This window comes from Ixodes scapularis, unplaced genomic scaffold, assembly GCF_016920785.2.
Source record: "Ixodes scapularis isolate PalLabHiFi unplaced genomic scaffold, ASM1692078v2 PGA_scaffold8__174_contigs__length_109621045, whole genome shotgun sequence".
Lineage (NCBI taxonomy): Eukaryota > Metazoa > Arthropoda > Arachnida > Ixodida > Ixodidae > Ixodes > Ixodes scapularis.
This window is the reverse complement of record NW_024609883.1, coordinates 77787139-77923609: the sequence shown is the minus strand read 5'-3', so window position 1 is coordinate 77923609 and position 136471 is coordinate 77787139. Positions and strand designations below refer to the sequence as shown.

Below are 136471 nucleotides of genomic sequence, written 5' to 3'. Positions count from 1 at the left end.
GACAGCTCTTGCCATTGGCAATACTAATATGTGCCAGGGCAAGACTTGCAAACAAGGGTTGTTTCGATAAACATTGATACCTTAAAGGGTAACTCCGGTACATTCTCTCGATTTTAAGGTTACGACTGTTTTTACTGAAGGAAGTGTGCCTGAATTACGAGGTGACAAACATCCAACCCGCTGAATGCCCACTGACAAGCTGGTGGTAGCATTTTAATGTGAAAGCATTAACTGGGGGGGGGGGGGGTCCCATGGAGGGAACTGACGTCATCAGCTTTTGAAGCTGTGCCAAGTGGCACCTTCCCCTGTTCCAAAGGAGCGAAGCCTGTCATCTGTTGCGGAAATCTGATGGATAGGCTCCCATTGGCTGGTGCGCGTCATGGTTTCAAGGAACGAGGCTTCCATTGGCTCTCGCATGGCGTAGCTCCAAGGAACACCACCAGAGAAGCCTTCTCCATGGCGGTGCAGCGCACGCAGCGGCCCGGTCGCTGGTAAGAGGGAGCAGAGCCTGCACGGGCAAAATTCAGGGAGGCTGCACAGCCGAGCTCAGCGCGGGGGTAAACAACCCATTCTGATTTGAACCCTTCTCGTTTAAGCCCATTCGTAAAACGCCTTCCGTGTTTTAACCTTTTGCATTTCAACCCTTTCTCATTTATACCCATTTCATTTGAACCCATTCTGATTTGAACCTTTTTCGTTTGAACGCACTCCCAAAATGCCCTTCGCGTGTTAACCTATCGCGTTTCGGCCCTTTCTCATTTGGACCCGTCTCATTTGAACCTGTTCTCATTTGAACACCGTATTTCAAACCAATCGCCTAACGCTCTTTGCACTTTAACCTTTTCTTATTTATGCTCTTCTCAGTTGAGCCCGCTCATACTTAAATCTTTATTGTTTAATTAAACTCCGTCTCAAAACACGTACAGGGCGTTTCGACCTTTTTAGAGTGCGCTTGTAATTTCAAGCAGTCTCTCTTTTTCTGTGTTAAAAATAAATTAATAAAAATAACGGAGATGTTGGCACTGGTCATAACAGTGCCGGCTACTCCATAGCAATTGTTATTTTATTTAAAAAATAACCAGGTGTAAAACCAAACAAGCACACAAACAAACGAAAATCCCGCCAAAGTTGCCATTGTCCATATTGTTACAATTCTAACATGTTCGTCGATCCATTTTCGTGGACTACCTGTGCCAGTATGCACCGATGCAAACATTTAGTGTCATGTTCCACACCAAGGCTAACTGGCGATCGCTTACCGCCCGCACCGACAGCATCACAAAGCAGCTGTTGCGGCGTGTCTCTCGCCCTACTGTGCACCTTGTCGCTCACAAAGCGCCGCCGCCACCACTCAAGAGCACCACCAGCAGGGAGCGGCCGACGATTCTGTGTCCACCCCCGCATGAATCACTTTAACCCTTTTGTATAGGATACAGTGCATTCGAAATATGTTCACAGGAATATTTTATTTTCCATACCGTCACGTTACGAACGATTCGCAAAGCATTATGTCATTCAAATCGTATGGCTAATCGCTAGGCTACTGAATGGCTCTTCTCGAGATGCATAGTACAAAACGTTTTTTGCCGCAGAATCAGTCATCGCACCTCAGTGCGGTCCCATGCTCGGTAAAGCTTTATTCTGGAGCTTTGTTCCTACAAGATGGTAATTGGTTAAACTATCTAAGCTGACTGCAGCAACAAAACACGGACCATTCAAAGGCCAGAGAATGCCTTCGCCCTCCTTAGGAAGTCACAAAGGGAGGTCCTGCCAATGGCAAACTGGCCCTGCAACTTTTTTTTTTTTAGATGTGCGGGTGCAATGATGTGTGGCTTGAGGGCTTTCCTACCAGGCTCAAATTTTTTTCTTAATTTCAGTCGTGAATCATTGGATGCAAATTATGCTCATCTGGCATGCCCTCTGAGGATATTGAATTATTTACAACCCGTGTCGGAGTGATCGTACAGATCTACGATCAATTTGCCTACGTGTCGTCCGCCGTGCCGTGGATGCACTCTGGATGTCGTTCTCCAAGTAGCATTTCAAGGCGTAATAAAGCTTCAGGTGCCTGGACTTTATAATTTCATTGGTTTCTTTATTTCGGTTTCCCGTGAGTGCATGCTGAAATTATTGCTTTTCCCTAGCCTGATCATGTACTAGGCTAAAATGAGAAACATAGTTTTGAGAATGATTAAAAACAGAAAGTATGTTTTTAGTAAGTTTGAAATGACAAAGTTTAAAATGAGAAGAAAAGTCGGTTTGAGAATGGTCAAAACGCAAAAGTTCGTTTTGAGAACGATTTAAGTGAGAGAGGGAGAAAAGCGAAAGTTGTTTTGCGCAGGGTTGGAATGAGAAGGTGAAAACGAGAAGGTAGAAATGCGAACGGGTTCAAATGAGAACCACCTGTTGTGTCATGGTCGATCACAATCAAAAGCAAATGTGTGTACCAGTCCTGAGCCTACGACATTAAGGAGCGTTTCCACCGAACAAGATCTTCCCTCGCAAAGGCACACTCTAGCTATGAGCTCGCACTAAGAATCCTTCAACATGCCTTCAGTGGAAGGGTGAATCAAGTCGGCGCAGTAACGCCCTTCGCTCGAGTGTGGAATCGGCAGCTTTTGGCATTTCCGTAACGAAGCTCAGCACCGAGACGGGTGTGTGGTAATGTGCTGTCTGGGTGGTTAGACCGTAAGAAGGTTAGTTTCATCAGGACTTCTAAAGTCACACAAGGTTAATCGAAGGAAGGTGCAACTACGCATTCATGCTAACGGTGTTGCGCGGTGTGGCGGGTGCGTGTCATTCCGTTATAGATCCAGTGAGTCGTAAAGTGGAAATTGCAGACTAATACCTGTTTCAGTGACTTTCGTAAAGGGAGTTTCATACTTTCTTTTGAATCCAATTTCATCCCTTCTGCGCTCTTCATGGTTCTTTATCCTGTAAAAAGGTTGAGAGACGATAGTCGGTGACAGGCAAAGAACAAAGTGGAAGCTCCTCCCACCTCTCTCCCTTTCGGCAGAGCAAATGCTGGAGAGGAGGCGAGCTCCTTTCCAGTGTTCGCTCTGCTGAAATGGAAAGAGGTAGGATGGAGCTTCCACTTTGCTCTTTGCCTGTCACCTACTATAGCACTCTTTGCATTCTTTATTCTTCTTATTTATTCCTTCAATACTTTCGTTGCATTGACCCTGAGGGAACTAAGAAATTTACTGAGGCATTTTGCGGCAGGTTATTTATAGCGCTTATTTCGGTTATTAGGAATGTACTGCTTGACATGATCGCATAATACTTTGTCTGATGTGTCCCTGACAACAAGCAGGCAATATAATTGTCAGTTTGTACTTTTAAGGTTCTGTACCTTAGGCTGTTAGGTTCAGAATAAGAACATCTGAGGATCTGTTTTTGTAAAAAATCCTTTGTAATCCTTTGATCTTAGACATTGCCAGATAAGAAATCTGTACATTGACTAAAGTTTTTTTTTTTTGTATTGTAACACTTCATTGTTGAGATTTTTTCAAGTCTTTACATACTCAGAGAAATTGCAGGCCATATAACTCTGCAGTCTAGCAAAACAAGTAGTCTGACCAGGTAATTCATGAAGGACTACGTGCTAATGAATAAAATGAAGTCACCATTCGTGCTTTTCAAAGTGTTTATTAGCAACTTATGTGGGTGAGACAATGAGTAAAGCCATTCTTTCATAAAAGAGTGATCTGGTAAACCCCAACAAGTGCTTTTATTTTTAGTCACACTATTGCACTTGAACTCTTTCTCTTCTTCATATTTGTTAGCAACTTGGTTTGGTGCTATTAGATCTGTTTCAGATACATACATTATTGTGTTTACACTGGTTTTGCTTTCAGATATTCCGGTGACAGATCTCTTCTGAGCAGAGCGCATTGGTTTTTATTGATGATTATGAATTGGATCTTGTGTGGGTTCATGTGTGCAAGTAAACTTAAGTTGCTGTGACAGTACATTCGTTAGCTCAGACCACTTTCCTTTATTTCAAAGTTTGAAGGATTTGCTGAAGGGTTGGCCAATTTTTATGAAAAGCCTCCGCAGAAACGTTTCTAAGCTAGAAATAGTGCATGCTGTACAGAGCTGGACAAAATTGTTGAACATTCTGAGAGCCTGCAGTGTTCTATCATTACACGTTAAAAAAGTGTTTTGTTGCGAAGACTTTATTTCTTTGTAAACAATGCAGGCACGTAGCCAGGATTTTGTTCTGGGGCGGGGGTGGGGGGGCGCCCATGACAAAATGCTGTATGAGGGGGAGAGGGAAGGGGAGGTCCCAGCAAAATTGAAGATTTCGGGGGAGGGCTTGGGCCCCATGGCCCGCCCTCCCTGGCTACGTGCCTGATACAATGTACTGTAGGCCCCCTCAGGTTCTCATTAAAGTGGTAGTTCGAGCACTCAACACATGGCATAAATAATGTAGGTAATGTAGTGGCTTGTGCTACATTACAAATTGTCAGTGAGAGCTTTTGGACAAACATAGTTTTCGTAATTGTTTGCGACTTGTATACCACATGAGCTGCTTGCAAGCAGGGCAGTGTGGCCAGATGTTGAGGAGGCATTCATTTCTGGCAGGTGGGATAGGAAGTGTGACAATACTAGTGCATTGCTATGGTTGTGATGTAAAGTATGTGATGCTTAGCGAGATATTCTGTTAGGCTCAAATGAAGAAGGTTAACCATTAGCTCATGCCCTTTCAAGGACAGTACAAATTGGAATAGTTTATTTGTACTATCCGAGTATTTATTTTATTGCTTTTACTTTTTGCCATTCCACTGTTATGAAAAGAGGAGTCTCCACAAATAATTTGATATGACATCTCACTTTTCCTTCGTATCAACACATATATTGTTTACAAAAGGTGGGCTAATGGAATCTGTTTTAAAAAGTGCTACCGTTAAATTGTGAGCATTATCTATGCTGTGCAGACAGTGGTTAAAAAGTACCGTTACAAAGTTCTTTTTTTTTAATTTATTTGATTGATGTCAACACAACGAAAAACATCTTCATATGCTTTTTATATGTGCATTGAATTTCACCCCTTGGGAAGAATGTTTTTTTTGCAAATCCTTTTAGTGAAAATAGTGCACCACAGCACTCGGAGATTTTCCCCGGGGATAACTTTCGGTTCAGAATGCTAAGACAAAGCCAGTCAACAATAACACTATCTCAACTGGCAGTAAACAAATGCAAGCGTTAAATTTTTTTTTTTTTACTTAGCGTCTTGTCATTGACTTTTACCTTTCATTGATATTCCTTCTTTCCTGCTTCTTTTTTGCTCTTCTTCTCCCCTCCTTTTGTTCTTTCTCAACGGCGGCAGTGGTCGCGGCAACACTTCCTAGGTGACAAAGTCGTAGTGATAAATGTCTGGTGTGACCCAAAGAAAGCCAGTGCGGGAAAGGGATTGGACCGGACACGAGTGCTGTGTCTTCGTTCTAAATGGACTCGTGTTCTCACTGGTTGAACACAACCCTCCGTCAAATACTGGCGCGGAATCTTTACACGCTGACATCCAATCTCTGTCCTGTGTTGGTCTTTTCAGTTGACGTCAAAGATGAAGAACTCCAACTTTTTACCTAAATTTTAGTATTTTGCGTATATTCAAATTTTCGAATAATACACTATTCGATATTCGCTTCAAGTTGAACTGCAATATTTATATTTTTTTCAAAACGTTGATTTTGGTGGGTTCGCCTCGTTGAGCGCGCTTCTTACTGAGCATTAGTGCACTGCGGAGAAGCAACACCTGCAGAGCTCGCTTCCACGTGTGTTGCTTCTCCGCAGTGCATCGGTGCTCGATAAGAAGCGCACTCAATGGGGCTAACTTGCCGCAATCAACACTTTGAAAAGTACATATATCGCAGTCGCCTGCTTAAAGGGGGGGGGGGGGTGCAGCGATTTTAAGATTAAAAGAATTTGCATCTCGTAATTTTTACGTTGTTTATCGTGTCCCGGAGGATAGAGAAAATATTTCCTTCATTAAAAAATGTCGCGAATCCGCTGCATAATCACAAAGCAAAAGTCGAGCTTTTCCTTGCACCTGCAGCCGCGAGTGGCAGCCGAAGGAACTACGGCGAAAAGATTACGTGACCTCGCTCGGCTCTGAGCTGCAGAATAACGCCCGCTAATGTCAGCAGAGAGAGGGAGAGGAATGGTCCTCCGAGAAAGCACACGGGAAAGTACACGGCACCCCGAATGACGTCACTGGGAGTGCGACCAGGTGTGACCCTGAAGACTAGGAGTGAGTTGAGGGGTGCTAGAAATGCCAACATTTATATTTTTTTACACAACAACTGGACACGCGGGCGAAATCGGTTTTCTGTTCTTTACACGTGTCAGAGGGTAACTTCCTCAAAGTTTTGACCGAAGTTCGGAAATCGTTGCACTCCCCCTTTATGAAAAAAAGCACACTTTCGAAGTAGGAGGGTGCACACACGCCCCTGGCACACCTATAAAGAAACCAAAACCTTTCGCATCATAATATATTTTGTAATAAAATTTTCAGGATTAAAATGTGGCTCTTATGCAAGGGTATCTATTAAGCAGAAATGCCCCGACAACCTTTGTTCATCATTCGTGATTGTCTCTTTTTTTTTTTCAAATTCGAGTTGAAAGGAGTTTTGTATATAGAAGTAGAATTTATAAATATTCTCGATTAGGTATAGCTGGTCCCCTCTACACGATCAGTATTATGTCATCAATTTTTTACTTACCATTCCAATATAGGCTGTTGTATTTTCTAAGGCCACAGTCCATAAATATAGCTTGGTTAAAATTAGCTTAGAAATAAACAAGTGGAAGTTTGAGAGCAACCGCCACGAGTTCAACTGGATTTTCATATAAACATGTTGCAACAGTAGTGAAAGGTTTGGAGAAACCATTTGACGTTCAAATAGTTTCTAACAAAATTTGCACATGTCTACTAGATTTTTATTTTTCAAATTAGCTTCGGTTTTGGTGGCTTTCCAAACCATTCGTGTGCTGTATTTTTATGAAGAAATCTGGTCAAAAAATACGAAAACAATAATAGGTGCCCCTAAAAACAAAAAGCACGATTAAAAAAAAAAAAGAAAGCTTGAATTGTTTTTAGTACTTTTAGTAAGACAAAACTTTGGCAGTGGAGTAATAATAGTAATAATTAAAAGCGAGTGACCGAACGTTCTCCCGGGGAAAAGAGATGAGTGTCTGTCTATCCGCGTATAGAGAGTGCATATTATGTATACAGAGTGTAATTTTTAAGTTCACAGCTAGAAAATGCGTCAGTTTGTGGCGAGCTCAGAATGAAATAGAAACTCCTTGGCAAACGTACAAACTTAATTATGTTTGCTTCTTGTGATATTTTGATGTACAATTTTTTTTTTTTTTTTACATTTAGCAGAAGCGTTTTGTTTTCAAAACTTTTATTTTGGCTTCTGCACACTGTGTTCATTCTATTCTTTACATGTTGTGCATTGCAATGGTGGGAAACCTTTTATTTCGCATGAGTTGCAATTTCTTCTTGAAAGTTCCTGTTTTTTTATGAATACCTTGCTCATTTATGGAATAAAAACACACAAAAACAATGTGCTTACTCATTCCTTTTGAAGTCCGCACGGTGCCCGTGCGAGTTGACTTCCCTGTTCCGCAGAGGTGCATTGCACGAAAATTCGCTTTGAAGGTACTTCGATATCAGGGTCGCCTAACCAAGTGCCGACCGTTATATTTGCCAGAGAGACATTAGTTGTCGGGGATTAAAAACGATGGCTTGGTGACGCTGTAGTTGCCGCCTGATTTGTAGCGTTCAATCTTATTTCTCCATCCTTCGCCACATTACTCACCTGTTGGGTGGAGTCGCTGCCGAAGATCGTTGGCCCTTAAATCATTGTTTGGAAAGTTTGCGAATTCGTCCGAATTAATTAATTAATTCCGCCCGATTGAAATTTCTCTCTTACGCGTTCGCGAATAGTGGTTGTTGGTTCTTGCAACAAACGCCATGTGTGATTTTTATCCAGGGACTTTAGCTCCCAACGCTGGTTTGGCTTCCCCGGCTTCTACCGGGCCGCTTCGCATCTCGGTCGTTTTCTGGCCCTTCTCATATTAAAAAAAAAAAAGAAGAAAAAACAAACTTGTTTAAGCGTATTTTAACGTGAGAGCTCGCGCCATTTTACATTTCTTATGTGTCCGTCTAGAAATGCCATGTGTTTTTCACATTCGGTACGTGCGTGAACCAAGGCGCGCGTTGATGATGATCCCGTGACAACCGTGAATGAGGTCATCCAACTCTCCTTTTTATTTCTTCAGCGTCGCGTAGCTCAAAAGGCAAGACGCTAGTTCGGCCGAGTTATCGCTTTTACATGGCTTGCAGCACATAACGTCCTTGCACCATGCCGGTGTGCATTCTACTTCCTCTTGCAAAAAAATACAAAGAAAAAAAAAAAAAAAAAGAAAGAAACGAAAAGGCGAAAAGGTATACATTTTACGCTGCAAAAGATACCAAGGACAGCACAATGGCAGCTGGTGTGACATTAGTGCAGGCCACGAAACCACTGTGTTCGTGCCTTCGGCTTCGCTTGTACTTATGGTGAAATAGAGCCTTGAGTGGTGCATAGACGCTTTAGACACGCGCCATATTACAACCGCCGTCGCTAACTTTCTCTTGTCTTACACACATACGAAACCACCGTAGAAGCGGGCGTTGACGTGCCTCTTTACAAAGGCCATTGCTTGGGAGGAGCACACAGTAGAATCTAGAACGACAATAACTTGACTTACTACGGTAATGATGAAGTGAATTAGTAATACGGACAAGGGAAACAAAAACGCAAGGTATATCTTATGCCTGCTGCCATGCACAATGGTCTAGAGATGTCAAAATCCGTGTAATCATCAAACATAAAAAGGGCCACTGAATGGCCGATATGTATCATGAGAGACGCTAAGCCATCAGAGTCGATCCAGCACTGAGGGAATGTGACTGTTCGGGTTTGCCTTTCGATTCCCGGAGCTTTAGGTCACGGGGTGCTGAACTGGCTGTAATAGTTACTCTGAAATAGCTTGCGGCTTCAACCGTGGTCACATACTTCTGAAAATGAAAGGCAGGCGCACGGCAGCGCTAAAAAAGGCAGTTTGCGTTGCCATGGTATTACGTTCTACAAGCATCGTCTAAAAAACATTCTCTAAGTCTAGACGACAGCGCAATCTCGCAGTTCTCCAGCAAAACCGTTGGGCAAAGCCGATCTCGGCCGCATCCGGCTGTGTCAAGCAAACGGCACGTGCCGCACGCCGTTTGCTTGACATATCACTTTCTATGGTTATGAAGTCGCTGCATAGTCCCACATAAAAAGAAGCTATGGCCAAAGCTTTTGCCGTCCGTGCACTCGCGCACAGCTTGAGCGCCGCTCAAATCTGCACGCGTGCAATCTTCGCTTTTCTGAAATGACATAGAAAGCAAGCTGGATTGGAGCCCTGGGTCCAGGCACGTAGCCAGGATTTTGTTTCGGGGGGGGGGGGGGGGGGGGGGGGCATGACTAAATGCTGTATGAGGGGGAGGGGGGAGAGGAGGTCCAATGGAAGATTTCGGGGGGGGGGGGGGGGCCCATGGGCCCCTCCCCCCTGGCTACGTGCCTGCAGGCTGGGTCCCTCTGCCAGGATAACTCGCGGCCGTTGCTCGCTGCTTCGGTTTTGAAAGTGAAAGGGAAGCACGCGGTGTTGAGGCATTGCGCGTTGTCGCAATGCCTCAACACCGCGTGTTGAGGCATTGCGACATTGTTTCTATGTGTACAAAATCACAGCCCAGACTGCTATGATTGTTTGTCGTTTCAAAAAGTGAGCAAAGCACGCGCCATACGAACGCTGAGGACCGCACCGGCCAGAAACTCTTTGTTTTCAAAATGCTTGGCTGTGACGATCACACTGCTCAGCATGATGGGCGCTTGCTTCCCCCCCCCCCCCTCCAGTTTTCAGAGCGGGGGGGGGGGGGGGGGGCAAGGCACGTATTTTGCCCCCCTGAAATAGCCGCCACTGGGCAGGGCAAACACTGCATGGCCGGCGGCGCTCAAGGGATACCAAGGGTGCCGTTCCCCGGTCCAGGGGGGGGGGGGGGGTCTGGTTTGCCCCCCCCCCCCCCACTCAAAAGCAAGTTGGTACGCCACTGCTGCTCAGCACGCCTTTTTCATAGCTCAGCACGCACATACGTTCGTCCAGGGGTTTCCCCAGGAATTGAAATTAGGGGGTGTCTAAATTTTTAGGGGGAGGGGGGGGTCATTGAGAATAGACAGGGTGTCTAGCGACCGGGAAAAGCGGAATTGTCAGGAAAATTTTAATTACCTGGAAAAATCAGAGAATTGTCATGGATATTGTCGAAACGCGAGCCCAGTCAGGGAGAATGAGCAGGAAACGCCATCGAATTCACTGTGGAAAGACTTGAGGACTTGGGGGCAGAAAAATGGGCAGTACAGTAGGCTTGCGAGAATTGAAACTCAAATATTTCGTACTTCCGGTTAATTCAAACATAATTTAAAATTTTGGTTGTCCCGCTGTGTTTTTAATGTGTTTATAAGCCGCTTAATTCAAACGGCGTTTTCGCTTAATTCATACTTTTTTGTTTTCGCGGCCCCGTTGAGTGCGCTTCTTTCCGAGCACCGGTGCACCGCAGAGAAGCAATACCCGCAAAGCTTGCTTTCGCGAGTATTGCTTTTCCGCAGTGCACCGGTGCTCGGAATGAAGCGCACTCTACGGGGCTCAAGCGGACACACATTAGCGGAAAACGGCGTTCACATTATGTGCTTCAAAACTAGCAATGATGGCCAAGACGACATTGAGGATGAGGAACAGCTCACTGGCATCATGCTTTCTGGTTTTGAAGCACATAATGTGAACGCCGAGCTGGCGCAATATGCTAGTCTTGACGACGATGCGTGTGTTTGTCGTGATGACTCATTAGAGGACATAGTACAGGAAGTAATGCCAGCACAGTGCAGCAGTGAGAGTGAAGATGACGATGAAGGAAAAGATGACCCACTACCAACTGTCACAGCCGCAGAGGCCCTTGAGCACATCGCTCAGCTCCGGAAGTTTCTGTCTGCAAAGCAAGAGTCCCGTAAAGAGCTACTAGCGTTGGCTGCTTTGGAAAAATTTGTTTTCAGATCTCATGTGCTGACTAAACAGCCCACAATCGACAACTTTTTTGCCGGATGAATAAACCTAACGTCACAGTTCTTTCAACAATGTATTATGCCTTTACTTGCTTATAATTAGGCTTATGAAGAGGAAACTGGCCAAAATCTTCTTTGTATGTGTAACAAATCCATGTAACAAATCATGATGTTGTCTAGTATCATATTTAGATGAATTTCTGATAATTCAAACTAAAATCTGTGACTTCTTGGTGCTTGAAATAATAAGAGTCTACTGTGAATTCTGCTTATAGCGGAGCGCGAGCTCTGCTCACCCGATGTACAGCGTGGTACCCGATGCAAAGGAAACAGCCGACCAATCCAGTCCATGCCTTGGATTGGATCGGTATGAGGGCACGACACTAGGCTGGATTCAGTGAGAGCTTCTAGATTTAGTAATCGTAATCGTAATCGTAATCGTAATGTTTATTGGCTCAGGAGAGTCGTGGCACCGCGGAAAGGCGACAGCCCGTACCATGGAGGCCCGCGGTGCCACTTCTAGTGATGATGATTATGAGATGATATATACAAGGGGGGGACGACGCGGTTTTCTCAACATCGCAAGCACCGTTGCTTGAAGGTTCGGGGTTTGTCAAGACACTTCTACCAGCTGTAAGAAGTGCCTGGGCAATGGGTGCTGTCCGGAGGCTTCACCGTGCGGCTGGGAAAGCCTTGGCGGTTTGATGGTGTTCAGGACGACGTGCTCTTCTGATCCGCCGCACGAGTCTTGGAGGTTCGGCGGCGGATCAGGCCAGCAGGCAAGCGAGCCAAGGTGACCTTTTGTAGGCTGTTCAATGGAAGTTCTGGATGGTAAAGCCCTGTCGGTTGATGGTGCGCTCGCTCGCTTCGTTGAAGGCAGCAGCTCCAGGTGGTGGCCCAGTCAAAGTAGACGGCTGCAACCCCCGATGCATTGACGTCCAGGGCTAGGACGTAGCGCCCTGATGGGGCGCTACGTTCTAGCGATCCAATCCAAGCCTTAAGCCAAAAGTATTCGAAAGTGCGCATCTGGCGGCCATGCTGCCATTCGGTTATTGACGTGTGTGACTGAGCGTCGCTTTTTTATTGTGTTTGCGTAAGTGGCCTCTTCACTGAAGATGTCGGCGGCAAGAACGTACTCGTTTAATCCAGATTGGAGGAACCCGAATATTTTGGTATATGCAAGTTGGATTAAGCCCTTGCAAAATGATCCTCACAGTACTCAATGCTCAATACCTTGTGTGGTAATGGTCATATATTTAACCGCCTCTACATACGTCAGGGAATTTCTCCTGAAATTGTCAGGGAAAACCTGGAAAAGTCAAGGAATTTCAAAATAATAATTTGCAAGACACCCCAATAGAGTAGTCGGTGCCTTCAGAAAAACAAGGGGGGGGGGGGGGTTGTACACCCACCACCCCCCCGTAGGGGATGTGTGGGGAAATCGCTGCGTTCGTCGATTCCGAAATCGAGCAAAGCACGCGCCGTATACGTACAAGCGCTGAAAATGGCGCCACGGTCAGAATCTCTTTTCTACCTGCGGCCGTGACTCGTGCATAATCGTACGCTAGTCATTACAGGCTCACATCTAAAGGCTCAGCTCAATGGAGAAAAGATTAACAGCAAAATTCGCGCCTCTACAACCTCCCACAGCACGCCGCTACGTATTTGTCAGAAACCAAATTCCATACGAGAAACGAGCGACGAACGCCGCCAAAGTCAATACATGATGTCGAGGGCCTCGAGGCATCGATCGGTTGCTTGAGCGACGTCATCTGCACACAAATGGCGCTCTTGCAAACGCTGAAAACTCGAGGGCAAACCAACGCACAACAACATCCGGAAATAAGGTGTTCACGAAATACGCTTGAATGGTTCAAACGTGGTTAATCTAGCTCGCCTAGATCGGCGGCGAACAGCCCTTGACCCGAGCTCCCCGCGAGCGCCCGACCTGCATGCGCACCCGCGGGCATGCGACTCGTTTGTCTCGAAAAAATTCTACGCCATCTATGAGGAAAAGGCTACAAGTAAATCACGGGTGAATCCACCTTAAAACACCAGGTACACACTGGCAACAGGTGAGGGCTAACGCTGACCGCGAGCTTTCACTTAGTATTTGAAACGTACACTTGGCGTCATCAAAATTTTCAGAGCTGCAAACAGTGTAACTTGTTCTGAGCATGCGTCGTGCAACAGCAGGTTCGCAACCATCAACATCGTCAAATGCAGCAAGCAACGTAACTTTACTCTGCAGCGCGCACTGCGTGATTACAGGGTCAATTATGATGGCCAGCCTTAGAACCTTTGGAAGGTGTTTTGGTTGAGGGGCCTATGGCCCGATCTGCGTGGGTCAAGCCTCCAGTGTAAACTCTCAATCAACCAAAACAACAACAACAACAACTTTTATGTGTGGGAGAGAGAGAAGACTTCCGAAAGAGGAATTACTAACATGGGAGATACAGCCAGGGGCCGAACGGTCATCGTTAGTTAGGGGGAGGGGACAGCTATCAGTGACCACTCTATCAAAACCAAATAGACCCTCCCGACACACGTCTTCACGGCGAAGACTTTGTCGTGGTAAGCTGCTGGAGGATGACGCCGTACATGAGGATGGACTTGAGAGTGTTCATGTAGAAGTGGTCGTCGAACTCGAACACGTCCCAAGCGGACAACACGAAGGAACTGCCCACGCATGCGCGTCGCAGCACCTTGGTGGCGATGCAGAGGACACGGCTCGTGGTGCTCACGTGGGACGCCAGGCGGCTGAGCGTCGCTGGCATCGCCTGACTCTCTCCCTGGACGGAGCAGAGTCGGTGGGAGACCAGCAGGTACATGACGAGCAGGTACACGTTGCGGGGTACCTGGGACAGATACTGGTGGAAGGACCGTCTGTCCTCCACGTAGCTGCAAATTGCAAGTACGCGTTACCAAGAGGAAGTTGCTACCTACCGACCGCTTCTCGTTAGTCACTCGATAATATAGGGGGCATTCTTTTTTTAGGCTTTGCGAAATTGTTTAAAAAATAGCCGTGCGAGTTGCACTAATAGGATGTATGTACAGGTGAGTTACACAGTTAGGGTGACATAATATAAGGGAATAATCGTCACGATAATTGGGATATTGAACTAAAACGCGTTATCTTGTTAATTAGGAAAAGTAAACATGGTTTCAATTAAAAATTTGCTGAGCGATTCTGACAAATTCGCGTTTTTTTCTTCTAATTCGGGCACTTTTTTGAAGTCCCGAAAAACGAATTGTGTTAGAGGTTTCTTGATAAGAACCACTGAATTTGATGTTTTAGTGGACGCTCTACAAATCTGTCATTGGACCTTTTTCCCTAAATTGAATATTTAAAAAGTTAATTAATAATTCTTAATTAATTAATTAATTGGACAAAATAAAAAAAATAGCCTGACTTCATTCATTCATTTATTCATTCAAATTTATATCTCCAAACAATGAACAAACTTATTCGTCTTCCTAAAACGCACCAAAATATTTTTAAACCTTGGCTCAAGTTACGTGGAATACCCTGTATAGAAGAAAATTTGTGAGTTTGGCCGCGTAGAAAGCGCGGTTGTGCGCTAAAGTTACCACTGCTGCAACGGTCGCAATGCTGGCGTTGGGAAAACTCGGAAGATAAGGGACGGAAATACTGCGCGGCCCCGTTCCGCGATAACTTTGTGAACTGCGGAGGCTACGGCCTCCGCGGCCCACTAAGGGCGTCGGAACAAGGCACGTGACAGTACTCCGTGGTCTAAACCGCGGAGGCCTTGTTACCGCCACTGCAACATCGCCGTCCGCTGCAAAATAGTTCTACAGGCATCTTTTTATTTTAACAGCAATTGACGTCGCGCGATTAAATCTCTGTCGACACTATACGCTAAACGGCACGGAGGAAGGACGAAGACATGTTACTTTTCAACGATACTTAATTCGAATCAAGCCTTTCCCAATAACAACGTAGCTTTTGAACGATGTTCGAACGATCGCCGCCCTGTAATCGGCCACTTCCGTTCAAAACGTCGTCCTGGCACTTGCACCAGCCACTGATTCGCGGCTAAATTGAGCGTATGGTTGTGTCGTGAACTGTTCCCGAAGAGCTCGCTATACTTAGCGGACGGCAATGATGCGGCGGTGGGCGTTCATTCGAAGTTTATTGGCTTCGCAGCAGACGACGACTCCGCCAGCAGACGATAGCCGGTTCCGCCGGGCCTGGCGTTTGGCGCAGTGACACAAACGCTCCCGTGACGAGGAGTCACGTGCCTCGCTCCGATGTTCTTATTGGGTCGCGTGCACCGTAGCCGCCACAGTTCGCCAAGTTATCGTGAGACGGAGTATGAGACTCGCGCCATGTTGCGCGAGTGGTTTTAACCTGCCACCGCGCTTCCCACGCACCCAAAGTCTTCCGAAATGTATATATCTAGTGGTTTTCTATGACGCTCAGCGCGTTTTTGATTGGAACCCATATATCTTTATCTACAATAATTCTAAAGTTAATAGAGCAATTTCAGATAATTTGTCTGCTTATCATGACGATTATTTTCTATATTATGTCGCCCTGGCCGTGTAACTCATCTGCACAGACCGCATTTGTGTAGCTTTCACGGCTTTTACTAAAACAAATCTGTAAAGAAAAAAAAACAAAAAAAAAACACTCCGTATAGTACATTTACTACTCATTACCGAGTTTCAAAAGAAAATATCATTTATTTACAACTACGCAAAAAAATACAAAAAAAAAAAAAAAAACGAGGACAAATAGAGTGAAATAGCAAGACACTCCTGTTGTTCTCTTCTGTCTTGGCCTTTTTTTTTGCGTAGTTGTAAAATGTTAATTACAACGAACTAGTCCAGTTAGCAATCTTGGTTAATTGTACTAATGATGTATCTTCCAGGTATGTTTTCTCAAATGTGCGCGTGCACATATTTTACATATTTCCTGTTAGAAAATGATGGTAAACACTCAGACGGTAATGGGAAACCCTCGGATGGTAAACCCTCAGACAACCGAGCTCAGTTTGAGACTTTTGGCTTACTCCCCCTCCCCTTTTTTATTTCTTGCCGTTTTAATTTTTATCCTCCCTAGTCTCCAAGGTTACCATCATGTTCAATATACACCAGCTTGCCTGCACTTTGAGCGTGTATTAAGTTGCGCTCAAACGAGCGACCAGGTACGTTCAGGCTTTTAAGCATCTTTTAAGCCACAGTTGCACTGCTCATTCATCATACAAAAGACACGCAGACAATTGTTTGCGGACACGCCGCAAGCATGGTTGCTTCATACGCATGTATGCTTCGAACATGTCTGCGGACAGTGTTTGTATGACCAATGTGACACGACCTTCATACAAGGAACAAACAGGCCTCAGACAGTTTTTGCAGAGTGCATTTTATATTATGCATTAGCAGTGTGACCACAACCTTGCGGTTACGTTTTCTCGACTTCGTGCCCGCAGCTACGCTAGAGATAAACGTATACTACACCTGAGTGCGATGTGAACGGATGACACGATGGCCAGCATCAGTTCAGCGTACCAGAGAAGCGCCAGGAAGGAGAAGCAGAAATCGATTTGCCGAATGCCCTTGAAGATTAGTCCCAGCTTGGACGAAAGACTTTTGAGCTCTTCGGCGGTGACGACACCCTTCTCAGCGATAGTGGCCATGTAGTCTTTGAAGCCCCTGATGGCCGCCTGCGCCTGCTCTGCGAGTTGGATGTAGCTGATGAGGACACCCAACTTCAGCAGCTCGGTCAGGTAGAAACAGCCCAGGTTGACAAAGGCGGTGGTGGACGATGGCAGAGGGGGTGGAGCCGCGGCAACAGAGAGGTTATTTCTGGTCATCATTAAACTGAAGAACTGCCTTCGGGCTGAACGTTTCATAATCGAAATGAAGAGAAAGAAAAAATCCGCTGTGGCGCAAGCTCCGAACGAGAGTATGGCAAGGCCCGTGGAGCCGAAGAGCGCATTTAAAAGCCCTGGCCGATTCGCGGTCGTAAGCCTTATCTGATGAACGCTGTCGATCTTCAGCGCGAAGACGTGGCCGCTGAATATGCTAGTGACCACGCTGACGAGAAACTGGACGTCTAGGAATGTGGGGCTCAGCGTCGTGTCCCTGTGGGCCAGCTTCAGTGCCACCGCGGATATCAGGTAGATTGCCAGCGCGTCGTTGAGCATCACGACGAACCAGCGCATTCTAACAAAACTGCTGAGCATCCTCTTGGGCCTAACACTGTGGAATAGCATGTTCGTTTCTAATCTCGCCAAAAGAACGTAATGAACCTCTTCTGATCGTTTCAGCAAACAAACTGGGAATTCTGAGACGTTTCGGTCAGTCTTTGAACAAAATTTTTGTTCATCCGAGTTAGAGTCGATAGTGCGAACATCTGCTGCCGTCTGATATAGAGGATGAATATTTTATGTCCAGTTTCTTAAGCGGCTAATTGCAAGACCGTGTCCAGAGAAGGGCTAATTATCCTTCAGTGGCTCGTGAGTGATCGATATGAAGGTACCTTCATTCACGGATAGGCAAAAATGGAATAGCGATAATAATTCTCATCAGTGTACCTGGAGGCGTTAGGTTTCTGTACTTCTTAAAGTTCGATTTCGGTAATTTGGAATCGATTCTGCTTCTCCTAGCGAAGCTTTTGCATATTAAAGTGATAATCGATGCATAAAAACTTTGCCAAAAGTGCCTCGAGTGTTCTTATTAGTAAGGCCGCTTCGTTTTTTAGTACCCGATGTCGACAGCAGCCGTGCAATGTAAAATTCCGATACAGCTGATTAAAAATGGCGGTGGGGAACCGTTCAAAGCTAAGAGCTTCAGCTGGGAAATCCTCTTACATGGGTTCAGAGCAGAAAGCAAAAGCCCGAGAAGCATCGAACCACAAAATGGGTGAATGTCAGCACCCTGGCGACTTTCACCCTTTAACATAAACCATTTTTCATGATATAGATATCCCAACTGGCAAAACTCGAAGCCTTAATTCCCGGCGTGTTCACGCCAATCCAGGAAAAAATGCTCTACAGGCAGGCTATTGCAGCCTATAAGGAGGGAATACATAATATGCAATCCAAACTGTCTATGTTCGTATTGTAGACTGTTTTGCAGCACTCTCAAAACCCAGGGAGCCGTATATTTTAAATGGCCAGCCTCCAGCATGCGGTCATTGCCTCCCGTCGTGCTTTGGACTAGCGTGCACGCTTGAAGCTCACAAGACGCCGAAGTGTTATGGAAGCTTGCAAGCTTGGGCGGGAGAGGTCTCACCGTCGCTCTCATCCCCGCAAGACGAGCCAGCTGCCCCCTCCACTGCGAAACAATCTTTTCGCCTTGCCTCTTTTTCCTCTCTTATTTTTACAATGCACTTACTCGCTAAGCCTTGCCAAGCGTCAGCGGAAACCACACAATTAAAAAAAAAATAAAGAAAAAAAGTAAAACGATTTTTTTTTTGTCTCTGCATTTATAAATGTATTGGTCTCTTCAGCGACCTAGGGGCATCGCACTTAAGGAAGCGCACTGGCCAGGAAAAGTGACGGACGAGTGGAGGTCGGTTTCGTAGTTTAGCAAGTGAAACATCTTGCGTTCCTTGGATTGCAGCGTAGAGCGTAGAGTCACTTTGTGGGTGAAGAACCATCTTCCTAGTCAGTGCGTACGAGTGGCACAGTGGCTGGAGCATAACAGTAAGCATTGTTAACGACGTTTTCGCCCGTGACTTGGCCGAAGCTAGACTTCTGCTTTCTTTTGGAAATTCTTCATTTGGCAAGCTGAAGAAAACAGGATCCCATGAGTTTGTTTGCGGTCGTCAGGCGAAGTGTGCAATGTCCTTAATTGGTCTGGGTTGTACCGTTGGGCGGAGAGCACGGTAATGTACGGTCGTGGTGGGAGACAACAGGAACGTGCCCAAAATTGTGGATGTGTGTGGTGTGTGGCGTGTATGACCTACTGTGCCAATAATATTGAGTTAGCTGCGTTGGGGACGCGTTTTGTGTGGCCATATTTTTGTCTTTTATCTCAAGTTTTAACGTCATATCTCGTTTACATTGACACCTTATTGACACAATTATAACGACTCCGGAAGCCAGCCTGCGATTCTTCGTGCCAGCTGTTCAAAGAAAATGTTTGTTACAACATTTATAAAGGAGTCAACTTGGAATTATTAAGAGACCAGCACTCAGCGAACACATTAGAACCAACGGGATATACGGAGTCGCTTTCACCGAAGTGTTTACAACACGCGCTAGAGGTTCTCGAATTTTGTTTTTCCATTTCCACTTTGATGAGACATTCCCTTCTCAGTCTCACTTTGTGAAAATGATAATAAAAAAAAATACACCCTATTCGCCGTGGTAGCTGTTATAGTGGGGTAAAGCGCTGGATATTCTATTTTCATCATCCAGGTTTTGTACTAGAGAACAGCACAGCACCATCCCAGCGCTTCGACACTTCAGCGCCAAAAGTGTTTGTCAGATGTGCCAGTTTTCAAGATATCGTAAGATGTCCCACTACAAATATCACTTCAACAAATAAACACAACACGTGAAACAGGCTTTGCCGCGCCTTACCGAAACAGCGCATGAAACAAGCTGACGAGTCGAGAAATCCAAGATCTGTGCTGTTTGTCCCAGTCTGTCCTTCCCGTGACGTCGCAAACGATGATGATGATGATGATAACTAGAGAAGCGGCCCCTGTAGTTCTCACGCGCCGCCAATATACATGGGTTGTACGTGACGTTATTCAAAGAGCGCTCCGATGACCACCAGAGACGAGGGCAAGAAAGAGCTCCCCTCTTATCAGTGTTTCGTTTTACGTTCTTTGACGAAGGGCACACACAGACAACCTTTCGTGCCGGAGTCAGGCTGAAGACTGACGTCTCGTTTATTACATATAAAACAAAATAAAAGAAAAGCGCCTCTGGTACGGGGCGCTCAGGTTACGCGCGAAGCAGAGCTGGCGGAGCCGTATGGCGCGAAGCGGACGAACGGATGCATATATCTCGGGCTGCGCGCGAACGGTTGTTCTCGGTCGCTTTGGAGTTTGGTTGGAGCTCGCTAGCGTCGGCGCGTCGGCCACTCCATAACATCCCTTTTTCTAAGGGAGCTTCGAAGAAGTGCCGAAACGGTCTGGCTCTTTTACACACCGGCCGTGCCGAGAATGTTTGTGGGAGGTGTCGGCACACGTTTCCTCGGGCCTCGTGGTTGTTTCGGGGAACTCTTCGATGTATTTTTTATCTTGTTGATCGGGGAAAGGAATTAAATGCGTGCGATTTTTTCGGATCTCTTGACCCTTGGACGTTATCCAGTGAGATCGTGGTGTATGGGCCTTGTTCTGAACATCTTCGGTTCGCTTGAGGTAAATGACCCAAACTCGCTCTCCAGAGCCGAGTGGATCTAGTTGACGCACTCCGTGTCGCCGGTCGAAGTATTGCTTTTGTTGGTTCCTGTTTTCTTGCTCATAGCGACGCAGTTCTTTTTGGTCGGGTAGCTTTGGTTCCAGGAGCTGAGTGGCGATCGGTACGGTTGTACGCATCCTTCTCCCCATGAGAAGTTCTGTCGGACTGTATTCGTTGGGCGGAAGCGTTGAACGGTAAATCATGAGCGTCTTGTACGGATCTTCCGTTTTGCTGAGTGATTTCTTTGTGATCTTCACCGCAGCCTCCGCCATCCCATTGCTCTGCGCGTAGCGAGGGCTTGATGTGATGTGCTTAAATCCGTAGGTATGTGAGAACTTTGTGAATGCTCAACCTGTGGTTCCCGCAAACTGAGGTCCATTATCAAACACCACTACTTCTGGGATGCCATGCCTCGCAAATATTGATTTGCAGTGCATTATTACGCACGCTGCTGTGAGGCTTTCTAGTCGGGCGATTTCGAGGTAGCGAGAGTAGTAGTCGACGACGACCAGCCACCATTTTCCATGAATGAAGAAGAGGTCCATCGCCACTCTCTCCCACGGTCGACTAGGAAACTCTGACGGGATTAGGGGGAGCTTTCAGTTCTGGCCAGTTTTAATACAGTTTTCGCAGTTCTTGACCAGGCGCTCGATATGATCGTTTATCCTCGGCAACCACACCGATACATTTGCCCGTGCTTTGCATTTTCCTATGCCCATGTGTCCTTCATGAAGTTGCAGGATATGTGGACGGCAGGATTCTGCTACCACTATTCTAGAACCATTCATGAGAAGGCTGTTTTGCACGGCAATGTGATGACGGTACTCGTAGTACTTTTTGAGGTCTGTTCCGAGATCTCGACGATTTGGCCAATATTTATGGCTGTAGCTGGCGAGTCTTTGGCAAACATGGTCTTTGTTTTGTTCTGCCGTTATCCATTGGAGACTCGTTTGCGTTGCTGGTAGGGACGTCTCTATGTGTCGAATGAAGCAATCGATATCTTCTTGCATCTCTCTGTCTTGCCGCTGTGGCAGAGGGCTTGACAACGAGTCAGCTGCTTGGAGTTCCTTGCCCGGAACGTGGATAACTTCGAATGAGTAGCGCATTAAACGCATGCGCAGTCTCTGAAGTCGTGGGGTAAAGTCGTCCAATGACTTTGATCCGAACAGAAGAATGAGTGGTTTGTGGTCGGTTTCCACTACATAGTGCGTTCCCACGATGTAATCTCGGAATTTTTCGCATGCCCACGTGAGTGCCAAACTTTCTTTTTCGATTTGGGCGTACCTCTTTTCTGTTTCGGTGAGTGTTCTGGACGCATAGGCGATGACGCGATATGATTCATCCTCCTGCTCTTGACGCAGCACTGCTCCCAGGCCGTAGGATGACGCATCTGCCGATACAATCGATCGTTTGTTGGCGTCGTAAATTCCGAGAACGGGGCAGGTTGAGAGGATTTCCTTCCACTTTGCGAAGGCTTTCTGCTGAGGATGATTCCACACGAAGTCCACTTTGGAACTGAGCAGTGACGAAAGTGGATGCAGTAGGTCAGACAGGTGTGGCACGAATCGTCCTAGGTATGTCGCCATACCCATGATGCGCTTGACTTCTTGCTTTGAAGTCGGTATGGGCATCTGTTTCACTGCGTTGACGATTGTCTCGTCTGGACGGACACCATCGCTGTCTACTTGATGACCTAGAAACTTGATACTTGTCACTCGAAAGACGCATTTATACTCGTTGAGCGTGAATCCTGCTGATGAGAGTCGCCTGAGGACTTCTCGCAGACGTTGCTCGTGCTGCTCGGACGATGACGCCCATATCAAGATATCGTCCATGTGGCAAAGTACTCCTTCCATTCCTTGGAGAAGTTGTGTGATACGTCTCTATAAGTGTTCTGGTGCCGACGTGATTCCGAATGGTAGGTGATTAAAACAAAATCTTCCAAACAGAGTGATGAATGTCGTCAGGAGTCGTGACTTCTCGTCTAAAGGGATCTGCCAGAACCCAGAATTCGCGTCCAGCTTTGAGAAGATCTTGGCTCCCGCTAGCCTTCCCAGCGTGTGCTCCACTGATGGGATAGGGTGATATTCACGCTGAATGTGTTTGCTCAGTTGTGTGAGATCAACACAAATGCGAATTTTGCCAGACGGTTTGGGGACGATGACCATCGGCGCGCACCATTCAGTAAGTTCTTCTACTGGAGAGATGACACCTTGCGACTGCATGTTTTCTAGCTCTTTTTGCGTTTCTCGATACAGCGAAAGCGGTACTCTTCTAGGTGATGCGATATCAAACGGCGTCGCGTTAGGTTTCAGCTTGAGAACGTGAGCACCTTCGAGAGATCCCAGTCCTTGAAACAGGTGAGAGAACTCTCTTCGGTTCGCAAGCTTTGTTCGCTGTCATGCAGATTTGAGAAAAAAGCCGAAATTTTTTGTTAGCTGGCTTACCCAAGAGAGGTTTGCGAAGTCTTTTCACGATGTAAACTTCTTCAAGTGCTTGTTGCCCACGGCAGTTGAGCTTCATCCAAGCTGATCCCATGACTTTAAGGGGTCGTCCGCCTGGACCATGAAGTCGGCGTTGGGGCTCGGAGAGCTTGTGGCACTTTGCGAAGACCTTTTGAAATATGGCAGCTGGTAACACCGTTTCATCTGCTCCAGTGTCTATTCGGAAAACAACAGGAGTTTCGTCGACGAATATCTCGATGTCCCATTTTGCTGTTTGAGGAGAAGCTGCCTCTCCTACGAATCCTTGTTCGTGTACAAGGGAGTTCACGGTAGTTGAAGATTTGCAGACTGTTGCAAAATGTCTCTTTTTCTTACACCTGTTGCAGCCTGCGTTCTTCGCCGGACACACGCTCCTCGGGTGAGCTTCTCGACCACACCAACGGCACGGTTTGCCTTTTGGTTTGGGTGTCGCGGTCTTCTTAGTAGGAGTTCGAACACTTGTGGGGATTCCTCTGGCCTCCCTTCCCCGATGGCTGTGATAACGGCCGCGGGTCGGAACGCTCGGCCTTCTTCGCCGTGAGCTCCGACCTGTTCGTGAGGCGGAGGGCCGCCTGGCTTGGGGGGCTCTCCTCTCACTCTCTCCCGGGGGGACCTCTTTCCGTCCCCCCGCTCGGATGCGAATCACTGCCGACAGGAGAGGAGGTTTCGCCACTTGTTTTCCCGCTTTCGGGAAAGAAACTCGTCCGGGTGACCGCGAAAGAGATAGGACGTGTGTCAGCGACTTCTCCGATGCTTCCCCGGTCTTGGCTCTCCGGAACCCCGCGTCTGGCAGGTAAGGACCTTTTCTTACCTTGCCGGCGCGGGGGGGGGGGGGGGGGGGGGCATTTTGGATGGGGACATAGTAGTTCATCTTAAGAGGGTTCTAATAAATTCTCTTGGACTCTGCCCTTACTCTGGTACGTGTGTCTTCTCTCCTGCTATATTCGAAAGAGTGAGACAAGGTAGACGATCATTGGCACCGACGGAGGTAATTAATCGAACCGACCCGCGGTAATGTAGCCCTAAACGTCGTCTATATTGCCGCGGAGATGTGGGGACCGCGGGCTACTAGGTTTGACGTCTCCTTTGAGATCGCCGCCGCTGTTGAGACAACCCTTTGGTTACTCTATCGGTACCTGTGTTAGTCGGTAGCTAGCAACATCCCACATAAAATGGCGCCCAACGTGGGGCCACGGCTTCCTTTATCGTGGTCGTGGCTCCTGGCCTCCGTCCCTTTCGTCCGGCCTTTGCCAGCAATTCCTTGCCTTTGATCGCCCCGTACCACGAGCGTCCTAATCTCGCCACTTATGGTTGAGCAATTAATGCCGAATCGGCAACCCGCAGTGCCACTCCTTTGAGCGAGCGCAGTGCGATTCGTACGCGCGTTCCTGTTTTGAATTGGCGTGCGACAAGCAACATTCGTTGTTGCGAGAGACCCTTTGTTCTCCATGCTTGAGGCGAACCCTTCACCTCTGTGTATTTGGGTTCCTTGCGCGCCACCAACAACTTGTCCTGAAGGGAAAATGTATATAGAAGTTTTGATGATGTTTTTGAAAAACGGGCGGACTTTTATGTCCGGCGGCGAGCGAGGCTTTGCAGAAAAGAGTAGCGAAGGATCAGCAGTGCAATCTGGGAATGTAAATATTCGCGTTTTCTTTGACTCGGAGTAGTCGCGGACACTCATTTAGAGTCGGATGGTACGCCTGCCAATAACGTCGATAAGTAGCTGGTACTGCTACTGACGGGCTCCGGGAGCCGGGCCGCGTAACCGTCGGCATCGAGAAGCAGTTTGCACACTGTTGACGCGCGCGCTGTATTCACTGCTGGTGCTGCAGTGGGCGCGGAGGGTTTTCTTCGGGAAAGATTTGTTTCTGCTCGATGCCAACGTACTCCTGCAGCCTGTTGTTTTCCAAGAACGACACTAGTTTTGCGTTCATGGTGGTGGCGCTACGCGGTCTGAGGTGCACTGTAACAGTATCTGGGAGGGCGAGCGACTCTAAGACCCTCGGAGGTTATGTTGCTCTGAAACCCAGGCGCCATGTAGTCAAAGCGCCCTTTGGCGATATCTGTCAGACTCGCGTGATCCAGGTGGAAGAGCGACTCTAAGACTCTTAGCAGTTACGGTGCTCTGAAACCTGGCCTTGCCTCAAAAGAAGGGTCCACACCGTTGTGAGCCCTTGATTAAGCCGTATCGAGTGCAAGACATGTTTTTCTAGCCTCGGTAAGCTAGCTAGCTCAAATAGTTGGCGAAACTAGCAGGCTTGAGCGTGTGAGCTGCGGCCCCTTTTGTCTTCCTCCCTGGGGAGCAAGATGGCGGCTATTTTGCGCGGGAACTTGCATCTTCCCCGCTCGCAGACGCGCATGCATGGCGGTTTCTTTCTATCCGCCCCTTCGAAGTCCCCATCTGCAGACTGTTATCTGCTTTTGGCCACTTATAGTCAACGGACTCTTCCGGTAACTATAAAACCGGGTAGTGTGGGCAGCCTCTGTGTTAGCTGCCTGCGGAAAGGATTGAAAACTCGGCGTTTTTCGTAGAAGCTCTCTCCCCGAGGCCCACATTAAGCGAACTCAGTTAGTTTGCTTGGTATGTGGACGCGTTTCGAACGGAGGGGCCCACTTTTTATGGCTTCTTCTTCCGGTGTCGAATCGGGTCACTCTAGCATGTTCCTGTAACCGTTGACAAACTGGCCACCTTTTCTGTGGTTTTTGTTTGTCGTTTGCCCCTGCCCGTTTTGTCGCCTTTGCGGCCTAAGGCAGGCGAGCGTCGGTTGCGCGTCCCCTCGTTTGGAGGCGGCGGCGCCCTTTCTTCCCTTTCGGGAGGTCTACGGCCGGCTCTGGGCGTGTTGGCTGCTGGCGCAAAACGACTTCGCAGGTCTGCTCCGAGGTCGTCCACCCCCCTTCACCAGCCCACTGCGGCCGAGATGGCGCCGAACCCCCCGGGCAGCGTGTCTGGGACTTCCCCAGCTGGTCTCCGCTGGCGGGCGGCGGTCGTTGGTCTTTTTTGGTGCTGCCGCCTTCACGACCGCCTGACTGCCCCCACTGCAGGCCAGCTCGTACCGCGACACCTGGGTCCAGCGGCGTCAGCACGGTGCCTGTGATGCTCTGCGGTGCTGTGGCGGCGACTGCGAAGTGCTTGGAACTTGAACTTTCCGGGTCTTCGGTCCTGCGGGCCAGCTGTTGACGGCGGACACTGTGAGGACGCGCGCTGGGTGTCGCGTGAATATGTTTGGGGGTGCACAGAGAGATATATTAATTTATGAGAGCAGGTGGGCCTCTTTTATTCTTTCTTGAGACCCACCTACCGTTTTAAGGAGGGGGGGATGTGGGGATTCTTCTGGTCTCCCTTCCCCGATGGCTGTGATAACGGCCGCGGGTCGGAACGCTCGGCCTTCTTCGCCGTGAGCTCCGACCTGTTCGTGAGGCGGAGGGCCGCCTGGCTTGGGGGGCTCTCCTCTCACCCTCTCCCGGGGGGACCTCTTTCCGTCCCCCCGCTCGGATGCGAATCACTGCCGACAGGAGAGGAGGTTTCGCCTCTTGTTTTCCCGCTTTCGGGAAAGAAACTCGTCCGGGTGACCGCGAAAGAGATAGGACGTGTGTCGGCGACTTCTCCGATGCTTCCCCGGTCTTGGCTCTCCGGAACCCCGCGTCTGGCAGGTAAGGACCTTTTCTTACCTTGCCGGCGTGGGGGGCATTTTGGATGGGGACATAATAGTTCATCTTAACAGGGTTCTAATAAATTCTCTTGGACTCTGTCCTTACTCTGGTACGTGTGTCTTCTCTCCCGCTATGTTCGAGAGAGTGAGACAAGGTAGACGATCATTGGCACCGACGGAGGTAATTAATCGACCCGACCCGCGGTAATGTAGCCCTAAACGTCGTCTATATTGCCGCGGAGATGTGGGGACCGCGGGCTACTAGGTTTGACGGCTCCTTTGAGATCGCCGCCGCTGTTGAGACATCCCTTTGGTTACTCTATCGGTACCTGTGTTAGTTGGTAGCTAGCAACATCCCACACACTTGAACGTTCAATTCCTCGCTGAGCAGGTCCTGCTGCTGTCCCATTTTTGGCTGCTATACGGTCAACGTTGGCATCCTTTTCTTTTGTCGGTCGGAGTTCCACTTGTTGTTTCTTAATCACTTCCGATTGTCGCGCAGCAGCGATGGCCTTCTGCAGGTCCAGGTCAGGATCCATGCAGTTGAAGTTTTTCTGAAGTCCTGCTGTCCCGAAGACCAACAATCAGCCTGTCGCGGATCAATTCTTCCTTCAGTGGTCCATAGTTGCACGTAGTGGCTAATCCATGGAGAGCAGTGACGTACTCCTCGACGGTTTCCGTCTCCAGTTGCGATCTTGTGTTGAACATGGCTCTCTCATACACCACGTTTCGACGAGGAATGAAGTAACGTTCGAAGTTCTCCATCACCTTCTCGAAATCTTGGGCCTCGGTGTCGGACAGCTTGAAGGTCTGTAAGACGTCTTCCGCTTGGGGTCCCATGATGTAAATGAGAGCGTCGAGCTGGTGTGATGATGGTTGAGATGCCAGTCCTGATGCACTGTGAAGGCGCTTGAATCTCTTCTTCCACGCCGGCCATTCGTTAGGCGTTGTAAAACTGAAGGCTTCGGGTGGCGACATGCGAAAAGTTGCCGTTACCGTTTGTTCGGTAGCACCGTTGTCGGCAGAAGTTGAGGGCTTGTCCATTGTTCCTTCGTTTGTAGTCGATCCTGCGCTTTACTAATTATTAGTAGACTCGCGGAGCGATCCCACTTCTTACACCATGTTTCGTTTTACGTTCTTTGACGAAGGGCACACACAGACAACCTTTCGTGCCGGAGTCAGGCTGAAGACTGACGTCTCGTTTGTTACATATAAAACGAAATAAAAGAAAAACGCCTCTGGTACGGGGCGCTCAGGTTACGCGCGAAGCAGAGCCGTATGGCGCGAAGCGGACGAACGGATGTTTATTCACCGATGTTTGTTTGCAAACAAGGTAACTACCACCCCCTATCGGTGAACCTCTGCGCGCTTCCGGTTTTCCTCTTCTTTTCCATTTGTCTCTCCTCCTTTCGTTATTTGCACTACTTTGTACAATGCACTAATGTTCTTACAAACATACTACAGAAACTTCTATGAAGGAAACTCTTCTTACCCGACCGCTGTGCGTTGCTCAAGAATAAACAGATGCACTACCGGAAGTTTACTGGGGCACCAGGGGCACCAAATACTGTGGCGCCCTCATGGTATCAACTCCCACCGAATGTGGTGAATATCTCGGGCTGCGCGCGAACGGTTGTTCTCGGTCGCTTTGGACTTTGGTTGGAGCTCACTAGCGTCGGCGCGTCGGCGACTCCATAACAATCAGGACCCTCTTCTGTGCCTCCCGGATTTGCACAGGCGTCGCTATTCTCCTCCCAGAAGATTCTAGAAGATTAACCCCTTACTCAAAATTCTTACAAAATCATCTTCCCTATCCTCCTCTTACATGGCGGTCAAAAGTATGCGATGTGACGTCAGTGCAACCCATGTATAGACATTTTCTGTGTACTCTCGTCTCCTGCCACCTAATAGGCGTATCCGGTATGGGCGACGAAAAAATTCTAAAACGTTTGACCCAGTCAACTTTCCGAGGGGGAAGGGGCCCGGTCAGGATGGTGACGACCGATGATGGTGTTCGCCCGATGGTAGTCCCCCGGAAAGTCAAATAAGAAAAAACAAAAAAAAAAAAAAAAAAAAGTTGTTCGATCCCGCTGGGCACATTACGACGTTGGTAAGTTTACGGTGGCCAGTGTGGCCACGTTTATTTTCAAAACAAAACGACAAGTCAACGGTAATACCAAAACTTCCAAACGTAAAACCCCATACTTTAGTCCCCAGTCTCAAGAGCCGAATTCACCGAGGATCCTCTCGACAGCCCTTTTCTAGCCTCGTAGAGGCCTTCTTTCCCTCCAGAGATGGACCAATCACTTCAAATTTCTCCACTCCCACGTGGTACACTGTCGTCCAATGGTCGGCGAGCTGTCATCCTGGCGCTGCAACCGCCGAACCTAAATTCCTTGTAGAGTTGTTCTCTGCAAATTTCCCAGTCCGACTGGCGCCAATCGCTAAGTTATTGCATCGGGCAAAAAGCGACAATTTTACACTAAGCGGCAAAACCCTCTATATACAGGCACATTCCTTTGAAAGCCGCAGTCCCTCCGCACACGTGTTCTCCCCGCACCCCCTCTCGACACCCGAGACGTTTCTTAACGACCGGGGTCCGACCCTTCTCCACCGACCTCCGCGGTTGCTCGAAGCCGCCCGCGCGTGGGTGCGGAAGACGCCCAAAAATGCAGACACAAACATAGGCAGATAAAAAAAAAAAAAAAACCACTGCCGACGCCACTGTAGAAAGATAGACTTTTCCAAAACAAATCTTACTCATTTCTAACAAAATCCTTCGTTACTTAACAGACCCTGTAACTAGCAAAACAATAAGGGGGAGGCTAAACGATAATGTGTGACGGTTACGCTTTTATGCAAATTGCCTTCTACTGGTGTGGTGACGGCAAAAATTGTTTTTGCCCATACTGGAAGTGACGACAATTCAAGATGGCTGCGCTCTGGAAGAAAGGGTCTATACTTAAGGTAGCGCAAACCATTGTCTCTAATTGGGAAAAAAAATTTCTCATCGGCCATGTCCTTTCCCTCTTAAAAGTTCTGTTTCCCCTCACTTCAATTGGACCGGGCGCGACACGTGACCGTTAAGGTCCTTCCACACTCTTGCAACCGAGTACGACCGAGAGAGACCACACCTGTTTTTAAGCCTCCTGCAGAGCTGGTCCAAAGAGGTCGCAAGAGGCTTAAAAACCGGTCTGGTCTCTCTCGGTCGTACTCGGTTGCAAGAGTGTGAACGGGCTTTTACAGTCAACTTCCTTTGGGCCTCCTGGAGTGGGGACGGGCGTCCTGGTCCGGATGGTGACGACCGATGATGCTGCTTGCCCGATGACAGCCCCCGGGAAGTTGATAAAAAAAAAAAAAGAAACTAAAAGTTGTTTGATCCCGCTGAACACATTGCGACGTTGGTTGTCTTTACAGTGGCCAGTGTAGCCACGTTTTTTATGAAACAAAGCAACTAAACAGTCAGTTAAAATCCCCAAATTAAACCCCGTACTTTTGTTCCCAGTCTCCCAAAATCGAATCGAAGCCAATCCTCGAGAATCCTCTCGGGGATCCTTTTCTAGACTCGTAGGGGCCTCCTTTCCCCTCAGGGACCGACCAATCCCTTCAAAATTCACCACTCCCACGTGGTACACTGTTCTTTAATGGTCGGCGAGCTGTCAGCCTGGCGCCCCAACCGCCAAATCCAAATTCTTTCTAGAGTCAATCCCTGCATTTTTTGCAGACTGGCTGGCGCCAACAGCAAAATTATTACATCGGGTAAAAAGCAACAATTTGATACTAAACGGTGAAACACTCGGTTAAAAGCCACACCCAGCTCAAAGCGCGGGCGCTCCTGAAGCCCGAGACGTTTTTTTAACGACCACGGGGGAAGCTCTCCCACCTCGGCCGCGATGCGCCCGCACATGCTCCCCCCAAAGCGCCGACACCAACATAAAAAATAAAAAAAAAAATAAAAAAAAAATAAATTAACAATGCCGACGCAGCTCTGGAAAGAGCAACTTAAAAAAAAAAAAAAATCACATTAACTAATAAGCAGGATTTCTACATACTTAACAGCTACCTTTCCATGATCCCGCACGATTCGGTGGCCTGCTATAAACCAACACCATCTTTGTGTATTTTTGTTTCTTTCTTTTTTTTTTTACCACGATTTTGGCGTCAGATTCCATCTTGCTGCGCTGTGGATTGGACAAACAGCGTTCCGAAAGGAAAGACGCTTTTTGCCGTCCCGACGGGAAAACAAAATCTTCAGCGACGAATGCCATGGCTCCATCGGTCGAAAAAGTTTGGACTCTCTCCGAGGGAGACGTTGCGAGGTAAGGCATTGTAAAACTGTGGATCGTATTGCCTGTCTCTTTCGGTTTGAGACGTGACCAGTAGGATCTACGACGACATCCTGAACAAAAGGGGTTAATTTGATGTGCTCGGGATTCTTTTGTGTAGGAGGTTGTACATGGCGAGGAATGTGTAGTAGTTATATTGTTACGGATGTTTTTGTAGTTAAACAGGAGTGTTTCTTGAAAAAGCGACTAGTCCAGATGGGGACAAATGTGTAAAAGTTTGCCTTGTAGCAATATATATTTTCTTGTCTTCATCTTTGTATGTGATTTGTCTTGTGTGAATATTAAACGATCATTTATTGACAGTCGCTTTTTGTCTTTTAACGGCTTTTCTCTCTTTGTCCTCACTTGTAACTCACGCAGTAAGGTACGCCTGTGGGTGTGCGACAAGTCAGGTGAACTCAAGGGCGTACCCTGCGCGTGAGAACGTCAAAACATTATCTCAAAACACAGTAAAAATGAAAAAGGGCATCGCTAATAAATGGGATAAATGAGAAACACGCTGGTAAGGCAACCGAGCACGCGCTATTTTTTTTCTTCTTTAAGTGAGGGGAAACAAATGAGTGAATTTGATGGGTAGCTAAATGCACTAGGCAGACATCGCATATTCCTCCGTGCGAATGTGCACACTTGCAGGTAGTATTTGACGTTTATAAAATGTGCACAAAGTAAACGAAGCTGCCTGACTGGCAAAATGATCGGAAATGCTAAAAATTACCGAAAAGTCCTGGGTTTGCACGCGTTGGGGTGTCTTCCTTTCCTAAAGGCTGTTTCACACATTTGCCACGGTTGCGTTCGCATGCAGTGTACGACCGTAAAGACCAAAACACCACAACAACCGTGACTCATGGATTGCTTCGTGAAGCTACCCATTGCCTCGCTTGCCATGCTCTGTACGGCGAACACTAGTCCCGGTGACTGTCGTTATTGTCGTTTCGATTAGGGTTTAGTTTCGGTGCGGGGATCGGTGGCCGAGTAGTCTAACGCTGCAGAACCCTGGGTTCTGCAGCGTTAGACCACTCGGCCATTAACTAACTCGCGCTGCAGAACCCAGGGACCCTGGGTTCGATCCACACCCTTGCCGGTTTCGATCTGGATGAGCGTCGCACCGGTGTGCGGTCGTGTATCACTGCCGCACGCCGGTAGTGATATCAAACACTAAACAGTACGACAGTATTGCAAGGTTTATCGCTGAACACGTCAGTCGAACTCTACAGCTAAGAATGCCCTTCGCCCAGCGAGCACAATAAAGCTCGTTGATTGAGCTTTCCAACATCGTATACAGACCGAATGTAAATCCGGAGGTTGCCAACACGGGAAGGCACGAATTCCAGTGTTAATCTAGAACTTTAGAAGTAGAGAGAACAAAAGAGGGAGGGGAATCCAAGATTCCCCAGCTCTTCCAGCCTGAAGCACAACACTGCGTCGCCGGAGATGTAATCTCAAGGAAGCGGGGAAATATAACCGATGAAAACTTTGAGAGACACCTACTGCGTAATCATTAAACAAAATCAGTTGTGTATTTGGCCGTCAAAGTAACGAGAAAAGTAAATCGTTACATTTGAGGTAACGTTATACTCGTTCTTTTTGAGAATCGGTAACGAGTAACGTATTTAGTAACTTTTTGGGGGGGGTAACGTGTCCAAGTCTGCTAACATCTTATCCTCTGTGGAGTAAAAACGGTAACCGTCCACAGTAGGGCTATTGCGTAAACGTAAGCAAAGGGGCTCTAAATAAAGGGAGAGGGGAGGTGATAGCGTGCATCCTTGTTTGACCGACGATTCTAGCCAAATTGGACTTGAAAGAGAGCCATTGATTATAAGCCTGGTGACATAGTTAGGTAACACACCGCTATACCTTTCAAGAGTGTAGACCCTGGGTTTACGTGGGGAAGGATAGCGAACAGGAAAGATGGGACAGACGACCAAAGGCCTTCGTCAAATCTACGTCCACCATTGCTACTTGATCAACATGAAGAGTGCACGTTTTTATCACCGTACATTTACCTGTATTGGTTAGTGTGGATCGTTTCTTAATTCCTCAAGTATGGTGGTCACTTAAAATTTTGCACGTAACGCTGAAGTCGTTTCGTCAGAACTTTTCCGAAGATCTGGTAGTACACATTGCATACAGTTGCTTTTGATGTTTATGAGCTTGTCAGGATCTTTACTTCTTAAAATCAAAACTGTGTTACTATTACAAAACGTAGGTGGCAAAGCTCCCGTTTAATAAGCCTCCAATAAAGTCTTTAGTAGATGAGGGAAAAGGGCACAGCTGCCCCTTACACATCTTGTAGGAATCAGCTGGGAGTCCATTAATTCCCGGCGTTTTAGAGTTCGACAGCTTGTCCACCGCACATCAAACGTCTGCTAGTGTCATTGATCTGCTAAGCGATTCGCATGGAAGCTGGTTGACATGGGACATCAAATAAATTAAGTACTTTGCTAACTGGTCGTCTATGGGCTGTTAGTGTCTAAGGATGTTTCGGTAATGCAATTCAAATGTTTTTATGATGCCGTTTTCGTCGGGGGAGAATATCCCAGTACCATATAAAAGTTGTCTTTCCTTTGAAGGTCATTTACGCGTCTCGCTGTCGATTGCATGACGCGAAGGTGTCTCAGAGGATAAAGTTCGCTTCACTACTGCGCCATGAAAACTATTTTCTTCGTATCGCTGTATCTGGCCTTTTACGTAAGTCATTCTTCCTGAAACAGGCCAAGTGTTTCACATTCCAGCTCGTGAAAGTTGGGCATATTTTTTAAAAGGGTATTTTATTCACTCTTTGCATTGAAAGATGCAATGCACGTGCATTCTATTGCTTCATTTTTAACCTCTTGCTTGAAAGAATCCACTGAGAAAAAATGCCAAATTTATGATTTGTTGTTGCGCGGTTAAAACATGCGCGCAGACGCCTTTCGAAATGTTTTTTTTCTATAAGTCTCCTGCTCAATTTCGTAAAGCCCGTTTTAGTTTCGGCTTACGTTGAGCATCTGTTACAACACGGACCATTACAAAGGTATTATTTGAAAACGAGATCGGTTTTACGTTATAGGCAATACCATGTAAAAAGAGTGAACTTGCAACGTGAGACCTGCTTTTGTCGGTCCTTTCTTTTTTTGAGTCTCGGGGTGTTTTTACTACCTTCGACTATCACCAGCTCGCTTTCGCCCTAACCTTCTGTGCTTGCAACGTAAATCCGATCGAGACTCGCATTAAATGTAGCATGAAGGTGAGTGCACCGGGAAGAAGTACTTTGGAAAGGTCCAACATCGAATAGGTACGTGGTATTCATTATTATTGTGTGACAGTGTTCGGAGTGTCAGTGATTCTTTTAGGTCTAGTAAGAGGCGCTGATCTATCATTTATATTACACACGCGATTAGAGTGACCGGACACAACATTCTTTTCGTCAATATTAAAAAATGAGGCAGATTTAAAAAAAAAAAAGTTAAAAAGGTACGTCGCTGGCGAAAGTCTTTATAAGCATAAATAGAAATTCAACGGAAGTAGATACAATGTAACAGGAAATCACAACATATCAACCCTCCGTTGTCGTCGACGGCACGTGAAGGTGATGAATATTCCAGCTTGTTCAAAAATTTAAAGCACACTCTCGACTGGCCATCAGCCATGGCTAATATATTCCTCATAATTTGGATGGAAACGGTCCAGTGCACGAGCCGTGTCTGTCGTTCGATGATATTTTTGTCTCCTGAACGGCAACAACGTATATCTGCTCTTTTGAGAGGAGCCTGTACTGTTAGAATCGTCGTGCATGTGAACACAGTCCTCTGAAGTTGAGCGAAGCTGAGGAAAGGGGATGCCAGGAAGATCTTAGTTAAATGGGGTAATGCATCACCGTCGTTCATCCCAAACTGCGTGGCCTTACTGTAAGGGTGCTCTCGCACCGCGGTTGGCTTGGGTTTGGCGCCAGCTCCCCTGTCGTTCTTGAACTCCGAGGCACCTGCTGCAGCCGGCTGGGGTGTAGCTGTTGAAGGAGCGGGTTGTTTGAAGGTTGCTCCGCTGAACGTGGGACGTTCTCGTCGAGGTAGAAATGGCTGACAAAAAAGCTCCATGGTTGCGTATAAGGGGGGGGGGGGGGGGGGGGGGGAATTCGCCATCTGAAAACTTTCCCTTGGTAGCCGTTATGGAGTCCGCTTGTGGTATCGACACTTGCTCGGAGTTAGCTTACACCATCGCAGGATTGTCGGGCTGTGGCCGTTGTGTTGAGGTTTCCAGCTCCGTGTTCTGAGTCGTGGCACTGGGATGGATGATACCTCCTGTCTCACGGCGTGTGTCAGAAAGGAAAGCGAATATTCGGTAAGCGGTGCCGTTGAGACGCCCTTCTCGTCTTTCCTGGAAGGCCTGTCGCACATTATGTGCTTACCGGTCTTTGTCAACATGATGAAGCTTGTCTATATCGCCACCCCCATTGACTCTTTGAGTGACCTTCGTGAAAGCGGAAGTATTAGGGTCCCTTTTTGTTTTGTTTTGTGAATGGAACGGACGTGCACCGCCGTTTTGAGGAAACAATTTGCACTTTATTTGCCTAGAAAAAAAAAAAAAAAAATCCGTGAAGGGCCGTTCTCCCCAGCGGGAGCGAAGGACACGGGAATATCACAGACGAGTGCGGGCGCACTCAGGAGTCTTGTCTTTTCGCGGGACATGGCCTCTTGAACGTCTGACCGTTAGTTCGAAACCAAAGATTAACCACTGAAAAAGAAAGGAACAAATTGGTTAAAAAGAAAGCTTGCTTTGGGTAGTTTTGGCAGACCGCTTTCGAGTTCACGTCAGCTCGTGGTGCTTTCCATTGTGCATGCCCGGCCTGATGCGACTACGGGCCCACCACTTGATACGATACGATACGATACGATACGATACGATACGATACGATACGATACGATACGATACGATAGAACTTTGTTTTTCACCACAAAACCAAGTGGTGAAGGGAGGCCGGAGAAAAAGCTGCAGAAAAGCAGCTTGACGCGGCTCCGGGCCCCCCATTCAGCAGCTACGACGGAGTACATATAACACAGTGGTCAAAGAAGAGAAAATCAAGTGAACAAATTGAATATTTGGCTGTTTGACAATTGCACACTATCTATGTTTTTAACAAAATATTCATTCAGAACAGACGGTAAAACATAACTTATTTTTTTTTTTTATTTTCCATCGTTGGTCCTACACTTTTTTACTGCCGATACTGAGAAACGGAAGAGAGGAACTGGTTTTGCCTGTTTTTGTTACCATGCGACCGTTGTTTCAGGATCATCTTACGGATCCCAAAGCTCACGCAGCTAATTAAAGAAACACGGACAAACAGGGAGCTCCGTACTCGGCGCCAACTATTCCGTGCTACGTCAGCCTACCCTTGCTGTCTAGGATAGCGTAGTTTTAACAGTCCTGCAGCTCCGCACCGGTGCGAGAGCGCCTGACTCCCTCTTGCGCCTCATCTTCACGTGTTCGTGCAAGTATAGCTTCCACAGCGTTTGAGCACCGCGGCATGTCTAGGCTATAGCCTTGCGTTGACTCCCACCACACAGGCGTATAGATGTAGAAATGGGAACCGTTACCGGTATCCCAGAGCTATCAGATGTTTTCTTGTATTGCTCAACTCCTGTGTGATTAAGGTTTCTGAAATGTGGGTGCTTTCTTTGCTTGTTTCATTCCAGATACGTGCAATTTGTATTATAGATTCCCGTCTACAGCTGCTGAACGTTACGGTGCAGAGGCATCGTCAGGCACCATGCCTTTCTTTATCTCCGCTGCCCACTGCGCGAGAGAAATAAAAGACAACAAGTACCGTGTTTCGTGCCATGTAACACAGAGCAGGCACCATGAAGGGTAGCCCGGTCGTAGCTTCCATCTTCTCGCATGTTGTACCAGAACGCTGCTGAACCCTGTTAAAAAAAACAGTACGAGAAGCATGACGCGTCGTGATGTGAAATATAAAAGCCGCGCGTTTCCGAGTCGAATTTGGGAGCGGCGACTCACCATCTTTGGCATCACTCCTGCCTTGGCGTAGGGAAATACAGTAGAGCCGCCCAAGTTCACGTCAGAAAGCTGTAAGAGAGAGAAATAAAAGTTACACTATCTCGACCATGCTGACGAAGACCGGCGAGCGGAGAATGTTTGTTTTGAAGGAGCTGAGCACATGCTGTATGCGTTCGTCTGTCTGTGTGTGAGTTCACTGTATTACATCACGTGACGTCACAGACTCGCGTTATTTCATGACGTCATGTAACGTCACTTGACTGTGACATCACTGAGTCATATGACGTTACGGTGTCAGGTCGTCACGTCTCACTATAAGGTTGCGTCGTGATATTAGGACGTGACGTGACGTTACGTGACATTATGACGTGCTGCAACGTCACAGTGACGGGACCTCAGGGGTGTCGCGTGACTTCTTGACGTGGTGTCAGGACTGGCGTCACCGTGCTGTCACGGTCCTTCATGAAGGTTCTTCGTGACGGTTTTTTCTAGCTGGCGGTTTTCCCGTAGAATTCGACTGATCTACTAATAAAAGAAAGTTTTTCGTTACAATATGCTCTGCGAGGCTGAAACGTCACCCAGAAAATAGGAAATATTGCACGAAGGTCGTACTAGCCACGAGCCTACTTGATACCGAAAAACATAGAGAAGAAAAAAAATCTAAAGCGCCTACTATCACCTACGCACAAGTATCGATCCACCGGCTATTGTAAGCTCCCGTGCGAGTATAAATATCTCGTCTATTTTTTTCCCTCCTAGCGTCAATATGGCCGACATTAACCACTCATAAAGCTTCATTCGCTCGATTATATACTTGTCAAGCGGACGCAATGGAACGCGGTACCTTGGGAACCCTTTCATCGGCTCTAGGCGCACCTAATCACGCCTGGTCCAAACGTCTATATGACCTCAATATTGATACTTTTATGCGGGCGCTCACAGTGTCTAACAGCATTGCGCCGGGAGGTCCTTTCAGACCTACCAACGGATAATTAGAGAGTTTTAGCATAGCGTTACCACAGACTACTGCGGGCACGGCAACGCACTCACACCATCGATACACCATACAAAAGACTCTGTGCAGGCATGTTCATGCGTACGAAGCAAACATGCTTGAACATGCTTGAGGCCCGTTCGCAGCGAACACAGTGTCCTTTGTATGATGCATGAGCAGTTTGGCTGCGTCTTAAAAGCACGCTGAGAAGAGGCCTCCGGTAGAAACGCCGCTTTGTACAATAACCTGCGGCAACGCTGATGTAAAACTCCCTATTACAAGATTCTGTAGACGCGGTGCACGGACATCGACGGGCCATGATCGACAGAAAACAATATATACTACAAACAGATGTACACGTCCGCACTGCTGGGATGCTGCTGACGTAACCACGACAACGGCACCGATGACAGCCTCGACGACCATCGATAGTCATTAAAGAGTTTTTATAACTGTACGAGTCCCCGACGCTTTGGGCATGTCCCGAGGAGCTCGACCATGGGTCGTCGCACTGCGGATGCGCGGACCTTCCGCGCGTGCGCAGTATGGCCCTCCAAGCTGCTCGGGGGATCCAAAGCGCCGGGGTTTCTTATGCGGAGCGCAAGTTCGTTTGATTCTTGCACAGGGGTTGCGGTGGCAGACGACTTGCTCTCCGTGTAGTCTAAAACTCGCTATGGAGAGAGAAAGCAAGCTTTATGAACGACGACGGGACTTACGTAAAACATGAAAGTGGCAATGCGGTCTCCGCCGAGTTTATCGACTTCGTCCAGCTCTTCTCTCTAGAAAAGAATTCAGTGAGAATAAGAAAGTTTGTAAGTATATATGACAATCTGTAAAGACGATGAAACCATACGTTGTCACTGTATATCGCTTACGATGGGACCCTGATTCAGCAATCGGCCAGCCCTGCTTACAGCCACGCGGAAAATATTTCGATGGCAACTCGGTTATGTCTTTGAGGTCGTTACGAACGGAGCGCATGCTGTTTCAGATGCAAAGAGCGGATATCAAAATAAAAACACTCAATTTGTGGGCTGCACAAGATGAGCATATCTTTACGCCACTGTTTAGTATTTAGGTGAAGACAAAATGTGGTTAGGGTTAGAAAGTGTGTCTTCTGAAAATCTGAACGCCGCATTAAGGCGTACTGCGCCACATTGAGCAAAGCGGCCGAAGTTACAAATATGAAATTCGCTTTCTTAAGTATCACATGAACGCTATTTGGGCGCTCTGTTGATCAAGCGAAAGAAGGATTCAGTATGGCACCATTCGAGTCTGACTGTACCATGTTCGATCGAGGAAGTAGAACTCAATGTTACGGCCCGCTTAAATGAACTATACTCGTCGCAGAAATATGAATCGGCTTCAGAGTATGACGCTAGCGGTAGGGGTGGGATCCGAAGGTTTGAGATGATGACGTACGTTCAAAAGATAAAAAAGAAAGACAACATTTAAATTTGAGTCAGTGTCCACCTAAGTTTAATTACGTTGGAACAGAAACAATATTGTGGGCGCCTGTGGTACTTATTGCAGTAAAAGAAACTTCTCAACAAGAGAGGAAACATTGTCTTCGTTCTTGCTGACAAGTTTGTTTCACTGGAATAAATACTACATAAGCCCACAGTATTACTTTTTTTTTTTATACCAAATTTGGCTTATGTGGACATGTAGTCATAAAGAAATTTCGTATTTTCTTTTTATCTTTTTATTCAGGTAACGTCATGTTCTTAAATTTTCGCGTCCATCACTGGAGTCATATTCTGAAGGAGTTTCATCTATCTGCATTGCGTAGTTTAGGTGTGCCAAAAAAAGGAGGTTAATTGTTTTTCGTTGAACTAACAGAAATAAATACTTCTTTTTCGGTTTACGAAAGCTTTAATTTTATGCTGAAAGAGTTATTAGCTGCTCGGTACGGGCGAAGTATAGGCTCATCGTCCTGTCATTGCACAGGTGAAGTAATATTTTTCCAGTGACGTGGAGGTATACGTTTACTAATTAATTGATTAAAAAACTTCACATACCTGTTCAGGTGTATAGTGTTCAAACAGGTAGTCGTGATGCGGTTCGTAGTGGCCACCGGGTCCGTAAGAATTGTACTGTAAACGGAGAAGATGTCACGAGAAACCAGACACGCGATTCGACCGCCAAAGTTAGGTATTTTGTTTCATAGTATAAAAAGGCGCGAATTGTGTTTTTGAACTTTTCTTTCGAGAACGAGAAGGTATATCCCTCGGAAACTCAAAACAGTGAACCTATTGGAGGAATGGTAAAATGAAGATATAAATTTGCTATATTAACTAAATACTATTAGATATTACAAAAGACCGCCTTTTTCTTTCGATTGCTTGCCGTTTGCTAAAAAAGAGGGCGTAAACCTCGTCAAGCCGACATCTGTCGACTTTTTGTTCATGCCTCCAGTGCATGTATTAGTGTACGGACGCAAATAAAAAATGTTTGATTGATTGATTGACACCGTCTGAGGCCTGCTTCTTTCTTGTATGGCTGCCATGTTAGATTGGTCATGCAAAAAACTGTCTGCAGTCATGTCTGAAGCGTACATATGTACGAAGCAAACCCGCTTAATTCGAAGATGCCCCAAGGTACGAAGCTAACCCGCTTAATTCGAACATGCTCCAAGGCACGAAGCAAACCCGCTTAATGCGAACATGCTCCGAGGCAGGAAGCTAACCCGCTTAATTCGAACACGCTCAAAAGGCACGAAACTAACCCGCTTAATTCGAACATGCTCCAAGGCACGAAGCAAACCCGCTTAATTCGTACACGCTCCAAAGCACGAAGCAAACCCGCTTAATTCGAACATGCTCCAAGGCACGAAGCAAACCCGCTTAATTCGAACATGCTCCAAGGCACGAAGCAAACCCGCTTAATTCGAACATGCCCCAAGGTACGAAGCTAACCCGCTTAATTCGAACATGCTCCAAGGCACGAAGCAAACCCGCTTAATTCGAACATGCTCCAAGCCACGAAGCAAACCCGCTTAATTCGAACATGCCCCAAGGTGCGAAGCTAACCCGCTTAATTCGAACATGCTCCAAGGCACGAAGCAAACCCGCTTCATTCGAACACGCTCCAAGGCACGAAGCAAACCCGCTTAATTCGAACATGCTCCAAGGCACGAAGCTAACCCGCTTAATTCGAACATGCTCCAAGACACGAAGCAAACCCGCTTAATTCGAACATGCTCCAAGACACGAAGCTAACCCGCTTAATTCGAACATGCTCCAAGACACGAAGCTAACCCGCTTAATTCGAACATGCTCCAAGGCACGAAGCAAACCCGCTCAATTAGAACACGCTCCAAGGCACGAAGCAAACCCACTTAATTCGAACATGCTCCAAGGCACGAAGCAAACCCGCTTAATTCGAACATGCCCCAAGGTGCGAAGCTAACCCGCTTAATTCGAACATGCTCCAAGGCACGAAGCAAACCCGCTTCATTCGAACACGCTCCAAGGCACGAAGCAAACCCGCTTAATTCGAACATGCTCCAAGGCACGAAGCTAACCCGCTTAATTCGAACATGCTCCAAGACACGAAGCAAACCCGCTTAATTCGAACATGCTCCAAGACACGAAGCTAACCCGCTTAATTCGAACATGCTCCAAGACACGAAGCTAACCCGCTTAATTCGAACATGCTCCAAGGCACGAAGCAAACCCGCTCAATTAGAACACGCTCCAAGGCACGAAGCAAACCCACTTAATTCGAACATGCTCCAAGGCACGAAGCAAACCCGCTTAATTCGAACATGCTCCAAGACACGAAGCAAATCCGCTTAATTCGAACATGCTCCAAGGCACGAAGCTAACCCGCTTAATTCGAACAAGCTCGAAGACACGAAGCAAACCCGCTTAATTCGAACATGCTCCAAGGCACGAAGCTAACCCGCTTAATTCGAACATGCTCCAAGACACGAAGCAAGCCCGCTTAATTCGAACATGCCCCAAGGCACGAAGCAAACCCGCTTTATTCGAACATGCTCCAAGGCACGAAGCAAACCCGCTTAATTCGAACATGCCCCAAGGTGCGAAGCTAACCCGCTTAATTCGAACATGCTCCAAGGCACGAAGCAAACTCGCTTAATTCGAACACGCTCCAAGGCACGAAGCAAACCCGCTTAATTCGAACATGCTCCAAGGCACGAAGCTAACCCGCTTAATTCGAACATGCTCCAAGGCACGAAGCAAACCCGTTTAATTCGAACATGCCCCAAGGTACGAAGCTAACCCGCTTAATTCGAACATGCTCCAAGGCACGAAGCAAACCCGCTTAATTCGAACATGCTCCAAGGCACGAAGCAAACCCGCTTAATTCGAACATGCCCCAAGGTGCGAAGCTAACCCGCTTAATTCGAACATGCTCCAAGGCACGAAGCAAACCCGCTTAATTCGAACACGCTCCAAGGCACGAAGCAAACCCGCTTAATTCGAACATGCTCCAAGGCACGAAGCTAACCGGCTTAATTCAAACACGCTCCAAGGCACGAAACAAATCCACTTAATTCGAACATGCCCCAAGGGACGAAGCTAACTCGCTTAATTCGAACATGCTCCAAGGCATGAAGCAAACCCGCTTAATTCGAACATGCCCCAAGGTGCGAAGCTAACCCGCTTAATTCGAACATGCTCCAAGGCACGAAGCAAACCCGCTTAATTCGAACACGCTCCAAGGCACGAAGCAAACCCGCTTAATTCGAACATGCTCCAAGGCACGAAGCTAACCCGCTTAATTCGAACATGCTCCAAGACACGAAACAAACCCGCCTAATTTGAACATGCTCCAAGGCACGAAGCTAACCCGCTTAATTCAAACACGCTCCAAGGCACGAAACAAATCCACTTAATTCGAACATGCCCCAAGGGACGAAGCTAACTCGCTTAATTCGAACATGCTCCAAGGCATGAAGCAAACCCGCTTAATTCGAACATGCTCCGGGCGTGCCCGCAGATTATTCTTTCGTTATGTCTGATGCGAACATCATCTGTTTTTGTGTGATGTATACGAGCAATGTGAGTGCAGATCTAGAACAAACGGCGAACACTTGGTTGAAGTTTTTTGAGCCCTGCCATTTACTAACCATGTTGAATTAACCTGAGACTGGGGTAGAGAAGAAACATCAAAACGTTTTGATGTTTCTTCTCTACCCCAGTCTCAGGTTAATTCAACATGGTTAATATTCACCAGCTCACCTGCACCCTTACGATTTTTTCTATGCCGTTTACTGACCGCTAAACTACTCGATGTATACGTTTATGGAGGTTCTCCGGTAAATATGAAATAATCACTACTATCCGAGACATGAAATTTCATTGTTTCTAGAAACAAACGTTTTGAGGACGTAGTTCGGTCGTTGTCGTCGTCATCGTCATCATCTCACCTGAAATATTTCCGAGTCTCCCTTCTCGTAGTCTGTGGAGAGCCCCGTGAGCATGGCAACCCTGGCGTTCACTCGATCCAGCAGCACGTCAGAGTCGGGGCTGATCCAGGCCACCTGACTCACACGCCCGTGGGACACCGTGTTCCTTGCCGTGTCCCGCACAGTCGCCCGCTCCAGCTGTCGAACAGAACCGAAGGAGGTGCCTTTTAAAGCACGAAATTTTTTTTAGCGCTAACCCCTCAGTTCCAAAATTTTGTTCGCCCGTCCGTCCGTCCGTCCATCTTTCGCTAAATTTAGCGGGGAAAGTGGCGTAACGTGACGTCACGTAGCGTCACGAGAGCTATACACCACGGGGAAATTGACGGCGCGCGACCTATGCGTAGACGCAAGTTTCCCCGCTCAATGTAGCGGGGGAAATCGACGTCACGTGACCATACAACATGTGACCTACACAACCATTCAGTTTCCCCGCTAAATTTAGCGGGGAAACATATCTCAAGTGACACACCAATATCCTCACCAATGCTCTCACCAGTACCCTATAAGACATAGGTAATGGGTGAGGAGATTGGTGTGTCATTTGAGGTATATTTTCCCGCTAAATTTATGGCAGCGAACTTCACGTTCAAGGTGCTCTAATGCATAAAATGCATATGCATTATAGCACTTTGAAGGTTTTTTTTTTTTTTGTTTTGCATTCAACGATACCCTGTAGCAGGGTGAAGAATAAAGATCAGTATGATTTACAGAGTGACCAAAGTGAGATTAATTTTACTATGATAATTTAAATAAAGAATTTCCCACAAATTTTACGATTGTCTATCATTTTGAATTTTCCGTATGTCTATCATTTTCTGTTTGTCTATCATCATGCTTTCTATTTGCGTTTGTTTTGTATGTAAAGCGAATAATCAGGAAACGAGAAAACTTTATTTAAGGCTGAACACGAGTAAAAAGAAATGCTCTTCTGAGCAAATCGGAGCTTTGAGCCTGGTTTCTATACTTCCACTCCGTTCGTCAGCTACGTAACGTCGATTCGCAACAAAATCTGAACGCAAAAAAAAAACAAAAAAAAAAAAAAACAAGAAAAGTAATGTCCCTTTGCAGTCAAGTAAAAGCTAAAAAAAAAGATAAAATAAATATTTCTTAACTGACTACCACATCAAGCTGTTCTTGTTCTAATATGTGACCAAGATTGCAGAAATAAAGAAATATTTTAATTTAAGTATACTTCGCATTTACTCCTTTTAACTGTACCGCGTTGTTGTTATCAGAAATCGGACGATTCGATCACTCAATCTGCCGTGTTGAAAAATACATCTATTGGTAAAGAATCATCATTTCCTAGCTACAGAAATTTAAAACAAATAATACGATTTAAATAAAATATATAGAACTTATTTGATTAAAACAAGTTTTTGTTCCTCCACCATGTCTCAAAGGCAAGCTCATGAACATTCTCCGCAATAATAATGGCCAGGGGCACAACTCCCCAAAAAGTTTATATATATATATAAAACTGAGAAGAAAAAAACCCTTAGTGAAAAACAGCAACAACGGACGATTTAATCTTCGACGTTTCGGCCGGAGTCCGGCCTTCGTCAGGAAGCTTCCTGACGAAGGCCGGACTCCGGCCGAAACGTCGAAGATTAAATCGTCCGTTGTTGCTGTTTTTCACTAAGGGTTTTTTTCTTCTCAGTTTTATACCCACGCCTTCGGCCTCCGGCCACCATGCCCGTTATATATATATATATATATATATATTTATATATATAGCATCGTGCTTTAATAAACACGATCCACTGCTTGTTTCGTGCTTATTTTTTATTGAAACGATTGTTGTGCTGTATGTTGTATGCGTGGTTTTGGCACTTTTCGTTTCAATCTTCTGAAGTCGTTTTTTTTCCGTGAAAACGCCGACACGAAAACACACGCGGTTAGAAGGAACGTGCTTCGCATTGTTCACAGGCGCCGTTATCATCCATTATCCGGTTCGCACTTCACACGAGGGCTTCGAATGACAACAACCCATTTCAAAGCAGCTGCAAACCTAATCTTTGCCGGAACGCGTGGGAGGGTGCTACTATTGGTCACACGCGCCTTATCATCCATCATGTGGTTTTGATGCCTGTTTCCTGGTCTTCTTTACTCCTCATTTTTATTGAAACGGATACTGAACTGTATGCTGTATGCCCGATTTCAAAGCAGATATGCTGTTTTGCTGGTTTTTTGCTTACAACGCCAACGACACGAAAATTTCCTTGGCTGGTAGAGGTATACAGCTTCGCTGCAAAAAAAGTAGTCTGCGCTGTGATACTGAGCATAGTGAAACGCGGAGTTTGTCGTTTTTTTAGAGCGCAGCTCTTAGGCGCCCGTTTCGGGCTTGAGCATCGTCGGCGTAGGCGTAACCGTGAGGTCACGTGACACCAGAAGGGTCACGTGACCTCAAGGGGGTCACGTGACCTCGGGGCCCCCGTGAGGTCACGTGGTCCGCCGAGGGTCACGTGTGTGGTGGCGCGGCTTTAGAGTGAATTCAGGCTTCCGTATGCATGCCTTGGCGCTCACCTGCGGATCTCCCATTCTGCGGAAAGCCTTGATCTCCTGTGGCCAGAGGACGTCGTAGAACTGGACCACGTAAGGGTTTTTGTTCATCTGTTCCACTTTAACGGGTCCAATCTTGAAGTAAGGATGGGGCACGTCGTACATGCAGAACAAATCTTTTTCTTCGCTCGCATTCTGAAAAAAAAAAAAAAAAAAAAAAATATATATATATATCTAAAAGGAAACGCGCAGGAAAACGAGACATTTAAAGGAAAATCTTTGTAGTCTGAAGTATGGTTAAGCTGACGATCTGGTGCGCACCACCTCTGTTCTTTAAAGCCTCGATGTAAGAGCAAGTATAAAAAGCACGATCTCTTTCAACGTGACTCGAGCACGAGTGACCAGCTTTATCGGGACGTCACGCGTTAAAGTGGTGAACTTAGAGTGCCTCATTGTTGCTCGCCGGTGGCGCGTTGCTATAGACTGGCGACATCCTTTACGAGGGCAACTGCCGCCTAGTTCGTACCGCGGCCATTACTTGCCTCCTGCCTTCTGACCAACGCTAAAAACAAACGTATATTTGATGGAACGCGTGTTGTTAAAGGTTTGCATGCGCGTCATTTCACTAGCGGCAATGCTCAATAACTGCGTAAACAAGTCATAAAGGCCTACAGAGGGTGGGAGGTAAGATGGCGGCTCCACTAGCAGACGAAAGAGTTGTCTCCACTCTGGGAGGTCTGCCGGCCAAGCAGCTTTGAGACACTCTAAGTGAACTGCGATTTTTTTTCTTCCCTAACTCGGATTACTGTTGAGGTTATGTGCTCCAGGTCAGATATTCGAAGGTATTGGTCTTGCGTGCTGTGCTCTGTAACGTAACTGCAGCCGCTGACAGCTTAACAAACGCAGGGCGGGGAGGGTTTAACAAGCAATAAGGTTTCTGACTTTGCTGATCAGAATGCTGAACAACGAATCAAAAAGCAAGGAGCGAAACACAAGCCTTGCAATTCTTAAGCTGTCAGAAACGTCACTGACAGTTCAAGTAATTCCGGGCGTTGCGTGTTATGTTCGTTTCCTGCTGTTTAATTTGCTCTACGGCGTTTTTTTTCGCCTAATGCCGCGACCAGATTGGGTGCAGAGCGATACTAAGACGCTTCCGACTCGCCACGTCTGGAGTTCCTTAAATTATCACTAATTCTAGACGATTTTAGGCTGCTGCTTCTTTCCATTCACTTAACTTCTTCACTAAGGTCGCACGACAGCTTATTGATCTCGTATGAACCGCGCAGCTTACTTTTCTTCCCCCCCCCCCGTCCCCGCCCCCCCCCCCCCCCCCCCCCCCCCCAACGGGGCTTTCCCCAACGCAGTCTTTTTTGCGTGGATTTGTCATTAGCGAGTTTTAGTAGACCGTGTTTTCCCCTCCGCTAAGCTCTACACTACCCGGAACTCTACAGCAAAGGCCGTGGGCGCGCAGGCGCAGTGGCGGTTTCTTCGTAGCGGAGGCTAACGTAGAATTTTGGACTAGTTGGTATTTCCTGACTAAGGGACACGGACAAGAACAAGAAGGTAGACGAACAAGGCGCTGCGGGGTTAGCGGAGAGGGAAACATGGTCTACTAAAGATTTTTTTTAGAGGCTGCGAAGATCGGTTAGGTATAAAACAGGGAGTATGCTTGATGTGGCTCAAAAGCTGGTTCGCGATAAAAGCGTCCATGCCCAATACTACCTAAGAGCCCTGGCTTGCCCATGACGTCATCTCTAGTGGATTCCCGATCCACTCCAAGCGGCACACAGGTCTATCTACCCGCGTCGCCGCCATGCGGCCGACGCGTTTGCGTCTTGGCGTCGCTGCGAGCAAGCGTCGCGCTGCTGGTGAGACGCCGCGAAACGCGCTGACGGCGACGCTGACGCGAGCTAGACGGTTCTGCGTGGATCCACTAGTGATGAGGGAAAGGAGCAGACTTTGCTTTTTTGGTGGTATGCCAACAACGTCTTACCCGAATCTTCTCTCCTCGGCAAAGTGCGCTGAAGGCGTCGGTGTATCCTCTCCCAGCATTCTGCGGTGTTTGGGAACACGGCACTTCGGCGCCTGATCAGGAGGGACATAAGCGTGCAAAGAATGGTTCACACATTTGCGTTCGAACGTGTAGGCTTGTACACTCATTTACGTTTGGGTGTAAAGGCCGGTACACACATTTGCGCTCCAATGTGAAGGCCTATTAACAAGTAGTAAAGTGGTTAGTTGGGCGAGTTGGTAATGATTGAGCATGGCTAAAATTGCGCACAAATAGAAAGGTACAGAGAAGAGGGAAGAGAGAAGAGACTTTGTCTCTTCTCTCTTCCCTCTTCTCTGTACCTTTCTATTTGTGCGCAATTTTAACCATCCCCTATTAACAAGTTTGCGATTGAATGTGAAGGTCGATTCACGTCTTTGAACTGGGATGTGAAGGTCGGTTAACAAATTTGCGGTTGAATATGAAGGCCGGTTCACAGATATGCGCTTCAGTAGGCAGGTTCGCACATTTTTGTTTTTGAATGTGAAAGTCGGTTCACCCATTGCGCTTAAAAATGAAGGCTAGCTAACAACTTTGCGCTTGGGTGTGAAGGCCGGTTCACATGTATGCGTTTGAGAAGACGGAGTTACACATTTGCGTTTGAATGTGGAGGTCAGTTGACAGATTTACGTTTGAATGTGAAAGCTAGTGAACAAATTTGAGCTTGAATGTGAAAGCCCGTTCATACATTTGCGTTTGAGAAAGCGGATTCACACATTTCTGTTTGTGAATAATGTGAAGGCTAGTTAACAAATGTGCGCTTGAATGTAGAGGCTAGTTAATAAATTTGCGCTGGAGTGTAAAGGACGGTTTACACGTCTGCGTTTGATGCAGATTAACACACTTGGCTTTGAGTGTGAAGGCCAGCTCGCACATTTGCGTTGGAGTGTTGAAACAGGTTCACAGAACTGTGTTTGAGTGTGGAGGCGTATTCACACATTTGCGTTTAAGTGTGGATGCGGATTCTAGGCCTAAAAACAACAAAAAAAAAAAAAACAGTCTGCACTTTAACATTGAGCACGGTGAAATTTCACGCTCAGTGCTGCAACCCAGACTTCTTTTAAAGCTGCTTTCTAACGTAGCCTCCAATTCCAAAGTTTTGTCCGTCCGTCCGTACATTTCTCGCTAAATTTAGCGGCGGAGCTGAATTGGCTCAGGTGGCCTGACGTCAATCGATGTCACGTGACCTGTACACCAATTCACTTTACCCACTACATTTAACGAGAAAATTGGCCTAACGTGACCTGACGCGTCACGTGTCCTCTGCGCCCAATTTAGTTTGCCCGCTATATTTAGCAGTGAAATAGAAAACCATGTGACCTATTCACCCAGCTTCTCCGCTCCGTGTAGCGGGAAAATCGAAAAAAAGAAAGTTCGTGTTTACTCCTCGCAACGACGGTTTAAACTCTTCTAAATAATTTTAAACGATCACACATTAAATACTGCATTTCATGTATTATATAGGATTACAAAGATAAAGGTCGCTTCCATTTTTTTTTAAAGTCTAAGCATACTTTCAATTTAGCCTCATCATTTTCGGAGGCAGAGATCGGCTCTCTCAAGTGTTTTGCAGGAAAGTGGACGCTCCATATTTCTTAGAGTGAACAGCGAATGGCGTCCCTTTTTGTCCGACGCCATGTACTACATACGCCAAACGAAAAGTATCACTGATATTAGAAAAAATGCGAAAATAAGGCGACTAAAATCGGCTGTAAATATTAGAAATAGCTTACGGAAATATCCCCGACGACGCTCTGCAAAGAAGCATTAGTGAAGTTAATGCAAGCGTGCCGGCGAGCTGGCTAAAACTGACATTCTTAACCCTGGAGAGTGGAGAGATAGAGGGACAAAGACAACCCGTGTTGTCCTGTCCCTCTGTCACCCTACTTTCCAGGGTCAGAAATGTCAACCGTTTGTGCAGATTAACCTACTCGTTTCTCCGCATACACAAATTTTCAGCAATAAATTAATTAAAGCAAATTAAGCTAATCTTGTTGCCAGAACAATAAGCAGCGATTGAAAAACGTCGCAGGTCATGACCTAAAGAATATAACAAAAGACACGTTTAATTACGTCACTCCACAATAGATAATACAATTTAGGAGTGTACGAATTTGTTCTTCAAATGTCTAGATAAGTATGACTTAAGATGAAGTCATGGTGGTGATGACAGAACATAGTGCATAATATTGTTTTTCTCAAAGCACCAAAGAAATTTTTTTTTTCAGGAAAATTGAGGGGAATTGACTCAAACTTATTTGTGGCCGACATGAATGGATATATGAGAACCATGTGACCCGAAAAGCGTGTACGCGAACAAAAAAAAGCGCCAACGTTCCTGAATAGACTGTATAGTATGTGTATGCTTCTTGCTTTGTGGTCGACCCCTTGGCATTCCTATCGGTTAATGCTGCCATTTCATTGCCTGCAGAGCGATTATAAGAAAGCCCAGAACTCGCTACGCTTAGCGTTTCGGGCGACTATAGCGACTATCAGCGACTAGATATAGGCAACAATTTCTAATCCCTAGTATGCAGTTTCGTGACCTTATCAGATTGCTTACTTGGCGGACAAAACTAAGTAGAATGGAGTTAGCGATGATGGAAAACTCATCGGAAGAAAACTGAGCTTTGGTCGGAAGCTCGAGATTTCCCGCGCCCGCAAAAACCATGCAGGTAATTAAGCCGGAAAGATGTGTATAGTCACTGCGAACGAGGGAAGTACTCCAGGGGATGACAAAATGTCACAATTACACCTATGAAAATACGATATGCCCTGGAACAATGAGCAAGCAAAACGTGCACGATCAGTTAACCTGCGCACACAACATTTTTTCAGTTCCGGTCACAATCTGAGCTTCGACATTCTCTGGGATCCATCCGCTCTTCGACGTAATTGGTAAGAAGAGCGTTCAGAAGAAAATCAACGACGGGTCTTTTCTTCAGAGTGAAGAGCAGACGGCAGGTTGGTTGCTCTGTGGCGCCCACAACAACTGCCTCGACCCTTTCGCTAAGGTTATACGCGGAGAGCAAGACGTCTGCCTCTTCCACAACACTTGCGGTGACGTCACAACGCCGAGCTCTGATTGGCTAAGGTTCAAAGGATAGCGGGTAGACCTCAACGTTACTAAAATACTCGGGGAGGAACTCACCCTTGAAACCAGGACCGCTGGCGTCCACCGAGACCGAGCCAAATACGATAACAGCGTCACCCGTTAGCGACGAGTTGAAACATGAAAGTTGCTTTATATGGCTACTGCTCTGAATGTTCCCAGAATACCGAAACTCCCAAGCTCGAGGTGCCAAGATGGCTGCTCAACTTTTCTTCTTTACAGTGGTCACCATGAGCTTTTAGAAAACATGTTTTTTGCGTAAAAACAAATGGAAAAAACATCTTTTTGTAGGAACTTTTATGGAAGATTAGTACAGAATGACAGGCGCATGATGTTTTCTGAAATCTTTAGTTTACAAGATTTTGCGCTACAATTAATACTTTTTTTTTATACAACCATGTCTTACCGATGATTTCAGGTAGCGTGTCCCGACCTAGGTGCGTCCTAACTTTGGTAGTAACTCGCGGCGCGGCCGCTTGGGAAATGGGGGTGGCGTCCTTGAAAGCCCCGTAAATGTTTCGGCGCCAAAAAGGCCCATTAAAGCCAAAATAGAAAGGTCACATTGTACGCTATTGAAAGCGGTACTCCCGAATTAATACAAGCCGCAGTGCAACTAACTCCCCGAGCGGCCGCTATGGGAGAAATTGCGGCGATGCGATAGCCATTAGGGGGTTTTCGTAGACCGCGTTTCCCCCTCCGTTAAGCCCTCCGTAACGAAGAAGTTGCTACTGCGCCTGCGCGTCGATAGCCTTGCCTGTAGAGTTCGGGTACCGTAGCGGATTGCGGAGGGCGTTGCAGGACGGCGAAAACCATCTACGAAAAGTCCCTATTAGAACGGTTCTGGAGTACGAATCGGTGCCACTTTTTCAGAGCGGGCTCTATGGCAGTTTCCCAACTGAGTTGTTCTATACCGTTGATACCCATCAGGGTGGCTAGCGCTGGGCGCTTTAAATCCGTGCTCCGGAACGCGAGAGTTTGACGCTCCTTCCACTAAACGGACAGGAGTCCTTCCGGAGACTGACACTCGAGCGCGCTATTCGTGCACCGAGAATCTCTCGGAGCGCGAGTGACTTCTTCGCGCTCCGTGACGTCACGTAAACAAACAAAATGGCTGCGCTGCTGTTGAGACTGTCGAGACGAAAGGCGTAGCCGGACCGCTGCCCATTTTCTGTTGATTAGTGCTTAATACAGCAGGTAAAAAAACGATTTGATTTGAAAGCCAAGACAACAATTAGCGTTCCGAAAAAATGTTTGTTCGTGCATCTCGCCTGAAAAAGAAAATCATCTATCAAACGGTAGCGTGCCGATAGCACAGCGACAGAAAAGTTGTCGAGATGAGGATTCGGACCCCTCTGATCCCTTTTATAATGTTTAAACCAGCGAATAAATATATTTCGATTTGAAAGCCGAAACATCAGCGAGCGTTGAGGGAAATGTTTGTTCGTGCGTCTTGCCTGAAAACAAACTTATCTATCGAAGGGTAGCGTGCTGATATGTCGGCGACAGAAAAGTTCTAACGAAAAGACAGTCAGACCGCTGCCCTGCTTAGATTCCTTAGCCCCAGCCGCAGCAAATAAATATACTTAGATTGGAAATCCGAAACACCAGCTAGCGTTGCGGGAAAAATTTCTTCATGCATACCGTCTAAAAACGAATTGACGTGCTATCGAACGACGGTGTGCCGGTATCGGCGTGGCTTCCGTCTCGCTGCGAGACGGAACCGACGGAACCTCGGAATCGCTGACAAATTTGAGGGTTTCCTGCGTCGACGAGCGGGTTCAAGAATGTTGTCTCTAATTTAAATCGGTACAGCATGCATGGTCAGTAAATAGATCGGCCAAGGTAACCTTCCACATATGTGCACGAATCGAATCTTCAAAACTTTCAGGAATGTTAAATCGTTTGTAGAAACTTCATAGCGTCGCTGCCTCTTTTGCTTTAGACTCTGCCGCTCCACACGGGCCTAATAATTCATCTTCGAAATATTTTCGGCTTCTGCCACCCGTATTCACGGTAGGAAGGAGCTCGTGTGGCTCGTCGATAGTTTTTACCGTGTTCCAAAACTTACTCGATCTAACTCTAGGGTAAAGGTTGTTATCGAAAACCTACCCGCGTCCAGCGTTTCTCCGTTTTTATTGTCACGTGACATAATCCACCAGGGTAACTCGGATCCATTCGAGTAGGGTTGGGACGCAGCCTTAGTGTGTCGCGCTCCTGTACCCCATGCGTCGTTTGGTTGCTGCGCTCGGAGCATGAAACTCGGAGCGTCGGAGTAGGAGTAAAGGAGCGCGGACTTAACGCGCCCATCGAGGTCTACCCACTATCCTTCCAATCAGAGCCAATCAGAGCCAATCAGAGCCAATTAGAGCTCGCCGTCCTGACGTCACCGCTACCCCTGCACAAGAAGCAGACGAACTTGCGCTCCTCATAGTCCTGGACAACGAAAGCAACGCAGGGCATGGTTTACTATGTTCTTTTATCCATCTTCGGAATCAATTCTTAGGCCTCCATAATGGCTGATGCCTCAACATAATAGGCCCTTTTCAAGAGTTCGCGCCATCTATTAGCTGCTGCTCCAATTATCCTAATTCGCCATTTGTTTGTGCACGTACCGAGCATATAGGGGATACCAGGACTGCGTCAGCGTTCGACGACGACTCGGATCAAATCGCACGACTTTTGTGCACGAAATGGCGGCGGACAATGTTGCTTGGTGAACTTTTGAAAAAATGAAAGACTTTTAGAATTCTATGTAATGCCGATATTAGAGCGCAGCTCTTGAGGAGGAGGATGGAAGGGTACGCAGCTAGGGGAACTTACCAAGAAATTGTGGTACAATGTCCCAGTAAATTCCCCCGCTAAATTTAATGGGAATATTTCCCCGCTAAATATAGCGGAAAGAATCGCCCGCTATATTTGGCGAAAAAATTTACCCGCTAAATTTAGCGAAATTTAGCAGGGAAATTTCCTGCCAAATTTAGGGGCCGTGTGACATCACGTGTGACGTCAGTATGGGAAACGTCCCATGATGCAACGCGGCGTTACGCCGACGGCGACGGCGACGCCGCTGAAGCCGGAAACGGGCGCCTAAGAGCTGCGCTCTAAAAGGGTCTATTGGCAGTGGAACGACAGTGGAATGCTCAAAGCTCGCTACGCCCAGCTGTTCTTATGCAGTCAGCAACTATCATCCGTCATTAGCGAGGTGGAAACTAAATCACCTAAAAGTAAAAAAAAAAAAAAGGAAAAAAATGTATAAAAAAGTAAAGAACAATAAATATGCTCACTCATATCGCTGGAGCGTTCCTCCTCGTTCCGTTGCTGCTCCTCCATCTAGGCGAGATTGTATGTATCAGAATCTTGAAATCGCTTAGAACTCGCGTTTTCACACGTGGCCAGGCATATTTTATACATTCTTTTCGAAGGTTCACTTTACAAGCCAGGCTCGATTACCCTCTCGTATATTACAACCTCAACCATCCCTGCTGAAAGACTGGCAGTATACCTGATATAACATTTCGCGTACAGGATGATTCAAACACTTGCTACCGCTTACCACCAACTGCCTTAAAAACTCTAGAATTTGTTTTTACAACAGGACATATTGGCGCCAGCTATCGGGCAGCCGTGGTACACATGGCAATTTCGTGTATTTCTTTTTGGCGCATCATTCTTTTTTTGGCTTGAAAGTAAAACAAAAACAAACGTGACAATCTTTTATAGTACGCACACTTGATCTCGAAAATAATGCAAAACCTTCGCTCTGGTGAAATGCAGTTTCAGGACAACCTAATAGATGGCGCCATCGTGCAGGTGTGTTCTTTCGTCGTACGGTATCGCAAGATCTCGGTCGTAGGCAAACGCAAGTGTGCGGACAAACAGATGTCAGTTGCTATTTGTCCCAACGGGTTAGCTGCTTGTTTGTTGCGGTTTAAGTGAAACTCGTTTTATTGCTTTCGTTTATGCACAATGAATGTAGCTCCCCCTTTGAGAAATCAATGCCGTGGCTCAACGGGCATTACAATAGAAGCCACTAAAGGGTCGATGGAAATGTCTGAATACCGTCATTAGTGAAAACGTACAAAATAAATAAAAAATTAAAATATAGAAATAAGGAAACAGATATAATAAAATGTCAATAAAAAGAAAGTAACTCACGAATCATGTTTGGAATTTAAAAAAAATATTCGAATCGCTCACCAGTTCTAGGCTGCTGGAAAGATAGGAATGGATGGACCTCGGCGTTATGGATGGTTGCTTCTCGAAGTTCACTTTGGTCAAGGCTTCCTGAAACCACTGCGTTGCGTGTTCGTAGTCGGCTTTATTGTAAAGCAATTGCCCGAAGTAGAAACAGTCCCTAGCTGGAAGAGGAGGAGAACAATGAGTCCGCAAAATTTACAAACCCGTGCGCAGCGAAGCTTGATGTCTGAATTACTTGATCGATTACAGCAATCGAATCAGGCCACAGACCACTCTGACTTCTTCATCACGTCATTTTGACAGGAATGGGAATTCGATTGCTATCTTTGAGCCTGGTAAATCCCTCCTGTTCATGGAAGAACTATTCAGCTACTTTATATCTGGTTCTCTATCCGGTTTACTTTCGGCTTATCTTACATAATTTGTTTTTCTAGTACAGATTGGGGGGGGGGGGGGGGGGTGTAGTTGCAGAAGGCACAATACTTGACCATAGGTCTCATCGGTGGTTCACGTCTCAACACCGCGAGCAAAACTGATTGTCAGAGGGAGCCTCGAAAACAGTTCGTCGTTCCACCCCCCGATTGAGAGAACGCACCTGAAAGATATGCCATGGACTGGTGCCCCATGATAATGCCCCTTGTCAGGTCAGTGAGGTTGAGCCTGTACGTTTTCTGCAGACGGATGAGGGCTTCGCCAGCGTCCACCAGATCCGTCTGCCTCGGAAACGTGTCGTTCGACTCCATCATGAGCCGCTCAATTTCTGAACATAATGGGGAAAGAAAAACAACAACAAAGACACATGTCAAACAATCATAGAACTCGGCCACACTATGCGGGCGAAAACCCGAGGAAGAAGGGGAGACGAGAGCGCAGAGTGTCGTCCGAACGCCGAGCTCTTGTTGGTACGATCAGGGGGTAGACGTAAGCTAGCTGTTGTTGTCCTCACTGCACTCTCCGAATTCGTTCGAACGCGGAACTCCGGCGTCCGGCGTTCGCGTTCGAACGCGTTCGAGCAGTGCTGTGGAGACAAATGAAGCTTAGCTTGGTGTCTCTCTCGTCTCCTCCTCTCCCGGAGTTTCTGCCCGCAACACCGTTTCATATTAAGCTCGACCGTAGTCAACGGCACAATCCAATGGGCACATCAAGCAGCGTCAAAAACGTAAGTCACTGGTCCTTCTCTGAACATAATTGGTTCAGCGATAGTAGAACAAGTACAGACACATGACGAACACAATGTTGGTCTTCTTTTGACGGTGTTTGATTTGTCCCATCAGCTTGTTGCATCGGCTGCGTCTGGACGTAATGCAAAACGAAGTAAGCAGCCGATACACGAATGCAAGCGCAGCGTGTCGAATCGAGATATTACGATATTGATTGGGTAGGAAGAGGAAGAAACAGAGGGGCTGGGCGCGTGTGATTGGTTCTCTTTCGATTCGATCCGCTGCTGTCCCATCCATGCGAACGCAGCAAGTGAGCACGTCCAAAGCACACGCTCAGTTTCACAACACAGACTGGGTTTTAGGTCGGCAGATATACTGTATTTACTCGAAAATAGGTCGAACCATATTTATTGGACCCACCGAGAATAAATTTAAAAAAAAAATAATTCAAATATAGGTCGACCTTTTTTTTTGTATTTTTAACACAGGGGACATTTTGGGCAAAAGGAAGAAACAAACCTTTATTTACATCACTCTCAGCTAAATCACGGGGCGATGCCAAAAACTTAATCACCGTCAGAACTTCTGGGCATGTCATCGTCGTCCGAAGCTTCGTCAGCTTCGTAGACATCCTCGCAAATTCGCAACAATACTTCACTGACACCGTTGTAAAACGACAAGAAACGAAAAAAGGTGCGAAGCGAGGAAAGAAGCTACAAAGACGCAAGCAAAGCCGCCGTGTCGCCATGAGCAACACGCGAGCCGAGCCGCCTCAAGCAACTAACAAAAACATCTTTTTTTTTTTTTTTTTGTTTAGCGAGGATGGAGGGCAAAGTGCATCGCGCATCGCGTTCCTCTCCTTCCCCATTGCCCAGCAAGGGGAACACTAGAGGCGCGATGGCGAAATCCGACGTAGGAGCGGTGCGCGCGATAGCGGCACCAGCCACCGCGGGCGGGCCATTTCTGTTGTTTACCAAAAGCTTTTTGAAACAAGAAGCGGCGCGGCTCTACGGCAAGCCGGCTCGGCGACTCGATAGCTTCATGCCTCCGGTAGCGTCGCAAAATTTGGTCGCCAATGGAGGTCGAAATTCTTTGGTCCCAATTTCCGAAAAAAAAAAAAAAAAAAAAAAAGGTCGACTTATATTTGAATAAATACGGTATTTTCAGCCTCGTGACTCGTCAAACTCACTACGTAGATTGGGGTGATTGGCTCGCTCAAGTGCGTTGCTGGGAGGTAGGTGCCTGAGATTTCTCAGAGCGTACGGCTTGAAGGGCGACCTTTAACCTACGCCTTGTTTAGAGCGACATGTTCCACCATGTTAAAATGTTGTTCACCTTTCTCCGCGCTCTTAGTTAACAGATCCTCACTTCATTCGGATCGAGTCATTAGTTAGTCATCGACTTACTCACCTAGCCAGTCAGGTTCCCTGAACTGGTTGACGATCTCGTTCCAGTCCACCGAGAGCCTCTTGATGGTGGTGTAGGCGTCAATGGGACTAGCTGTGCTACTTCCGAATAACTCTTCCGAAGACGTCAACTGCAAGTCTTGCGTCGCGGTCGTTTGGTAGTAGTCGTTCAAGAAACTGCGATCAAGAGACGATCATCATTGTGTCCTGGTTAACACTCCAAAGAGTCATATTGGAACGTGGGGAAACTATTGTATACACATTGGCATTTTACCAAGTTTAACGCGGGTCTAGGTTTCATCAGAATATCGAATCACCATGGTGCAGATGCTCCCGGATGCCCATCGTAGCTTTACGTAATTTGGAAGATGCGTGTTTTGCAGTCTTCACACAGAGTGAGGTGTTCAGGGGTATTCAGTGATGCGACAGATCTCCCCAAAAGTCGGAAACATTTAGAGTCACTGCATGATCGCCGCCAGCTTAAGAAGTGAAGGATGCGACTTATTAGGGTCACGCTTCTTGCTTGGTGGTTTGTTCTTAGACGTTCTTATCTTCGCGATCTCGTTAGTTCGTGCCGCACGATAATAAGATGCCCAAAATTCTCCGTACCCCGCGTTTGTTAACCTGCCAGCAACGGAAACTTACGCACGAAGCTGAAAAAAAAAAAAACAATGATAGAGAAACTCGCATGATCGGTGTGGAGACCTCCTACATGATACAAAAAACAAAACAAACAAACAAAAAACCTCGGTGTTTGCTGCAGGCATGATGTCAGAAGAATCTGAGGACACGCCTCCAGCATATTTAAGCATGTTTGCTTTAAACATTTGTATGCTTGGAAGCAGAGCCGTACCCAGAAAAATGTTTTTTTTTTTGGGGGGGGGGGAGGGGGGGGGGGGTTTCGGGTACAACGGTGGCCATTTTGAGAGTGTCTATTGTCTTATTTTCGCCTATGAATCATGTGCATCGGTGGCATATAATGGAGAGTTACAGCAAACCGGAGAACCGGTCCCGGTTTGGTACCCGGTAGCCGACCGGCGCCACTGCGCGTGCGCAGAGGTGGAGATTAAAATCGGCTGGCTGCCAGTGCACCGACCAGGGCCGTACCCAGAAAAAAATTTCGGGGGAGGGGGGGGGGGGTCAGAACCCCCTAACCCCCCCCCCCCCCCCCCTCCCCCCCTGGTTACGGCCTTGCTTGGAAGATGTCTGCAAACGGTTCGAAGCATGTTTGCGTCATGCGAAGAAAAGTGCAGCAGGGAGTTTCAGGGAACCGTTCTTGCCCATCCGATACGGTACGATGGGCCCTCCGGTATACGAAATGCTACTCTGTTACCGCAGAAAAGACTCGCTCATGCGTAGTTCCTACCGGAGGGCCCATGGTACTGTATCAGAAGTGCCAAAAACGGTTCCCTAAAACTCTCTTTTGTGTGACCCATGTCACCGAACCGTTCTTAAAGGAAAAGATACACGCCTCAAATAGTGTCTGCGGACAGTCTTGATGTGAGGGCAGCGTGATTGCGTCTTTATGTAAGCTACTCTCGGTGGCCGACTCTTCACCTTCTCAGGTAGCCCAGCTTGGTCTCCATGCGGTGAAGGAAGTCTCCGACCTTGTAGGCCAGCCTCCGCTCCAGGGAGACCAGGTCGTTCATGTGGGACACCGACGAGAAGATCTCGTTGGTCTGTCCGGCTCCGATGAGGGACACCAGCACCAGGGAGAGCAGGAGCCGGCGCCGCATCGTCGGCCGCTGACGGCCAGCGTCCGCTTGGAGCGCTGCAGGTCCCTGCCAAGAGCAGAAAACGTGAGTTCGATGCGTTCTTCGTTGTGCACAGACGACGTTTCATCATGGCCAGTGTCGCGGCGCAGACGGTATTTTTAGGTATAGACATTATTTTCAGCCTCGCCGTTCGCGAAGCTGCACGTAACTCGCCCATTCTTATATTTACCAATTCCATTTCATAATCATCCATTACTTGTTAACGTAGGACCGAGGAGGCAGCCGGGACTTGTATGCACGGGCTTCTGCCTTTTGGATGCTTTCGGCCCAACGGACATTAATTTCAAACACTTTCACATTCCCTTTGACTTTGACTTTAACTTTGACTGTCCCAAGTACTTCGAGGGAAATATAGAAGCTCCAAATTTCTAGGAGTGTATCCGTTCCTTGTGATTTGTGGTCTCCGATTCCTAGTATGGGTTGATTATCACTCTAAGTAATCTGGGGCGTGTACTTTCTTTCAAAGCACTTGGTAGAGCCAATCGTTGCACATTTTCAGCTTCGTTGTTCCTCCGAACCTCCTCCAAAAAATTCAGCGATTGACTCTACCAAGTATACTTTGCGGGGAGTATAGATGCTTCAGATATCTCAGAGTACGTGTACAGGGCAACCGAGCTATAGGTTCACGCGAGGCGTCGTAGTGATACGCAGGGAGTCGTAACACGATCGGTCGTACTTAAACGCAGATGTCTGAACAAGCTTCTAGAATAAGCCAGAAGCAAAAGATAAAAAAAAAGAGTATACAAACTTGATCATGCTGACAAAGAAGGCGCCGCACTGAGTTGTTCCACTACTGTTTTTCTCTCTCTCTCTCTCGAGAGTCCCCTTTGCGATCATTTAAAATATGAGGCGACATCATTTCCCCCAAAACAGCTGAACAAGTGGCCCAATATTTGTTTTTGAAATTTCGTAAAAAATAAAAGAGTAACGAATAATAATAAAAAACAAATCTTAATAAATTTGTTGCGTGTTAAGGACACTGACATTTGATCCAGTGGCAGTTCTTCGGGTCCACTACGAGGACCCAACTTTTGTAATCAGAAGAAGCGATTTACTCTGTGAAACGTTCTCGAAAGTTCAAACATACTGGGAGTTTTTAAAACTAATAATAAAGAATGAAGGGTAATGTTAAAGTTTATTGCATGTTCGGGACAATACAAGAATAGCCTGAGAAACGTTTAACAAATCGGTAAGATAGCAAATATTCGAGATTAAGTACGAGTGCGGATCAGTAAAGAATTAGAAAAATTGTGTTTATGGGATGGCTGAATAAAGTTTGTTCTAGAATAAAGTTTATCCTCTGTCTCTATGGGATGGTTAACACAGAAGCTACGAATTAGTGTAGGATAAAAGTTAAGATAGGAAGACCGGGAGCGAGGGACACTTAAAAATGCTATAAAATAACTTTTTTTTCTCTTTTTTATGTTCGTGCAGGCGTAACAAACTCTCTTTTTTGATAACGAGCACGAAACATGCCTCGGTTTGCTTATGCGTTGGCGCCTGAAACAATTAAAGAAATGGAATGGTGCGACTCATATTGCTGTTTCCCCTTTAACAACGTTTGCCCTGGTTAAGGGAGGATCACCCTTTTGCATGCGAGGCGTAAAGTTACACGCCATTGACAAAACCTTTCGCCGGTATAAAGAAGAACAGCAAGACTCTATATAGGCAATTTATTCGTTCAATATCAGGCTGGCTGGCACGGCAGAACAAATACCGCACCGTACAAGTAAAAAAAAAAAAAAGAAATGATAGTCCACTTTTTTTGTCAAACACGGAGGCATCCATAACCGGCTGACAATACCACATGAGTCAATTTAACCGTTGGACGCTCGAAAGGACCAAATAAATTAACGCACCCAGCTGAGATTTCTTGCGAATGTGACGGAAGGTCACTCTGTAAAACGTGTATCAAGATTTCCCAAACATGCACCAAAATTAAAAAAAACAAAAAAAAACAATGCTTACCCAAATTTAAAAAAAAAGATCTTTTTTTGTTTGTTTATGGCGTCCGTCTGATGTTCGTTATATATTCGCGCATTTGTACGAGCTTTCTCTGTCTAATTCGACTATTATTAGGATATATGACACATGTCGCATAGCACTTCATTAGAAAAAAAAAAAAAGAGCAGTGGAAAGACCCGAGGAAACGTACTATGAAAGTGCCTTAACAATCTCTTTACTCCGGAGACGCGCCCTTACACATTGTCAAGGACCGACCTTTCTCGAAAGCTGCGTGCGCACTTGCCCCAAGCAGCCTGCAGACAAACTGCCTAGTCAACAGACCGGACCGAAGACAAAAAAACTAGCGCCGAAACGAGGACACTGAGGACGACGTCGAGTAATTATTCCTAATCCCCTCTGACACTTGCCCTCAGTGCGTACGTTCCGAGTTATTAACGCCCCTTGTTTTGCTCAATGCGCTGCGCAATTGCAAAGCTAATACGCCTCCTCCAGCAGGTGTTGCGCGGCCCCTGTTTTTTTTTCAGTTAGACAAGCGGGTCAGACAGCGCTCTGCGCGGTTGCGGCTACATCTCGAGTCGCGGACAGCATTTTGGGGCTGTTTTTTGAACGAGCTAATGGTAAATTTTTTTTTTAATAGTTTTTTTTTTTTTTTTACTTTGGATATAAACTACGCACCCCCGAATGCTCAGTTTCTGTCCAAATGTAGAGCTAGCGGTCCTGACCAGAGGCCAAAATTTGAAAAGCTTCGCGTCGCGCAATTACAAAGTTATAACCAATTTTCTGAAATTTTCAGTAAGGGAACGCTTACCCTTGGAGCCCGCGAATACATGAAGACGAATGGCGAACGCCACCAGGAACACGCTTCATTCTGATAACGTTTGAACATAATGATGAGCTGTGAAACTTTGCCAACTGGTCACAACCGCTTTACTCTTTGACAAATCTCTGTGTCTATGAATGGACGCGCGCTTGAGAATCTTGAGGGACCATCAAGGCTGTGCACGCGGGCTCCTCATTTTTGAAATGCCACAGAAAGGTCTGCGCGAGTATTCCGGTGATACGTTTGGGCAGAGACTGAGCATATACGGAGAGATGCGTAGTCCACCTTTGCAATGAGAAAATCAGTCCTATTTTCTCCCAAGCACCCGATATTTATAACGTCTATGCGTAAGCTTGCAAGGTATATGTTGACAAATTCAAATCTTCATGAAAAGCCTAAACGCCTTGGTCCTAGGTGTAAAATCGGACTCACAGACTCGGACTTTTACAGACTCAGCCAAAAATACATACTGCGTATACGCAGTATGTATTTTTGGCTGAGTCTGTAAAATATGAGGATGCGTGAATATTTCTCAGTTTTGTCTTAGGTTGTTCGAACATACTCGCGGACATACCTATAGTGTTCATAATTATAAGTCCAAGTTTACTGTGGAAAAGTGTACTAAAAACAACAACGTATTTTCGTTTTAGAAATGAACAATGCTAATGGGGGGGGGGGGGGGGTCGGTTGTTGCCTCTTCTGTCACAGTTTTAGTTTTTGATATGAGCAGGCGTTGTACACAGGGCTACACAGCACAAACAAGCGATCGCCGGTTTTATTCGTTCTTAATATTAGAACGGAAAGACTGTCGTTAATTCGATGTTTGATGATAAGTGTGTATACTTTATCCCGTACTTTGAAATGGGCTACATCATTTTTTATTTATTTAACATACTTCAAGTCACCTGGTAAGGGCATTATATGAGGGGAGGGGATACCAAATTTGATAACACAAAATACATCATGCAATAACGCATTATTCCACACACGAAATAAAAATCATATCAATCTAGATTTAATGAAAAAACAACGACAAAGCAATGTCGTTAAATACAATACAAAAAAATTCACACGCACACATGCATCCTTCATGAGTACCGCAAAGTAATAATTCACATGATGTTTTGAGTATTGTTCTATCTGTAATTTCCACAATATTTGAAGGCCGAGTTCCACTCGGAATGACAACCTGCAATAGGGAGTTGAGAAATTGGTTCGTACGACATTTTTGTAAGCGAATATTACAAAAATGACCGAATCAAAAAAAAGAAGAAAAAAGCGATAAGGGGCGAATAATAATCGTTCCTTGTCGAATCAAGCAGTGGTGAGGACGTAAAATATTAATGGTCAAGAATTATAAAATATATATACAATGGGTAATTTATTGTGTTATATATTTACAAAAGCACCTCAAAATTGCGAAAACTTACGCAACATGGAAGATGATTACACAATTAAAGCATACGTAAAATAGATTACAGTAAAACATGAGTACAAATGAAAGAAAAGAAGCAACACCATGCTGATTTTTTCAGAATCTGCAAGAAGTGTTTATAACTGGCAAACTACTCGTCTGTTAAGATGTGCCAGTTTTAAGCACACTCAAAAGTTTTACCACCTTAAGGGTGTTACAAGGCTGGTCTAGAAAGTTGCATCCATCACTGGACCCTTTCAGAACCGTTGTTTTTAAGAGCACAGACTCTATAATTGTAAAGTAGGATATTGAATGAAATCACCTTTTCTTTTTTTGTTGAAGGGTGTAAAAAGGCCACTCCAGACACTCGCGTGGCATCACCCGTTCAGCACCCTCGTTTTGTGTAATACACCCTTTTTAATCGCAATATAGGGCTCTCCTCAGTCTCGTACAAGTTACTCGAAAAAAAGTACTAGATTACAATCATAATTACTCTTTTCTAAAAATATCCAACTGTATTACTCGATTACTTGCAAAGAAAGGTAATCGACCATTATACTCGAAGAAAAGTAATCGTTACTTTTCCGATTGCATCCGATTTTTCAAACGACAAATGTTTTTGTCAGTTTTAAAGCGGGTCTTCCGTACTGTTTATTAGTAGATTAGAATTGCCAAACAATAAACTGAATTCTGGTAAACCAAGCTCCCGCCGGAGACTTGGTTCCAGGATTCCATGGTGGGAAATTTGTACAAACAAAGGGTGCTATTAGAACAAAGAGGGGAAAATGCTTACTATTCCAAATATTTCAAGTGCTTTCACTTTCAAGAGTAATCATATTACTGTTGCGATTGCTTCCTAATGAAAGTATTTAAATTATACAAAAATTACTCCCAAAACTAATAGATTACAATTAGTTTGATTGCTTGTAACGAGTACCGTATACAAGTTCTGCTACATGTAACGACCTCCTTCAGTTTTTATGGAGTACAAAGGGTGTGGAAATAAAGGGTGTAAAAAGGAGTGTGAAACGAACACCTTCTTTGAATGGTGTCCGTCCTTTGAAGAAACACTTAAACGGAGGTTGTTTTGACGACAATGTCGAATCGTTCTTGGCTGTACCAAAACTGTTTACTTGGAGATACCATTCATTGAACTTAGATACGTATACTGAGGGCTTTACGTGAAATATTTTGACGACAACAAAGTAACATACTTGTAATCTTTGTAATGGCGGAAACCCTCACATAAGGTGGTGGAGCAGGCGACAGGGTCGTAACTTCTCTCTCGCGCGTGATTCACTGCTTCTGTTTTCTGCCCCTTCTGTGAATGTGAGAACTGCGTGTGGTGCTTGCCGCTTGCAAACTTGCTGCTCATAACAGAATCCGTACGACGCGAAGAAGATCGTCAGCATCTCCTTTTAGGGTGTTAACCAGCACCGCAAGAGCGTAGCTCGAACACCCTTAAGCCGCAGTAACTCCGCTCGATACATCGTACAAAAGACACATGGGTTTCTTTGCAGGCATGATGACAGAATTATCTGCGCACACGCATAAGGCACGCTTTTAAGCGTGTCTGCTTCACACATACGTATGCTATCGAACATGTCTGCAGAGAGTTTTTGTTCCAACAATGTGACAGAACTTTCGTATAGAAGAAAGAAAGGCGCCTCAGACGCGACCAGGGCTCTGGGGTGTTAGCCTTGAGACAAGCTGGTTTACGCCTTTAAAGCCGTATTCCGGCGTTTTCGTCATAGTCCCCGATTTGCCTGAAAATTTGCTAAACACACCGACAAACATCGCTGAAAAAGTAACCCAAATATTTGGCCAAAAACACATTTTTTTTCTCGCGAAGTTATTGAATGCACGATTTTGGTCCTCACCGTGTTTGCTTTTCAAAGTAAAAGTCTCTACTGGCAACAATGAAAAAGTGACGTCAGGGGAAGACAGGTGTTCACTCTTTGGATTGAAGGCAACGTTCCCAACTGATTACAAGCAGTTTCATGGCGTTAAATGAATGCCACGAAAGTTCGCTCCAGCGCCCGCGCAGCAGCACGAAACAAATGCTCGGCATAGTCTATTTTTATAAACTTGCCCGCTCGACCCGCAAGGCTGCCTTCCCCTGACGTCACGGCATTGAGCATCGCGGGCATATTTGAATCTTGGTTTCGGCGTCATTTTCACGCGCTGATTTCACGATAACTATTCTGAATTTCGGGATACTAAATAGCGTACCGCTATTTAGTAAGGACGTACTACAGTAAGTAAAGGACAAAGGCCGGCGATTCCGAAAAGGTAGCTAGTTTAGGCGTCTCAAGAAATCACCGGAGTACGTCCCTCAATGCCGGGATCACATTGCTTGTACATCATACAAAAGACTGTCTGCATACAGATTCAAACGCGAGTCACCGCGCGATCCGTGCTTTGAATGCCGCGTGGCATTCGAAGCACCCACACTGTTCGTATACAGCATGCAAATGACTGTCTGCAAGCACGAGTCACCGCATGTATCCGTGGTTCGAATGCCGCGTACCAAGTTTCCCTCTTGAACACATTGCCATGCGGCATTCGAAGCACGCCTCTCGCGGTGACTCGCGTTGGAAATCTGTATGCAGACCGTCGTTCGCATTACGCACGGGCGGTGTGAGCCCGGCTTTAGAGAGCGGTAATCACAGTGCTCGTACATCTTACAAAAGAGGCAGTGTTCGCTGCGGAGATGATGGCAATTATTACAGGGCACTCGTCAAGCATCTTATAAGCATGTTTGCTTCACAGATGTGTGTGCTTGGAACATCTCGGCAGAGTATTACCGGTGTGAAAGGATCCGTCACACGAGGAAGAAACCGTGCCTCGGACAGTGTCTCCCGGCTGTCCCTTGAGTGTGTAAGCGCCTACCTAAGCGATGTAATGGTGATGTTCATTTCATGTCACGTCTAAGCAAAATGCGATCCAGCGATGTCCCTTTCGCGTCGCGTCGCGCGATGTATATATCCACCCAACTCCGCGTAGTCACGCGATGGCGTGATGCGAGCTAAAAGACCACAGGTCAGCAGCCGTTGTACACTCGCCCAATTGCCATCTATGCAGCGGAGACACGCGACCGCCACACTCAAGGACCATGCCTGTCACCGTATGGGCATCCAATTTGTGTTTTGACGATATTCACTTTCCACAATACGTCGTGTCGTGTAAAGCTTGTGTGCTTTACGAACGCAGCACACGCGCATATGTCACGGATGCACACTCGCGGTATTTCTCGTAATTACGAGGGGTCGGCACACATCCAAGGAGCACCTGTCCGTCCGGAGACGTAAAATTACCGGACTTGTTCGGCTGGCGCGGTACCAATACGCCTTTCAACTGTCCGACCCCGTCTTACGGCGCTCGGTCCTTATGAGTATATACGGGCGATACCCTCGAACCCCGCTGCCTCACCACCAGCTTTCGTGCGCGACCTCTATCGTGAACTGGCTCATTACCGCCGGACACGGAACGCTCCTAGCCTCGAACCGGACGACCGGACGCTAGTTTACCGTCGTCTGCTTTCAGCTTTTGTGTTTCTCTTTTTTTCTTTTACGAATGTTCCGGTTGACCTTTCGCTCGCGCGTTTTGTTACGTATGTTTGTTCGTTCCTTATGTTGTTATTTCTTCTTTTTTTTTTTGCTTTCTTTCTTTGTTGGTGATATTTCCATGCGTGTTCCTGCGTGAGTTACGAAGGTTGACCGGTTGGGGGGTTAGCCATATTCTAACTCGGAAAGGAGAAGAGGAAGTGGAGCGAGGAGGTTGACTAACAAATAATGTAACTGCAAGGAACGTTAAATGATCTGGCAGTGCTCGTCTTTTGTTTGTTTGTTATTGGTTTTGTCGCTTGCTCATAAACCGCGCGCCCCTCGTTGCATGGAGATGAGCATCAAAAGAAGTTGCCAAGGCCGTAAATATTCAACAGATATACGAGCTTATGCGAGCTGTCGGGAGCATAAACGGCAACTCCGGTTACAGTAACAGTCGGTTTGGGTCATATGTTCAGCCGCTTATTGCAAACTTCGTACTTCTTTAAGCTATGAAGGACGAAAGGCTGTTGTGCAAACGTCGGCAGGATTATTAGGAAATCAAGATTAAAATCGTGTATCGCAAAATAATTATTGTTACTATAACAAAATAATGTAAATTTTGTTTCAACAAGGGAAACACACAGACACACACACGCACGCTCACGTGCACCCACCCACCCACACACGCAAGCACACACATGAACACACATGCACACGCAGATGTACGTGTGCACACGCGCACACACACGCACACGCCCCCACTTCCACACAAACGCGCACACGCGCACATACACATCCACGCACGCACCAAAGCCGGAATTCAAAGAGCATGCTGATCCCCCAAAAATAATATCTAACTGTCCATTTGTGACAAACGGAAATCATATACATATCGTGAGACATAATAACAATGCCTGCATGCAGATTAAGATCACACTTTAACCAGTGGTCATGACGGAAACGTTATTATAATTACAGACGCGTAGTTTCGCACTCAAATTTCCAAGGGTCGTGTTTTCCCGAATGGCTCGAAAACATCTGCGAGAAAAGTACCAAAAATTGTATGAAAGTCGAAATCTCGGAAAAGCATACCGCGCTATTTTCGAAAACCGAGAGTGCTGCTTGTAAATAGAAGATAATGATTTTCTTTAAGTGGCATGTTTGCGATTTCTGTACGATAAACACCTATGCCTGGTTATTTTCTTGTAGAGAATGACTTCAGAACAGTATTGTATAGCTCACGAACGCGACTTTTTTTTTTGTTTTGGTACACGTGCTTCAGCTTTTACATCGAGTTGGGGCTCAACCAATCATACGCGTCCAATCCCTCTCTAACTTCCTGCGCATTAGCCACACACGTCTCCCTTTCGTGATACATTTCTTATTCATTTACCCGTATGGCTAATACACTTTAAAAAAAGTCTGTGCGTCTACTTTCACGCACAACACTCGGAGAGCCAATCAGTGCTACTTTCGGAGGCAGCTCAGCGAATGACGATGCGGAAACATATGTTTAGGGCCGAAAAACGCAGTCTGAGTTGTGACATTAAGCAATGCAAAACGTCACGCTTGCATTGCTTAATATCACAACTCAGTCTGAGTTTTTTGGTCTAACCAGATGTTTCGGCATCGTCATTCGCTGAGCTGCCTCCGTAAGTTGCGCTGATTGGTTCTCCGAGTGTTGTGCGTGAAAGTAGACGCAGAGACGTTTTTTTAGAGTGTCGCTTTCTTTGCATCACCACTGAAACGGTGTTTTCTTTGTTTACCAAGAGACGATACAGTATACTCACATATCAATCGTGGCACGAAAACTACACTAAGTTTTACATAAATATATATAAGAAAAACAAAAGGGAACAAATTGCGTCAGGCCATTATAATCCGGCCCGATTACGCAGCGTCACCCCTCTCTCTCACCAGCGCCCCCGCTAAGCACCGAGGAACAAAGACGGCTAACGCGTCTACTAACCACCGGGTGTAGCGCGTCGTTTACGCACAGAGGACGGACGTTAACAGATTTAAAGTCGTCGATCGTGACAGAGTGCGCGGGCGCCCCCCGCACGCCCAAGTTACGCAAATCTGTCCTCCGCCTCGGTTTGCGATGGACCGCTGCCGACCCTACGATTGGATGCAACCAATCGGGTAGCGCCGTAAGTGTATACCGCGTAGTTATTGCGCCACGATCCTGCGCTTTTCGGAGAGCATTAACTGTCCCATGGAGCAAGCCGGCGTTGTCAGCTTTTGAAGCCGCGCCAAACGGCGCCGAAATGGACCTTTTGTAGAAATACGCGGTGCGCATGCGCGGAGTATTTTATGCGCCTGGGTTCGAGAGTATCTAGTTGTAAACAATCCGCCATCTTGCTTTTCTCGCCTTTGCGCGCCTTGGAGACCATCGAGACTCAAGTTTTGTTGTTGCGAACATGGTGAACACGAGTCATCGTACTGACGACGCCCGTTCTAGATTACGACGTGCACCGCAACCATGCCGGTGAACTGTGTAGCCTTCGGCTGTCGGGACTATTATCGCCCGGGTTGTGGAACTAGCTTTTTTCGCTTCGCGTGTGCTAAGCTTCATCCCGTTAAGCGGGCAGCCTGGACTCGTGCCGTCAAGACAGTTGACAAGTCCGACCCCCCAAAAACTGGAAGCCGAGTCAGCTGTCCAGACTATGTAGCGCCTATTTTATTACAGGTATGCGAAGTGCGGCGATGATCACATCTCATCGATTGTAGGGAAGCCGGCGTTAGACAAGGCACACCCGGACTATGTCCCTACACTGTTTAGCTACTCGCGTCCACGGCCGTCAGCCCTCGGTGGGTTTCAAACGTTGGTCCTCCAGATTATCAACCCAAGGTGAGAACCTTTTGTTGGCAATCAGGTCAGCTGAACACGAAAAAACAAGGACACGAAGGAAAGAACTGGACAAAGACAACGCTGACTATCAACTGAATTTTACTTTGTCTTCTTCCCGGCCTAGGCCCTTTTTTTTTTCTTTTTCTTCGTCTAACGGCAGAATAAACACTTATAAAAACCTTTTAGCCTAGTACTCAACGGGGTGTGGCAGACCGCAATCTTCTCCTTTTTCTTCGATGGCCAGGGCCTCCAGCACTTCACGCGCGAAGGAGTTCTTGTCCCTATGAAGGGCGGTTCTGCTGGTGAGCTCGGCATCGCATTCACTGGTCCGGCAATGAGCTGACAGTGGTCCGCGTCAAACGCGAACGGGATGTTCTCATCCCGAGACATCGCGACTCAAAATGCTTCGAAGAGCAGCAAAAGAAAACTAAGAGCAGCAAAAAGAAAACGAACCGGTAGCACACAAGAAGCCTAACGTGGACGTTGTTTTCTCTACAAATACTCTCCAACCCAGTGCGCCTCAGGTTCGTCCATCGCCCCATAGGTGGCAGCACATATTCGCCAAAAGGTCCATTCCCCTGTCTTACGGAGCGAAGCCTGCAGTCTGTAGCAACGATTTGATGGATAACCTCCCATTGGCGGGCGCATGGCATAGTTCCAAGGAACGCCACCCCACACTCCATGGCGCTGCGGCCCCTGCCGAGAGGATCAGAAGCGGCCCGCGGCGCGAAGAACGACATTCATGCTTTCGCATTCACAACTCGTAAGTGCTTAGGTGTCCTCGGAATTTTTTTTCTCTGTGGTCAATATTTTCGAATTTGGGATTAAGACTTTTTTCAGCTCGGTCAGTGTCCCTGAATTACAAGGTATATATATATATATATTTGTTCTCGATATTGTGCGTAGTTTTATCAATATCACGCGCCTCAAAGTTTGTTTTCGGGCGTTTACGGCAAAACCGAAATTATATCTGCTAGAGAGGGATGACAACACTGATACCATGCTATGCTGCCGGAACGTGACGTCACCGTGGCGCTGCTGTACGCGGCATACAACGTGCGGAATCAACCGCAGCACCGCCGCGACGTGACGTCACGGTGGTGGCTGCGGTACGCGTCGCCCAGTGTTGCTCGACTAAAAGCTATAAACCCGCTTGTCACCATGCTAAAGAGCAGCGTGGTCTCACCTTTAAACTCTGTTTTAGTGGAGTATACGCGGCTTCAATTAGACGTACGTTTTGGCCGCGCTCGTATTCATGTCACTAAAGCGATATACCGGTCACTTATTTTGGTTGGACACGATTGGATACGATTGCCTACGCAGCATTCATGCTCAATCTGCCTCATCGCTCAATCTCGCTGCGCTGACGTCGAAATTCTACTGGAGAGGCTTTGAGTGGGACGGTGCTGGCTGGACGGGCTGTGGATGGCTCGTAGCCTACGGCGCGGTTCAGCGTAAGGCGAAACGAAGCATTCGTGCAGCTGCTCGCGGAACACGTTATTCAAATTACTCCCCGGTTGCATGTACGGCGCGCGAACAAATGATAATAATAAATAAAATAAAGCCCGTTCCTTGCTCTCCGCGCATTCCTCTCCAATGCCTGCTGTGTAGACGAGCGACCGTGCCCGCCAAATCACGCTAATTTAATTGCAAATGCACGAGATTACGGTAGCTCCGTGCATCACGGAAGCAAAAAGGAAAGTAGCGAGGATAACAATACGTGATTTAGACGAATCTCGCACTGTCATGGTATACGTGAAGGACGAAGGAGGCAACTGTTTCTCTATACAGTTGTTTGAACTGGAGGTATACGCAGCCCTCCGTTTGCGTGGTTGGCAGGCAAACAATAGGGAAAACAATTGGATTCAACTGCTCAGTTCGCGAGCTGATCTTAAGATTTGCAAAGGTACCTATAGGGGGTATTCACTGGATTCCATGTTTGAGTTTGAGGGCGATGTTTAGAGCGAGTGCTCAGAAGGGTCTCACGTTAATAGTCTGCTAAGACCGGCAATCATGATGTTGCGGAATGCACGTTGTAAAAGGACTGCGGAAGCTCGCCGTCAGCACGCGCTCAGCAGTCATGCACACATCTATGGCCTCCAGTGAATACTCCCTGTAGTGAGTATTCACTGGACGCCATATTTGTGGGTGCTGTTTAGAGCGCATGCTCAGAACGAGCTCACATCAATAGGCTGCTAGGACCGGCACTCTTGATGGTGTGAAATGCACGTTGCAAAAGAACTGTGGAAGCTCGCCATCAGCACGTGGTCAGCATTAGCGCACACAGATATGGCCGCCAGTGAATACACCCTATAGACGCTTCCGTTGTTTACAAAAAGGGGGGATCGGTGGCCGAGTGGTCTAGCGCACACCAGCTCGGAGCACGTGGAGCGAAAGCTCGCGCTGCAGAACCCAGGGATCCTGGGTTCGAGCCCCACCCCTGCCCGTTTCGATCTGGATGAGCATCGTACCGGCGTGCGGTCGTGTATCACTACTGCGTGATGCACGTTAAAGACCCCAGGCTAGCGGTTGTACCGCACTGGCTAAATTTCTCATCTACAGCTGGGAGACTCGTCGCCCCTGTGAGGCAGACCAAGTTCTAGGCTGTATAAACACACACACAACCCAATTTTTTTTTTTTTTTTTTGTTTACAAAAGTTAGTCTACACGTGCTAAATCACAGTCCAGCCAGCGCTCGCGAGCAGTTGCGGTCAACCAAAAAGTACGCGTTATTTACTGTGTTTATGTAAAACACAGTAAATAACGCGCCCTCAAACACTTTTAATGAAATGTGTATATGATAGATATGCTTAGGGTAATCGTGCAATATAAATATTAGTTATAGTTCTTGTCTTTTTGGCACACTGAAGAAAGCCCGTGCGTTTACACGGTGCTATCGAACGCTGTTCATTCGTTAAAAATACATCCGCATAAATAATCCAATGAAGGAAGTGCGATGAAACTTTTCAGAAAGACATTTTTAGGCTGGTGCATTCATAATACTTACATTCCGTGCCTTTAGGTTACTGAATAAAGACGTGCAAGAAAGGCAAAACGTGTAATTGTTCTAATGCACAGAAAAGATGATTGGAAACAAACCGTCTTGTGGGGGCTGTTAAGCCTGGTTCAGACAGTTGCGCTTGACTGCGTTGCGGCTACGAGAAACCAGGAGATCCCTGGTGTTTATATCGCGTGCGAAGATGATTCCTTGAATTGAATTCCACGCCTCATACGAAGCACAGATGTGCCGGTAACTCGCTTTCGGTTCTCGACCCAACGCAGTCAAACGCACTCAAACGTAAGTGTCTGAACCGGCCTTTGCTCGCGGATGGGAGGGACCACATGCAACAGAGTCTTGAAACCATCTTTGAAATTAACACCCTAAATTCCATCCAGCAGATCCGAATGTGTTTGTAGTATACTATCTGCAAGTAGCAGGGTGAGCAAGACTGTTTGTTACTTTTTCATTGGCTTATTTATACCTATTTTTACGACTGAATATTGCTTTCGAGAGCGTCCTGTGCTTTCCATCAGAACACAAAATGAACCAAACGCTTTAAACTACAAAAAAAAAAAAAAAAAACTATTACACTGGAAAACTAAGTTTGCCACGTGACATTGGATCTGACGTTTCACGGACTCGTGTCACTATTACTGTCACATTGCTGACTTGAATTTTATGTCGTAAGGCTTCTCCGCGGATAATCTTTTTTGTCAAACTTGTTTTCTGAATGTAGCAGTCAGTTAAACGTTCTACATTCCGTAAAATATAAATGCAGTTTTTCTTTTTGTTTTTTAGTTTAAGCTTACTGGATGCATTTAGTTGGCCAGATCAATTCAACGTAGCCGCAGTGAGAATCTAGTCAAAGAAGACCATTCGTTGTTTTATCTCGAATTCAAACACAAAATTAAGTGTCGTACACGCATTCGTGATCAGATAAAGATTGATTTAGATAAGGTCTGGGCAGTAAAGACTGTTCGCCCTTGTAAATGCCTACGCATCTGCCTTTCGGTATAGCAGGGCGTGCGGGGAGGAGAGCCAGTGACTGCGATTTATCTCGAGCGACGGTCGTACGGCTGAAGACACGCCGACAGTCGCTGACCGCTTCAGAAACACAGGGGGCGTGGCCTATTCCGACAAGGTGTACTTGCTGGTTGATGCCGTATTCTCATTGGCTAATGAGCGATAATAAGATAGTCGTGACACAGCACGCCTTGCGTTTCTTGAAGCTGTCACTCACTATAGAGTTTTTTTTCTTTTCTTTTTTTTAACTTGAAACGTTTTTTGGCTATAATCCGTTGCAACTCAAGAAGGTACGGCGAGAGAAAGGAAGGCCGGGAAGGAGGAAGCAGGCGGAACTCTAGAGAGAGGAGAGGATTTTCCCCCCTCCTCTCCAGCGTTCCTTCTGCTTCACCCTCCGCGGCTCCCTCTACCTCGCCCGAACATCTTAATGGCCGACGTAACCTCGGTTTTCTGCAGGGAAGATGATCCCCTTAGCGCTCCCCTCTCCTAAGCTGTGAGGGGGAGCCCAGTTGGGGCAAGGTAAAAAGTGGGAAGCATATAGGAAAGGAGGAGGCGGGCAAAAGTGGAAAGCGCCAAGTGTACGTCGGCCTTTAAGTTGCAACGGTTTATGGTTAGCCACATTTCGTGAAGCCGCATTTTCTGAAGCCGTCGCCTCCCACGTCCCATAACGCAACGCGCGCAGTGTTGCATTATGAGACGTCACGAACCTACTCACTGATTCAGTTTGTCAGCTAAATGTAGCGGGCAAGCTGAAGTGGCGTACAGGTCACGTGACGTCGATTTCCCCGTTAAATTTAGCGGGGAAATTGAAGTTTCATCACCTGTATACGGAAAGTTAGTTTCTCTCCTAAATTTAGCGGGAAATTTAAAGTCACGGGACCTATACACGAATTCAGATTCCCCGCTAAATTTAGCGGGGAAACATACGTCACGTGACCTAATGTCACGTGATGCTGGGACGTTTCACGTATTCAATGCAATTGCCCAGCAATCTGCCATACACTTTTTTAGACTTTATGGATATCTGCAGGTTACGGGAGATTACATGCAAAAGATTGCATGTAATCTCACGTAACCAGATGAGATTACCTGATCTTAACAGGTGTCGATCTTGTAGGTCAGAGCTAATCCACCCTACTTGCTACGCAAATATATTCTAATATCTTACCTTTTCTTTTGTTTTCGCGCGGTCCGGAAAATCATTTTGTCACATGCTTATTTTTTTTTTTTTAGTTTTGTCACGTAAAGGGCGTGTTCTAGAGCAGAACACGTCACGTTTTCATTTTTGTCGTTGTTTTTGTTGTCGTCGAGTACGTGCTGCGCATACGTAGCCAGGAAACGCTTTATTCTCTTTGCAAAGGAAATTAACGCGATGCCTCTGATATATGAACCGACTCGACGAGTGCGTTTTACCGATTGCTGTACAACATTCCCACGAGGTAAGAAGGGCGCGATGTCAACGAACAGATCCACGCTGGACGCACCGTAACTCCGTGAGAAATGGACTTCGTAGTCTATTCGCCCCGACGTGTGTATACGTGGTCCCGTTCGTTTTTTTCGAGTGGAGCGCTTTGTAGTTCGCGGCGTGTGATGAAGTGCGCTGTAGAGGCTTCGAGCGCCAGGGCAAACGCGGAGCGACTCGGCACCTCGAGCGATGCAAATTTTTTCTGCGGTCGTCCGAGTGGCGCTTGACCGCGTTCACCCTTTGCCCGCCCGGTCTGCCGGCGGATGAAACGACGAGAATTTTACTGTGCGCATCGCGAGGAATTGTATCGGTGATTATTTAATTTTATGAGTAATCGTGGGGTTGGCTTGTTCGCTCCAAAGCAATCAAACAGGTTTGCGGGATTAGTTAAAATATTCATATAATCTCGATCTGCTGCGATGTATAGGTGACCAGAAGAAGAATGAAAATGGTTGAACAAAGATAGAAAAGAAAAAGTGGGGTAAAAGTCTCATAGGCAGAATCTGTTGAATGCATAGATTACTCGAAACTAAATAAAAAATACTAAAACTCTAGCGCTAATAGAATTAGAGGTGCAATGTAGATACAAAAGCCACATAAATTTCGTTTGGCAGGAGCCTGGGAAGTACGTATTACCGCAGAGACCAATCTAAAACAAGTAAACCTACATAAAATAAAAACAACAAAAAGAGTGGCAGGCATAATTGCAAATGCGTTTTTCAGCTTGCATACTGAAAGGCTGTCGAGGATGGTATAGTATTAGGACTCTACGAAATATGTTATGATCGATTCTAGATAATGCTTCGAAAATCAACAGCTCAGTAAGACTACATAATTTAGTGAATGGGTCTATCGTATATCCAAGGATAAACTTTGTAACCATAAATACTGGAATGTAGGCATTTAACCACATGTGGATTAAATATTAAACAAATATATGATATTACAAATTGTCCGATTTTTTGAACGTTTTTGTTTCACGGATATGTTATTAGATATATTACCAGCGACAAAATGACAGGTACTAGTGTAATGTTTTGTGATAGAAGGTTACTGCTTTCCCCCTCACAAAGAAAAATTTTACTTGGTGTCCAATGTTTCGTAGCACATAATAATGTGGGAGATTTATGGTGCTAACAAGGCGGAGTTATCAGTGTTTTCTCGTGATTATTGTATTCTGTATGCTCATTTGAGTTTCATGAAACTTTCCTTGCTACTTCTATAGAATTGAACGAACGGGACGTTGAGAGCACCACAAGTCGCTCACTGCTGCTTTTTTCTCCCCTCAGCCTTTACCGTTTTGCGCAAACTGGTCAAGAAACTAATTATTGAGCTCTAATATTATTTCGTATTATTTGTTTTACATGAACCATATTACTACGCACAAAAAATATAGCGCGACAATTATCTATATATTCAGTCACGGGTTCAATCCCTGCAATGTATATGGCGTTAAGGATTTTGTAAACCAGATAGAGCAAGTGAATGAATGGGGACCGATTGGGCGGCCACTTGCGCCCTCTGGCCGGTGGGTCGTTTGCTTTCATACTGTATGTACCTTATGAGCTGCGAAATAAAGTCAGAATCCACGGTCCCGCCGCTCGTACATCATACACAAGACATCGCTGCACACATGACGACAGTTTTCTCCGAGGAAATATTTCAAGCATGTTCGAAGAAAGTTTGCTTTGTACATGGATGCTTTGAACATGTGTGCAGACGTTTTTTTTTTTTTGTATGATGTATTATCAGTGTGACCGGGGCTTAAGTCTTTCCAAGGCGTCGTGCACCCAGTGTACGTCACCCTCTTGCTCCGCCATCTATACGCGAACCTATTTTCCCAATAGCCGAAGTTACGCTAAGCGGAAAGAGAGTATCACGCAGGCGCCCTCTCGCGAGGTCACGCCGTAATTCCAATGGGGTCAAGCGTTCCACGTCGTCGTACGCTTATTGTCTCTAGCGGTCGCCTTCCGAGCTCTCCTACCGGAAAACGATAAAAAAAGATGAAGCAGAAAACGACAAAACCTTGGTAGCAGCGGCTTCTTTCGAGGTCACGGAAAGAACCCAAATAAGGACCCAGAAGCGCGGAGGAAGCGTGCGCTTCAATTGCCCTTCCCACGTTCGAATTGCAGAGTGCGTTTCGTTACTCTGCACGTTCGCTTGGAGAAGAATGCATGAGTGGGACATCATTATACCGTTAAGCTGCTGTACGGACGTCGCAGGCACGTCTCATTGTTTCGTCCTCAACGTCTGTCAAAACTTGAAGCCTTCGTCCTGCTCACGGGCGTTTCCGTGAGAATTCACCAAAAAAAAAAAAAAGGCGACAGCGGCGAAGCGTTACGTTTGTGGTTATAATTAAACAGCGCGGTCGACGCAGAGCTACAGGTCAACCAACGCTCTTGGAATACTCTTGTCATTCACACGTACAAAAGAAAGGTTTGTGAGCTCGCTTTCCTGCAGAGCACGAGACAACGAATCCCGGCGTAGAATGCTGGGATCCTGGCGAACGACGAAGTTCATAATACAAGAATGAACTGAAAAAAAAGCGATTTGAGCAGGGATTGCGAGCAACTTAAACGTCGTGCTCATTGCCCGAGTGCACGTCAGATTTATGTTTGTCTAATCGCACCCTGAGTTTTATCGTTCGCTGGGATGCTTCTCTCCTACGCCGTGATTCACTGTCTCGTTAAACATCTACGATCCGTTTTTTTTGTTTGTTTAGGTTTTACGTGATTGCAGAAGATCGTACTTATCGTGTATTGAAACGCAGCAACAAAATGAGCAACACCATACATCACCAACCTGTCTTCTTTTCACAAGGCTGTTTTCGATGGGCACTGCTTAAAAGCACGGTAGAAGTCGGAAGCAGCTGGTTCGCTGCGTTAACATAGAACTATACAACAAATAAAACGAGACAAACTACTTCAGTAAAATAAACCATTTCCCGAAGAAACCGTATTTTTAGGAAACTATGACGCTTCCTTCGAGCGCCTCTGTTACCTCGTGCTATGTTAGGGCAGGTTCCATCGCCCCGTAATACGAATCGATAAACGTCGCAACGAGGTGGAAACTAAGCGAGATGGCGCAGAGCGATTAAAAAGAGCGTTAAGCTTATCAGGGAAGATTGCGTCCAGATATCGGAAACTAATGGTAGTGAAAAGAAACCGCGCTGTTGTATTCGAAGGCGAGTCACGTCCGAAACAACACCATCGCTCACGCAGCAAGCAGTAGCCTCGGACGAGCAACTTTTGGTTATATCCTGCAGTCAGCGTACTACAATCCTAACCGGTCGCCCTGTTACCTTCTCCGGACAAATATTGAAGATGGAAGGCGCACGGCTGCAGGTCTCCCGAAGTAATGGATTACTCGCGAGGAGTTGACCCGCAGAAACCCCGGTAAGTTGCTGTCGGCTGGTGATTAGTTACCGTGTATTTTCTTTAAACCCGACTCAAATAGAGCTAAATATTACCATAAAAATAAAAAATAAATAATTGATGGTGGAGGCAAATTAGTAGAAACCACAGGGGTGGTCATCTATGAATGCGACAGCATTTATCGTTGCACACACGGGCGGGTGTTCGGTTCGCCGCTAAGTTTAGCGGGGAACATGAATTGGGGTGCAGAGGTCACGCGACGTAAAGTTTCCGCCAAATTTAGCGGGAAAACTGAATTGGTCAATTTTCCGCTACATTTAGCGGGGAACCTGAATTGGTGTATATGTCACTTGAAGTCAATTTTCAGATACATTTAGCAAGGAACTAGATTCTACAATTTGAGCGGGGAACCTTAACTGCTGCATATGGTACATGAAGTCAACTTTCGGCTAAATTTAACGGTGAACCTGACTGCCCTAAATTTAGCGGGGAACCTGATTTGCTGCGTATATTCACGTGAAGTCAATTTTCCGATAATTCAGCGGGGATCCTGAATTGGTGCATTGGTCACGTGAAGTTAATTTTCCGCTGAATTTAGCGGAACATTTACTACACTAGAGGAGATATGCATACACAGAAATCTGTGGTAACTTAATAATGCTATCGTTATAGAAGTTGAGAAACCCCTTCACTTTCTTGGTTTCCGGTTAACGATCCTGTCTGTCCCTGTTACTTTCTTTTGCAATGTAAACAAAAAATCATTAATTTTGTTTTGGTTTTGGCTTTAAATCATCGTGGTAAACTTCCACCAGCTCGCCTGCACACTGACCTTCATTTCGTTAAGTTTGTAAGAAGCGTTTGCATGGATGTTTAGCCAGTGGGAAGTTAGCCCGAAACGAATTGGGGCGTCTTACCTCTTCGCTGTGGAGAGTCTGTTTCGGGGTTTCCAGTGTGCAGCATCTAAACCATGCTTTCGTTTCTGTCAAGCGACTGAGTTGCAAGAGGACCAACGCCACGCGTCCAAAAACCGGTGCGTGGATAAATAGACCTCCGCTAGCCCTACCATCATTTTGTCGGTTACAAATAGTCCTACACAAAAATGTCAATTCAGTGTTTAAGTGTAGTGAGCAGAATAACGGGAGACTTGGATCTTCATCTCGGGATATCTGTCAACATTATCATCGAGAGTTTGCAAGTCGAACGCGTCCAAAAGTTGCGATGATCACCACAGTTATTTTTGGCAGCTCTCAAAGTAGCGCACTTGAATAACAATCGCACGAGTTTTGATTGTATACACGCGTGTATCGCCCGTATTCACTCGACAGGATCCGCACGAAAAGCGCATTGCAATGAACCTTCCTTTATATTAAAGATAAAACTTTTAATCGAGACAAATGACGGTTACACCAACTTTTATTTCGCCAAAGTCAAATAACTTTCTCTTGAAGTAATCCGACATCCTGCCCATCATCTGATGGGAATTTTTTGTTGTAAATAAGTATACGTTACGAGAAATGCTACATGTTCCTTCAACGTACTAGATGAGCAGAGACGCGCTGTACAGTCAAGACATACACCCACTAATATAAGCGTATTTACGCTCGGAAAAAAAATTACACCGCTGAATTCTTCTGGATTTTTATTGTGGGAAATAATGGCATAGTAGAAAAGGGGAAAAGGGCAATAGGCACTGACAAGAGGGGAACGCTAGAGCGTCTCTTTTAGATGACCAAAGCACGGCCTTCCGTCGTGCTTCGGTTGTGCGTCCGCGCTCCAGGCTCACGAGACGCCGAAGCATCATCGAAGGTATAAATGTCGCGCTGGAGGCGGGACAATTGAGGAACCTCCATGCCGTCCTCATCCTGTGTACGACAGAAAGGGGTGGACGAGAGAGCTTTTTTACTTTCGTAAAGAGCAAAATAACGTGCAAGCGGGATCCAAGTCAGTTCTTGAATGCGCAGATGGGCCCACAGAATAGAATAGATAATTAAATAAAGTGGTTTTATTTGTAACGTACGCATTTATACTTTTATGCATATGTCACATGCTATCTTTCCGGATCACACTTTGTGTGTGCGTGTGTGTGTGCCACCACAGGATATGGTTACGGCTGTGAACAATACGAAATCGTCAAGGCGGATAATGCTAATGCTTTTCTATGGGGACTTTGAAATAGTGTGATGCCTACAGGCCGTTGCACGTTCTTTCTCTTTTCGTCATAGTGTGCGTATCCGCTCGGTTTCGGATGTGCGAACGAACGCGACGGATGTCGTCACGCTTAAGCAAGGGTAACGACGGCGCGCTTTGGCTCCGACAGGGAACGCCACGTCGCCTTCGCTTTGTGGCCGATTTGAGCGTGCCCCTTTCAAACACGAAGCGCGCCTTTCCCGGTCGAGTTTCGTTTCTAGCATTTTAAAACTATTAACATAGATTGAAATGGAATCCTTTCACTTCGTGCTCACGTGAACGGCTTTTGAACAGCTCTATGTTATGACGTGGCCAAAGAAGTTTATAGTTACTTTTATTTTCTGGTTGCTTCGAGTTCGAATCCCTGCCGAGGTGCCCTTAATCTGACGGAGGCTTATTGCGCAGGAGGCGCCGTGTAACCGAGCTTTCGGTTGCACGTCAAAAGATCCCCAGGTGGTCCAAATTAATCCTCAGTCCTCCGCTGGGGCATGCCAGATGCCCGTCGTTGGTTCGGCACGTAAAACGCCCAGATTTTCCTTTTTTTTTTCTGGTTGCTTCGTTTCATTATTTTATCATCTCGCGCAGTGTTGAAGGCGTCATCACGCAGTGGCGTTGCATGAGAACACAAAGAAAAAATGGCCGCGCTATGCGTTACACCAAGAGAAACGTAACGCCTTAAGGCCTGGTTCACACATCACCGTTTTCTTACGTTTTCTCACGTTACGTACAAGTCAGCGAAACAGTCGTGTCTGGAATGTTGCCGTGCCAAGCTATCTCATTGAACTGGTAGCCACGCTTGATATGAAGCACAGATGTTCGGGTGAATTGTGACGTAAGTAGACGTAATATTTCGTCACGCATCTTAACGCAAGACAATAGGACTGCGTAAACCAGCCTTCAACGTTAATGTTACCACAAAGAAAGAAATTAAAGAAGTAGCGCTCGGCATTTCTCTTAATCTTTTTAAAAGAAAAAAAATCTTTCAGCCATTCCACTCTGGTGAAAGGAGAAGACCAGCGAAGCTGTGCTATGGTGGAAGGAAGTAATGGCCGGCCGGAAGTCGGCAAGCCAGAGTGGAAAGGCTGGACAGCTACCGCCATCTATGAGCGACGGCGGCAGCTGTACAGAGTTTCATGTCATCATTTGCTGACGGACACGATACTGGGGAGACTAGCCCTTAACAGCTCTGCTGTAAAGAAATAAATGTCCGCCTTTTCCCGCAGTATCGGGACAAACGTGGTGATAACACTGAATGTTCTCCGTGATAATTCGCGATGATGGACGACGGCGTGAACATCACAGTGCTTAGCGTCTCTAAAAGAAAGCCCAGCGACTAGTTCGTTGCTTCGTCACGATGGGGTGCTATTCGTGCTATTATAAGCGCGAGCTCGAGCCCGAGCCCGCGCCTCTTTTGCCCTTCGTGCACATGGTTCGTGTCCTTCAGTTCCCTGATCTGTGTTTTCATTAAACCAAAACTTAACAGTCAATGACATCCGCCTCGACGCCGGCGGGGTCCGCACTGACCGCAGACCCCGGCCGTTACTCCTCTGCTCGTGGCGCCCCATCACCCGGCGGCTCTACCGGCACTTCCTGGATGTCCCTTGCTGCCAAGTAGCAACGTAATCGTCGAACCACTAAACCGCCAACATCGTCGCCCCTCTATCAAAAAATCACTACGTTTTGGTGCGTCGGCTGAGCCTGTAGGCCCATCTCTTTCAATCGAATGTTCCTCGTTTATAACTTAGTTCCTCGTCCCGGTTGTAGAGTTGGCGAACCGACCCGTTTCACAGTTATCTAGCCTTTGTGACCTTCGGTTTTGACGATGAAGTTTGTGCCATGGCGTTCCTTTGCTTCGAACGTTCGCTTCATTTCGTGCTGTTCTTTTTTCTCTGTCGTATACGGTATTTCTCTTATTTGAACGCCTTGCGTCTCGAACTCTTTCCAGGGCACACAATGAGCCCCTGCGGTTTTTCACGGCGTTCTTGCGCTCGTGATCGTTCAGTTATTTTTTTCTTCAGGGCAGTAAATAAGCCCCAGAGGTTGTTCACGGTGTTCCAACGCTCGTGATCGTTCAATTTACCTGTCTGTCCTGCAAGACGTGTCCTTTCAAAACGCCCGATATTTTCCCTCCGGCCGGTCTCTCTGCCGTACCCGGTTTTGGACTTTACGAAGTTTCAATGCTTCGAGACATGCCGCCCTAGTCAGCGCGCAAGATGGCAGCCCAGCTCCAGTCTCCCGACAAGTTGGCGTTTACAAGATGGCTTCTGTCTTCATTGGCGTCCCCGCTGGAGACCCTACGGCGAAGGACCAGCGCGCGCCATCACGCGCCACAAGGCTTCATCGAAAGCACCTGTCATGGACGGGTAGGTGCCAGGTCCTCCGCGTACGGGCCGCTGTCGAAGAAGCTGTGCTGTGAACGTAAATATATTTTTCTTTTTCTGTGTTTTTTTCAGAAAAAAAAAAAAGTCTCCATCATGAACGCCTATGACTTCAGCAGCAGCTGTTGAGCCGACGTTTCCCTCCAACTGCAACCGTCTCAAATGTGACAAACTTTCTATAGATATGACGTTTTTTTTTTCAATGCCATTTTTCTTTGATTGGTACTTTGTTTCGGAAGGTAAGATCGTCTTCTGATTTTCTTCTCATGGTAGTCTCCCTGTAACTATTGTTAAAAAAAATATATAGTAAGAAAGGGAAAATTTGGTAATTGTGTTTTACTACTTTGTTGCATCGTCACGGTGGGGCGCTATCGCACTATTATGAACACGAGCTCGAGCCCGAGCCTCTTCTGCTGTTCGTGTTTTCCTGTTCTAATTTGTGCTATGATTCATTAGATTTAAACCTAAAAGTTGATCATTCCTGCCTTGTCGCCGGCGGGGGCCGCGCTCGCGCTGGTCGCCGTCCCCGGTCTCATGGCGGCGCCTCTCACCAGGCCGCTCTATACCGGCCCTTCCCGGGTGTCCTGCTTCCAAGTAGCAGCTCGATCGTCGAACCTCCGAACGACCAACATCGTCCTCCCTCTAGGAGAGAACCTCTACACTACAACCATGTGTAAAACTTCTGTTTCGCGCGGCTCATGCTCGTCTCGCCGCTTGCTCCGGAGCACTCGGGAGCTTGTTCTTTTCTCCTCGGCTTCAACGCGTTCTCCCACCTGATGTGCGAGCTCGCTGCATTCTGGCGACACTTCGAACTAGCTTTTTCCGCGTCTGCTGTTGTCGCATTTCATTTAGCATTGCATTTGCAATTGGAAAAACCCTCTTTTGATACCAAGGGCTCACACACTTCCTCTGGTGATTTCTTTTAATATACCTTTTTTAATTCAGCTCCAAATACGGTGGCTCTAATAGCAGTTTACCTTTTACCGTGGTAGTGGCGGTAATCGACCTGCAGTTTGTAGCATTTTGCCGGGCACCGTCACTTCCGCTAGTCGACAGCAGTCGTGCATGTGTGTTTTTACCTTGGAATTTTTTATGTACCTCTCAGCTGCTATGGTGGCAAATATACAACCGGTAAGGACAAAGTACCGAACCACACTGACGCCGTGATAAAATTGTATACATGAAGGGGCTTTAGAAACGATTATGTGCCGCCAACAGGCAGACTGACTGGACCGAGTTAGAAATGAGCGTTTGCGCAGCTCTTCTATTCGATTCCTGCGTCGCATCATATTAACGTCTCGAATATAAAGGCCTCGCATCATCCGCTTCAGAGCATCTTCAACTACTTCCATCATCCGTAACCACAAGGCCGCCATTATATTTTATTTCGCCTTATGATGTGCCGCAGGAAAGGCTACAAGCACGGGATCCTTGCGCTATTGGGCGCATCTCGGCGGTACAAGCTCTCTTGCATTTAGGGTAGCTTCGAACGCTATGAGCTCGCGCTTCTAGCCTTCGCTGCGGCACAGCATTAGATGAAACTGAGTATAGTACTATGGTGACTGAAACGTGCCTCCCACTGGTGTGTTCACCGCGTCCAAAAAAGTGGTCCCTCGATTTCCGCCTGATGACATCTTGGAAGTGTTATACTGTCGCCGGTCGCGATCCTGCAGCGGTGTCCCAACAGCTGTGGTGTATATCACAGACGCCTGTTCTGCTGCAGGTCGCTCTCCACTGTGACAGTTCACAAAAGCTAGAGAGCAGCCGGAAGTTGAAACACCTGGGACGCCGGGACGACAGCGACACTTGCCTTCGCTCGTGCTTTTCGCCAGCATTTCTACAGCCAACCGCCAGGATCGCAACAGGCAACAGCATGAAACTCCGACATCTGCATGTGATGCCATTTGTGGCCATTTCGAGGTCACTTTTGATGCATGGGCAGCAGAGGACGCTAAACACACCAGTCGGAGACGCGATCCAGGCACCATAATAGTACGACACGTACCATCCCTCAGATGACGGTAGTAATCAAAGTGGCCAGGCTAAATTTGGGAAAGGGTCTAAACCAGGGGTGGCCAAGCTGCGGCTCTTCGCGTGTTAAAGTGCGGCTCCCGGCGCCCTACCTTACCTCCCCCCTTCCTCCCCCGCCTTCCTCTCATCCACATGACCACTTCACCAAAAAGAGAAATGGAACGCGTTTTAAATCGAAAGACAGGTTGCCGTTTGGTTGTCTTGTGCTATTGCTACCTTACGCACAGTTGGACTGCTTTTGTCTAGGATAGATTGAAAGTAGCTCGAGTTTCGTTTCCTCTAGACAAAAGTTTGCTGCCCCCCGCGGCTCTTGGAAGTTTCGTGGTTTTGTTTGCGGCTCTTAGGCCGGGTCAGCTTGGCCGCCCCTGGTCTAAACTGATGAATTTTCGCGTGACACTCCTGTGTTAGAGGAGTGCCTTACAGGAATATGGACCACAGAAATCCACGTTACACGAAATTGCTATTGAAGCTAGCCCTATAACAGATTTTGTGTTAAAAGTGCTAATAATTTTACGATATGCGTAAAATACAAGAGGCAAGTTTGCTTCTCCTATCGAACTGTTTGAAGGCATGAGAGGTATTTCAATTACAGTGGCAAAGAGTGAAAGATTGACAGAACTTGGGTCTCAAAGCGTCCTGTAGTCACCGACGCCCTAACAAATGCAGGGCGTGGCAAATCCCAAACACTTTATTATTGCACCGCAGTCAATTAGATTGACAGATTAGCCAATAAAACGCACGATCAGGAAGCTAAAGGAACGAACAGAACTGGCCACAACTTGCGCTTCTTGACTTGTCAGTGGCGGTTTAGGACTGTTTCTCTAGGTCAGGGGGCGCTGTATGCGGAGAGCAAGTTCGTCTGCTTTTTTTTTGCAGGGGTTGTTGTGACGTCAGCACGACTCTGAGCTCTGATTGGCTTTGATTAAAAAGATAGTGGGTCGACTTGAAAGCAGGCCGCCTTGAGGTCTACCCACTATTTTTAAAAAAAGAACCAATCAGAGTTCGACATTCTGACGTTACCACAACCCCGCAAAAGAAGCAGACGAACTTGCGCTCCGAGTAGAGACGCCTCCGCTAGCGTCCGTGAGACGCTACCGTTCAATGTATTCGGGAAGCGGCGTTTTAACGTCCCACCTTGCACGATTCACGAGCGTAAACTAGCGTCTGCCAGCGTCCCTCAGAGTCAGTAAACGGGCGCATCAGAGCGTCTGAAAGGATGAAACGGGACCTAAAATTATTGGAATTTGTACGCGTGGTGCGCTGCTCCAACCCTGGGAGTTACAGATCGTCTGTCAGCGTTCCTCCACGCCCACTAACGAAGCGTTCTAAAGGACGCAACGCGACTTGCAACGAAAACGCGACCTAGAACTATAGAACTATTTGATTTGGCTCGCCAGGGGCGCTGCTCATATTTTGAGAGCTACGGGTCTTTAGAGGAGTACGTAGCTCTGGTAGGCAGCTTGACCTCTGTCACTAAAGAATTCCCTGTGTAGCTGATAACGTGGCTTGTGTACATCCACTAAGTGTCACAATCGTAGAGTTACGCTTTCTCGGATGTCATGTACCCCGTCCCACTGACTTTCGCCTCTTTAAAGTCTCCAAATAGCATGACAGAAACTGAAACTAGCCCAAGGACAACATCGTGAGTCGCGTGTTTTTCTTCCGAACGCCTTCGTGACACGAAGACCGCGTCATTTATTTTTTTGTGTGGTTGTCGCAACGGAGGAATCCGTCTAAGGTTTCGGCGCACTAAAAACCGTGCATTTCGCAGAGCGCATGTATACCGAGAGAGACTGCCGACAGAAATGGCGCGTCTCGAGCCTGTGCGGAGCTCAAGTCCGTCTGCTTCTCAAAGCAAGCTGCCTTGAGGTCTACCCACAATCCTTCCAACCCGAGCCAATCAGAGTTCGGCGTTCTGACGTCATCCCAACCCCTGCGATAGGAGCAGACGAACTTGCGCTCCGAATACACTCATGGTGGTCCTGTCACATTAATCACACAAAAACTGTTTGTAGACATGTTCGAAGCATACATGTTTACGAAGCAAACATGCTTGGAACATCCGCATGCTTGTCCGCAGATATTTTTGTGATCACGTCGGAAGCGAACACTGCGTTTTTTGTATGATGGTCTGAACAGTGTGACTGCGATTTGAAGGGCGTCTATGAGTTTGCTTTTCTGCAAAACTGGAGGCAACAAATTGCTGTGACAAATAGAAGGATCCCGGTGAATGATGGAACTCGGTTAGACCAATCAAATGCGACGTGCTCCGCTAGTTACAATATAAAGCCCACATATATTCTGGAGAAAAAAAAAACGCAAACGTTTTTACGAAAAGAAAAATAACACTAAATAGGCATGGTGGTGATTTTCCCACAAAACAGTCGGGAGCGCCAGTGGCTGTAAGCTGTGGAGAAAGCTGGGTGAATATGACTAGGCTCAAAACCGTGTTTAGATATAGAAAAAAGAAAAAAGAAAAACAGCCGTTCATGTTGTGACACGGAAATAATAATAATAAAAAAACAAAACACCTACGTTGTGACATTGAGAGTTCAGCACTTTTTATATTCGATCATGTTTTGCCACATTACAGACAATTATTGTTCACGGGCACAGCATAAAGAGATGACGATGATGATGATGTTGATGGCGATGGTAATGATCATGATGTTGACGTTTCATTACGCCATGTCACAGCGTGGACTGCTTTTTTTATAGGTTTTTTCATGCAAACTGAGAGTTCAAAAACACTGGGCGTGGCGACTCCCACGCATCTCATTATTGCTTCACACCCAATCAGCTTGCTGCATTCGCAGATAAGAGCCCCGGAGAAGCACCGGAAAACCAATCGCGAAACACGTGAATATATTAAGCCACGCCCTCCGTTTCTTACGCTGACAGTGACTGGATGGCCATATTTTTTTAGCCTAATCATTCGTCGAACCCCCCCCCCCCCCCCGCCCCCCCTCTCCCCGTAGCTTGCAGTCATTGGCTCTTGCAAGTGCTTTACCGGAATCATTATACACGGCCGGATTTTATAGAGTATATACCACCCTGGGTTGGGGGGGGGGGGGGGGGGGGGGGGGGAGTGATGCGTTACAAGTAGCGGCGTTACCTGTAACGCGTTCGATTTCTTTTTAGTTACGTACTATAGGTATTCGTTCGAACTCGAAACGACAAACGAGTCGTATTGTCGTTACTGCCTAATGTTATTTTTAATAAAATTATGTTACTCGTTCCTCGTCAATTTTCACTAAATATTAGCCACATTTCCGGTCGCTTTCAACATACCGCTGGTATTATACAAATGAGATAAACGTAGAATAGAAATATTGTGGAATCGGTCCAGTTGCTGTCGAAGTTTGTGACCACGGTCATAACCGCTGCCGAACACAGAAATGTAAAGTGAGGCCAAAGTTAGTCAGGGTAACGGTATTTCGTTACGTTTGCAGGACGGTAACGAATATCGGTGGCGCGTAAATGTTTGACGAACTAACGAGCAGCGATACTTCGTTACTTATATTCGGTAACGGGCACACCACTGGTACGCATACAACGTGAACCTGGCACAGGCATCCAAGGACTTCGGTCGTAAGGACTGCCGAAGTCGAATTACATCCTACTTCACGTTCTATTTTTACTTGCTATCTGTAACCGGCGGTGCGAAGAAAACCAAAATTCTGGACAGGCTTGCAAATGGACCCAACGCCGCGACACAGTTAGAACCAAGGCGACACCGGCGCTTCGTCGTGTTTCACTCGCAGATGTAAAAGATCGAACGGCAAACTTTACCGTCTGCGGCGGTGACCCACATAACCACGTTCGTCTACGTTAGTCGGTTTTCACCGCAGGCTTTTCTTTCAGCCCCGCGAGCCAACGCGAAGAAACGCCAGCGATCGCCCCCTTTCCTGTTATCCTCAGAGTCGCGTGCCGTCTGCGGCCCTTGAATACCAGCACTTCAGTGAAGTGCTGTCTGCCGGATTTGTTCGGAATCGATTTGTGCGTATGCCGATACGCTAATAATAATAAAAAAAGGTTAAAATACGAGAAAAAAAAGGAGAACCGTGGATTGATCAGTTTTTTTTTATGCGATACAAATGATTTACGTTGCATCCAGTTGTAAAGATTTGAGTATATCATTTTAGCTACACTGGACAGATAGTATCCGAAAGTTTTGAACACTTGAATGGTTGTTTTTAGATAGTATCTGGGACACTTAGCGCGATGGGATGAAGCGAAGCGTTGAAGACACGCATCAAAGCGTCGCAGTTTCTTCGTCACCGTCTAAAATAACGCGGATCGAGAGGGAACTGCACGTGGAAGAACACAGTTCCGCTCGCCGCTGAAATATGAACGTGAGCAAGCCCGACAAAATACAATATATATATATTTTTTACTTCGGTTAGCCTGACAGATCTGAGACTGATATTTCGTTCTTTTGAATTAATTATTTTGCAAGACGGTTCCGGACGGTAGAAGCGTACGATAGAATAGATCGAGTAAACGTAAAGAGTAGTTGTTAGCCTTTTGTTCCATTAGATCTCTGAGATTTGAAGACGTAGCATATATTGTTGGTCTTTAAGTGCCTCGTCGAGTCCACCGAGGAAACAATGCCCAAGTAACGAACACCATGTAATCGATAAACGGTAAATCGGATGCGAGTATAGACGTTCAAATGACGACCTTACCATTCTCCTAGAGAACCATATGTTGCCTAGATCTGCTCGCGTGCAATTCCATTTGGTCTATATGTATATGTATAACAGGTTGATATAAATATATTTGCGATATATGAGATCTCGTGCTTGTCAAAATTCCGACGTGCGCTCGCTCCTGTACGCGTATAGATCACACCGTATTTGTCGTGCCCAGCTTTCCGTACCCTTTGTAAATCATCGAAGAAACTTTATGGCGCGAACTCTCGATCCTATCAAGTCGAACGTGAGTGACGCGCGGGAACTTCGAGCGCCGTTCTTTACGTGTCATTCGATCTAAAGTCGGAAGCATTTCGAAGAAGCTTCAGTCGTAAATTTCTCTCCTTGGCACCGCGCTCGCTTTTCACATCGACATGCACCACCATACACTTGCCACGCGCAAGCGCTCTTTCCCACCAAACATCTTAGCGTTGTTTGTCACGACTTGGGAAAGTTCGCACGTGCAGTTAAAACCGATGGCAATCGAACATTACGGACAGCCTTTAAGTTGAACGTGACTCTACGACTGTACAGCGTTCCTGGGTATCTGTATCATATAGATATATACATTCGGAGAGCCTCAATCTACATACGACCGTCAGAGCCCCATTTCGTTGAACTAACTCTAGTGTATATACCTCGAGTAAACATTAGATGCATTTTATCGAGAGCGATGTCCCAACTAAGAACCTTGACTCCGCGTGCACACTTAGCTAGCCAAATCGAACCCGATACCAAGGTTGTCTACACCCACCACCGCTATCTCACAACAACATCGTACCGCAACGGCATCGCCAACCAAGAAAGGAGGTAAGGGGGTTCATATTACCGATGAGCCTAGATCTTCGACGAAAACAACAACAAAAAGATCTACGGCAAAGGAGACACACAAGGACAGCCCAAATTGCCGCGTGTGTGGAAGCCAAGCTTTCTTGCCTGGCAGATGAGGTCTGGCTGATGTCTCTATCCGGCAGTCGAGTCACGGTTCCCGAAAGCTTCTCAGAGCGATCGCCGAGAGTCTGTGCCGTAATCCAGCGCGAGGTTCTTGTTCCAAAAGCGACACAAGTCGAGGCCCTGCTCGTTTTTTGAGCGGAGCTGACGTGGGGGGCCCACCCGTGGCGACTGCGTCTGGCGACTGGCTCGTCCGGCGCGCAGCGAGCGTGAGGTATCCTCGAGGGCGCCGGTCGTGCCAGCACAGCTCTCGCCGGTTCATCCGTCAGCTGGCAAGGATACGCGACCGCGTGGTTTAGCCGCTGCCGGTGGGGAGAGGGAGACCTACGGGCTGGCCAATGGGAAGCGTCGGTCGGTGGGTCGGTCGGTCGGTCGACGACGCGGCTGAGCTGCGCGCATCGCTGTGGCCCCCGGATTATGAAGTCAAGATTATCCGGTCGCGCGGCGCGGCGGCTGGGAGATCGGAGGTGCTCGGGGGATGGTCGCGCAGTTGTGTGAAGAGGTGTAGAGACTTGGGGGTCCGCGGTGTCGACAGGAGCTGTTGCGAGTTAATGAACTGTGTAATCCTTCCAAATGTTTTTTTTTTTTTTTTTTTAACGCGACGGCGTTAAGGAGTTCGGGTTGCAAAAAGTCCGGCTTCAGTGGCGTGACGAGAGAAGCCGGCGTGCCTCGAAAATCCGGATTGGTCGATAGGGTAATGACGTCACAGCAACATGACCTCGAGCGGTAAATTCAAACAACCCACAAGGCTCACGTGAAACGTGACGTCACGCGTGGAATGACAGTGATTTAAAAACATGACATGTAACGCGAATTAAAGGATGCCGAGTGTCTCAAATAATCGAAGTCTATAAAGTAAATCATTTGCCTTAAAGAAAAATTTGAAGAATTTTAGGCAGGATTCGCACCCAGGACCCCACGGTTGCGAGCCAGTCACGCTAGTGACTAGACCTCGCAGAGACGCAACGAGCGGGAGTTTATATGTTTATCAATCGCGTTCCACTCTTAAAGGCGAAGCTTTTTGTCATCGGAAGTAGTATAATGGAGCATTCTACGTAGTGAGTTGTGGAAATTATTGCTGAAAATGTCTTGTACAGCGTCAGCGAAAGCGACCAAAAGACGAGGGAGAGATATAGTCGCCGAGAGCATAACAAAACGTAGGGTGTGGCTTATAACGTTGACACCAGTTGCGTCGTGATTGGCCCTTCGGCGTTCGTATCGCTTAACGCAGCAATCTCATTGGCTGTGGAGCGATAATGAGATGTTTGGCAGTCGTTAGGCCCGGCACTTTTTGAGCTTCCAAGGATATTGAGGTATTTAGCGCACAAGGTAGGGAGAAGAAGCGCAGGACAGAAAAGAGCGCTACTCACAACTACGTTTACTGACAAGAAAAGAAAAGAAACAGAAAGAAAAAACCCAAATGATCCGCCGCGGATTCGTGCATCTACCACCAGCCCCGTGAACGATAGTGGCTCGTTCATCCAGGCTCGTGTGGACCCTTCATTTTTTGTTGAAGGAATTCCCTTTCCTTGTTTGACGGCGTTACGGATTATACACTAATACATTTCCTGTCCTCGCAAGGAATCGTACAGCGAGTTCCATGTTCTTGTGTTGTAGGCGTTGCCGACAGTAGTAACGGCATGCGTTACCCGTTGCTTGCACTCGAAATAAACGCATCACCTCCCATATGTTACATAAAAATAAAAATAACGTGTTACCGTTACCGAGTGTTGTAGGCGTTACTGAAAAAAATATCAAAATACGTTGCTCGTTATTTGAAATATAAAAGGAACGCGCTATCTACCTACGTTACCCAGAAAGGAACGCGTTACAGTTACCCTTACCGATTAATTAAGCACATGTTACTTTTATGTTACTGTTTAGCGGTAAAGAGAGGAAATATTTTGAAGGTATGTGGAATGAGCGCCAGATTTCGTATGACTTGGTGCCTAGGATAAGGAAAAAGTGAAGCGTTCTTTTTTTTAAGCCTTGGGAAGAAGTAACGCGTGGTAACAAGGTTACCCTTTGCTCTAAATATTAAACCTAAGTGCGTTATGCGTTACAGTTTTGATGACGTAAAGAGTACGTTACTACGGTACCAAAAAGTGGAACGGTGTTACACGTATCGCGTTACAACCTACACTGCCGTTTCTTACAATAAAAGTAATGCACACTACTTTGTCCTTACATTTTTTTAACACGGAAGTATGTATGTTACCAATATATGTACAAGTGTCGTAGATCAAGAAGCATTACGTGCAGGCAGAGGCCCGACCAAATGTTTTTTTTTTCTTTTTACGTAGAACTACGTTTCCTTCCGCGCTTGTAAGAGGGTGCATAGTTGGGAGGTCGATTTTACGAAAACTTGGTGACGGAAGTGACGTCACACAGCTTACACCGGAGCGCCGACCGAATGTCATCACCGCGCTCTCTGACGGCGTGCCGTCTGCTGCCTGCTACCACGCACTGCGCACGCGCGTCCTTTTTTATCCTTTCGTATCTTGCATTTTCAGTACGAGCATGTACCACGAGCTCATCCGCACTAATATATTTTTTTTCCAGTTCTCTTGCGTGGTAAAAGAACTTACTGGCAAGAAAATTTTCAGTTCTCTTACCAAAGGCAATTTTTTTTTTGTTTTTGCATTGAGCGTTTTGAAGGTAGGTATACTGTAATCCCACAGGGAAGACTGAAGGAGTTCTAGCATTTGGGCTGAAAAACGTGATAGTACATATCTGTGCAATCAAAACCGCCGTCTGTGAACAACGCTTCCTGAAAAGTGGCGTGAGACCTTTTTTGTTCGTGCGGTGTGCCAAGGGCCTTTGTTGGCCGTTTTATAGCTTACAGGGAATCAAGGCTTTGTAGAATCAATGTAAGGGGGTGAACAACTACTCCGACATGTCGCCTTTTTAACTGGTGGACGTCATGGCAACAGAAATATAATGATTAACCCAATCCTACATACCACGATAAAAAAAAAGTATTACACCGTATAGTACACAATAGAGTCGGACATTTCTATGAATATCGCCAGTGCGTTTACACTCTCGCAAACATGACGAATCATTACTGAGGTCGTTGATATTTATTATATTTCCTTTTACCACCCGTGAATGGTCGCACAACACCATGCATTAAGTGCGATCGGAAAAGCCTCACTATTGTCGGTATTCAATTTGGCTTTGTTGCTGATGCAATAGAAATTGCGGCACAGTGAGTTCATACAGGTGCCTCACAAATATCAAAACAGCAACAATTAATCAACGACGCCTGCAGCCGATATCCATTTGCGTAACTGGTCACTTATCTTGTTCTCATACATATATTGTAGAGTAGCACACTTTCCTTTGAAAAGAATCAACAAGAACCCTCGTTCCTCATCATCTCTTTTTTTTCCATTTCCCTTAAATAGAAGACGAAGGAGCTCCCTATTGGAGGTTGACCAAAAGTTCTTCATCAAACTTCCATTGCAGTACAATGGAATATTACGCCTCCCGTTACCACCCGTCGATCTTCTCGAAAAGTCCTTCTAAAAAAAAAAAAAAAAAAATAAACGAAGAAGAGAAGAATAGACCCTTTTCCGGTTGCGTGAGTACGTTTAAAGACCGACAACAATTTATAGCTCCATCTCACCACTCACCTTTTCTTGAATTGTTTTCAGCACCGTATTATATTCCCGTTAAATGTTTTTGTGCTTCGAGCCAATGATATTCATAGTCACGGTTCGGCCGGCGCCGCCACCAAGGATACTGCACCATCAGGATCTCCATGCAGTCATTTATTATCAACCTCCGCACCGTGCCAAAGATCAAAGGAGTCAAACAATTACTTCTTTCGATAGAGGTCCGGAAAACTGGCTAATACGGCTCGCAGCGTCTTTGATCTTACTTTCAACTCGATTTTATGTCTTAACGTTATATAGAGTTTTTGACTGCACGTTTTATACCAATAGCTTTAAGCAGCTCGTTTCGCAGAAAATCCGGCGTCCGATGTCGGTGGCGAACGGGAATATCCCGATTGGTCGTTAGGGGTGCACCAATCAGGTCGTACCGTTACAGCCACATGACCGCGTGCGTGTCTCAAATGATTTAACTGTATAAAGTAATTCATTTGCCTTAAAGAAATAATTATAAATAATTTTAGGCGGCGAGATTCGAACCCACGACCCTTCGTTTGCGAGCCAGACACGCTACCGACTAAGCCACACGGACACTTTTTAGCTTTTTCTTTATTACATGATGTTTTGCAAATACCACAAGACACGTTCAGTCGCAATTTTATATACAGTCGGACATTCACTCCTAAAACCTGCTTACAAACACCGATCACACACTTTCTACATTTGCCATCTCACACACGTTTTTTTTACATTTGGCATCTTGTACATGTGGCCATTAGACGTTTTATAAAGAAGTGACAAACTCGTAGTTGAAAAGTTTAAGTGAAACTCACTTAGGCGCAAAGTTAATATTTATCAGAAATCTGGGAGACCTGGGCATGCGTCAAACATGGGGAACCAGTCAGGTGGACTAAATAGTGAAGAGTGTACACTTCTCACTTGCGCCACTTTTACTGAAAAAAGCGATTTTTTTGTGTGTAGTTTCTCTACATGTCTATCATCCATACGACACTTCCACAGCATATGCAACCCTACCAGTAAGAACATGTCATACGGGATGTTCTCATTTTCAGAAACGGGAGGCAGTGTTCCGTTGTAACTCAACCCAAAACAAAAATGCGTTGTTGCAGTATATAAAATAATGGTCGATTGTCTCTGACTTATTGCATAATCTACAATTTACTGTTCAGGGTAGAAATATTAATTTTTCTTAGAGGTACCTTCTCACAGGTCAAGTGGATGCTTGCAGTTTAAAGAAAAACGTCATTGTTGAAGGAGGCACTCCCATTTTCTACATTTTTTTGAACACGTCGCTGATGTGTTCTTATAGAAAACAGGTTCGATAAAGTAGCAGAGGAAACATGCTTTCTGTAATGCTTTTTGGCAATGCCTTTCAAGACAAGCTAAACAAATATTCTAGTGAAAATCGTGCTTTGAGAAAGCTATAGGCATCCACCACTTCCCTCAAAAAAAAAAAAACAACAAAAAACTCTTGGCCTATCTTGAATTATTTCGCCAGTTAAAACGACTAAGTAATTTGAAATTTTAGCGAGACGTAATTGAAGCATGAATCTGATAAATCGTGCTTTACATTCTTGAAGAAAAATAAACGAGAGGCTAACTGATGGACACATGTGTGACTTAACCCCAAACCGCCATATTCAAAAGGAAGGAAAATGTTATCCCTCTTTATAGGTTCCCAAGTTCAGCTCCATATGAACATAGCAAATATTCTATGAATCTTTTGTATGTTGGTTCGAGAGCAGTGAAGCGCCTGGAGAACGTACATGAGTTTTAAAGCCAAAAATATGTTGCATACACTAGCTCTAGCGAAAATTGAAATGTCTCTTCCTTTCCACGTATCAGTTTTTCTTTTTCAGTGTGAGAGAGAACCAGTAAATTACGCTATTACGAAATTGCGAGAGCGGCACTCTGAGATATGTAAGAAGATCCCGATTCCAGGTTATCCCTAAAAAAACGAATGTTTCATGGCCCAGGAACCATAACAGAAGCCGTTGCATTTCGACGGGTTTACTGAGGCTCCGGCGACTGCGCAATATTGTGCTGTGAGATATAGTGCTCTCTCTACACTCCTCTTGTCAGTTCAAAAAAATACAACGTCATCTGCATGTGCAAAAACTTTTACCTCAACGTTAGCCATGGAGTGTCCATGGATACTTTCGCTTCAAAGGATGCTGAGGCGTAAAGGCGAAAAAAAGCGGGGATAGCGTGCAGCCCTGCCTATCGGAATATTTTATTTTAATTTCGTCGTAGAGAATATCATTGATGATAAGTTTTGTTGAACGATTTGACTAGCAAAGTTGGATTCCATGTAAAAATGTTGCCCCTCACGTTGATATGCCCCAGCAGTGCAAGTAAAAATGAGTGTCTTACGTGGTCAAAATCCTTCGTAAGATCTATTTGCACGAAACCTAATTGGTCATTATTAACAGACGCGCACTCCAGCACCGAACGAGCAACATGCTGTTCTGTTCATCATATTAATCACACAACATGTACATTCGTTTGAATAGCTAGTCCATGTATCCCGCAAGTTTGATGCCCACTTACTAACTTTTCATTGAGTACTTGCCTTTGATTGAGCACTTTTGCATATATTTTATAATCAGCGTGACAGAGGGGTATGGGCCTGTAATGCTCCATCATTTTAAGCCTTTAAAATATTTTGTCTTTGGTATTAGTATTGTGTGTCTACGGTAGAAGGAAGGTGCAAGCGTTCTCTGCACACAGGCTTCTTGAAATACAGAGAGCAAAACAAGAAATATGATGTTTTGAAAAGCTGGGGAACGATCGAGGGTTTATACTTAATTATCGCGTTCCGCTCTTAAAGGCGAAACTTAAGCGTCATCCAGGAATTTTTTTTTAAATCTTCCCCTTTGAGATATGAAGCGCACACCTTTTTAATTTTCGGTCTCCCAGATTTCTGATAAAGCCGTTTTTAGGTCCGAGCTTCATAAACTGTTTGCAAAAAAGCGCGATAGAGACTGGGCGGTACTCTAAAAGAGACATCCAGTCACCAGAAAAGCTGATATGCTTTTGTTTTGAAGAAAGAAATCGTTGTGTGCCGCTGAAATAGACACTAAATAAACACTACGGCGCCGAGCCTAACCCCAAGTTAGACAATGACACGTAACGCGAGTGCCAGATCGAGTTAATAATTTAATTCACACAATTATGAAAAAAAAAGAACCGGACGTTAAATGTGTCAATTGGCTAGAGTTGACAGTTTAAAGTTGCGTCTGTCCGTCCGATTATCTTTTTTTTTTTCTGAACGTGCGAAAGGTTTCGACGAACTTCACACCATAAAAACACTTGTATCCGGTTTGTTTTGTAGAGTTGACAACCGGACGTTTGAAATTCGAATATTATTTTTCACAGGTTGTAAGTTCCGTTGATATTTCGAACATTGTCAGTGAACATCTTTAAGTTCGCGAATATTTAATTGAAACTTCTTTTGTACTCAGAATAGCCCGCCGACATACCTGTCAATTTGATTCGCAGTACTTGCAGTGGCAAGACAGTAACAATAAGCGAATAACTGCTCCATCAAGATAAAAACAAGCACTTATTTGTTTAAAAAAAATCTTTTAATTTTTGACGTTTCAAGAAGTACGTTCTATCGAAGTGCCCAATGCTGAGACGGAGCGCGGCAACAAACAAAGCTCTGTTTTGTTTCCATCACAATCCAAAGCTTGCCCGTTTAAACGCGCGAATTGCTAAAGAGCACGACATCTATTCAAATCACGCCTGCATACAGTTGCCGACCCAATAAAAAATCGGCGCACGCACAGAGGCGACTGCGAGCTTACGTGCCCACAAAGGCACTTAGCACTTCTTTCGCTCAAGGATGAATAGGCGAGTAACGTTTCGTCGCGTGGTATGATGAACTCTTTCCGTGGCAAGTCATCACCATAGCGTCCGTCACCCACTCCGAGGGCTTCTCTCCTTTCCCGAGGTTCATGGCCTTCCAGGGGAGCGACGAAACCCTTGGCAGAGTCGTCTTCCGCCCCGTCGTGCGTGGGCGAACGTTTCATCATGTACCTCGAATTCCCCCGGGTTCTTCGCTCGAACACCTTCGCAGTAAACGAGCCTCCTCCACTTGTCACGTCACTGAGAGGCACGCGGCGGATTTACAAATTCTCTTTACCTTGCATATCGTCACTCATGTTTTACACCGACGCAACTAGGCCGCTCACTAAATTCGAATCATGCGTCTTACGGATCAAAAAACCGCATTACCCGCAGAAAAGAGCTTTTAAGATGTCGTTTATGCGAGCAGAAACCGAGGAAGAGGAATAGACGAGAGCGCGCGTGGACCTCAAAACGCTGAGTGTAGGTTGGAATGATCAGTATAGGTAGACGCACAGCTATGTGGAGCGTAAGTTCGTCTGCTACTTTTGCTGGAGTTGTGGTGACGTCAGAACGCCGAGTTCTGATTGGCTCTGAATGACGGATAGTGGGTAGATCTCAAGGCAGCTTGCTTTGAGGTCTACCCACTATTCTTCAATCGGAGCCAATCAAAGCTCGACGTCTTTCTGACGTCACCGCAACTCCAGCAAAAGTAGCAGACGAACTTACGCTCCACATAGCTGTATTTGTCTCCACTGTGCTCGTTGAACGCGTTCGAACGTGAACGCCGAACACCGGACGCTTGCGTTCCGCGTTTTCACGCGTTTGACGAGGGGGGCGGTTAGCTTTGTGTTTATGTGGAGAATAAGTCATCTGCTTCTTGTGCAGAAGTTGCGGTGACGTCAGAACGGCGCCGAGCTCTGATTGACTTTGATTGAAAGGATAGTGAGTAGACCTCAATGCTAGATGCCTTGAGGTCCACCATAGCCTCCTACATACTGATGAGAAACGGCCGCCGAAATGGGAAAGGTGGAGCGGCAGACAACGGATGAGAGGAGAGCCACGTGACTGGCTCCCCGCTGCGGCGAGACGCCGAAACACACGTCTCCCGAGAGAACAAGTGTGTTTCGGGTACTCGCCGCTGCAAAAGCTGTGCGCTGGCGTCCAGGTTCCCCGAGAAATGGCTCCTTGATGCTCTGTGCTATCAGATCGTCGCGCTCGAAATCTGCGACCGGGCACTCCATGGCTCCGTCGTCGAACTGCCCTGACAAGGCGAGAACGGTCGAGAGCGTCTCCTTCGAACGCCCTTCCTCCAGCACGCGCTTGTTGCCTTCCGTCCTGCTTTTGGCTTCGCGTGCGCGCTCGAGGCTCACGAGACGCCGAAGCGTCGTCGAAGGTGCGAAGCTCGCTCTGGAGGCAGACTGAGAACAGCAGACTCTCGTCTGCTGTTTTCATCCTACCAGTGACCACAGAAACTCTTTGTGATGGTGCCCGTGAGCCTTTCCACATGGTTTCTTTGATTCCCTGTGCGAGCTTGTGCTGTGCCATTGCTTGTCAAGATCTTTTCTCACATACAGCCAAGCTTGGTGGGAAAAAAATCAGTAGGGTTTAGGTGGCAATTTAAATCACTTTTTTAAATCGCGATTGAAATCAGAAAAGTTTTATCACAATAATTTAAATAGAACCTTTCCTGCATAACATATCCTAAAAATATACATACATATATATTTTTTTTTAATTTACCGATTGGCCATCCTTTGATGATTTTATGTGCATTTGTTTTGTATTTAAATCAAATAATAACCAAGAAATGAAAATTCTTAAACTTAACACGAGCAAAAAAAGTGCTCTTTTGAGCAAATCGAAGCGTTTAGTTTAATTTCGGCCTTCCACTTCGTTTGCCAGCTGCGTAACCTCCTATTGCAACAAAATCAGAACTCAAAGGAAAGGTAAAAATGTAATATCCTATTGGAATGACAGAACTACGAAAAAAATCAATTAAGATTTTTTAACTAGCTAAAATAATCGAGGTGTTTTGTCTATCATTGTGAAGATTACAGCAATAAAGAGCAGTTCCGAATGAAACTGAACTTTATATTTACAGTAATTCTGTTTTCCGCATTTTTATAAGTGTTCGGAAGAATCGATCAATCAATCGGATTTGTTGAGAAACACATCTAGTGTAAAGAATAACAATTTTATAGCTACAGTGATTCTAATCAAATTAGTTTGATTTCAATTAAATAAGTCTGATTTCAATCAAATAAGTCTGACATAAATAAGATAAGTCTGACTTTTATCAAATAAACTTAATTCGTTTCATTAAAAGTTTTTTCTTTACCCACCATACAGCAGAGTGGTAACAAGTTTAGTCCCTATTATAGTGGTTGACAGAAAGAAAACAGCAGGTATGCCGTTCAGTTGTCATAATTTTTAGTTGCTATTTAAAAATAGTAAATAATGTAAGTAAAAGGTTTGTATTCTCACTTGGTTCCCTCACTTTCTTGGATAGGCAATTTGGCGATGACCAACATAATACAGCACTACTATATTGAATTTTTCTGGTTGTTATGTATCCAACACATCGCACATCTCTCTTATTTTCTAAAACAAAAACGTAATTGTTCCGCGAATCATAATCCAAAGATAATTTAGATAATTTTTCCCAAACTACACGCTGCGCGTAAGTTTAGCAAAAAAAATTTAATCATGATTTGCGAAACACAACGTGTAATGTTATTCTTTTTAGCAAAAGAAGCCAGTGGAATGCGCGTTGTGCTAAATAGGTAATCTTCTTTAGACTTACTATACGGTTTGTAAATCAGCTTCCAATGAAACGCGCGAGCTTTGAATGCAGTCTACTTTCTGCACTTCCTGGTTCCCGTTGTGGCCGCGCACTTCATTTGTTTTATATATATCTCTGTCAAAGAGTCTATTGTCTCGAGAGAGTTAGGTTAAGAGAAAACGTTAGCGTCGGTCGCGAGGGAACTTTCCTCAAACATTTGTCAGCCGAGATAGTTTGCGAGCAAGTCAAGCCACCGCACGTGCCGCAAAGCGTTGATGGCGCTTGAGAAGGCGCTTCAAACAAACCTGTTGTAGTTGTGACGTGACGTCCACAACACAAACCTGTATAAAATATTAAACTATAAAAAAGGGCGGCAGGCAGTTTGTTAACACGTATAAGCGTTTCCGATAAAAAGATTTTTTTATTTGATCCCTTTAAAACAAAAGAAGTTGTAATGGGCTTATTTCCTCTCAAATCGTGCAAGAAAAAATAAAAATCGTCAAAACAATTCGTAAAAAAAAAATGTGGGTGTAAAATGTAATTGGAACAAAACTGCAAATTAGAACTTGGGAGCAATTCGTTTTTGTTCTTGAGTTTTGCAGTTTTTATGATGACACCATTTGGCGTCTCAAAACTTTTAGATTTTTTTTTTCACGACAATTAAAACTTTTTTTACTGCTTGAGGACTTCGCATAGAAAAGTGAAAGTTCTGTATAAGTGTGTTTTTTTAATTTTATTTTATGAAAGAAAAGTTTTGAATGTTGCTCTTTTTACAATAATAGGCAAAGTTTGAATCGAGGTAGCTTTTGATGCACAATCATTTAAGGCATAAAAACCATATCAAATGCAAGCGTGTATCTAAACCAATTTAAAAATATAATAGTGTTAATGAAGTGCAATCTTATAGAAGAAAGAACACTGTAGATTTGAGAACAAAAGTTAAAAATACAAAATTCAACGTCATTAAAAATACGTATTTTTTATTTTTTTTTAATTTTTAGAGGAAAGGCTTTTTATGTTGTCTTATATATCTAACAAAGTTTCTTCGACGTTTCAATAGTTTCCACATTCGACGTTTCAATTGTTCATTTAAAGAAAAGTTGTGAATCTCAAGCTTTCATAAGTGCACTGTACACTCTCCGGCAATATGAAAGACCCACTGGGAGCGCGTGGCAGAGGCGGTGGCTGGCCGGGGCGCTGCGAGCGCTCCGGGCAATTCCATTCTGCTTCGAGGAAAGGACGCTCACTCGGGCTCAGCTAAAGCGAAACGCGCTTATCAGTTTGTGCTGAGCCCCGAGTGAGCGTCCTCCCCTCGAAGCAGAATGGAATTGCCCGGAGCGCTCGCACCGCCCCCGCCAGCCACCTCCTCGGTCACTCGCTCCCAGTGGGTCTTTCATATTGCCGGAGACTGTACATGTTAATGAACTTTTTTATATTATAACATACCAGTCGTGCCTCTGTTTTCTAAATGGTACTTGAGGTTTGACATAAATACTATGGTCACGGCACAAGCATATGTATAATAATTACATAAAAGATTTGGCAACGGCCCATAGCTTTTCATCTTTGAATGGATGTAGGTCTCCTTTTCAAACGCACTGCTTAATATGACGAAACCATATATGTCAAAAAAATTTCACTCCATTTATAAGAGCACATAAAAAGCTTTCATTTAAAAAAACGTATTTTTTTTTAAATGAAGTTTAATATGGTGTGTCTAGATTTACTTCTCATGTTTACTGTGTTGCTTCTTTTTTATAAACTAAACATAGAATAACAATATTATTATATTTAAAATGGCTTAGATACAAGGTTTCATTTGATGTGTTTCTTATGCCTTAAATAATTGTACATCGAAAGCTAACTCGATTAAAACTGTGCCCATTATTGCCAAAGGTTGCCAAATTGAATAATTTTTATTTTATATAAAAAAAACGCTTATAGGGAGCTATAACCTTTCCATATCAAGTATTAAAAGCAGTAAAAAAAGTTATAATTGTTGTGAAAAAAGATAATAAAGACGTTGCGAGACTCCAAAATATCTCACTCGTGAAAACTGTCAAAATCGGAAGACCTACCTTCTGCACTTTCAATGCCCAAAACTCGAAAAAAACAATTCCGTAGTTTTAATTTGCAGTTTTGTTCTAGTCACACATATTCCACCAACATGTTTTTTTTCAAAATCTTTTGAGGACCCATATTTGTTTCTGGCACGATTGGAGATGCAATCACCCAATAATAAATAAGGCGGGTATAAATAAGTTATTGCATGATCTTATATGTTCTCATAACATTATTGGACACATTCGTATAATTTGCTTTCACTGTTACACTTTCAAAAACTGTAATTGACGAAAAAAAAACGTCTTATTGAAAGGGTTAGCCGATCTGGACATTGGAACGTCCTGTTTTTGTTCATATTCTACACATTGAGTTCCACGTGATTCATTTGAAGACCGAGTTTGCATAGACAAATATACCAGACCTAAAATAAACGAAGCTGTCACATTCTCGAAGGCTGAAGTTTGTACATGCATAAGCAGTGCAGCGTGACGCACGAATTAGATTACTACTCGTGTATATGTATATTATGGAAAGCTACCATACTACACAACAAATGTAATGCTAATGATTTTCGTTAAAGCAATTTTATCACGCACTATCAGGAACCTGGATAACAGGCAAATAATCAGCTCGTGTCTGGTAATTCAACGCGTTTTCAGCCGTTGGGTGCACCGACTTTTGTGGCTCCCCTGTATGAGGGGTTTGATTCTAGCTTAGGGTGCGACAGATTTTGGGCTGAAATCCCGGGACAAGCCCGACGTCTTTTTTAGCACTTTTTTTTATTTCGGAGTGTGTTACGATTGTATTGTCGTGGCTAGCTTTTTATCAAAATTGACAACTCGCAATTAAATTTGTATTGATTTCCCGAATAAAGTACGGGCGCGCGGAATCCGTTGGTTTGTTTCTCTTGCTTCCCCTTACTCCAGCTGCTTCTTGGAATCATTTTATTGGCGTGAAGTCACGTGCCATGATCATATGATACGGTCACGTTGTTAATCACACGCTTACCACCCATGGAACAGCAAACATTAAATAAATTAGGCAGTACTGCATCCTATCTGGTAGAAAACGTATAATATAGCATGATGAAAGCAGTGAGGACAGCGACCATTGTCGGGAAAAGCGACAGCTTTTGTATCGGCAACAATCAACGACAGTGGGAAATGGAACATTCGCTATACCTGCGGTTTGCGCTTCCTCTCATGTTAGAAACAAGCCGAAAGAAACTTTTACCTAAAAATAGAAGATTGGACTCGTTTCAAGATAAAACCACCCTGCTAGAGGACGCCCATGGCATATTCCATACTAAGATAGAGACGCAGGTTACGGCCGTGTTTCCACTGTCGTGCGTGGCGTTACTGGTCCAACTGATTCATACGCGTGAACTGCGTAATGTGTCCGTCGAAAGATATAATCTCTTTATAGCTTACAGTTTATCTCGGGGATTATCATCTCAGAGACTCATTGCGTGTTCTTACAATAACTTATTCCTTCGAATTCACTTCACTGACTCCAATTCAATTCCCCCCATCTGCAAAAAATAAAATACAAATATAATTCGATTACGAAATTCACTTTCATATATCGTCGAAATAAACTGCTTGCCTATGTAAGCTGTCTTTTTTATTATTGTACCGGACTATAGGATCGTGCCTTAATCATTAAAACAGTGGTGAGAATTAATCAAGAAGATAATGCTTCCACAGGACAATGGCTAAAGGCTTCCGAAGAGTGCTTGCATAGTAAACATGCACGCTTGGTGGGCAATAGCACAATGCAGTACCAATTCCATTAGGAGTCCCTTGATACCCGAGATCTGCATAAACGCAAGTTGATAAAGTAGCCATTCACGCTTCGGAGGTGCAGAACGTTCGGTTTGAAGGGATGATTAATCTGAGTTTAAGTTCGATGTAACCGTACGCCACGCGTTCGCCAAACGGCAAGAACACTAAATAAATAAATGGGGTTATGTAGTTCAAGACAACCCATTTAAGGTGGGCTGAATACGATGAAAAAATATTCACATATACTAGAAAGACGCTTATAATATTACGCTCTTACTAATCTTCGAAATCAGGATGGGCGGCTTGGTTATCCAATTCACACATTTAGAAATACAACATATAGGTTTTTTCTTAATATTTTCCTAAATAACGTGAATTAATCTCTGTTAAGCCGCAATCTTTTCCATTTGTTTTGCTGAAATTGATCCGTATAAAAATTTCCGGAAACATATTGTCAGTAAATACAGATCCTAATATTAAACGTAAGTCAGCCAATGTGCTTTCTTCTGTAAATGAACCCGGAACATGCTACAACACGCGGCCCTGACGTCGAGTCGCTGGGGCGACGCCGCTCTTGGCAGGGTGCAATGGCAGGCGTTTTCGAGCCAATCTGGTTCCTGCGCAGGCGCAGCGGCAGATGGTGTGGGAACTTCGCAATTGCCAACACCTCGTGTGGGAACTTCACATTCGCCCCACGCCTCGTGTGTGAACTTCGCGTTTGTCCACACATCGTGTGGGAACTTCGGGTTTGCCCACACCACGTGTGGGTACTTTGCGTCTGCCACACCACGCGGGGGAACATCGCGTCTGCCACACCACATGTGGGAACATCGCGTCTGCCCACAACGCGGAACTTCGCGTCTTCCCAGACCTCATGTGGAACTTCGCGTTTGCCCACACCACATGTGGGAACTTCGCGTCTGCCCACGCCACGTGTGGGAACTTCGCGTCTGCCACACCACATGTGGGAACTTCGCGTCTGCCTACGCCACGTGTGGGAACTTCGCGTTTGCCCACACCACATGTGGGAACTTCGCGTCTGCCCACCCCACGTGTGGGAACTTCGCGTCTGCCCACGCCACGTGTGGGCACTTCGCATCTGTCTACAGCCTGTGTGGGAACTTCGCGCTTTCCCACACATTGTGTGGGAACTTAGCATTTGCCTACACCACGTGTGGGTACTTTGCATCTGCCCTCACCACGTGTGGGAACTTCGCGTTTGCCAACACCACGTGTGGGAACTTCGCGTCTGCCACACCACATGTGGGAACATCACGTCTGCCCACAACGCGGAATTTTGCGTCTTCCCAGGCCTCGTGTGGAACTTCGCGTTTGCCCACACCACGTGTGGGAACTTCGCGTCTGCCCACGCCACGTGTGAGAACTTCGCATCTGTCTACACCCTGTGTGGGAACTTCGCATCTGTCTACACGCTGTGTGAGAACTTCGCGCTTGCCCACACATCGTGTGGGAACTTAGCATTTTCCTACACCACGTGTGGAAACTTTACATCTGCCCTCACCACGTGTGGGAACTTCGCGTTTGCCCACACTACGTGTGGGAACTTCGCGTCTGCCACACCGCATGTGGGAACATCGCGTCTGCCCACAACGAGGAACCTTGCGTCTTCCCAGACCTCGCGTGGAACTTCACGTTTGCCCACACCGCGTGTGGGAACTTCGCGTCTGCCCACGCCACGTGCGGAAACTTTCGCTTCTGTCTACACCCTGTGTGGGAACTTCGCGCTTGCCCACACATCGTGTGGGAACTTAGCATTTGCCTACACCACGTGTGGGAACTTTGCATCTGCCCTCATCACGTGTGGGAGCTTCGCGTTTGCCCACACATCGTGTGGGAACTTAGCATTTGCCTACACCACGTGTGGGAACTTTGCATCTGCCCTCACCACGTGTGGGAACTTCGCGTTTGTCCAAACCATCTGTGGGCTTGTTTGTAGACAGCACGTTGTCCTATGAGAAGGACGGTAGAACATAAACCAGCAAGTAATAACCAGAAGCACAGCCGCACGAGGAAAGCTGACACCACCCAGATGCAAGTAGCGAAGTACCATCGTCTGTTTGTAAGCTGTCGCGCATGCGTGCACTGGACGCGTATATGACGCTCCTGGATATTTTTGAAACCGCACAGTCATTGATATATCTTCCGAGCCAAACCGCGTGGTCATCCGCGAACGTGTAATTGTCACTATAGAAATTAATATTTAGCAGCGTCTTAAAAAAAGCATCACCAAGAATGAATTGCCAAGAGGCGAACGGCAACTTCTATACCTTGTGAACTTTGACCCGCGCCGCAAGAAATTTAATAATACTAAAAAAAAAAAAACTTATGTGAACACGGTTGGCTATAACATCGGAAAGCGGTTTGACGACGTCGCGACGTCTGCTTCGCGCATTGCAGGCGATCAAAGGGTGATGCCATCGCAAACTGGTAGAACAAGACCCCCGCCCCGGGCATGCAGGGGCATGTGTGCCACTGGGAATACAGAACGGCCACCGATCGCGCGTTATAGGCAGCTGTACCCAGGTAAGACACCTATCATCCCTTCACGTCAAGCGTGCGCTCCTCCACGTCAGATCGACCTATATTACTTAAATTTTATTTGCTTTCGCCGATCACTCGTGCTTTCCGTCCGTCAGACACAGCGAAGCTAACTATAGCCCGATGATTGAACCAGCCTGCCCATGCCAAGTTAGCTCCAGCCTCTTTTTTTCCTTTTTTTTTTCATTTTAAAGACTTCTCGCTTGACGTCCTCGCTTACGTTTTGAGTTTTCTGAGTTTCCTTTTAACGAGCTGGTTTTATTTTTCTTTCTTTCTTGGTGTCTCCGCATTCTCACGACTGCAGGCGATTTCTCTCAGCGGGGGCACCCGCTCTCTCTCTCTCTATTTCTTTTAGGGGCTCGCATCATTTCGCAGAAACCTCGGGCGGTGTGTTGCTTGATGCATGTGCGGCCCTAACCTCTCCGAACGCGCAATTGCTCGTCGCGGAAGCGCCGGTCCATTCGTTACCCGGCGCCTCCGCGGCAAGAGGCCGACCGTCCTTGGCGCTTGTCTGCCGACGGACCGCCAAGAAGTCGCTCCCTTGACCTCGTCGCCCCGAGCATTGTATGGACGCCAGTATGGATGCCCCGAGACAGAATGACGATGCTATAAAGAAGAACGGGAAACGGCTGACCCCAATACCGCGCTTCGTTATGTACAGCGGGGTATATGCGAGAGCAACCTCCTGCGTCGGTTTGCTCTTGTTTTGTCCGCGGTCGACGGTGAAGAAGCTATATCTGTGGTTACGCGGTTCAGTGAGGTGTGGCAACGCACTGCTGCAGTGCGGGAATGGTGGGTGGAGAAGGCGGCAGCCGGTTTTGCGTTTTGCAGTCGGGTGGGCTTCTGGAAGGGGCCCACCCGGTGGCCCAGTGTATTAGCTCATCGGATCTCGTGGCACATGAAACGAAAGCCCGCGCTGCTGAACGCAGGGATTCTGGGTTTTATACCGGCCTACGCACGTTTTGATCTGGAAGAGCATCGTTCCGCCTTGCGGTCGTGTTTCATTACTGCGTGGTGCACGTTAAAGACCCCAGGCTAGCAGTGCTACTGCACTGGCTTTCACTGCATAGTGGAAGAAAAAGCCCTCGCTCCTGCTTCAATGAATAGACTAATATGAACAACGTTTGCAACCATTAAAGTAGCTCTCACTCCATCAAGATTTTAGTGATCTTCATAACTAAAAAATTAGATAGCAATGCCCGAAAACACGTACAGCAGTACATATTAAAAAAAAAATTAATGAGGGGAAAAACGCGCACTGAATTACACAACCCAAACCTGCATTGAAGAAAAGAAAACTGAACTAAGAATTCCGTGCATTAAATTTTTTTATAATCATATAAATTACGTTTAACAATATAAATGCCAATATGTCTATGTGTACGCAAAAAGTGAGCTCTGGAAGAGTTAGTCTTTTGAGGAGCGTAAACGTCTATGCAGTTCTTATTTATAGTGAATATGCGTTTTAAACATAGAGAACGTGCCGAGCACTATGTGACATCCGCGCAATTTGATGATGTATTGCGCTACACGGAATGTTATGCTTCTCTGCTGCAAAGAAGTGATGCAAAACTGCTGAATTTTGTGCACCATGTTTTTATTATAGTTAAATGCATGATATTAACATATTTAAATATAAAATCGCTTGTGCCGCTGAGGCATCAAGCAATGTCTACTCTCTAGGATTTTTACATCTCATTGATTAAACAGGGCAAAGAGAGGAATAGGGGGCGATTGAGACGCATGAGTAGTGGTTCTTCGGTAGCGGGAGCGATTCTTTATAAATCATCATGCGGAAGTCTAATCGGATTTTTTGTAGGTCTCCAAACTGAAAAACAAAACAAAACAGTATATTGTGAAGGATGAGAGATGTGTCTTGTAGCCAAGAGCAGATAAAAAACAAAACAATTTAACAAAAAAGTGACGGATGCGATGAAGTGAAACGCTGCACTTAATAAAGAGCCGTGTTTTGATCCATTGCAGCTACGTTTTTTTTAATAGATCCTAGAAAAACGAGAAGAGCATAAGGCTCTAGAAGCTGTATTTATGTAATATAATAATGACAAATGACGGAGAAAGTTCGGTCACTTATCTCACTACTGATAGTGCAGAGGCTTGATTTATGTTGTAGATTAAAATATAGAGACGCATTTCCATTCGCCGTGCGTCTTTATCCAATGTGTTTACAATTTTGACAAATGTTCATTGAATATAATGATTCCTTAGTTGCGATATTGACCGAACGAACATATTAGCAGTCTCAATAAAGTTGTGTTTAAAAATAATTCACGAAACTGCGAGGATTAATTGAAGCATAAGAGATACGATAAAACAAAATACATGTTCACACATGTCCTTTTTATACATTTTTGATCATACCTGGTGGTTTCCGTTGTTCCTAAAATGTATAATGTCAGTTCAGTGCTCGTGATACTTCTTTAGTTGAATAATATGCCCATAAGCTAAAATAATATGTGAAATGACGCAGGCAAGCGATCTCGGTCCGGACGAAACCACAAAGAAAACATTTATAGGCATCCTGCGCTGCCCAGGAGGCGCTGCGAAAAATGACTTGTTAGGACTTGTTTTGGGTAGTACAAACTTGAGCGACTTAAACTGCCACACATATAGAAGCGTGCCTTCTCTGGCGCGAAGCACGATAACGAGGAAAATAGAAAAAAAGAAAAACTCAAAAAATGCTAACCAACGCCGTCGAAGCACAGGCCAAAGCTAGGACGATAAGAGCGTGAACTAAGAAACGCCGTATCACGCGTCCCAAAGAAACATAGTGGGGAGGAAAGAAAAACAACGTCGGGACGCCAGATGTTCTAACGTCACCACTTAGAGATACGAGACGCGTACCCTAGCGGCGGTGGCATGAATCCGGAACTTTCGACTGTCTTGAGGCGTTGAATGTAGTCGATTTCGGACGCCCAAAGGCGTTTTTCCGCTCTTCTGCACTACACAAAAGGAAAAAAATCACAGTGAAGGCGCCACAATAGTGCGAGTCCCAGCTAGGTGAGCTTGTACTACCCAAAACGAGGGCGCCACAGCTTGTTCAAAGCTTCAGCGCAGGAGGCCCATTGCCAAGAACCGCTTGTTCTTATATTCCTTCGGGGTGACGTCACACGGGCCGTGTGCAACTTATCGACTAGATAAGAACGCTCGCGCTACGACACTCCTCCGCGCTTACATTTTTGCTATTTCCGAAAGTCCTTGTGTTGAAAGCGGTCCGGGGGACGGCGTTCACGAACACCACGACGCAGCACGATGTGCGACTCGTCCTGAGTCCGGCTGCGGAGTTCACCGTCGTCTGTCGTAGGGGCCGCGTCGGACGTCGGATGGATCGGCGTTGACTGTTCCGATTCGTAGCCTGGGATCGAAGACGCGTCTGAGTTTGTCGAGCCGTGCGCTGGTAGCAATGCACCGTCCGAAGGCTGCGTTGGGGTTACCACCAGTGGCTGTAGCTCGTCGCGACGCACACTTGCCTGGTCGCCACACACACTCACTGGTTCAGTTGTAACAGGTCGTGCGAAGGAATGACGCAGATGGTCTGCGTGCATAAATCGAATTTGACCACCCGCCACGCGCACAAGATACGTCACTGGGCTAACAACCTGAGTCACCGTGCCGTCGTCCCAGGAGATGTTCTCGCCACGCACACACTTAGCATACACTCTCTCCCCAACAGCAAATGCGCGCTCGGTGCCCCGATGTTTATCTTTCTGCTGTTTGCTGTTTAACTGTTTATCACGCATATCCCGAACAAAATTTGGCTTGAGGAAAGACAACTTGATCCTCGGTTGCCGATTTAAAAAAAACTCGGCAGGTGTCTTCCCTGTTATGGAATGCGGCGTGTTTCGATAGCTCATCAAAAAGCTGTCCAACGCTTCCTGGAGCGTTTCTTTTGATCGGGATTGAGCTTGGGATAACAGTTGTTTTAACAAAGCACGCTTTGTGGTCTGCACTAAGCGTTCGGCAGCTCCGTTTGAAATCGGGTGATAGGGCGGTGCCTTTGTGTGCTTGATGTTGTTAGTCGCCAGAAACTGCTCAAATTCCTGGGAAACAAGCTGGGGCCCATTATCACTGACGATTTCCTCAGGAAACCCGTACGCTGCAAACACATTTCGAAGTTTGCTGACTGCCTGTGAAGTGATAGTAGATGTCATAAGCCATACTTCTATCCATTTAGAATATGCATCTACTAGAACCAAAAAATTGTGTGGTCCCTTTGCAGCGAAATCAATGTGTACCCTTTGCCAACATTTAGAAGGGTAAGGCCAGGGGTGCAAGGGAACAGCTTGTGCCGCCGGTTGCACGACTTGGCAAACTCTGCATTGCCTGACGTACTGTTCTACTGCTTTGTCTAGCCCTGGCCGCCAAATGTAGCTTCTTGCTAACATTTTCATTCTGGTGGTGCCAGGATGATCCTCATGCAGCAGTGACAACACGGCTGGTCTCAATGCCTCTGGCACAACAACCCTTCTGCCCCAAGTCAGGCAACCTTGTTCAATAGATAGTTCTAGTCGTCGGACAGAGAACGGTTGCAGATCATCTGCGATGTCTACAGGCCAACCAGATCTAGTATACTCAACTACCCGGCAGAGTGTACCATCTCGTGCTGTGGCTTTGGCTATGTCTGCTGCTGTTAATGGAGTACATTCAAAGACAGAAAGGCATTCAGCTGTATCGGCCTTTGGTCGGGACGGAACAGGGAGCCTTGAAAGCGCGTCAGCCACTTCGGTTTGCGATCCCTTGCGGTATTTAAGGGTATACTGATAAGCTGCCATGATTAAAGACCACCTTTGCAGCCTTGCAGCCGCCTGTGATGGAGTCGCTTTATCCTGGCTCAAAATGCCCAAAAGGGGCTTATGGTCCGTATATAGAACAAATTCACGGCCAAAAAGATACTTGTGGAACTTTTTAAGCCCGAAAATTAGAGCAAGAGCCTCCCTTTCACACTGCGCGTAATTTTTTTCCGCTGTCGTCAGTGTTCGCGACGCAAAGGCTATCGGGCGCTCGTCTCCATTCGGCAAGACATGAAAGAATACCGCCCCGACGCCGTACGCTGACGCGTCACATTGCAAACCCAACGGTTTGCGTGCGTCGTAGAAAATGAGGGCGCGGCTGTTGATAAGCAGCTGCTTTGTCGCGCTGAATGCGTTACTGCACTCTTTCGTCCAAAGCCAGCGTTCTCCTTTTCGAAGCAGCCTGTACATTGGTTCTGCCACCGATCACATATTCTTGAAAAACTTGCCGTAAAAGTTAAGCAGTCCCAAATATGCCTTGAGTTCCGTAGTGTTTGTTGGCTCTGGAGCGTGGGTGATTGCTTTTACTTTTTCATCTGTTGGATAAATGCCATCCGCACTTATTTTATGGCCAAGGCATGCTAATGAGCTCCGAAAAAACTTGCACTTCTCGAATTTAAGCGTAAGGTTGTACTCGCTTAGTTTTTCTAGTACCCGTTTGAGTGTCCTTTGGCAATCATCCACGTCGCGGCCAGCTATAACGTCGTCGAGGTAGCACCCAACGTTTGCGATACCAAGCAAGACCTTGTCCATCAAGGACTGAAATATAGCAGGGGCACTCGCGATCCCATAAGGGAGTCTATTATATTGATAGAGCCCCTTATGAGTGTTTATTGTTACAATCTGTCGGGCTTCCGGGCTCAGTAACACTTGCTGGTAGGCTGATGATAAGTCTAGCGCACAAAACACTTTGCCTTCCGCAAGGGCGGTGAACAACTCCTCTGGTTGCGGTAACGGGTAATGATCCGTCTTTAACACTGGGTTCACTGTGACCTTATAGTCACCGCAGAGCCTCAGCTCATCGCCTTCTTTCTTTGGAACCACCACCAGTGGAGTAGCCCAGTCGCTCCGACTCACTCTCGTGACAATGCCCTGCCCCTCAAGGTCAGACAGCCGCTTTTCAGTCTGTTCGTGCAGCGCGAAAGGTAGCGGTCGTGCCTTGCAAAACACCGGGGAGCTACCTGGTTTCAGGACGATGTTTGCTTCGAAATTTCGTATTGCTCCGAGGGTACGCGAAAACACGCTTGGGAACTTTGCACGCAGGTTAGCTATCCTGTCATCGGTACTCAGAAACAAAATGGATCCCCAGTTGAGCTGCAGTTTCTCGAGCCATGTTCGTCCCAGGAGTACGGGTAGCTTGCGCTCACCTTTTCGCACGACAACAATCGGTAAAACAGCTGTCTGCCCTTCATAGCGCGCGTTCACAGTGCACTCTCCCACGACATGCATTTTCTGGCCCGTGTATGTTTTCAAAACTATAACACTGGGCTCACATTTCACATGCGACAGTTTAGCTTTGTACACACTTTCTGGTACAATAGTCACCGCGGCTCCCGTGTCTACCTGCATTTGTAGATCCTGACCTTCCACATTCATGGTTACTATGTAACCTTTCTTAGCCACTGAGTTCACTGTGCAATTGTACAACGTGTTCTCGTCGTCCTCGGACGACTCAGATACGCGGTGCGCTTTTAATTCCTCTTTGCTGGCTCGGCACATGTTTTGAAGATGACCTACTTTAGAACATTTCTTGCACGCATAGGTCTTATACCAGCAGTTTTCCGCCGCATGCGCCTTGCCGCAACGGAAGCACTTTTGTTTCTTGCCTTCCTGTCTAGTTGAGCTTGTAGTCTTTGTGACGGGCCGTTCGCTTGTTTTCATGGCGTTGATTGACCCGCTCCTGGTTCCCTCTTGTATCGCGGCGGTTTGCCTTGCGGCCAATTCCCTGTCGAGGGCTATTTTCCAGGCGCTGTCAAACGTTAAAGCTTCTTCTACGAACAGCGCTCTTTGCGTATCTTCGCTTCGAATCCCTGCTACCAGCCTGTCACGCAGGGCGTCCCTGAGGAATTCCCCGAAATTGCATTTTCGAGCAAGGTGTTTTAGTTCGACGATAAAGTCTTCCACGGACTCTTGTTCAAGTTGTACTCGCCGATTAAATTTGCACCTTTCCGCAATTACGGACGTTTTCGGACAGTAGTGGTTCTTCAGGAGAACCTTTATTTCCTCGTAAGTTTTTTCCCCTGGCAGCGCGGGGACTACCAAATTCTTCACTACTTCATACGCCTCCGCGCCAATTGCTGTCAAGAAAACTGGCAGCCTCTTTTCTGCAGCAATGTCATTCGCGGTCACGTAGTGTTCGAAACGTTCCACGTACGATTCAAAATTTTGGACCTTCGGGTCGTACTCATCCAGCTTTCCTAGCCGCGACATGTCCTGTCAGGTGAGCCAAGAAGGTACTTATCAAGTTGGCTCCGGAATCCGCCCCTGTAGCTTGCCTCTCCTGGGTCAACGTTGCTGCTCGTCGACGGTGGGTGGGCCAGGGCCGGCGAGTCCCATCTTCGTCGCCAGTTGAAATGACGCAGGCAAGCGATCTCGGTCCGGACGAAACCATAAAGAAAACATTTATTGCCAAGAACCGATTGTTCTTATATTCCTTCGGGGTGACGTCACACGGGCCGTGTGCAACTTATCGACTAGATAAGAACACTCGCGCTATGACAATATGTCTATTTGAAATTGAATAATAGGCACATACGCTAAAATACAATATACCTAATTTACAAAATTTTTTATAAATCTAAACTTTTTGGATTTGAACATATTGTAAATACGAGAAATTGGATCATTGTGTTTTTTTTCTTGTATGGATGCTTATGATTATTAGTTGAATTTACTGTCGTTGTTATTGATATCTGCTTAGCTTGTAATGGTAACTTTTTTATATTGCTTTTAGTATATAGTTTTCCTGCTGCGCGCCTGTCCCTGTACACTGTAGTCGGTCCAGGACACGTCAAGCAGCCTATGCAGCTCTTTTCCTTGATCGCCGCTATCATTTTGTGATGGAAATAAAAGTATATTGTTATTCTTATTGTTATTATTATTTGATTCGGTGCTTTATATGTGCTTGATATAGTTGCGTTTAAAAATGTCCCACCTTGGGCTTCCTTTAAACGAACTCCTTAACTGCAATCGGTTGTAGATAGTGAGAATCTTATGCGTATGTAGGCTGCTCTTCTCAAGTTTTCAAAGTCCGACTAGCTTTTCAAGTAAGCGGTTCTTTCAAGTTTGTGGATAGGCTTCGCTTGTTTGTACTGCACAAAACAATTTAAAAAATGATCCCATTGTATATCTACTATACTACTCTACATATGCAACAATACAAAACAGAAACAACGCAATGGCGAGCACACCCACTTCTTATCGTTCCTATCACTCTATAATGAAGGTAGCAAGCGGGAGATCGAATAAAGCCAACGTATATAAAACAAATTACAGCATCACATCAAGAGAGCTTCGCGGGTTTTTCCAGATTACAGACTACAGTTGTAAAACACCTGAGCTAACACGAGATGTTTTTTTTTTTCTACGTAAGTCCTGGGTTTTTATTATTCCATTAAGGCGTACCTCCCTCTGAGCGATCTAAATAAATTTGTACGAATGTATTTAAGCTATTGGAGCAATATGAGAGCTGTCTTTTTTAAGTGCAGATTTCTTAATCGTAAGAAGTACAATGAAACACCCTGTGCAAATAATTTTGAGTTTATTGAAAACTCGTTCACATTTCCGTCTCCGGAAACGTTGCCTGCATTTACACCCTCGTTTTACATTATATTTAATTTCGTTACTGCTTGCGGTTTTTGACATAGTGTCCAACTGTCGAGGCGAGGCAAGGCACCCGGAAATACCGTCGACACTGATTCTTAACTCATCACGCAGGATCGTGCGTGGAGATGACATTAACATAGGTACGTAGTCAAACCTGACCTTAAGTCGGTCACCGAACAAAAATACAGAAATAAACAATGGCGAAACGCATACTGCTTCATGGGCCCATAACGGGATCAAGCTCGAAGACAGAACAGCAAATAGTCAACTCACGCTGCACTAGCTGTCATCTCAGCGTGTGTTCCCATTAGGAATTGTGCACACATCAAAGTTCCTATTATTGATTTCTTGCTCACATTTGTTTAAACTTCAAAGGTAAAGTTTGTATTATTTTGTACTTTATCGATACGTTTCGCGAGATCAGATTGCTTTTTCCATCAGCGGTTCTGTACGCATCAAAGAATGTCACATTATATATTCTGTGTACGTCGAGCTTTCTAATGTTGATATCTCGCGCGTTGTGAAAGTTCAAAGCTCATTTTTAGTAATCGCTCGAAACGCTTTCCTCATTTATTTTATCCAAGCTACGAAATGTGTTTGATCGAGAGAAGTGCCGAACTTTTACTTCAGCGCCTACGTCAAAGTCTGCAGTTTTTATGCTTGTTTTTGTTTTACTTCTCGTATGTTTAGAAAATCTCGCTCCTTGTTCTGACTTGGAGTCTTCATTCCACTGTGTGCACATATTTGTATGGGCTTTGTAAATGTGACACATTGAGACTTTTGTTTCTCTCTTATTGTAAAGTTTAGTATGCGGACCTAATATTTCGAGTAGTTTATATTCTACAACGTATCAATTTTAATGGCTGACATCTTCTTATCTTGTGTGTTCACGTAAGAAGAAGAAAGAGGGGAAGGCTGGATTAAATGTGGGTATTTTCTGCAGACGCCCCATTCTAATCACTGTGTTAATTTCGTCTGAGATTAACTCGCGTTCATCAATTGACTGTTGACATCACAGCTGAAATCAAACAAAACACACTTGTCTCACAATAGAGTTAATACATATATTAAACGGTCCGCAAAAACGGGTGCCGCTTGCATGTTTTACTTCTAAATAACACTGCACAACCTACTTCGTATAGCGTGCTTGCAGTATCTGCCCGTTAACTGCCGAGAGTCTCCCGTGGAGTGAGAAAATATAAGACAGGAGCAACACACCCAATCCGTAACATCGTGTTTATTGACTTTTATTTGCCACACGTTTTGCCTAAAGGCGCCGGATGAATTTATTCGAGCATACAGGTACGGCCGTGGTGGTGCATGTTGGGACAGGTTTGAGCGAAACATGGCGGCATATACACACTGCGCGGTACTGTTAGCGCGAACACGACTTCAGCTTTGTCTCGCATCTTACTTCGAAAGGGTACTGGTGGGCGTCCACTTTTTCCGCTTAGGTTAGTATCCCAACTGAGCACTTTCCACCACGACAGTACACTTTTGATGAAAGTTCTTCAATACCAAAAGAAAAACCGAGAAAACCGACGATGGATTGTTCGCGCTAATAATGTCGCTGACTGTACTCTATTATACTCGTCACATATATTTCGTTTCATATTAAGTTCAGACGGAGCCGATGGTGCGAGGTAATGGGAGCAATCAAGCAGAGTCAAAAGCGCAACTCACTAGGCCTTTTTGGTAATGGTTGGTTCAGCGACGATAGAACACGTACAGAAACATGACGAGTATCATGAGGATATATATATATATATATATTTATATATATATATATATATATATATATATATATATATATATATATATCTAAGTTAGATTTACTTACGCAGGGGGTTGCCGTGCCGTCAGAACCCAGAGGTTTCATTGGCTGTGATTGGAAGGATAGTGGGTAGACCTGAAGGCAGCTAGCATTGAGGTCTATACCCTCTACCCTCTCAATCGAAGCGAATTAGAGCGCAACGTTTTGACAACATTGCAATTGCAAGAAGCAGACGAACTTGCGCTCCACATAGCCACAAACAGCCAAGAAACGCAGGACGCGGTTTATTATCTTCACGTTTCTTGTTCGTGATTAGTTGTCTGGCGTTTTAATTGGCTCATCTCGCAATATAATTGGCGACTTATCTACAGTAAGATGCTCGGCCGGAACCCACCTCGCCCGGCTTTGTCTATGTCCATGTATATGTCCATGTATATATCTATGGCTATGACTATTGCTCCACTAGCAAGCTTCATACACACACAATGTTGCCGTCGGCGCCAGTCTAGCTGATACCACGCACGCTCAGTTGGCGGTCACCGGAAGTAGAAACCAGCCACTCGGAAAACGGACGCCATTATATGCGACCAAGGAAACTCAAGTCAGCTTGCACCATTAACAAGACGGAACAACCTGTCTGTACATCCACTCCCCCTTCGCGTTACCACCTTCATAATAGCTAAACCCGCTTGAACTGGACGTCCTTCGCTAGTCTCGGCGCCTATAAAATTAATGGTTAAATGTTTTACAGAGCAGCCAGAGCGACTACATCCTTGAAAACCGCACATCGTAGCCCCCCCCCCCCCCCCCCCCCCCCCCTTTTCCTCTGCAAGCCAAGTGAAACGCTCAATGGAGGATCGCGCAATCACGCAAAGCGATGTTTCAGACACGGCGGTTATCCTCCGCGTGGTCAGACAAAGGGCCCGACGCGGTTCTTAACTATCTACTCTCGCCTGGAAACCTGACACAACGCAACAACGATGTGCGGCGCTCCGCTAGCGGATTGCGGATTGCCGTAACGGCTTCATAACACTGCTGAATGCAATTCACGACATTGGAGGGAGGTGGATTCACCACCACATTGTGTGTGTGTGTGTAGGGGGGGGGGGGGGGGAGGGTGGCGAGAAGTTAATCGGGTTTCAGCGCTTAGACAAAGAACCATTGCGTATCGTACAAAGTACAAAAAGAAGGTATTATATAAACGAAGAGAGACGGCATTGCAGGTATTGTAAGCGCTTAGTCATTCCACAAGTTACGGAGTATGCAATGTATACAGAATCGGTTGCTCAGTTCGTCAATGGCTTATCGTATACGACCCATTTACCGATCATTTTCATGCCAAGTGAACCCTCATTGGCTGTAAGTTGACCCAATTTACCTTTGTTTAAAAACGACAATTTAAGCCATTATTATGTTCCAGTTTTGCTTAGTCATGGGTAGGATTCTGTGTTTTCGGAGTTGATTATTTGCCCCATATTCAAAGTTCTTCGGAGTTTATTATTGCTACATTTTAAATATTTGTAAATTATGACTTTGATATTGTGGTTCCGAATTCAAAATTCAAAACAGAAATAAATATACCCGGGCTGCACTAAGTTCATCCGAACTCGCTCGTATAAAGTAATATTTCTCCACTTGGATTCGGCGTTGGCGCCCTTGCATTGTTATGACTAACTGTCCTAAATTAAGCTTAACTAGACTTCCTTAACTTTAAATAAAAGTGTCCTTCAATAAGCGTCGGAACTTTTAAATCAATAAACTCTTAAACGTAGTCGCTCGGAAACTCGTTTCCTTCCCATCCCGTTCCACCCATCCACCTGCTGCGCGCGGTGGAGTGCTGAAGTGATTTCAGGTGCCCTATTCATCCCTAGTAAAATATACGAGTTCATAATGTTCAGCATTATAAAACAGAACGCGTCCAACCTCTGAGCGATCCTGTGAAGAGATAAACAGCATACGCCCTTTTGTCAATGGTCAGAGATTTGAAAAGAAACTGTTTCTACTCAATATGCTGAAATGACCCTGCACCAAACCTATTTGTAGATTGCCGTCATATTTTTTCCTATTTTCTCCCCCCAAACATTTTGACTTCAAAATGTGAACTTTATCGGATAAATCCAAATTCACGAAAATTTCACCGACGGGTGTTTTTGGGTTTTTTTTTTTTTCGAATTTATACGAAGACACGAAATCCTAGTCATGAGTCAGCGCACGCGCAGTTCCCACGCCTGGCGTGTGCGAACGCGGACTTGTCTGCAATGTAGTAGGCGTTACCTAAAAGACAAAAAAAAAAAAAAAGTAATTTGTCACCGACCTACGTTACCTCAAAATAAAACAAAAGCGTTACCGTTACTGATAAAAATAACGCGCGTTACTTTTCCGTCACTTCTCATTTATAAATTGACGGTAACTCTGTTTTTTTTGGCAACAGAGTTTTTCGACACTAAGACAAGGGGCGTGAGCGTTTTTTTTTTTTTTTTCTAAAGTGGGACTTTTTGAGTGGGGAAAAGGCAGGAAAACTTCGAAGGTATATGGAATGTGTGAAATAATTAATGGCTCGGCGCATAAACTTCGTTTCAGCGTAAGTCCAGACGCAGCCGACGGTACGAGCTAATCGGACCAAACAAGCACCGTCAAAATCGCAAGTCACTGCACTCTAAAAAAAGTCTGTGCGTCTACTTTCACGCACACCACCTCTTAGAGCCAATCACCGCAACTTACAGAGGCAGCTCAGCGAATGAAAATATCGAAACATATGTTTAGATCAAAAAACGTAGTCTGAGTTGTGACATTAAGCAATGCAAAACGTCACGCTTGTATTGCTTAATGTCACAAGTAAGACAGCGTTTTTTGGTCTAAACGTATGTTTCGGCATCGTCATTCGCTAAGCTGCCTCCGTAAGTTGCAGTGATTGGCTCTTTGAGTGTTGTGCGTGAAAGTAGACTTACAGACATTTTTTAGAGTGTGGTCCTTTTTCTGTTTTCTGCGATTTACGAAATCAGCTCAGCGATGGATGAGGCGAACCATCTGTCTAAACCTCGAAATCAAGTCTGCGCTGTGGCATTACGCAACGCAAGCATGACCCTGTGCATTGCGTAGTGCCACAGCGAAGACTTCATTTTTAGGTCTAAACGGATATTCCATCTCATGATTCGCTGAACCGATTTCGTAGATCGCAGAGGTTGGCTCCTCGAGTGTTTTGCGGGTAAGTAGACGCGCAGGCATTTCCTAGGGTGCATTCAAAATGCCAGAACGTTGGCGGTGCAGTGTCATTTCAATTCTTGTTATCACACCAGGTCAGGTCCCAAAGTAGACATATAAACAAATCAAATATAAAGATGTCACTGGCAAAACTGTGAGTTTAGAAAAAGCTTAGAGCACGAGGTTCTTTCTCTACAAAATCTTTTGACCCTCCTCCCCCCCACCCTCGTCTTACGTTGGCTCTCGACCTTTCCGATGTGGGCTATGCTGGTTCACACAGCCAAGATTCCTCACGTTACGTTAGGTAAGCTTACGTACAAGCCACCTGGACCACTGTGTCTTGTGTCAAGCGTGGCTACCAATTCGAGACGGTAGAGCCTTGCACGCGATATCCGAAACAGGAATGTTTCGCTGACTTATACGTAACGTAAGAAAACGGTGCTGTGTAAACTAGTCCTTTATAGGGAGTATTCACTGGCGGCCATAGCCGTGTGCGCGACTGCTGAGCGAGCGCTCATGGCGAGCTTCTACAGTTATTTTGCAACGTGCATTCCAGACCATAACTATTCCCGGTCTTAGCAACCTAGAAATGTGAGTTCGTTCTGGGGCATGCGCTCTAAACAGCACCCACAAATATGGCGTCCAGTGAATACTCCTTATAGTTTAGCCGAGCTCAACATCTTACATTACATTGCGACGATCTTTGTGTCCTTGGTTGCTACGGTAACTCGCTGTCGTAGCTCGTCGTAAGCAGTCGTAACATTACGTAACGAGACGCACCTGTGAGAATGGACCATGAATGCGTTGTACGTAACGTAACTTAACGTGACGTGATACGTGGTCCAGTATGAACCGGCTTTAAAGGTCGGTTCACACAGGGGCATTTTCCTACGTTATGTATACGTTACGACCGCTTAGCAAAGCGGAGCTCTAACGTACGATTTACTGAAGGTCCCCAATGTCTACAACAGCTCAACGAGTGTGCATGACAAATATGAAGGAAGTCATGGCGCTGTCGTCATTACAACGTCAGGCCAAAGCAAATAACAAATCTGGCGCGCCCTCCTCTGCCAGATCCACAGAGAGACTAACGCACACGTTGCGTGATTCTCCTCGCGCTGAACCTTCTCCGAATTATCGCACAGACCGAAAGGATAGGGTTAGGAAGACACCGATCTCGGTCACTGTCTTCTCGTCTTCCGGTATGGTGCGTTTGTTTTACCTCACTACTTTATTCCTCTCTTTTTTTTCTTCGTCCCTCCGGTTCGATGTTAGCTCACGAAAGCACCACCCTCCGGTTCCGCTCTTTTGGCCTCTTAAGTACGGACCCCATCCAACGTTGCCCCAGCCCGCGCGCACTGGCAAACATCAAATTCCTCTTCGGCCTGTGCACGCTTCGTGAACAGGTGGGGAGGCGTCAAAGACTACTCTCGCGAGCGCGTGCGAGCAATCTTTGGTGGCGTTCACGTCGCTCGTTTGTTTTCTTTTTCTTCCCCACTTCCGTTCTCTGTCGTTCTTTTATTCATCTTTCCCCCTAATCGTCCCGCTTTTTTTCTCGCGAGTCCTCGTCGTAACCGTACACAACCCCTTTGTCCATTTACATCGCGGTCGAGCAACACTGCATTCACGGTGGATGGAAGCGTTCGCAACACTCGAGCTCGTGTACATGCCCATATCGCCCGTGCTTGTCCGCTGGCTGTAACGCTCGCTCGAGAACGAGGGGGGCCGGTAAATTACCGTCGCTACAGCTCGCCACCGCGTCAAAAGGGGGTCCCTCGCTGCAGTGCGCGTGACCGACTAAACACTTTCGAGCATATGTCCTACGTTTCACTTTACACCAATGAGCCGCAGATGTTGGTACGAGCCACCCCAGCCAGTCCAGGGCCATGAAACTCTCACGTGACCGCTCTTCGGGCGTTGTGAAAGCATCGCAAGGCTACTATGCTTTGTCTCATCCTGCGATGGACTAAAGGCCAAAGCCACGGGCCGCAATGTCCAATCACGTTGCAAGCTAAAATATGACACGTTTAGCATAGGTTAGGGGTGGACGAATGATCCTCCTAGTCCAAAAGCACTGCATCATTTTTATGGCTTCGACACTGCAAACAGCCTGCATGACATAGCTTTCTTTGCAATGTAAAATTGTTGAGTCACTCAGTGCTATTCAATCCAAACAGCCGTCCGCCCCCCCCCCCCCCCCCCCCCCCCCCCCCCCCCATTAGTGATTCGAGACGCGGGTGCCGATACGCGCATCGAAGCGAAATACCACGCAACTTGTAAGTGGCTCGTGATTGGATCTGGCAGTCCGTAGCTTCTGTCTTTAGTCCATCGTAGGGTGAGACGAAGTATAGCGCGGTATTGGATTTGCTTCAATGACTTGCAACTTTTTCTGCGGTACGTAGCATGGTAGGAATGGCACAGTCATAAATCGGGGAGGAAGTGGGGGGGGGGGGGGGGGGGGAGGGGGAGGGCTTGATTTCGCGAAGAACACAGCTCGGTAAAGAAAAAAACAGCGCTGGGGGTCAGGCCATGGAGGATCCTCCGCCATTGAGGTCACCTGGCTTCGCGGGTCACTCTAGCCTAGCGCCGATGAAAAGAACCCCCTTGTTGTTCGATGAATAAAGGGAGGAGCGTAAAAGGAGATGGCCACAATGAAAACGCAAGAGGTGTGTCAGACTTCCCGCGAGGCTCGAGGAGGTGTTGCTATTTCGGTGGAGCGAGCGCTAATGCCGTGGCGGCTGTAGGTGGTATACTCTCCCTGGCGGGACATAGCTGGGTTTGTTGACGCCGAGATTGTGCTGACAGGTAATGTTTACGGTGCTTCCGCAACGTGCGCCGTCAATGTCGCCGTTTAAGCAGACGATAAGTAGGGCTTCGCTGTGCGCATGCTCTGTAAACAACGGGCGCGAGTATGGCGTCCAGGGAAGTGCCACCATCACATCTTTCTGTGGGGGCCTCGAACTCAGTCATCCAGACGACATATTGCACAGTCATGGGTTGTATAGCATTACACTGCGCGTACTCAATTACGCAACAGAAAGTTACTGTGAAGGGTCAGAAACCAATTCAAAGCTCACTAAACAAAGATTGCGACATGCAGGAGGCATACGGTTAGTGAAGTGGTGTATAGTTGCAGGTAGGCTACTTCCATAAATCCGCCACCGCGGGCGTTGCGTTTTGGGAACCTTTGGGCAAGGAGCGGAGATTTTTTTGTTTTTTGTTTCCCACTGATTTTCACAATGCATAGCGTAGAATCACGCGGTGATGGGGCACTTTGAGGTTTGGAATAGGTCTGGTCAGCGAACATGAAAAAGCAGTCTTCCCCCATTGTCTATTTGTGTTAGTAACTATTGACCAGCGCAGCTAGAAGCGGTGATAAAGAAGAAAAATATTGGCAACATGGGGATGGACACTAAGATGGCCTCGCCACAGCTGGACCTAAAATAAGATTGCCCGCGGTTACGTGGAGATATAGAAAGCGCTGCAGTGAGCTTCTTGGACTATAAGGTGCTATGATCATGGTTACCCAAGTAGCACACCCCGGCGTGTTGTGCTACTTGGGTCATGGTTATAACCGGGACCACGTACTCTTCCGAGTTTGATGAGAGGAGACCTATGCAACCGCTTTCGAAAGCTGACTCCATTGGAAGCTCTCCAGAGAACTTTGCACTTTTTTAATTGCTCATATAATATAATGATTGGTGTAGGAAAGATGGATGCGTCTCAACGCTAACATTTTTTAGTCATTTGTACCAGAGCAAAAAAGACACCATCGAGGTCGCAACAAAGGATCAGCGACACTATCCTCTGGTTTTCTTCGTTGCTCTCCAGCTTTGATTGTTTGGTGGTGCCCGACTGTGTGCTCGACACCCATAATGCTAATAAAAATCTTTAAATTGTATCACATATTAAAACACTGGAGACAAGAACAAAAAACTGCACCAGTAGCTCGACGAGGACTGAACCGCCTCCCCCTCCCTCACGCTCATCACCAATTTAGTCTATCACCTTTTGGTTCTGCGGGGTCTTATGCGTGAAAAGTAAAGAAACAAACCAACAATCCGACTGTAGCGAGCGTGAGTGTGCCACGAGTGTGCGCTAGGCACACTGTACAAACTCAGCCGACTGGCTTTGATCGAGACACATAATCAATCATTCTGGGATCCCATTTCGCTACTCGTGAGTCTCTGGTGTGAAGCTTAGCTCCAAGAACCCTCCTGTAAAACGTGGCTCCAAGCATCACCTGTCAAAAATTACAATAGGCTCGATGTTGCAGATCGTGATGGCGCCCAGAGCAGCACTTCACATTTCATCCTTGAATCGGATCCCCGTACAGATGCCTTTACAAACGGCACGATTAATTTCATCGGCGATCCGCCGGCACTCACGAGCTTTCGAGGCCGCTCGCCGCCGCCGCGTGCGAATCGCCGAAGAATACACAACTGGGCAGCACCTTGGGATCACCGAACGCAGTCTCGCTTCCCGCTTGCTCAACGAAATTGTCTTCTCAAAGGAGACTGCATGCTGTGGGGCTCTAATGGCCACTAGAGTTGTCAGTAGAGGCTACGAAATCTCTCTTTTTATGTTAGGAGTACGTGAAGTTTTCTATACCTCGTTTTTATCTTAAGGCAGCGCAACCAAGGGTTAGAAGACGCGGAAACATCGGCACACAAACTGAAAGTAGAAGATCACGAAGCGCTCATTGCGCACGGCTGGTTTTGTCGGTGATAACGTACGAACAGAAAAACCTCGAGTGCAGTGGCGTTGCACCCTGGGCAACGAGGTAGAGGGGCTTAGAGCGATATACTGGTAGGGGTGTCGCGAACTTTTGTCGAACCGGATTTTAGGTCGAACGTTTGGGTTCGACTGGGTCGAACCGGTTCGACGAACCTTCGAACTTTTCACAAAATTCGACCGGTTCGACTTTGTGGACATTGTGGCCAGACCTTCATACAAGCATGCCTAGGTTTGGAGAATTTTTTTGTATGCAATGGGTTATTTTATTTTATGAACAGTTGCAATTCAAAGAAATCAATTCTTATCACTGAAGAAGTTAATAACTTAATTTTTTGTACTGAATTAACTGAAAGAACCAATCACCGCTGCCCTTGATTCATCCCTTAGCCATTACCATCCAATCCGAAGCCAACTGGCCTGCCTGTCGCGCATGCGCACACGAGTCGAACCTCAATACAAGGTTCGCCGAACTTTTCAGTCGAAAACGTCGAACCTGGTCGAACTCGAACCGTGGCCGGTTCGCGACATCCCTATATACTGGTGTCCCGTTCGCCACGCTAAAGTGACCCCCCCCCCCCCCCCCCCCTGGCTGCCGCCATGTTCTACAATTTTGACCACCAGACACGTGACCGTACCAAATCCTGAGGCGTTTACGCAAAACTGAGCTGGGATTAGTATTGCGATCACTGTAAAAAACATTATAAACTATTTTTTCAATACTGTCAGCCAGAGAGATCAGTGTCTAGCTTCGATAAAAACCCAAAATACAGCATCGCGGCTGACGGCATCTAGCGGAGGCACTGCGAAGCCGCCCGAAATTTTGTCATAAAAAAAAAAGACTTAAAACAAAAACGAAACATAACTTATCTCGTCGGTACTGTGATTGAAGATGAACGAACAATTATTTACGTGCGGTTCTTCGTTAAAATCTTGACGTAAAACCATAAAGTCACGTGTCTAGTAGTCCAAAATGTGCAACATGGCGGCGGCCAATGGGGGGTCACTTTCAGCTGCCAGTTTTTCGCTCTAAGGCCCTCAACCTCCTTGACTCTAGGCTCGCTTGATTGCTTGCATCGACTCGTAGCGCCTGCTGCACTCTGGCTTATGGTGAAGCAAAGGATGAGGGAGTAAAAGAGAATAAGGCATACCTAAAGTTCCTAAATAAGAGCTTTACGAGAGAAAGAAAGAAAGAGAGAGAGAGAGAAGAGAAAGGAGTATCAAGGGACTTTAGGCATAACCACCGGTCAGAACAACACTCCTCCAAAAAAGACAAATACCTAAAAGGAGACTCGAGTGCTTTATGTCATGTAGTCCTCGTGCAGAAGCACGATCTTTGTGTTTTCTAAGAATACTTCCTGTTTCCGACTGTTTGTGCACACGAAACATTTTCGCTCATTTTTGTGCCTCTGCAATAGATAGCCGTGCACGCATCTAGTCGAAGGAAGATGGGTTACATCTTACCAATGCTGTCAAGGCCCCTAGCATGACGATTAAGGCGTTAAACTCTGTAAGGTCATGCTTGCACTAAAATTGTTGGGTGGAGGTGATTACTTTTGAGATAAACTATGAGCAATTTTATCACCACATAGTTTTAGCTAAAAATGATATCTTTCTTTTCAGCATCATGAAGTCTGCGTGATATTGTTTTGCTCGATATTGTTTTACTAATGACAGTAATGAGGAAAAATGGAAACTGAGATAGGTGGTCAAGTGTTGACTTGTGGTCGGAAACCTTGCAGCCTTATAAAACGTTCAAAATAATCACAGAGACGGCAGGGGCATGAACATCAAGGCACACAAAGACGATGAAACTGGAACACACAAAATTACAACAGCAAGAAAACAAGTGTTCGAGATAAGAAGCCGTAGGAAAACGGACAAAAAAGAAAAGGAGAAGCGAAAGAAAGGCGAACCGGCCAGCGACCGAAGCCACAAAGCAAGAAGGCCAGCTAACCCTTCTTTTGAACTCTCGCAAGGTGACAAGAGGTCGCCGCGACCGGCTCCAGCGGTCGGTCAGTGCAAAGAGCAGAACAGATAACACCCAACAAAAAATACAAACGACAACAACATGGGGCCGCCTTTGACGAGCGATGGTATATCAAAAAGGTCTGGTCGGTAACTCCAACGTTTGCTCTGCGCGCATTGTAAGCGTCGCTCGGGCCATCTCGGTTGAAGGGACAGCGAGCAACGTGAGATTGCATCCTTTCGAGCTTGGGGTCGAGAAGTGAACGGCTAGTTGGCCACTCGTTGTTCCTCGTTATCTGGTTGTATGAGTATACGCGCGGCTCTGAGTCTGCGTTGAGTGTGTCAACAACGATGCTGGATCCACGCCGGTGGAGCTTCGCCAAGACTTAATCGACTCTGTAATTAATCGTCCCTACATACAATCGATCTTCATGAACCGGCCTGATAGACATAATGGGAATATTAAGTAAATCGTGTGGCGTGTTTGTCTATATAAAAGGAAGTTCGTCAGCCTCAACTGGCATCCGGCGCCTCCGATGTAGGTAAAACATTTGGACAGTCCAGTACCGCGCAGCTATCCCGGGGCCTTTAACGTGCACAACGCCGTAGTGATACACGACCGCACGTCGGTAGGATACGTGTCCTGATCGAAACGGGCAGGGGTGGGGACTGGAAATATCAAATGCTATAACTTCCTTATTGTGCAGACAATAAAAAGGGCTCTGTGAGTTCGCTTTCCCGCAGAATACAATATAGCTAATTACGGAAAACAATAGAAAGCTACTTACTCATGATTCTGCACACATCGCATCTTTTAGATAATTTATCGTATTGTATAATGACGAGCTTTGTCATTCGCTAAATTTTTTTTTATTTCTCGACGTGATTTCTTGCGTTCGCGTACTCTAAAGCAATGTTTACTTCACACGTTTTCTTTCGATTTTATCTTACTGGGTGTTTGGAAGATTTTATCGTCACCTGCAAAAGTAAAGTATGCATCACCCCACGCTCAGTTTATCTCTAAATGTAGCGCTAGAGGTTCAGAACGAATGCCAAAGTTTCAAAGCTTGCCGTTATCTAGTTAAAAAAAAAACAAAAAAAAAAAAAAACATATACAAGCAGTTTTTAGAAATTGCTACTGAAAAATGGCGAACAGCGGACACCGCGAATGCAGGAAAATGTATGACGAACGCTAGCGGGAACGCGGCCCATTTTCTCTTTTAAATCGTTTAAAAATCACTGGTAAAGTTGAGGCCACAAAAGGGTTAGTATTTGAAGTTTGGCATCTGCTACAAACCGCTAGCGCTACATTTTGGCCAAAACGTAGCGTTCACAGACGTAATAATTAATTTTTGAAATATAGCTTTTTCCGTGTTTTTGTTTACTTTTTACTAGACATTATAGTCATTAAATTTATCTTTATTTTTAGAAGTTGTAAAGCTTGAGTGCGACACATATTTTGTTCATAAGCTTTCGCACAACAAAATCACGTTTTAAGGCTACACTCGTGGTTCCTGGTACGATGCAGACTTTTGTGATTTGGACTATTCGCTACCTTCATGATCTGTCACCGTTAATGATGTGGACACATGGTCAGCAGTTGAAAACATGGCGTCTATACTTGTATTATATACGTTCATCGGAACTCCGCTAAGATTTCTAGTGCGAGCTCCCGAGCTCGTGCATCGGAAGCTCCGACTACAAGTGCCCGTTGGTGTTTAGAGCCTTTGCTAAAGTTCCTATTGCGGGGAGTCGTAAGAGAGTATCTTTTATCTTATGAAGCTGCTTCAATGTCAGGATCTTGCGGACAAGATAACCTCCTTTTAAAAGGTCATATCCTCGGGTCCGCAGTCTTTGTTGTGCTTCATGTTAAGTGAGGAAATTAAGACTTAATCGACTCTGTGAATAATTAGCTATGAAAAGAATGTATCATACTCGTTGGTGGTAACAGGTAGTAAGAGCATCGCGAATAATAATGGCACCGTATAAAAACAACACTCACGGCTTTGCTGAGCTATGACTACAGTGTATACTTGAATTCAAAATTCTAGTTTCTCGTGGTCTATTCAATTGTTCTTAATCATATGTTATGTTTTCTTTCGCGTTTATGCATTACTCCATCACTGGAACTTCGAAAATCAACAAGTATAAACAAACACAGACAGAGAAAAAAAAATAAAAAACGGACGAGGTTTACTTTTTTCAGGTTGGTTTTATTTTATTATTGGCTCATTATGTCTCGGCGCCCATCAAGAGTGTTCATTATAGTATAGCCAATGATGCATCACTTTATTTACTATAGGTGTATTGCATGTCGAACAATGGTTATTGTTATGTCTCATGCCTCGAAAACACATAATGCAAAACCCCCGTAAATTACGGTAGTAATTAGCAAAAAGCCTCGGAGAGATCATCAAACTAGAGTGCCTCAATTTTCAGGAGGTTCCACAAGGTCCAAGAACATCTGTTTCTCTCTAATTTCTGCTCGTTGCTCCTAAGCGTAAGGTCTTCCTCGTATTGAGAGATCACGGCCTTTTAAAATTAACTCGAAAACGACCTGTCGCGAAGAATTTATGGCTGCGAACAAAAGGATGTAAACACTCGGGGCGAATACGCGGCGCACGATATCCCGCTCAGAGCTGCCTTCAATCTCATCATCTAGACGTAGACTGTGAACGATTGCCGCCCAGAGATTTATATCGGAGACAATCGACGCGGCTGAAAAACAACAACAACAACAACAAATGGCCGCTTGAAGAACTCCATTCAGGCGGACCTGACCGCTGAACCACCGCCGGCCATTAAGCATAAAACGTGACTCGTCTCCAAGTAAAACAAGACGGATTCCAACCGGTTCGCTGATCCGTGACAGCTTGCACGTCGCGGCAGCGTGGGGCTCAGGGAGGAAGCCGCACACCATGGCCTCCGGAATCGCCGCAGTCAACAGCGAAGGAATGAAATTTTGCTCGACCCCTCGATGTTTCCCGCGTGCCATGGAACGGCTCTGTTCTGTCGCAATCACGCTGCTTATATACATGCTATAAGAGACACGGTGTTCCCTGCCTACATGAAGACATGAATCATATGTGGAGCATCTTCGAAGTATATATCCTTCATACATATCTATGCTTTGAACATGCCTGTAGACATTTTATGTTAATGACAAGGAAGAAATACGCTTCAGATGGTGTCTACAGACGGTCTTTTGCATTATATATTTGAAGAGTGATCCGGCTTTATGCTCACAGGAAGTGAAGCAGAGGCGATCAGCACGCGGTGCGACCGGTGCGCCGCCGCGCGGCCGTTACCGGAGGTATGCGGAGCGCTCTTGGTTCTTTTGCAGACTTTGTGGTAACGTCAGAACGCCGGGCTCTGATTAGCTCTGATTGAAGGATAGTGGGTAGACCTCGAGACAACTTGCTTCGAGGTCTACCCACTATCCCTCAAACAGAGCCAATTAAAGTTCGGCGTTCTGGCGTCACCACAACCTCTGCAAAGCAAGCAGACGAACTTGCTCTCCGAATGCATGCGGAGCGCAAGCTAGTACTCACTAGCCCATGGGCTAGTGAGTACCTCAGCGAAACGAAACCAAGGAGCGGTCCTGTTGCGCATGGTTGTTGACACTATGAACTGCTCTGTCGTTAAGTGCTGCGATAGTTGTGCGTCGTGACTCATAGGGAAAATGTTTCATAGTTTTTTTTGTTTGTTTTTTTCAACTCGCCGCGGTTTTGTGGGGCAGGGACAACGATGGGCCCGCGCCGTATACTGCCACTCGCAGAGCCGAGAAAGCAACGCTTGGTCACGGTCTTCTAGAAGATTCCCGTTCATTCTCGCCGCAAACGTAACTTTCCCTCTGCTTTGTTATTCTCGAAAGTGCCAGTTCATCCTAGCCCCGAGCGCGCGACGCTCGAGCCTTCTCCGAACTTTCGAGATAGTGACGCACGGTAGATAAGCAGCTACCCCTCGACCTTGTCAGTCTCAGTCTCGCTCGCGCTCTCGGATTCGCCGCCGAATCTACGCCTGCTTTTCTGCTACCTTGACGCTCTTTCGTTACTTATTTTTGGTTGGCACAAGTTCGCTCATTAAACCTCTCTTTTCAGTTCACTTCTCGCCTTCTCGTCGCCTTAATTCGTGACAATACGACGCAAGAAGTTTGGTCTACCCGATCGTGTCCGCCCCTGTGTCGGCGCGGCGGACGTATTCCGCACTGACAATTCGCGCGGTGCGTTTGTTATTGTGCCAGTACTGTCGACCATATATTTTAGCGCCGATGGGTCGGATGGGAATCCCCCGCCCCCCCCCCCCCCCTTCCACACCCAAATTCGCGGGCATGCAGTGGTGTCCGTTTCAAAGACGTTTCGTCCTCATCGCCCGTGTCAGTGGTATTTCCGGACCAATGTAGCATTCGGTCTGTATTTCCTCAAGAAAAATGCGGATGGTACAAAGAGTGATAAATTCGATTCTAAGGAAAAGTACGATGAAACTTGGAGTCGCTGCAGAGTCGACGTTTAAATTTCACTGTTTAGGCGCGCTTTATTTTTTATTGGCTTCCTTTTGAAACGTGAAAAACGCCTTTTTTAGATTTGGGATGGCCGTTGGGCAGCAGGTCACGGCAAAACAAAACGCCGGCATTGTTTTTGATCAAATTAGTGCCATATAATTTGTACAGCTCAATCTAAAAAAACAAGAAATCGTACCATAAAATATCAAATAAATCAGTCTTTTCCTTAAACTTAAATAAAATATAAATAGGGTATATATTATCGAAATCACTTCACATTTAAAACTATAATTTGTCTTTCATTAGTTTTCTTTTTAGGCATAGAAAATCGATACTTAACTCTCCCCAATCACGAAAAAAATGTACAAGAGAAATTCAGCGTTAATTATTTATATCTTGAAGTGCAGTTAAATTCAAACTTTGTTTTCTTGATATGAACCACGTCATACCAGAACAAAATGAACTTGATTCGTTTGGTTATCGAGGAAGCTCTATTTGGAGCAATAGTTTATCAAAGCTTGATAGGACACGGCGGGACTGGAAGCGCGCGCTCTCTTTCTCTTCTTGCGGCCTTTGCAATCGCCCGGGAGCCAATGGCATTTTTTTCTCCGTATGTAGTTCACTTGCTTGCCGCCGGGGGCGCAACCACCTCACCCCAGTTCACCCCACTTAGAGGGTCCCTTCGAGCTGCTTTGCGCTGGTGTTCGAGCTTCGTAGGTTGTTGTTTTGGCAACTTTGGTGTGGTGTACGTCGGTGACTGTCTGGTGAAACTCATTAGTGAGTTTGGGTGCGACGCCTGTGTTATGCTGTTGACTACGAGTAACAGAGGTGATCCTCTGTTCGTCTTTTTGCAAGGTCAGGATAAAAGCGGACTTCATTATTCAAATTCTAGCTTCCTCGCACTTCTGGACAACATTGCTGATTTTTTTTTAAAGCTGTTAAGCACCTTCCGTGCAAAAATGTGCACGAACTTCTGCAAATAGATAGGGTGCAACTCATTGCACCCTATTTTGAAGACGCGCCAATCCTAAGTTGCCCAGAGGGCATTGACAACAGTCACTCAGAGCGCTTGGCTGGTTTCATTTGCAACAAGTTCCTCAGAATACTTCTGATTAACCATGAAAGACGGTCACGGACAGAAACGAACAATCAGTTGGATATGTGCACAAGCCTTAAGGAAGCACTTTAGGCTGTAAAATGCACTGTGCGAAAATTGTAGACACCCTCGTCTAGAGCAGCTGACCGATTTCATGTGCGGCCAATGAAATGATGATGCAGACCAGGGCGATAGATAGATTGGTCCTGCTTACATTTCACGAGAGTGTACGGATTATTTATCATTTAAAGTTCCTCCACGTAGAAGGGGTCCGTCTCCTCCTGTACTTAAGTTGCAACAGAAGTGCTGGAGGTAAAGACGAGCATAGTTTTTCCGCAATTGCTTTCGCTGTCTCTACTTACTACTTTTTACTCCCGAATCTCTCGGAGACGTGCGTCAAATATTCACCGTTTTGGGCTCATCAGAAGCGCATTAGATAGTGGCTGTGGGTCTAAACGTAAGGATCAGGTGTCAAAGGCTATAAAAATCTCGGCCGCAAGTTGCGACAGCGCTCAGATACACTGCCGGACGCGCCCTGTGCAAACGGCAGAGGGTAGCCGAGGGCTGAGGTGACAGCGCCCCCCGCGAATGGCGGCGGGAGGTGGCGCTTGCCCCAAATGCAAAGGCCGTAAAAAGAGAAAGAGAGCGCGCGCTTCCAGTCCGGCCGTGAATAGGATTAACTTCGAACTTTACCAGAATAATAATTGGGGTTGTGTGGATATTTAGACAGCGGGTAGTTGGTCAGCCATTTCAAAGTTGCGACGAGTCACTCGCTGTAGATGAAAAATTTAGCTAGTGCAGTACAACCGATAGCCTGGGGTCTTTAACGCGCATTACGCAGTAGTGATACACGACCGCACGCCGGCACGATGCTCATCTAGATCGAAACGAGCAGGAGTGGGGATTGAACCCAGGATCCCTGCGTTCTGCAGCGCGAGTTTTTGCTCCATGTGCTCCGCGCTGGTGTGCGCTAGCCCACTCGGCCACCGATCCCCCCTAACTTTACCAGAAATCCCCATGAAAACCGCACCTTATCGCCTAATTATTATCTACCAACTTCATGCAAATGGTGCCACTGCTGCCATTGGTTCTAAGGTCAGTTCCAGACAAAATGATAACGATCTCTAAACTGTACTAAAAATAAAAAGCAAAAAAAAAAAATCTGCCCAGCTTTATGTTTTTTGCACTTGAGCACCGTCAAAGAATCGTTTAATAACAATGAAGGCTTTTTTTTTTTTGGTTTTGAAATGCGGTGATGGTGTGATGCCATGGGAGCAGGAATTCGACAACAATAATGACATCAACTCATAATTTAGCTTCGACTTTGACTTCCATTTAGAACAGACGTAAAAAAAAAATGTCGGGTTGGTTATTCAGCAGGAGTTTGGTCTGCCAGGACGTGGCGACATTGTTACGTACTGAAGATGAGCAATTTAGCCAGCGCAGTACGACTGCTAGCCTAGGGTCTTTTACGTTAACAACGCTGTAATGATAGGCGACCGCACGCCGGTACGACACACGCCTGTACAAACGTAAATATTCTGTTTGTCTGTGTTTTTTATATAAGAGAAATAAAGGACGACAATTCGAAGAGCCCCGCTGCGGGAAATTTAGATGATGAACAAGTTCTCGTGCTCTCGCAGCACTGCTTAAAGCGTCTCCCCTTCCGGCAGCTTCTTCCTTTTTTTTTAAAAAATAAATATGTCGGTTGAAGTTAGCACCAAGCTCTGTGGAACACTAATTTGACAAAGCGCCCCCTACAATCAGATCGATAAAACTACCAGTTTTTTTGGCACCCCTCTCATTGAAGCATCTGTAACGCATCGGTGCATCTCTTCATACTATTCTGCGCAGGCGCAGTCACTGACAGCGATAAGAAACGCACGACGTGTCTTAATTGGTTCAGGCTCTTCACGGTTTGTTCTTCACTCTAAAAAATGACAGTGTCTATTTCCCCGAAAAACCCATAGGCGAGCCGATCGCTGCAACTTATGGAGGGAGCCCGGCAGACGACGTGGCTGAAAATATGTTTAGTCCTGTGATTTGTTTTACCTTAAGTCAAGACGCAGCCGACGCCATGAGCCGACGGGACAAAGCAAACAGCGTCAAAAGCGCAGCGTCATGGTGATCGTCAAGTGCCGTCACTTGTTCTACCATCGCTGAACCAATCATAAGCAAAGAAGACATGGTGACTTGCGGTCTTCATGTCGCTTGATTGGCCCCATCAACTCGTAGCGTCGGCCGGGCACTGACCCCGTGAGACGTCACGCAAAGTGCCACAGCGCAGTCTGTTTTGCTGCACTCTGGCTAAAGGTGAAACCCTGCGGAGTGCAAGTTCGTCTGTTTTTTTTTTTAGGGGTTGTGGTAACGTCAGAACGCCGAGCTACGATTGGCTCTCACGGGAAGGATAGTGGGTAGACCTCAAAGCAAGCTACCTTGAGTTCTACCCACTACCCTTCACTCAGGAGTCAGAACCAATGAGAGTTCGGAGTTCTGACGTCACCACAACCCCTCCAAAAGAAGTAGATGGACTTGAGATCTGCA

At 46.1% G+C, this 136471-nt stretch overlaps 2 protein-coding genes across 2 annotated transcripts; both read right to left on the bottom strand.

Moving 5' to 3' along the window:
- Positions 1–35595: 35595 nt before the first annotated feature.
- LOC8024820 (prolyl 4-hydroxylase subunit alpha-2) lies at positions 35596–126088 on the bottom strand. Its single transcript, XM_029975635.4, has 14 exons — positions 126017–126088; positions 59422–59645; positions 57869–58041; positions 55894–56058; positions 55299–55459; positions 54386–54431; positions 47933–48024; positions 45964–46134; positions 43399–43575; positions 40022–40096; positions 38717–38779; positions 37007–37075; positions 36816–36912; positions 35596–35722 (listed from the first exon to the last, which is right to left on the bottom strand). The coding sequence occupies exons 2-14, from the start codon at positions 59598–59600 to the stop codon at positions 35649–35651; spliced, it is 1542 nt and encodes a 513-aa protein (XP_029831495.4). The 5' UTR covers positions 59601–59645; positions 126017–126088; the 3' UTR covers positions 35596–35648.
- Positions 114097–115258, bottom strand: LOC121833609. The gene is made up of 2 exons (XM_042287033.1): positions 114196–115258; positions 114097–114101 (listed from the first exon to the last, which is right to left on the bottom strand). The coding sequence occupies exons 1-2, from the start codon at positions 115256–115258 to the stop codon at positions 114097–114099; spliced, it is 1068 nt and encodes a 355-aa protein (XP_042142967.1).
- Positions 126089–136471: the final 10383 nt, after the last annotated feature.

Coding starts and splice junctions, on each gene's coding strand:
- LOC8024820 (XM_029975635.4), bottom strand. CDS start 59,600: ATGCGGCGCCGGCTCCTGCTCTCCCTGGTGCTGGTGTCCCTCATCGGA. Junction 54,432..55,298: donor TTTCCAGCAGCCTAGAACTG/GTGAGCGATTCG, acceptor AATCTCGCCTAG/ATGGAGGAGCAGCAACGGAA. Junction 43,576..45,963: donor GCAGAATGGGAGATCCGCAG/GTGAGCGCCAAG, acceptor TCTGTTCGACAG/CTGGAGCGGGCGACTGTGCG.
- LOC121833609 (XM_042287033.1), bottom strand. CDS start 115,258: ATGTCGCGGCTAGGAAAGCTGGATGAGTACGACCCGAAGGTCCAAAAT.